This window comes from Callospermophilus lateralis, unplaced genomic scaffold, assembly GCF_048772815.1.
Source record: "Callospermophilus lateralis isolate mCalLat2 unplaced genomic scaffold, mCalLat2.hap1 Scaffold_129, whole genome shotgun sequence".
NCBI classification, from domain to species: domain Eukaryota; kingdom Metazoa; phylum Chordata; class Mammalia; order Rodentia; family Sciuridae; genus Callospermophilus; species Callospermophilus lateralis.
Window position 1 is genome coordinate 721,624 of NW_027512465.1, and position 144,179 is coordinate 865,802.

At 39.3% G+C, this 144,179-nt stretch overlaps 1 pseudogene; it reads left to right on the forward strand.

Annotated features, from left to right (window-relative positions):
- The first annotated feature begins 40,125 nt into the window (after positions 1-40,125).
- On the forward strand, positions 40,126-95,341 carry LOC143640162 (lysine-specific demethylase 5B-like; annotated as a pseudogene).
- Positions 95,342-144,179: the final 48,838 nt, after the last annotated feature.

Here is a 144,179-nt window from a genome sequence, read left to right on the forward strand (position 1 = left end):
ATACCTCCCAACTAAATTTTCTCATTAATTTAAATTTTTTTCAGCTGATCATTTCAAGTTTTATTTAGTGTATAACTTAAATGTCCATGAATATGAAGATGTCCCTTCTTAATCATGTCATGTCTATTTACTTTGTCAGAATGTTAAATGTGGAAGTAAAGTTTTGGGTTTTTTTTTACAATGTCTTTGACTTTTCATAACCAAGTTATAATTCATTTTCTAAAATCTTAATTATGGTGTTGACTTTGGCTTAGGACAGTTGTTAAATTCATCAAAGAAGCAGACTATTCCCAGATATCTGAAATAACTACTTTAAAATTTTATCTTTTTTTTTCAACTTTATCTTCATGGCCTGTAATGCCTTTCTAAGGAAATAGATAATTTGTTTCAAAAGAATCAATATAGAACATGCTATCCTATGATGTAAAGTATCAAGAATTTTTACATAGAAAAATAGAAAAATAAAGTTGCTCTGCCAAACATTTATCTTATAATGAATAAGGCCTTTATTGTGCAAGAAATAAAAGATTCTCTGCATAAATAGAGATAATGGCTACTGCAAAGTTCCTACATTAGAAAGTCAAATTTAATAACCCCCCCGACCATATCTCAACTTCATAGTGAGATCTTAAATTTTCAATATTCTATCTGCGAAACAAATACCAATTACAGAACTTCTCTTTAAACCCGATTCTAATAAAACATAGACAAGTGATTGACACAAAAACACCTGATGATGGAGGAAGTTTCGGATAAGTGAAGAGTTCATATGCTTTTTAGAAGAAAACATTTGTTAAGATCTTCAAAGCTGAATAGGGTCCAGCATACATTTCTCATAGCAAAATCAACAATAGATCAAACATTTGCTATATGCTTAGTGCTTGAGTTTGTTTGAAGCCAAAACTGGATGATTCATTCAATTTTGCTAAAAGGTCAGTCATATTAGTTAACTGAATAATTTTTCACTATTAAATCAGTTGCTTGTCATTTGTAAAGATTAATTATCAACCCAAATGCCCCTTTGCCTTTACAGGTCATTTTCATGCTTCTTTTCACAGTTCTCAGCAAAAAGAATAAAAAAGAAGTGGTACTGAGCAAAACAAACTGATGAGATTCCAGTTGATGTAAAGCCTGTAACAAAGAACATATTCCAAGACTCTTTTGTGGTCTTGTATTTTGAGACATGTATAGTATTTTGCAGAGATATTATAATTAGTGGGATAAGTTTCTGAACACCATTATCCACAATAATTGTGCATGTGTGCGTGTGTCATTCTGCCTTAGTTTAAATTACTTGTGTTTATGTGCAAAGCTATCACATGAAATTCTCTTTCCTGGCACAGTTCAACAGGCAAAGAAAAAAACAGGTTAACCTGTAAACCACTGAGAGGCATCCATTGCATATCTGTCCCTCTGGTCCCCAAGCATTCACCCAGAGAAATAGGAATTTCCTAAAGCATTCACAGTTATTCTTATTTGATGAGTCTGGAATTCTTTATGTTTTTTTCTCCTTAAAAAATCAAAGGAATCCTACAGGTGCTGACATTAAACATACTGATGGGAATTATGATTATTTCAGAAAAAATATATAACTCCTTTGGGCTCTGTAAGAAGCTGACAGCATTCCCATAACATGTTAACTACTGACAATAAAATCCCTTCACAAGGAGTGAGAGGTTAGTAGAAAGAATCTGGAAGCCCTCAACAATCAATTTTGATTAACTGGGTGAGTTCAATTCCCTTGTTCTAGATGTTTTCAGGCTTCACATAGATGAATTAAAATGCATAGAAATCACTAGAATATTCTCATTTGGCAAATGTTTGGAAGGTATAAAAGATGTGAACGGTCTCTTCCCAAAAGAATATATGAATAATAAATTGGCAATATTATATTTGACATAAATAAAGAAGGTGAAGCAGTATCTGTTTCACTAACTTTCAGCAAAGCCAAGAGGTTTTTTACCGGCTGACCTGCCCCAAGGTGTGCACAGCACAATCTTTCCTTTCCTAAAACACAGCAGTTAAATCTTTCAGGAATACTGCTTCCTATTTTGATGCATTCTAAAATAAGATTTGCTCAGGAATATTCGAATTAGGATTTATTTTATAGTTATTCATCTAAATGAGAAATTTAGATAGCTATGTGAAAGTTTGCTGGTTTGAAAAATCAAAACACAGCTTGAAATGAAATGGATTAGCAATGCAAAAATAAAATTTGATTTCCCAGGAAATATGCATACCAAATAAAGCAGTCAAAACATCAGATGAGGATTAGAGTCCCTTACTTTGATATTTTGAAAGGCATTAAATTAATTTCAATTGGACAGTAGTTTATTATTGCTTTAGTTTTACAATTGAATTCCAAGACGTAACAGTAATAAATTTGTATTAATATGGTACTATTTGCTAAATGGTCAGGGTTAGTCCTGATATGCCCAGGCAGACCTGCCTGTCAGGAAAGACACTTGTTTCTGGAATAGAACTCAAAAATATGCTAGATTTTAATAACTATTTCCCCCCTAACAGAGTGGGAATGGACATCTTGGATAAATGTTTCTGAATTTGATGTAAAGTTTACCATTAAACCTAGCCCTAAAACTCATGGTCTCCAATCCCACCGTCTTTGAGGAATTAACTATAGCCCTATTAAATGAACTTAAGATGCCCTGAAAATTCTGATTTTCACATTCTACCATAAAACTCAATAAATTTAATCTTTTAATTTTTAATATATAGATTATTATATTATCATAGTTAAGCATTTTGTTAACTATAAAATGTTTGTCTTTATATACTGAGGCCTAGGAAATTATTTTCTTGACATTTCTTCAAAATTATTATTTGTCATATGTATATTCAATATTTATTAATTTAATGGTTAGTGTTCTAAATTTATTTTTCTAATATATATACATATATACATGTACATATGTATGTATAGTGACTTTTTAAAAATTTGTGTTCATATGAATAAGGTAGGTAAAGAGGTCAGTATATTATGATAATTGTGCAATAAAAACTGTTATTTGGTGTGTGCGTTCATGTAAGAGTTATTAGAATATAATATAAAACAAAATTGTCTTAAAATACTTCCCATGAAATAAAATCATTATAGTAATGAAGAAAGAGACAAATAGGTCATGGAGCAGAGTAGAATAGTATAGAGGCTCAAATATTTAGATTATATAAAAGGGTATCTCTAATCATTTGTAAAAACACCAGTATTATTTTATGTTGCAGCCTCAGTTAGCTAGTTAGTCATTAAGTAAAAACAAAAAGGACCATGCTTTACTTCAAAAAAAAGAAAAACAACAAATGATTCAAAAAATTCATAACAATATGAAAAACTTGAAGTTTTAGGAAAAAATCAGCATGCTAGGTTTTCAAAATTTATCAGAAAGAAGGGGACATTCTAAGTCTAATTTTAAAAATGGAAAAAGTAAATTAAAGGACAGACTAAATTGCCTACAGTGAACCTCAATATATATTTACTTAATATATAAGGAATGGATTTATTATTTTAATTTCAATTTTATTACTATAGAGATATTTTATTATTACATGTATAAATAAAATAATTGAAATTTAAAAACTAAAACAATAATCATAGGGTGTTTCCCATGGCAACAATAAGTAGCAAGAATATATGCTTCTATTTATTATATCAATACTAACATCCTTGGTGATTATTAGTTACCCATCCAAATAATGTATGACATAAAAAGAAAAATCTCCTTGACTTAAAATCTGTCAGTTTTACCAAGTGGTTTCATTTCTTTGGACTGATAGAAACATTATATTCTGGAAAGTCTGAGCTCCGGTTACCACATAACAAGTTAAATGATTATGAAGGGTCATAAGGTCATGATGTAATATAAAAAAATATATGTACTTTAATTGCCAAATACTCAATTTCAATTGTGCCTGCTTGATTTAGGTTAATGTTTTATCAAGTTTTGCAGGTGAGTGTTTTGTATATTCTCAGGTAATCTTCAAAAAAATTTTTAAGTGTATGTGCATGTTTCAAAGTTTCAGTATATTTACCAAGGCCAATAAAGAAAATAAAAACCAAAAAAGCTTCTCAAACATAACTATCAGTGAAAACTGTATACATCTCTAGAGCAACTGTCAATGAATGTCATATATAAGCTCAAGTTTTTGCTTTATTTAAAAAATCATTGTTAAGTATATCCATTTAAATGAATTGATAAAAATTCATGGAGCTATAAAAAGGCATCTCTAGCAATATGGAGACAAAAGGTTAATAGTGAACACAAGTAGAAGAAACCATTATCTAAGAGGTATGAAGTATGTCTTTCTGAGCAAACAGTTTGAATGCATACATATGGATATGTCATATTTGATGTAGTTCGAGTTAGATATATATTCCAATTCTTAAATTCATGGAGCAGTACATGTTTGCAAGGTTAAGAAAGCAACTATGATTATCCTAATTTAAAAGTATAAGGTTATTTATAGGATAATGCAAGGAAATGAAATTCATTATCCTGCAAAGTATGCAACAAACCATTAAATATAGTGATAAAATCAATTGACACAAAGAAAAGCATTTATGTTACATTCATGTAAAGCCTTCCTTGAACTAATTTCCAAATATCAATCTTGAGCGATATTCATAATATAAACATCAAAGAAGCACTTATGCTTTTAAAAAGCATCAACAAGTTCATACTATCTCACAAAGAGGGCAATGTTAAAACAGAACATCATAATTGTGGCTGGTAATCTCTAATCATCCAAATCTCAGAGCTCAATTTTGTACAACAAAAGCAAAGAAAAAGAGCAATTGCCATTTCATCAGAAAAGGGTATTTTACCATCTCTCTAAAATGTGATGATTTATTCTTAATTAACAACTGATTAAGCAGTATTTCAAAAATTTCTAACACCACACATGACTAACTCGTAAGCAATCAGGCATTAGAAGAAAACTAAAAGCAGGCATATCATAAAGTGTTGATGATATACACCTGCATTACACATCTGTTCAAGTTTAATTTGTAGGAAAAATAAACTAAAAATTCATCCATCATTTTGTAATGTTACCTAAAATATTTCTTAATCCTTATTTTCTTTTTTAAAAGCCAGTTCATAAGTAGAAAAATTTAAAAAGAAAAATCTAAAATTGGAAAAATATTGAAAAATTCCTTTGAAATAGATTGCATATAAATAAATAGATTGCATATAATAAGCAATGTTAATCATGTGGTTCTATTTTTCACTACATAACATTTTTAGGAGTTAATATTTAAAATGTATTATCTATAACAGATTTCTTATTTTAATAAGTCTCAGATAAATTTAATTGACAGAGATAATAAGAGCTCAAAACATCATTTGTAATTCTCAGGGAAGATATGCCTTCTTAAGAGAGACATTCATACATTTATATAAACATAAAATAATTTAGAAAGTAACATATAGCTTCCAATTCTATAGAGGAAGAAACAAAACAACAACAACAACAACAACACAAGTGTTTTGTTTGTTTGTTTGTTTTCCTTCTTGCAAAGACATGAGTGGGAAAGGTGCCAGTTAGAAAGTGGGGGTTGAACAAATCTCTCCCACCAACAAGTTTGTGTGAATGAACATAGAAATGGCTCCTTAAAATAAAACAACCACATAAAGCTTCCAAAGATGTCTCCTTAAGTATTTGAATTTTGGTAGGAACAAATATAACAGGTTTTCTTTCATTTCTGTTATTTATAATCAAAACTGCTTTCAAAGAAGGGTGAATCTCCCATCAATCATATTAATAAGATATGATGTTCAGATTTGGAAAATCGAGTTGAGAAGTGGTAATCTGCTTGGCATGCCAGAAGGGAGAAATTTGGACTGAATACAATCTTGGATTGAGATTCTAGCAGAGGCTATTTGTAAAGAAAAGCAAAGGTCAATGACACTGTGATCTCAAAAGTTCCAAAAGACATTTACTATTTACCAAGCTCATGAACATTTGTGTGAATTTTAGTATTTAATATTTTAAAAGGAGACTTCCTTCATATCAGACATTTTGTGATGTGAATGAAGCACTATTCCAAGAATAAACCTATGCCACTTCTATCCTTCACCTGGGACTGGTGAAATTGGTAAGAGTTGGTGGTCTATATAGCCATATCTTGAAAGGTTCAAAGTAAAATTATATAGATAACAACAAGAAAACAACTTCCCTCCTACTCCCATAACCCCAACAAATTTGCCGCAGTCCGGCTGCAGCAAAATAACTGAGGGGTGACGAACAGGGACGAGCAGATTTGCTCCCATCCTATAACGAAAAGTATTCAGTAATAGCCTTTTGCTGCAACTTTTTTCCTGATAATCCTTCTTCTTCTGAACTTTCTTTTTTCTGACTAGAGTTTCTGGGCTTTTATCAACACATGCCCTAACTATTCTTGGTTCCATTGGGGTGCCTCCTTTTTTCAACAATTTACTTAACACCTCTTCCATATTTTTGTCACAAAGACAATACAACTTTTCAAGACAAAACAACACACAAACATACTGTATCAGGAGTGGGAGCCTTTTCCAGCTGGATATTTCCTATTTCTTCTTTTAGAGTCTCTATTTCCTGTTTCAAATCCTGAACAGTTTTCTCCTTATTAGCAACTTTGAGAACTTCAGCTTCCAGAAGCTCTTCCACAGACTTGATCTTTCCATCGATTATTTTACAGAATATTTCAATATTCCTTATGATTGGGAAAGAATGCCAAGATGGTTTATGCTTTTGGCAAGATGCTTTGGCTGTGCAGTCATTGAGGATACCTGGCACCAAGGATTTGGGGGCCAACAGAGGTGAGGCAAAGAATCTCACCCCCCACACACTGGTGCATAGGCCTATCCACAAGTATGGCTATAAGCTGGACCGGTAGTCAGTGATGGGTATGATCCAATTGCAGTGGTACCAACCTAAGACAGGAGGCTGACGCCTAGAGGTCAGCTCATCCGATGACGGGTAAGTACCGTATGTTGAATTGGACAACCTAACAGACACAGACACGGTCCCTAAGCCACATTGCTTGTTGCTTAATTAAACAGAAGGGGGGAGATGCTAAGATCCATAGCCAAGTAGTAATGATGCATGGCATTTTTGGTTGAAAGGTGATGCCAGGAAGCCATTGAGATGATATGATTATGTTAAGATGTGCATTCAAATGGATATTAGACCCCTGCTGTCCACCTTAGCCTGCTTTGGGACTCCTGGAGAGTTCCCATTGGTTGGGGAAGTGCGGTAGGAGGAAATTCCAGAGAAGGGATTTGCTGTTGGTGTGGGCCCAGGAGAACGCTGCGTGTGGGGGTTGGCATATTTCCAGGGGAGCATACAGGGCATTGGCAGGAGTTTCAAAATAAAGTTTGTTCCTGTTTGAGTGGCTCGTGATTTTGTGCCCAGCCAGATTGCGGCACAAATTAAGCCTGGATTTAAAACACACATTAATTTGAAAAAATAAGACATGCTTTTTGAATTAATAATTGAATAAAATATGAAGAAAAATTGCCTTAACAGAAATTGGCAAAATTAAAGATCATCCTGTATTAATCAATCCTGAAATTCAAAGCTACTAAAGATAACCATGGATTATAATATACACTAAGATCAGATAAAGTAAAACAAGACATTGATATCAGTAGTAGGACACACCCAGGTGTCTTAAGTGAAGGTGCTATGTAAATGCAAAGACAATTACCTAAAGTGCATTATTTTTTCATCCACAAGAGAATATGTTTAAACCATGTAGAAACAGATACCGCATATGAAGAATGTCTTCTAGTGATAAATGGTTTTCATTTTATGCAAACTTCTTGAATTACATTTGGTGTGTTTACAAATATATAGCAAGCTTCTTAGATACTGGCAAAAGAAAAGTACAGCCTATTCAAAATTTTTCCATTTATATAAAATGTACAAATGAATGCTCAGAAATGCAATAACTTTATTTTAGTAATTCCATAGTCTCCAAGTTTCAAAGTACAGCTAGAAGGGATCTCAAAGGAATAATTTGATCCAGTATTAAAGAAAAAAATTGTTTAAACTATTCCAACAGTAGGATGCCTATTTCTTCTAGTGTATTTGTGCTTATTCAGAACTACAGATCCACCACTAACCATATTTCACCTGCTAACCATCAAAGTGTCTGTATGTAATACATAGATTATTCCCAGATGCTATTTCTCAAAGTTAAATATATATTCTTTGGCTCTTTTTTCATAGAATCAAGTTATGGAGACCTGGATTAGTTTTGCTACTTTTCTTCAGAGGCATGAGATTTCTTCTATGAATTTTTATATGAAAACCCAGAGTATCCCAAACTGATAGATAGTAACCCAAGTTGCATGATCAGGAGCTGTCAATGCCACAGTGTTCAATTAAAGAAAAGTTTTTCTCCAGGCTTCTTTCTTCCTTATTGTTCTGTTCTCCTGAATGTCAGAGAGGTGTTTGCCTTAGGGCACTCCTTTGGGACTCCTCAAGAAAACAGTTTCAAATGGAAATGAAGAGGCCTAATCTGTGCCTTTGAAGTAAAGTGCTTTGTAAAAGCTGTGTCTGAATCAGACTCTTGGCCCTGTGTGTGGCTGTGAATTACATTCTCAGCACCCCAGGAAACTCAAGAAAAATCCCATGTGTCCATACCAATCTAAAAGAATGAAAAAGAAGTGTACTACTGGATGAAGTCTCTTGCCTTCCTCTGGTCAGGCTCCTGACCCCTATGAAGTCAGAACAGGGATCCTCTGGGTCAAATGAGTTGTTGCAAGCCCTCCAGTAACTAGCACACAGGTGTTTGGGTTTTTTCATGAGTCCAGTACACATAAAGAATCTACCCCTGGCAGGCAGGAGGCCTCTAATTTGACAAGCAGAGCAGTATTAACTACAGGCCCATTTTATCTATCCTGTTTCTCAGGAAGGGTGTCCAGGCCACCAGGACATTTGGCATATGATGGGCATGAGAGCTTTCTTTGCACACCATCTAAGACTGCTCACCCTATAGAAACCCCCAGCCAGAATGTTATGATGAATGTCTGCATGGAAGAAGATGAGGGCCATGTGGGAGTGTTTTTGTTAGAATAGTGGTCTTTTGTGCGGTGGTTGGAAAAGATGACTGGGTCCACCTCAGCTTGAACTCTGGTGTGATGCCATTAGAGACTGAGTACTGGAACTGATCTCAGAGAACTATTGCCATGAATTGTGTTGGGGTTTTAGAAGGCCAGGCATTAGAGGAGCATTTGGAAACTGAGATCTAGGCCGAGGGTGGCTTTCTCCACAGCACTGGGAATCTCAGCCAGGATTTCACATGATTTTGCTGTGAAAGCCTTCTCAGCTACAGTTGAGAGCCCAAACTCACAGGAACCTCATATTTTAGACCCCAATGGGCCTGGATTCCTGTGACCTTTTGTCACTCCTTGGGAACCTTGCCTGCATGCGATCTCCAGAGCTTTTACTGAAAGGAGATTCCTCAACACTCAATGGCTCCTGAATGAAGTAAAACCCACAGTGTCAACTTCTTCATTCTTGAAATATTGCTGGGCCAATACCATGAAGTTTTTGAGAATCCCAAGACCAGAAATTCCTGGAGAACCTTTAGATCTCCTGTTGCTCATCATGACTGAACCAGCGAGTGCCATTTTTGACTGAGTGGAATTCATGACCGTGGTGAAGAACAGAGAGGCCAGTGAGTAGGAGCCAGCAGGGAACTGGACCTGGAGCAATGGAGTGCAGGTGTGTGGTCCAAAATCTGTGGTGGGCCTCTGGGCTTCTGTCATTGGCTTCCAAATGACATGTGATTGACAAAGTGTAGCCAGGAGACCCGAAAATATAAAGGCATGTTGTTGTGGGGAGAGGATTTGGTGCGATGCTCAGAAACAAGTTGCTATGCTCAAGTGGGAAAGATATATGGGGTAGCAGCCCAGTTTGTGTTTTTGCCTTCAGACCCTGACTCACACCATGTGGCAGATCTCCCTCCAGCACTGTGTCCTGGTTGACCTTTTTGTATTTCAAAAACAAACATCAATTTTCCAGGGAAGCTGTAAGATATGCCATTAAAACTGGGCAGTGAGCCAACGGCTTCACAATGCACCCAGGGAGACATTCATACCACAATGGCCACAGTAACCTGCATAGAGAGGATTCAACTCTGCTGCCTCCTGTTCCTATTGGAAAATATGAACCCATCTCCTCCTCTTCACATCGATTCAGACCAAGCTTTCATAATCTCACTACAAAGGAATCTAAAATACAAAGCTATATTTCTAGTGGACGAATGTCAGAGGCAGATAGTCAAGAAGTCATTAGGCCAGCAGGGTTCCATGTTTGTGGAATGTTTACCCTGTCCTCAACTTTTGAGATCTCTTCTGCCACACCCAGGTTTGTGAGCTCCTCAGAATTTCCAATTCCAGATATGTATTCACAGATTTTTTTCCTCTTCTCCTCTCATTGTGTCTTCTTTAGGGTGATAGTAATGTCCAGGCATTGTGGTGGATGACAGAGGAAGATTTTTATGTGCCATGTGTTCCCATATGTATTAGACTCATTTTCCATTTTGCCATTTGAAATATTGAATCTCTGACACTAACCCATCACTTTCTAGGCTCTGATTACTTACCCTAACATCAATAAAAATAATCCTAAAGGAATAGAAGTAGAGGCATTTGATAGGAGGCATGGCGTATACATGGCCTTGCCTTTTGCTTCATCAGAGATACATATTATAAAACCTGTGACACATTTTTCTCATTTTACTTCTCCAAGAATTTTTCAAAATCAACAAATATGTAACTTCCTGACTTCCTGTCTCTGTCGCCTGGGTCGCAATGTATATTTTTATATGCCTATATATAATCCTACTGCCATCACAGTTATATTTTTGAGAGTTCTCTCACTTTGGTAAATACGAATTTCATGAAGAGATCACTGCCCCCCAATACGCTGAGGTAACTGAAATTTCAAGCTGTGGTGAGCTTTATACTTCAACAAGTTAGGCATGAAACAATGTAGAGGAAAGTGAATATTTTGGGTACATATATGAAGGATATGTATCCCCTTATGAATTTTGATTGGCATACATACTATTACATTTTAATGTATTAAATATATATATATATATATATATATATAATATATATATATATATATATATATATAGTATGAATTTGCAAACATGAACTATGTGTGTCATATACTTATACTACCTTGATTCTTTCATGTCCATCTGTGTGGATTTATAATCAACTTTTCAGGAGATTTTTTCAGAATTATTCATTTTTTGACATACATATTCATTTCGGAATACTCAAAATGAACTTCAGTGAATATTGAGTAACTGCCCTAATATTTCTACAGTAAGAGACCCAGTTTAACATCAATGAAAGTATATTCATATGGGACATGATGTGTATTTTTAATTAAATTTTTATTCAAAATTGTTATATTCCTATTTCTTCAGTATATATCCATCATAGGATGTATCATTTCATCCACAATTCACAAATTGATATGCATATGATTCACTTTCATTCACTCCCTGAATCAGATCCCATGCATTTCTCCATGTTGCTTTACTTGTTTTTTCATGAGATTTCTTTTATATCACATAACTTTTGAATTCCATCATCATTTTCAAAGCAAAACTAAAACACAGTTTGTTATAACTAGTAACCCTAATATTACCACTACATGTATAACTACTTGGATTGAATGTTTGTATGTGAATACCAGATTTCATGTATTTTTTAAAATATCAATTAAATCCATTATTTAAATAGTAACCTGTTATATGTTTTCATTCACCATATGGTCTATTCATGCATCATCTCTATATACATAAACCCAGGGAACACCTATTTTTATCCCCAAACTCTAAATGATAGGGTTTCAAAACATGCTCCCAGAAATGGTGGAAGAAATATGCATGTCACCTGCTCCATGTATTCCTTTCATCACATCATGTTCTGGACACAAAATGCAAAACTCACACTTATCTTATTCTTCTCCCATAGCCTCATTAAAAAAAGAGCATGGATTACTAAAATCACCTACGTCTGCATTGCCTATTGTTGTCAAATTTCAATCTTATTGTGAGTATACACTTGATTCTTTCAAAAATAGTGTGTTCAACTACCCCCCTGTTGAAATTATCCCTGATCTTATCCTCATTTTGTACTTTGCCTGATCTCCTAACATCCTTATTGATATCTATTTCCCCAAGTGACTTGTTATGACTGACTCTTCATGTGTGCTGACATTCCGATTTACACTTTAATATAAATTCATTGGATTGCAAAAAGGGCCTTTGGTCCAAATCCTAAACTCACTCTTCTTCCTTCCCCTACCCTGGAATCCTGCCTACTCTCTCTATTTCACTGCAAGTTCTCTTTTACATTCAGTAATCCCAGGTACAAGATCTTAGGCCATTGTCTATGGGTTTAGAGGATTCATGTCTGCAGAACATAATTCAAAACTATGTATCCAAATCAAGGGCCCAACAAACTTGTGTGCTTCAGATCTTACCTAGTTTTCTATTTTCATACTTACATTTCACCTTACATTTTTATAAATCTCCCAGTTGCCCAAAACCCGTAACATCCAGCAGAATGACTTTTAACCTGAATCGAACATGATGTGACCCTTAACCATACTCTGTTCCCTCAATCTATTTTCACATAACAGCAGGTCCTGAGTTAATCTTGCCATCCATGTATGTAGGGAATCCCACAGCTGCTGAGAATCTCAAAGGTAGATGCAGAAATGATCCCTGGAGCAAATGTAGGCAGCTAGGTAGGACCTGTGAGGTCTAAAGTCATCTTCCATGGCCAACAACCCAGTCAGGATGAAGGGATGAGGCTGAGTCAGCCTCTCTCTTCTCAATGCATGGAAGATGGACACAATTAGGCCTGTGTGGATTACTGCTCCCGGGCTCCTAGGTATATAGACCTTTATGTCTTGTGAAAATGTCACAGAAAGGTGGGGCAGCCTCCATCTCATGGGACCCTTGGAAACAACTGTTAGGACAAAGTGGTTGCCAAGGCAGTGACCTCATTCACTTCCCTGAAGGAAGTGACCTCACCTCACTTCCTTGGTGATGGAACTCTCTGAACTTGGGATCCAGGAGGTAAGGCATCCAGAGGCAGTTCCACTCCCATTGGGCTCACTTGATTGTCTGTACCAAAGCCAGAGTCATTCTTTGTTGGTACCTAGTGATGTGTGGATAGCCAAATGCCTTGAATGGTCTCAAAAGGGGCCTTTCTTGAGAAAGAAGTGTTGGCTCATTGCTGGCTTCTGACAACTACACAGAGATGGCCAAGGAGACCAGAGCTGAGACAGGACAGGCCACTGCTGAGCAATGTATTTTCACCCACCAGGCAGAGGACGAAGTGGTTAGATGCAGACCAAATACAGAGGTGGTTTGTGTACCTCAGTGGGTGTGTGTTTCAATTTGTTGTTTTGTCTTGTGTTCTGAGAACATGAAGGAAAAAGGTGTTTTTTTTTTGTTGTTGTTGTTGGTTTGAAATGTACTGTTAACTAGTGAGCCTTTTTATGTCAGTGGATCCCACTGGGTTTGTGGTTAAAGAGATAAACAGAAGAATGCAGCCGTGAATATGTCCTGTCTAGTGGAAATCTTTGTAGGACTCCTCATGGCCAATTTATGAATGGACTGCTGCTTGCCTTGCAGATGGGAAACACCTACCAAGATCCTAAGTTCCTGTATTCTTCCTGAATTTTGGCCACTCTCTGAAGGGGTTCATGGTTTTGTGTCCAAGATGTGTACCACATTCAAGCTCTGTGACATGGCCATGGACTGGATTGCTGAAGGGCTTGCCCAGCTTCTGAAAAAACTCAACAATTAGCATGACTGGTAAGGATCTCTCTGGAGAATCACTGCTTGGTTAAATAGTAACCCAAGTGCATGATTAGGAGCTGTCAGCTCCACAGTGTTCAATTAAAGAAAAGTTTTTCTCCAGGCTTCTTTCTTCCCCATTGTTCTGTTCCCCTGAATGTCAGGGAGGTGTTTGCCTTAGGGCACTCCTTTGGGACTCCTCAAGAAAACAGTTTCAAATGGAAATGAAGAGGCCTAATCTGTGCCTTTGAAGTAAAGTGCTTTGTAAAAGCTGTGTCTGAATCAGACTCTTGGCCCTGTATGTGGCTGTGAATTACATTCTCAGCACCCCAGGAAACTCAAGAAAAATCCCATGTGTCCATCCCAATCTAAAAGGATGAAAAAGAAGTGTACTATTGGATGAAGTCTCTTGCCTTCCTCTGGTCAGGCTCCTGACCCCTATGAAGTTAGAACAGGGATCCTCTGGGTCAAATGAGTTGTTGCAAGCCCTCCAGTAACTAGCACACAGTGTTTGGGTTTTTTCATGAGTCCAGTACACATAAAGAATCTACCCCTGGCAGGCAGGAGGCCTCTAATTTGACAAGCAGAGCAGTATGAGCTACAGGCCCATTTTATCTAGGCTGTTTCTCAGGAAGGGTGTCCAGGCCACCATGACATTTGGCATATGATGGGCATGAGAGCTTTCTTTGCACACCATCTAAGACTACTCACCCTATAGAAACCCCCAGCCAGAATGTTATAATGAGTGTCTGTATGGAAGAAGATGAGGGCCATGTGGGAGTGTTTTTGTTAGAATAGTGGTCTTTTGTGTGGTGGTTGGAAAAGATGACTGGGTCCACCTCAGATTGAATTCTGGTGTGATGCCATTAGAGCCTGAGTTCTGGAACTGATCTCAGAGAACTATTGCCATGAATTGTGTTGGGATTTTAGAAAGCCAGGCACTAGAGGAGCTTTTGGAAACTGAGATCTAGGCCGAGGGTGGCTTTCTCCACAGCACTGGGAATCTCAGCCAGGATTTCACATGATTTTGCTGTGAAAGCCTTTTCAGCTATAGTTAATAGCCAAAACTCACAGGAACCTCATATTTTAGACCCCAATGGGCCTGGATTCCAGTGACCTTTCGCCACTTCTTGGGAACCTTGCCTGCTAGCGATCTCCAGAGCTTTTACTGAAAGGAGATTTCTCAACACTTAATGGCTCCTGAATGATTCAAAACCCACAGTGTCAACTTCTTCATTCTTGAAATATGGCTAGGCCAATACCATGAAGTTTTTGAGAATCCCATGACCAGAAATCCCTGGAGAACTTTAGATCTTCTGTTGCTCATTATGACTTAACAAGCGAGTGCCATTTTTGACTGAGTGGAATTCATGTACATGGTGAAGAACAGAGATGCCAGTGGGTAGGAGCCAGCAGAGAACTGGGCCTGGAGCAATGGAGTGCAGGTGGGTCCCTGTGGTTTTGTCATTGGCTTCCAAATGACATGTGATTGACAAGTTGCATCCAGGAGACCCGAAAATATAAAGGCATGTTATAGTGGGGAGAGGATTTGGTGCAATGCTCAGAAACAAGTTGCTACGCTCATGTGGGAAAGATATATGGGGTAGCAGCCCAGTTTGTGTTTTTGCCTTCAGACCCTGACTCACCCCACGTGACAGAGCTCCCTCCAGCACTGTGTCCTGGTTGACCTTTATGTATTTCAAAAACAAACACCAATTTTCCAGGGAAGCTGTAAGAAATGCCATTAAAACTGGGCAGTGAGCCAATGGCTTCGTAATTAACCCAGGGAGACATTCATATCCCAAAGGCAACAGTAACCTGCATAGAGAGGATTCAGCTCTGCTGCCTCCTGTTCCTATTGGAAAATATGAACCCATTTCCACCTGTTCACAGAGACTCAGACCAAGCTATCATGATCTCACTGCAAAGGAAGCTAAAACACAAAGCTATATTTTTAGTGGATGAATGTCAGAGGCAGATAGTCTAGAAGTCATTAGGCCAGCAAAGTTCCCTGTTTGTGTAATGTTTGCCCTGACCTCTACTTTTGGGATCTCTTCTGCCACACCCAAGTTTGTGAGCTCCGCAGAATTTCCAATTCCAGATATGTATTCACAGATTTTTTCCTCTACTCCTCTCATTGTGTCTTCTTTGGGGTGATAGTAATGTCCAGGCATTGTGGTGGATGACAGTGGAAGATTTTTTTGTGCCACGTGTTCCCATATGTATTAGACTCAATTTCCGTTTTGCCATTTAAAATCATTAATCTATGACACTAACCCTTAACTTCCTAGGCTCTGACTACTTACCCTAACATCAATAAAAATAATCCTAAAGGAATAGAAGTAGAGGCATTTGATAGGAGGCATGGCGTATACTTGGCCTTGCCTTTTGCTTCATCAGAGATACATATTATAAAACCTGTGGCACATTTTTCTCATTTTACTTCTCCAAGAATTTTCAAAATCAGCAAATATGTAACTTCCTGACTCCCTGTCTCTGTCACCTGGGTCACAATGTATATTTTTATATACCTATATATAATCCTACTGCCATCACAGTTATATTTTTGAGAGTACTCTCACTTTGGTAAATACAAATTTCATGAAGAGATCACTGCCCCCCAATACGCTGAGGTAACTGAAATTTCAAGCTGTGGTGAGCTTTATACTTCAACAAGTTAGGCATGAAACAATGTAGAGGAAAGTGAATAATTTGGGTACATATGTGAAGGATATGTATCCCCTTATGAATTTTGATTGGCATACATACTATTACATTTTAATGTATTAAATATATATATATATATATATATATATATATATATATATATATATATATTTAGTATGAATTTGCAAACATGAACTATGTGTGTCATATACTTATACTACCTTGATTCTTTCATGTCCATCTGTGTGGATTTATAATCAACTTTTCAGGAGATTTTTTCAGAATTATTCATTTTTTGACATACATATACATTTCGGAATACTCAAAATGAACTTCAGTGAATATTGAGTAACTACCCTAATATTTCTACAGTAAGAGACCCAGTTTAACATCTTTTTACAAATATATTAATCTCAATATATGATAGAGACATGATAACTAAAATTTCTAACTACTCACAGCAGATTAGAAATAAACTGTGATACTTTGAACTTGTCTTTCAACTCACTTCCATCTCTACCAGAGAGGGGGGGGGAGAAAGAGAGAGACAGAGAGAGAGAGAGAGACAGAGAGAGGGAGAGAGAGAGAGAGAGAGAGAGAGAGAGAATAGAATGGAATATGTTGGGAAAAATACTTTCATAGTTTCAGGTAATGAATGGTTGTTCATTAATATTAACTATATGAGCACCAAATACTATGAATGTTTTTCATGTTCTTCATAAATTTGTGTCATATATATGCTAAACTAAATGGGTATCAAACTTACCAATTTATGAAAGAAAAAATATTCTTGAGGTAAAGCAGTATTATTAATGGGAAAAAACTGCATGGGAAAGGAAGATCTGCCCAAGGTTTCTTCATTCCTTTTGAGAAATAAAATGGAAAGCAAAAAAAATCCTTAAAATTTTTAGGTACAAATATTCTTTTCTCTTAACAACTTAATGAGGGTTGTCAATAATCAGAAACAGAGACAGAAAGATCTTCTCTGGTAGCAGTTAGAATTAAATATCTTTAACAAACACATGCAAATAATGTTAATATATTGATAATGTAGTGTCAAAACAATACATTAATTAATTATTTTATTACTAAATATTGAAATTTCAACATTCAGAGTCACATTTGGTTTTCTGATATGAAAATGTTAGACCAGCGCTTGTATTTATATAAAGACATACAACATTTAGATAGTAACAGAACAATAGCAAGTCATTAATCATCACTGGACATACAGTTCAATCTTCTACAGATATAAAAACAAAGAGGGAGAAATTATCATCAATTTACTTTTAAAGTATCTTTACTATGTAAATATATAAACTGTACTCCTTCCTAAATGGACTACTAATGTTAACATAAACATGTTGACTGATATCTTCCAGGCATTAAGATAATCAAAACATCTCTAATTAAAAAACTGTGGTGTTCCCCAAATTTCATTTATACATGTGATCGTTGCTCTTATGGAGATGTTATAAATCCTGGCTAGGTTCTGCAGCTACTCTTCAATAGTCTACTAGCTCTATAGTATACCCTAATTTTAATGCTAACCACTAATCCTTAGGCTAGGAAGCATACTCTAAGGGAGGATAAAATCAGCACTGGAAGATGGGAAGAAATGACAGAATGTAGTCAGATGGATGGGGGAGACTCCATTTATAAATACTGAGAGTAGTATCCCAGAAGTCAGTAGAAGTCAGAAGTCCATACTTCATTAAGAAAGAAATTAGAAAAATATAAGTTGTTCCATAGGGGTAAACTGAATAAACATTGAGGCTGCTGAATGGCTGATCAGAAAGTTCTCATCACCTTAAAAAGAGTAGCTCTCATATAACAGTGGGGTTAAAAAAATGAACAGGAAGAAAGGATGTGAAAGATAAAAATATTTATTAGTGAGAGGAAGAAGAAAAATATGGGAGCCCAGTTAGGAGACAAGGTGAAAGGTGAAGGGAAATTACAGAGTAGGGAAGACTCCACAGCAGAGGTGAGATAAGCTGCATTATGGGATAGATTCTTCTTCATAGCTTAGAAGAAACCAGTGCTTCTAATATTTTGATCCTGGATGTCTAGCCTCTGAAATTCTAAGACAATTAATTTCTGTTGTTTAGGCACTCTATAGTACGTTGTTACAGTGGCTCTAGCAAATTAAAAATTAGTTCAATTAAGAGCAAGGCATAAGAGGCAATAAGAAGTCAAAAAACCCATTTACAAGGAAGACTAATGAAGACTAGATTACATTTGCACATCACAACCAGGACATAATAACTCATTCTCATACTTCCTTTATGAAATACCAAATACTAGAAAAAAGTACTACCAATGAAATGTAGTGTCATGGGATATACATATGACTTTTTTGACATTATAGTCTAGACTCTGAGATGATTTACAAACCATGTATCAAACATAAGATAGTTATACTGCAATCTTCTATTGCCTATCTATTCTTTTAAACTCCAAATCCTACAAATATTTTGTTCTTTTCCCAAACCCAAAGAAAATAAAGTAGTTTTTTGCCCTTGGTATTAAAGAAGAGGGGAAGCTATTACATCACATATATGGCTCAATCCATAAGTCTATAATGATTTCCCTATCTTAGTAGTAATTTTCCTTTTGTTGAATACTTACAATATATTCAGTATTTTAAGTACCTTGTATTTACTATAAAATTTTATTCTCATAAAAACTTTTTAAGTATTATTTTAATTTTAGAGATAAGGATACAGAAAGGTAAAATAACCTCCTCAGAGTCACAGCATTAATAAAGTGGCACTGGCAGAATTCAAATCCAGACAATCTGATTTTATTAGCTACTTTATTAAGTTCTCTTTATTCTCCCCAATATAGAAATTCTGGGGAGAATAAAAATATGGAGCACACTTATTTGGGGTTTAGTACTTCTGCCAAAGATAATTCTGGGTATTTGCCAGTCCCAAAAGGTCACTCTCCCATGCCTTAGGGGGCTGATACAGTTAACAAGGGATAGGATGTTTGGTTATTATTAGTTTATTTGAAAATATTCAGTTCTGCCAAAGACAACAAGAAAACAAACAGGATGGACAAAATTCTTAAAAATGCGTAGTGTAGATTGTAAGTAATTTAGCAGTTTATTAATAGCAACAGAACTGTGAGGGATAAAATAAGCAAAAAACCTAGGAAGCCAAGATAGAATTCATAATATATACTAATGGATAATGAATGATTTAGATCTTATAACACACAAAATAGATGGATACCTACTCCTGATCATGCCTAACAGTTATAATATAAAGAATAGTAGTGTACAGTTTATCATATTTATTTTATCATTTATATTTATATTCTGTTGCATAAGTCTCTTAATAAGTGTTTGTTTATGTAGTACTTAACTTGGGCACTTTAAAAGTTAGGGAAATTTGAACTCTGGGATCCTAACCTTATGTGTCATTTTAATGTCATAGTTTGTGATCATTTTCATATTGTAGTTTCACTATGAACTGTTGGGCAGACTTCCTGAGATTGTTTTGATTAAAGCTTTAGTCAGTTGCCTGAGTTTTTTAATTAGGAAAACTCAAAGAATATTACTCAATATGTTTCTCTGTTGACAGTTTCATTCATGTATGATAATGATTAAAATACAATAGAACCTTTATATATTAAAAATAGCAAAAAGAAAATAAGGTAATCAAAAATTTTGGTGTGTCTTGAAATCATTTTTAACCCATGCAATCTCTTAAGATTTCTCACATCTTCCTTGAATCTATACTTGATAAGGGAATTGTGTTGAATTTTCAGTAGATTATTTCACATGATTGTTTTATTCAAATCATACCTGCTCTTCCTAAACCCCTAGATATTTACCTCTAGGATGGCATGCTTTGCTCTTGTTGACATGAGAAATCATTGATTACATCTGTCTTTTAAAAAGGAAAAAAAATCTGATAAGTGAAACTAGTCAGGTATTTTAAGAAAAATGAATATAATGGAAGTGGAGAGGTAACAATAAAAACAATATATAATTTATATGTCTCTCTGTGTATATTCTAATTATATGCATATATATTTGTAGTATAGTTGCTGACTCATACTACCTGTAAAAATGGCAGTTTTTGTTGTTGCTATTATTTCTGTCATTTAACAATATGAAAGCTATTCTTAGATTTCTGACAGTATTTGTCTCATTTGTTTCTCATAGTTTTCCAAATCCTGTGTTCTAATATTCTGGCAAAGATGTAAAAGATAGATCAATTCAGCTTTCTCATTTCATAGATGTGAAAAGTGAAATATAGGAAATTGAGTCATTTTCCTAAAAATCATGAAACTTGCATTTATGGTAAAGTACGCTTAGCAAACTTGGTAAAATGCAAATTCTCATTCATGGGCTGGAGAGGAAGCCCCAGTTTCTGCATTGCTAATAAGCTGTTAGGTGATGCATGGGTACGGAAGCACACTTCAAGTAGCAAGGGAATAGCATAGCAAGTCATGCAACCTTAATAGCCAGTATGTAGGACAGTGACTTTTCCAAGACCCATGGGATTCTGAGCTCATTATCTCAAACAAAATTATTATATTTGTCTAAATTGTACCAATACTCTTCTGATGTGTCCAGTAATTTATTACTGTTGACTTATGAAAATCAAGTGCATACAAATGACTAATTTACTGTACTAAAGTCACTTTAACACAAGGGTGTTGTGAAAGAACATGAAATGTGTAATTTTAAATTCATGTCCTGGTGGCTAGATATCAGGGCTAAGTGACTCAGCCTCCATGAACTTCAGTTTGCTCATTTTTAATTGAAAAGAATAGTTACAATACTACCTCATAGAATTGTGAAGCTCAAATGAGATAATGTAAATGTGTGATATGGTAGATTGTAAAGCAATAATCCACTGTTTTCCCTTTAAATGCATTTTCTTTTAATTCTGTTGAATAATTTCCAACTGTAGATCTTCTCCATGCAGTTTCATGGACTACTTGAATCTCCTAGGTTATACATTTAAAAATGCAAATCTACCTACCAATCAGAATCTCTGGAAATTGCCCCAGGAAACCACATTCTGAACAAACGTACCCAGTATTTTTTCACACAGTTTTTTAAACCTATGCTTGGGAAATCCTAGTTTGTTTTGCTTGTGTAGTCAGATTTCTTGTCAGTCATTGTCCACATATTTTTATAAATAAGTGATTGAATATCTTGATTTTGTATAACACATTGAATCAATATTTATTTTCTGAATTTGCATTGGTGGCTCAGAACTAAAATTTAAAATACATTTTTGCCTTTACTTTTGCTTTTGGCCTCTATCCTTGAGGGATCTTAGAGTTTCACCTATACAATTTTGTTTTAACTGCTGCTATAACCACATAAACACCTGTCTTGGTGACATCAGTGGGTCAATTGTTTCAGGTTTGGGATTCTGCTGTCCCCAAAGGCTCTTTATTCTTGATACACACAAATAGGCAAATGGACTAGTGAACTTCTGATGGGGGTCTTATTTGTGTTGCTCAAATGTGTACAAAATAGCTTATACCATAAATATGTTGCTATGGCTTTTTGGATTTCACCTGAAAATGTTCTGTTGTTTCTTATTTTATGACCTTAGGCCATTTAATCTGTTTAATCATCACTTTATTCATATGTAGAATATGTGAAGAGTAAGGAAATATAAAACAACACAGGACTTGGCATGGAGTGAGTGCTAAATAATCATATGCCATATGATTATTGTTGATATGAATGCTGTTGATAACAAATCCATTTTGTTTTCAGAAATAGGGAAAGAGAAGGAAGGAGATTTTTGGGTACACTTTTTGGGATGCGATTGTGGTTTAAGGGGATTATCATAGAACAATGGATTTAATTCAGGATATGTGTGAGGATTTGTAACTTTTTATGCAAGTGTTGGTCAACACTGAAAGTCACAAGATAAAATCATTTGTCTTAGTAGTTTACCAACCAGGAAAATGTGTTTGGAGTCAAATAATATTATAGTAGTAGAGGACATTTGTCTCAACTCCTTCCATTTAAAGATGAGAGCATTATTATATTAAGTGAGTAAGTCAGAAAGATAAATGTCTCATGGCATGATCTTATTCATATGTAGAATCTTAAAAAGTTATCTTGTAGAGGTTGAGAGTTGGATAGTGGTTACCAGAGAATTGGGAGGGGAAGTGGGAAAGGAAGATCAGGGAAAAGTAGGTCAACACATCCAAAGTTACAATTGGATAAGAATAAGCACTGGTGTTTTATCACCTGTTAGGGTGACAATATCTAATAATATATTGTATATTTCAAGATAGCTAGAAAAGAGGATCTAGACTTATCACCAGAAAGAGGTACTAACGATTGAGGTACTATATATGCCAATCTGATTCAGTTTTTTTTTTAAAGGTTTAGGCATTGAAACCAGGGGCACATTATGACTGATGTATATCAATAGACTTTTTATTTTTTATTTTGAGACAAGTTCTCACTAAGTTGTTCAGACTGACCTTGAATTTGTAATCCTTCTGCTTCAGCCTCTTTACAGGCATGTGCCAGTTATTCAGTGTATATATGTGTTGAAATGTACTCCATAAACATGCAATTATTATATGGTTGATTACATAAAGTAAGGCAATAAAATATTTCAAAAAGTGAAGAAACCCGGGCTCAGGGTTGAGAGGCATAAGAATTTGTTCAGAGCTGTAAGGGAAGTATGAGAGGGACTAGAGGCCCTTGGGTTTTAGCTGCTCATGCCAAGGGCACTGTTCATTCTTTGGAATGTTGTGATCATTCTGTTCTCATTATTACAGCCATTGTAACTGTAATGAGAATGTATTGTGAAGATACAGTTGCACAGTGTAGAACAATTTTCCCTAACTTCACCATGTATCTGACATTTTTTAAACATTTTTCTGCTACTTTATTTAAAATTTGAAACCTAAAATGATTTTCAGCATTCTTTATCAGTGTACCTCTCTTTTGACAATTTCCAGAATCATTATCTTCCTAAGAACTAGCAATAAACTCCTATATTGTTTCCCAATTCTCAATTTTTAATCACAATAATGTTACATAATCTAATCCTCAGACCCTCAGTTTGTTATTCAAAAATTAATATTTCTTTTTCTGCTTTGATTTCTTTGACTTTTTTTTCCAAAAACATTACTTTTTGGTGTTTTCAATTTTAATTCACTGGGGTCTTTTTAAACCATTTTTCTTCATGATAACACCAAAACGTGAATATTTTAGATTCAAAAATCTAAGAAAATATAGAAATACAGGAAATAGAAAAGACAAAAGTACAAATAAGGAGAAAAAAATCGCTGTAATAGTAGCATCGCCATAAACTATACTTTATGGATCTGTATCCTGGTTCTATTACAATAAATATGTATGGTTGTGTATGTGCACATGTACATGTGTATATTTGTATTGTGCATACACATACATTAAGTATTACAGATGAAATTAGGACTATACCTATGGACTACACATAGAAATATATTTATGTGATTTATTTATATGTTTTTGTAATCTTGCTTTTTATTTTATTTTATATAAAAAGTTTTATAATTTATCACTAGTTTTTATAAATGATTTTTAATTTGTTTCATAGCCTTCATCTTAAGGATCCACTATAATTTATTTTATTAGTCTCTCATTGCTATAATTTAGTTGATTCCTAAATACTGACCATTAAAATTATAGTACATTCTGATGTATTAATACTAATAAGGTCAATTGGTATGATAGTAAAAATAATATGGTAATATTTTAGTTAAATTTTATTTCTTTGATCATATTTTAATAATTTTGTGAGCCCTTTATTTTGGATAGTATCTGTTTTTCCTTTGCTTGCATGTATCATTTTCCTTTACTCATTTATGGTTTTTTAAAAAAAATGCATATATATTTTTCTTTTCTACCTTATATTGAAAATATTTTTCTAATTTATTTTTTATATTATAGCTAGTTTATAGTTTCTATATACAGACATTTTAAGTTTATGTGCTGTGGAATATGTTGGCTTGTATTTATATTTCCACCTTTGTTTTTATGCTTAAGATCATTTCTCAGTCTGTAATTGTATTAATTGTATCCTTCTAGTTCACACAACTTGGCTTTTACATGGAATGATTTAGTATAGCTAGACTCAAATAATCATCTTAGCATTGTTTATTTATAAATCTACTGCCTTTGACTGTTTTAATTGCCCTCGTTTTCATAGCTAACATGATACTTATTGGTGTCCTCATTTTGTTTCATCTATTAGTTCTTGATTCAATTTCACAGGCCTCTTTATTTATAATATTGGGATAATTTTAACCATGCCCCTTATTATCTTCAAAAGGTCATTCTTTTTTAAATACATTTTCCCCTTCCTGTGACATCTTATTAACATCTTAATTTTAGAATTGTAAAATTAACTTGAATAAAAATTATTTCATATTAAATCTTCCATTCTGGATTGTGGTATATCTTAGTGTTATTCGAATCCATTCTATTTCTATGTACAGTTTCTTTGGCTTCGTAGCTTTGTTTTCATTTAAAAAAATGTTTATTGTATATATTTTTGTCTTTGTTTTTTTTTTCCCTTCTTCCTCCTTTTTTCCTCTTATCCTTTTTTAAAAAGTTTTGAAGTATTTTTTTCATTGCACAAAATATACATTGTTATTCATCATCATAAAATTTGAAACCATAACAATATCTACTGTCATAACATTATCTACTGATTTTTTAAAAATGGTAATCTTATTGTGGAAAATGACTTGCTTTGTTCTTCTTTTCATCATGATTTCTATTTTCCTGTTCCTTACTTCTTATACTTACTGCACACCTGCCTTTATGCCTTATTGCTTTTTTCAACTGTTCTTCTATCAAGATGGCCCTCTGATATTAATACCTCATCAAGCAAAAAAAATCACCTAAAATCAATCAATCAATCTATCTATCTATCTGTCTATAATGTTTTGTTGTTGTTTTCTCCTAATACCTCTTATTCTTTCTCCTTTCTCCTTACACTCTGCTTCCTCTTCTTTTTTTGAAAGAACTAGTTGACTTGCAAATCATAGAACCTTGTTCAAACTAGGTTAAACAAAAACATGAGTTTATTATCTTCTATAACTTAAAGAGTTTTGCATGAAATACCACTGAATACGAGTACTCAGGAAATAATAGCTTCAGGATGTATTTCCTTCTAGCTTGAGCTCTCAAAAGAATAAAGGCACTTTTTATTTCAATGCCTCTCTCAAAAAGTTCCTAAGTGGGTCTGCTTAGATTTCACACACTCCTGTGGATCAAATCCAATACTCTGTTTGAGTATTCAGAGTTCACTGAGATGGAGAGAGAATACACCTTTGCAAATTAGCTTAAAAAAATCATTTAGGATTGGGAGAAGTTTCCAAAAATGTAAGGCAGGAGAGCTGAAAAACAAATTATACAGATAGTAATATTAATTAATATTTTTTGTGGTTCTGAATATTTTTAAAATTATATTTTATATTGACTACTGTTGCTGTGAGCCAAGTTATTGACTTTTATATAGTAACACTAAAGTTTCTCACTGGATTACTTTTTCAGTTGCCATCTTCTTATTTTTGGTAGAATATCATGTCTTATGCAATAATAAAGAATAATATCTGCATTCTTTTAATTACATCATATTTCTTTTTTTCTTATTGCTAATTTAAAAATATTAAAAATGCATAATATAATAGTATTTATTTTATATTTTTTATATTATTTTAATGGATATATGCTATTATTATTTCTTCATTAATAGGATTATGACTCTTAGCATGAAATTCACAGGATTTTCTCATTTTAATAAATAATATCTGTTTTAACTTATGTAGAATACTTTGTAAAATTTATTTGTTCTAATTAGTTATGCATGCAACAGAATGCATTTCAGTTCATAGTACACAAGCAGTGCACAAATTTTCATTTTTCTGGTTGTACAAAATGTAGAGTCAAACCATTTATGTCACCATACATGTATGTAGGGTAATGATGTCTGTCTCATTCACCATCTTTCCTATCCCTATGCCTTCTCCCTTTCCCTTCTTTGCCTTTGCCCTATCTAAAGTTTCTCTATTCCTCCCATGCCTCTCCCAACCCCCATTAAGGATCAGCGTCTACTTATTAGAGAGAACATTTGGTCTTTGCTTTTTTGGGATAGGCATAATTCACTTAGCAAGATATTCTCCAACTCCATCCATTTACCTGTAAATGCATGATTTGATGATATTCGACAACTCCATCCATTTACTTGTAAATGCCATGATTTTATTCTCTTTTAATGCTGAGTAATATTCCATTGTGTATATAAATCACTGTTTATTTAACCATTCAACTGTTGAAGGGCATCTAGGTTGGTTCCACAGTTTAGTTATTGTGATTGTGCTGCTATAAACATTGATGTGGCTGCATCACTGTAGTATGCTGATTTTTAAGCCCTTTGAGTATAAACTAACAAGCATCATTGTTGATCCATTAAATTTTTTTTTTTTAATTTTGTCTAATGCTGTGTATTTTTGTCAATATGTTATTTAGGCATTTTGCTTTTGAGGTGTTGCATGACTTAGAATAATTTCTAATTCATGTATCTCTGTGTGTGTGTGTGTGTGTGTGTGTGTGTGTGTGTGTGTATGCATGCATGCGCTTTGTGCATGTGTGTCTTTGTCCTATTTTCATGTTTGGTATTAAGGTTATTGAACTATTTAAAGTGATTTTAAAAGTTTTTTTTTTCTATTTGCTGCTAAATATTGGGTACTTACTATGACATTTTTATAAAATTAAGGTTATTGAGGTATAATTTAAATACAGTAAAATATATACTTTAATTATATTTTGATGAACCATGAATATGTATGTGTACAGTTTTATAAGTCTTAGTAAAAACATATTAAGATTTAAACATTTATTTTACCCTAAAAGTTAGCTCTTTGCAATTAATTCACTTTCCTTCTCTGATTCCTTATAAACTGGACATATTTTCTGACATTCTAGATTCAAGATCCTTTTCTAGAATTTCATATAAATGAAATCTTCTTTTCTATAGGTTTTATAGCTATAGTTTTGCTTAGAATATATATTTTTGTGATTCATCAAAGTTGTTCATGAATAAATACTCTATTCCTTTATATTGCTGGTGGCCTTACATTATATAGATAATCACACTTTGTTTATTCATGCACTTCTTGATTAGCATATGGGTTCTTTCCAATTTAGAGTTTATATAAAAAAATACTACTGAGTGGTACATGCCTGTGATCCCAACAACTCAGGAGGCTGAGGTGGGTGAATTGCATGTTCAAAGCCACCTCAGCAACTTATTTTGAGTCCTGTCTCCAAATTAAAAATAAAAAGGGTTGGGGTGTTGCTCAGTAGTTGAACATTTTTGAGTTCCATCCCTAGTACCGAAAAAGAAAAGAAAAAGTGCTACTATGAAAATGTACATGTTGTGGTGAGGACATATTTTCAGTTCTCAAGGGTTAATACCTAGATGTGAGCTTTTTGTGGTTATGTAAATTACATATTTAGCATTATAAAAAAGCTATCAACCTTTTTCCCCAAAGTATTGTATTATTTTGTCCTTTTTCTTCATTAATGTAGAATGGTTTCAGCTTTCTTTTGCCAGTTTTTTAAAATTCTAGTGGGTGAGTAGTGGTGTATTATTTTGTTTTTAATTTGCATTTTTTGAATGACTAAAGACATTGAGCACCATTTCTTGAGATTCTTGGCCATTATTACAATCTTCTGTTAAATGTCTTCAGTTATTTTGCCTATTAAAATATTGGTGTGTTTTATTATTATATGTATATTCTACACACACTCACACACACAAATTGTTTGAGCCCAAGTACTTGTCAGATATACATATTGCAGGTCTGCATGTTTGTATCCTTGACACTGTTATTTGAGGAGCAAATCGGTTTCATTATGAGAAGGTCCAATATATCACTTATTTCTTTTTTGTTTCATTCTTGCAGTTTCTTATTTGAGACATCCTGGCTTCACTCAAAATCGTTAATGTTTTCTCTCAATTCATACACATATTTGCTTCCTGCCATTAAATGAGACTGAATCAAAGCAAGTAGAGTTGAAAACATGAGAGGGCGAAAGGGCTTGTCAAAGTTATCTTTTACTTTATATGTGGTTTAGCAGCATGGCAACTAATGTCTGACTTTCTGGGGTCTCTAGAGGATGGATATGCTTTTCACTAATGTCTTTCTACTCTATCTAGTTGAGACATTAGTGTCTTCTTTCCCTGCATGACCTCTGGAGTTGTTCAGCTTGTAGCTCCTTGGGCTTTATTCTATGCATGTGTAGGTTTGTATACAGCAACAGACACAAAGAAACTGCCCTATAAATTTCAAAGCTCTTCTTCTTCATGGCTTCTTCCTCTCTAGCATTCTGCTGTTCAAACTTCAATGGCCAAACTCCAGCTTTCTCCTATGTTAGCAAGATCGCCATGCTCTAACTGGATTCACCCTTCCTACACTGCAGTCAAGAAAGGACCTCCTAGCAGAAAGATATTAGATTATAGGATTCAAATAATTTGTTTCTCTTCTTTCAGGGAACACATTCCTGTGATTGTTGTTGTCAAATTTTAAACTTATTTGTTCCAATTCTTATCCAGTGTTCTTTTTTAGAGAAATATCTGCAATGGATATCCATCATGACAGGAATTGGATTCTGTAAAGCATTTACTTATCTATTTATTTTTGTTCTTAATTGAGGTAAAACACATAAAAAATTTACATTTTAGCCATTTCAAGTGTATAATTCTGTGGCATTAAGTATAAAAATATTGTCATGTAACCATCATCACTAACCATCTCCAGAACTTTTTCTCCTTCCCAAACTGAAACAATGTTCCTTTGAAACATTAACTCCCCTTTACCACTTTCTGTTCAGCCTCTGGAAACCACCATTCTACTTTCTCTCTGAAATCAACTATTTTGGTCATTGAAACTAGGTTGATCATGTAAGTGGAACCATAGAATATTTGATCTATTTTTGACTTTTGTATTTTCACTGTATCATATCTAGTCAAGGTTTTCCCATATTGTAACATGTGTAAAATTTTCTTCCTTTTTAAGGTTGAATAACATTCCATTGTATATTAGAGATTTCGCTAATCCATTAATTTATTGGTGGGTATGTAGGTTGTTTCCACTCTTTAGCTATTGTAAATAATACTGCCATAAGCCTCAGCCTTCAATTATTTGGTTATTTACCTAAGAATGGAATTACTGGATTTGTTTCTCTTCTTTCAGGGAACACATTGTGGTAATTCTATTTAATTTTTTTTTTTTTGAGAAGACATCATATTGTTTCCACAGCAGTGGTACCATTTTGCATTCCCACCATCAATGCACAAGAATTCCATTTTTCCATATCTTCATCAATAGTTGTATTTTTTGATGTTCTAAAAAACAGTAGAGGTTCTAAAGAGTTGGAAGTGATATTCAATTATGGTTTTAATTTAATTTTCTTAAATTTAGTATTTTTTAAATCAGTTTATTGACCATTTACTTTTCCTCATTGATATGTCTATCCTACTCCTCTGCCCATTTATTTTTTTTAAATTGAGTGTTTGATTTTTATTTGTTACATTGTGGTATTCATCTGAAAATTATCTGCTTTTTGATGAATATATTTTCCCATTCTGTGGGTTGTCTTTTCACTTTGTTGATTCTGTCCTTTAATGCACAAAAGCTTTAATTTTGATAAAACTAAACTTATCTATTTTTGCTTTCATTGCTTGTGCTTTTTAAAATCTTTTTGGTATTCTTTGAGAAATCAGGGAATCAGTGCTAAATCCAATCTAATAAAGTTTTCTATTTCTGTTTTTTTTGGAGGTTTTATTGTTTAAGCTTTATAGTGTTCTTCCTAATCTTTTAACAATTTTTAATTTAAAGCAATTTTGTCTGGTATTAGTGTAGCATTTCTACTCTCTTTTGAATTGAGTATTTTTTTTCATCTTTTGACAAAATGAGTCTGTTATAGATAGAATATAGTTGGAGGCTGGATTCTTTGTTTTGTTTGTTTGTTTCCCATTCTGCCAATGTACACCTTTAGATTAGGGGTTTCAATACATCTACATTCACCTGCGGTGATCTACTCTTTTGTCATTAGTTTTCTACATGTCTTCAAGTATTTTTTGTTCCTCATTTCCTACATCAGTGCCTTTTGTTGGGTTTAGTTGGCTTTCATACTGACATGCTTTTAGTCTCATTCCCTTTCTTATAAATCCTATAGATAGTTTTTATGAGGTTACCATGGAGACCACAAATAACATACTAAAATTATACCAATCCAACTTAAACTGATACTAACTTAAATTCAATCCCATGAAAATACTACCTCTCTAAAGTTCCACTCCACCCTACTTAATGTTACTGATGACAAAACTTTTGTCTTTATACATTGTCTACCCTTGAACATGCAGTTACAGTTATTTCTATTCATTTGTCTTTTAAATCCTTTTTTGTTTCTCATTTCCTACATTATTACCTTTTCTTATGTTTAGTTGATTTTCATACTGACATGCTTTTACAGAAAAGTAAAGTTACAAACCAAAATTATGATAGTATTGTTTTCTGTATTTGTTGTGTGTTTTGTCTTTACTGGAGAACTTTATATTTTCATGACTTCAAATTACTGTCTAGTGGACTTTTATTTCAATTTGAAAGATGCATCAGCATTTCTTATAGGACAAGTCTAGTAAGTAAAGGAGCTTCCAGCTTGTTTGGGAATATTTCAATTTATACCTAATTGTTAAGGATAATTTTATGAGGATTCTGATATATTTTTGATGCCTAGAATTTTATTCTTCTTTCTACTCCAAAGATCTAGAATTAAATCAATTTAATGTTCTTTAAGTCTAACAATACACTATGTTAACTCTTTTGTATTATTTGGTATCTCTTGTTTTCACTCTCTTTCCTACAATATTATAATCAGGCAAAAATAAAGCCAAAACAAAGTAAATGCTAACATCCTTAGTGGCACTTGATGTGAATCCATTAGTCTCACCTGTGGACTCAGTGAACATAATAAGGAACAATTATTATTCTTGCTTTTGGTTGTGATCACCAGCATGTCTGACTGTTGAGTGGCCATCATCTGGACTGACTAGTGCCTAGCACAACTTAGGAAATAAACTTTTCCACACATGTCTCATCTTCTAGCTGGACAGACCAGTCGCCTGGTACAAGTCCATTCCAAGCCTCTGCTTCCTTCAAGTCTCCTAAGGTACTATTTGTCAAAGAAAGTCCTATTTTTGTTTCTTCATTGTGGGTTTGGGGCAAATCACCCCACTTAAATGAGAGAATACCTCAAAGTGACACAGTAAATGGCCCAGACTTGGGAAAGGGTGATGAATTGGAGCCATCATTGTGCTCTAACAAAGCTACCTATGCCCCTTTTGTGAGGAATATACTTATCTGTCCATTTATATTCTTATTTATTTTTAAAATATTTTTAGTTGTAGATGGATACAATATTTTTATTTTGTTTCTTTGATTTTTTTATGTGGTGCTGGGGAACAAACCTAGCACCTCATACATGCAACGCCATGCATGCTAGGCAAGCACTCTTACCACTAAGCCACGACCCCAGCCCTGTGTTCTTATTCTAGATGTGTTATTCTTATTTATTTATTTATTTTTACAAAAGCTGAAATTGATTATTTTTTAATAGGCCAACTTTACAGTTACATGTCTATTTACATATCATATATTTTTCTCTAGTGTAACTTTAACATTGTCTTATGCTTTCTAGTTTTATTACTTCAATTTTCAAATTTTCTTTTATTTATATATATATATATACTGTTATATGAGTAAATATTTAATTTATATTCTAAATATTTTTATATTTAGAAATTTATGTGTTATGTTTTGCATAGCATAGCAGTTGACATTTGGGTTTTCAATATTTTTTAATACCCTATTTTTCTATTTCTACAGTTAAAAATTTTGAATTTTTACAAATTCCTCCTCTATTAAGAACTTTTTGCACCAAGCCCACTTCCTCTATACTCCTTTTAATATATGCTTCTGTCTTATTAGTTTAATTTGGACATACAGAAATAACTTTTGTTATTGCTTTTCTGTTTTATCCAATTTTGTAACATTCAACCTAAATCAGTGTTCACCTTATTTGCACATTCACTTTCAATCTTTTTCATACTATGAAATTCTGTCGATCTTATCTCCAATAAATCTAACATTTTTAAGTAACAATGATTATTCAGAAAGTGTGCTGTATTATTTTTCGTAGAGTCCTCTAGAAAGACATAGACTTCTAAGGCCCCAAACTTTCCACTTATAACTTTTGTCTGTCTGATGTATTCATTTAAAGGAAAACATGAAGTCATCATTACTTCATTCCTCTGTTTGCAACCTATATTTTCTGCCTTACTATTTTTAGGATATTTCTCTCTTTCATGGAACTCCAAACGAATTTCTAGGAAACCTCTTGGTGTGTCTGATTAACTGACTTTCTCTGCATTGTAGTGAACCTTCTCAGTTTGCAACTCCTGGTATGCAATTCCCTTAATTTTTGTAGTTTCTACCCACCCCCTCCCCAATGCCCCAGCCCATGGAACAACAACATTTTAAAATTTGAATCATCTTTCTTTCTCTTGTATGTATGTTTCCCTTCATAATTTTAATTTTTTCTTGTTTTATTTCTTGCTATAAGAGAGTTCCATGTTTGTTATAACATTTATAATGTGAATTTTAATTCTGCAATTGCTTCTTTTTACTTTCATAAACTAGAATATTTCATTATTCTGTTCTCCATGTGATGCTGTGTTTTTTTTTTTTTATTTTTTAACCTCAGTTAATTTTCTCTTAATGGCTTCCTGCTTTGTGTTTCTGAAATGATATTTTTCTTCGCATTCCAATGGGGATGCTATCTCTATAGAAATTATTTCTGCAATTATTTGTACATCTGGTAATAAATAATATATTTCTCTGCTGGTGGTTTTGGATGATAATTTCTTTCCTTTATTTTTTTTTCACAGTAATCCTACTGAATAATTCCCCATTATTCATTCTAGGGCCATGTAACAGCTACCTAGAGTTGGAGTGGGTCAGCAGTTTGGATTCATTGATTGCATTTGGCCCTTGTCCAAGTTCTGCTGATAAGATAAGGTGGAGGTACAGAATTTCTTACACAACTTGAACAGTGTAGCAAGCATTCATAGGCACTATGATTCAATCTATTTCTTCTCTTACTTCCTCATTCTCTAGTACTTAAAACATATAAAGAATCAAGGTTTTAACATTCCAAAAATACCTTAGTTTTTTTGCCTGGGAATTGAATGTATAACTTGCTTCTCCTTCAATGTCTTTCTCCTTTTACTGTACCCCAGTGATTATGACAATATTGCAAATATATATTCACAATTAAGATTATTATAAAATATATATGTCCAGTAATAAAATAATATTTGTTAGTTCATTTCTTTTTGTTTTTTTTTCCTGATAGATTCTTAGAAGTAGATTTACTGAGATAAAATATACTAACACATTTGTGAATATTTCATATATATTGACAAATTCTCTTCCAAATATTATAGAGTTAATGTTAAAGAAGGAATATAAGCACACATTCTCATTAAAAGTTTATTTGGAAAAAAAATTGGGATTATGTTGTTATTATGAAAAGAATTACAATTCTGAAAATCAATGAAAGAGAAAATAAAAAGTGGCTGTTGTTTTACTATGTGGCAATGAGCATTTTTAATCTTTCTTAGTTATTTTATTTTCTGCCTTGGTTTCTTCTGGGAATTATAAAGGGAGAGAAAAAGAAAGAGAAAGAGAGAGGGAGAGAGAGAGGGAGAGAGAACACATATGGTTTCATAATGACATTTAAAGTGATTTATAATTTTGTGCCAAGAATAAGTGTGTGGTGCACACATCTGGAGATACACACATAAATATAAATTTTTCAAAGAGTGTGTCATTTTATATGTTCTCACTGTGTTTATCAGTCATTTGGTATTTACCCTTATCAATGGTATAGGAAGATTTGTCTATTTTTATTTGATAGAAAATGTTATCTTGTTTTTATTCATATTCATTAGAGCACTGGTGAAGTAAAATGTCTTTTTACCTAAAGCTTATTATTCAAATATAAGTACTATTCTATAAAGCTATTGTTAAAGTTCATAATTCAAAATCAATTTATCTATCTTATTGGTGGTGGGCTTATCACTTCTTTATTAGCAATATTCATGACTTTAGTCATAAACATTGCTATAATTTCCTATTTTATACAGATAAACAACTCATGATTTTTAACCAATCGTATTTATTTATATTTTCTATTGTAACTTTTTTATTATTTCTAGTTTAGAAATTATATTTTTTTGCCTGATCAGTGCATTACTTTGAACAGTGCAGTTGATTAGTGAATTATATTTGATTGCTAAGAAAATTTTGAAATCCCCCAACCCTCATATTCAATTCTGTTCTTTATAACAGCATCAAGAATCCAATAATATCTAAGTTCTCAGCTTGATTGACTTTTTAAATTTTAATTTCAGAGAATAAAAGACCATGCATTGAATTCTCTCATCTAAGTGTAAAGGATTCCTGAAAAGATTTGTTTATTCCCAGATTAAAGATAGTTCTGATGATGTATACAAGGAACAAGCTGAACTGTGCTGAGCCACTTTTAGGGCTCAATAACTCACTCAATGTTAATTTCAACACACAAAAGAAAACAGTCTGGCTGATTCTTGGATACAGACCAATGGGCTCCACCCCATCATGGCTTTCAAATTTTGTAAGGAGTTTATTGCATAAAGAAGATATTAATGTAATTGTAGTAGACTGGAACCATGGTGCTACAACTTTTATTTACAACAGAGCAGTTAAAAGCACCAGAAAAGTTGCTGAGACTTTGACTGAGTACATTCAATATCTTTTGGTAAGTCTGGAAATTTTATCATTAATCTTGCTATACAATATATAATGTGTTATGTAATACTACTTGTGATAATAAAAGTAATACTTTTTTCCCATAAGCATTTAGAATTATAGCTTTGAAATTCTAATTTGTGCAGTCTTATTATCTTTGCATCAAAATATAATTGTATATCTAGATTTACCTTATTTTAAAATAATTCTCATAAACATTTATTATGATTAATTTAAAACATTGTAAGACTTTTTGACTCTAACTAAATTAACTTTAGAATAAAGTAGTGATCCTAAGTGGGCAGAGGGGATAAAGTATATAATCTTTTCATTCTTTGGATATTCTCCATAAAATATGTCTTAACATGTTTACATTAATCAAATATGAATTTGGTAAAAGACAGGGGAAAACAGTCTGAAAAGTAGATTAATTTTATCAATGTCAAAGGAAATTCCATTCAGGTTTGCTCAAAGTGGGGATGGGTCAGGTAAATTTAGGCCAGTTCTGGGTCATCTATAGTTTGAATGAGTTTTCTTAACCATGTCAACCTTTATGGAGACTCATGTTTGTCCTGAGAGGTGGTGGTTATGGGTAATTGAAGTCAGAGGCCACTAACTGGATTGTGCTACTTATATTTTAGAAAAAACAGACACAAGGAGGTGGAACTTCTAAAGCTGTTTTATATCTCACACAGAAAACCATGTGAATTTAATCAAGTTTAGGATGTTCATGTGAAATTTGAACAACTTAGGTTACATACATGCCTATAAATCTGTCTTTGAAATGGGAGTCAGAGTATTGCATTGCGAAGACATGTGAAATCCTAGAACCTAGGTCTATTGAGGGCAGAATTGGTCTATTGCTCATTGTACAAAAATTTTTAAAGTATACCCTTGGATGAATACCCTTCTCCACAAAACTGAAAATGATGGATACAATATTTAAGAGAGTTTCAGGAATCATCTATATTTAGTTAATGTTTCTATAATTCCTGTATTTCTAAATGCCTAAGCTTTCAAACTTTAGCTTAAAATGTACGAATTTAATTATTTTTTTTTTACATAGACTAACCCTTTAATAATTTTACTAACTTTGTAAGACAGGTAATGCATGTGCATATTCTTTGGGGATAGTGAACATTCTGTTTCTTAGTGGAAAATTGAGCATAGTCTGTGGCCAATAGAGTAGAAGAAACAAACTGGTTGCATCAAAAACATAGCAGCTGAAGCCAATAAATAGTTTAAAATAAAGTTACCATGTCTACCTTTTCGTGCCTTTGGTTTGTCTTGGTAAAATTTTCATTCATATATAGTAAGATTATCTTGCTCTGCTACAAATCATATATGTATTTACTTTAATGTCATATATGTGTGTGTGTGTGTGTATACACACACACACACACACACACACACACTTTTTCCTATACAAAGAAAGCTTACTTTCTTTCCAACATTCATGCTTTATTACTACTGTGTTTGTTGCATTTTGCATAAACAGTCAGTAACTATAGTACAAAATGTATGTGGAGTGTGGTCACCTAAAATAAAAGGTAAATATTTGTTTCAAAAATGCTAGCTTAATTTGTGTTAAATATTTATCTCTCATATACAACAACCAGATGTAACATTGATAGAGTCTCTTCCCAGTATTTAACATTCAATTAAAATGTTTCCTTTAATGTTTTATTGTCCATACAACAACATACCTTCCAAATTTAAAACATTGTATTTTTATTTCTTGTATTATATTTTATTTTTTGCATTGTTGACTTACATATAGCATACTGTTATGGTTTAGACTATTTCACAGCAACTATAATGAAGAGTCAGCATATTATTTATATTAAAGAAAAAATAAGTCTTCAAAGTGAGGCTATTTAGCTTCTCTAATAAAAAATAATCACTTCTTAATTTGAAAAATAATTATTAAGAAAATAATATTTGTGATAAAAGTACTAACTCTTCAATAAGAAAATAGCCTCTACTAGATATTTAAAGAAAGACTCATGCAAATGCTCCTCAAATTATTACATGAAATAGAAAGTGATGAAACACTTTCAAATTCATTCCATGAAACCAGTGTTGCCCTCAAACTGAAACCAGATAAGGACACATCAAGGAAAGAAAGCTATAGAACAATATTCCTGATCAACTTAGATACAAAGTGCCTAATAGGCTATTAGCAAATCATATTCAACACATATGGTAAGATGATTGCACATTGTAACCCAGATAGTTTTAACCCAGGAATGCAACAATGGTTTAAAATATGCAAATTAATAAATGTAATTCACCATATAAATAGAATGAAGGGAAAAAATCCTGTAGTCATCTCAAAAATGCAGAGAAAGCAAAAAAATCACTATCCATTTATAACAAAAACACTGAAGAAAGTAGGGAGAGAAAAAATTATCTAAAATCATAAAAATTGTATATGACAAACCCAAAGCAAAGCCATAGTGAATGGGGGAAAGATGAAAGTATTTCCTTTAATATCCAGAACAATACAATTATGTCTACTGTCACCTGTTCAATATAGTACTTGAAATTCTAGTCAGAGTGATTAGGCAAGAGAAGGAAATAAAAGGAATTAACATAGGAAAAGAAGAAATCAAATATCAAAGTTTACAGCTGATGTGATTCTATACTTAAAAGATCCATAAATATCCACAGAAGATTACTTGAACTAATAAACAAATTTAGCAAAGGAGAAGTTTACACAATTAATATACAAAAATCAGTAGCTTTCCTATAAACAAATAATGAATCTGCTAAGAAAGTAGTAAAAAAAATCCCTTTCACAATACACTCAAAGAAAAAGTACCTGATCAAATAGGTGAAAGACCTCCACAATGAAAGCTGTAGAACACTAAAGAAAGAAATTGAAGAAGACACAAGAAAATGAAAAGACTTCCAAGACCTCCATGTTCATGGATAGGCAGAGTTAGTATTTTTTTACAGGGCCAGTCTCCTTAAAGCAATGTACAAATTCAATGTACAGAGTCAATGTTCAAAATACAAATGGCATTCTTTACAGAACTAAAAAAAAGTCATAAAATTAAGAATAAATGACTCAGAATAGCCAAAGCAATTCTAAGCCAAAAAGTTGTGCTGGAGGCATCATGATATCTGACTTCAAATAATACAACAGAGCTGTATTAACAAAAACTGCATCATACTGACATAAAGTCAGACATATAGACCAATGGTACAGAACAGAACACAGAGAAATCCACAGATAGGGTCTGATCCTTAAAAAAGGTCCTAGAAACATACACTGGAGAAAAGAGACTCTTTAACAAAATGATGCTGGGAAAACTGGTTACCTGTGTGTAAAATATTGAGACTACATTCTTGTATCTTAGCCTTCACAAAAATAAACTGAAAACAGATCAAAGCCTTAGGAATGAGATCAGAAATTAAGCAAACTCTAGAAAAAAATAGATGGTAAATATTCCAACTTACATACATAGGTCACACTTTTTCATTAGGAGGCCCGAAAGCACAGGAAATAATGCCATTTTTCAGGAAAATGGATTGAACTTAGAATATTATGTTAAACAAAATAAAACAAACTCAGAAAGTCAAGGTCTCATGTTCTCTCTAATATGTGGAAGCTAGAGAGGAAAAATATAAAGTTGTGTAGAGGAATCTTAGGAAAATCAGAGATCAGTAGAGGAGAGGGACCAGGGTCAGAAAGAAGGTGAGGGAAAGGAGAAATACTGGGGAATGATTTTCGCCAAATTATATTATTTTATCATGTTAATGTGTGAATATGTAACAACAAAACCCACTATTGTGTAGAATTATGATGCACCAATAAAGAAAGAAAAAGAAATAGCCAATGATCTGTGAGAAACTCAGCAAATCAATATAGGTATATTTTATAATATCAAACTGTAGAACTGTAGAATAACTGAAGATAGAACAAATAAATATTAGTCCCATTGAACATGCACTAGAACTATTTAAATTTTATGATTAAATCCTCAATTTCAATTTTCTTTAAGAATATTTGGGAAGTAAATCACTTTTTTTTGAGATTACCTAGGCATATCTTCCCCATATTATGAATGTTAAACTGATTCTAAATTTACTAGTTTAAAATAAAGGCTTATGTAAATTATAAGAAGAAAAATGGTAAGTTTCCAAGTAACTTATGAATTTAGATTATGTTTCCAGCCATTAATTGATGCTTCCACTGTAGGAGAAGGGGAGGGATAAGAGGGAGAAAGGGAATGCTATCTAGTTTGACTGAACATGACTGAAATTCACAAAGATAATTGACAACTTTCCCTTTGTAGTGCCCAGCCTGGGTGGTAAATCAATTACTTTAAATCATCCCACATGGTGAAGTTTATCCATTTATAATGTATTAAAATCTGGGAAATCTGCAGCTACAGAATATTAACAGCAGGTCAACAGAGAATCACATCTGAAATTCAAAATAAACAATAAAAAAAATCTAGTCAATCTTAGGCTCGTTAAGTGCATTTTTATTGATTGTATTTTCTTTCTTCAGTGTGAATCCAAAGGACAAAAACTGGCCCTGTGGCTTTTACTCTTTCATTATCCCAAACAAGAAAGGAAAGATGGTGTGGAGAACAGAAACATAAAATAGCTGTTTCTACAAAAATGATCATCTTCCTCATAGCTTCATAATTTACTCCCAGTCCATAAGGCCCTCAGTTCCTGTGATTGCAATGATGGATGACTCTGCTTCAGCTACATCGGGCAAAGATGCTGCAGGATGTACAATAGAACAAACGAACCAGCAGGACGAAATGGCAAGCGGGCGTGCCAAGGGAATTCTCCTCAGTGGAAGAGTAGATAGTCAGTCCCCAGAATTATGTAAAATTTGGCTTGTAAATATTGCTCCCATTGTGGACACGCACATGTGTAACTTGACAGAAAGGGCAACACTGGCATAGGATAATGCAAAATATTTTCCACTTCAGTGCCCATATTTTTCACATGACCAGATTTTGCATTAAACAGAGCTCTAACTCATTGCCCAGTGAATTGTTGAGGATGTAAATATATGTATTTAAACACAGAGGGAAACCATTTATAGTTTCATCAATGAAATTTGGTTTACTCTGAAGCTTGTAATTCAGTACTAAGGTAATGCTAAATTGTTGGTAATACTTGATTAAAATCATATTTTAAGATTACCCTGAATCTCTCTATAAGTCAATATTAAATTTGGACTGACTCAATTAGCAAGTGCAACAATACCCTGTATATTTGATCTCTTCTGCTCACTCTGCCATCCATTAACAAAAGGAGCCTTGGATTACAAGGCAGACATACTTATTCCTACACCTGTCTTCTGCAAATTGTATAGGGAAGAAAAATTCTAAATAACCATACTTTACACTGTCTCATGTAATCTAATAGATATAGACCCTATACTGAAGACTAAACGCTTATAATCCTAACGGGACCTTAGTAGTTTAGACCTTGAATCAGCAGTGAATTAGAGTGCTCATTTGCAATTACTTTGAGTTAGTATTATCTGGCCAGATCCACTCCTTGGCCAGTTCTTAGGAACAATTTACAGATCCATTTTGCCAGATATGTCTTTATCTTCTTTCTCAAATAAAAACTTCTGTTTCACAGGGGTCCTATTTTTTGGGTGTGTATAGTTTATCTGTTTTGAATTTTTTTAATTTTTATTTTTAGTTTTTTTGTAGGAAAGAAATGTGCTATTTCCCTATCATACCAACAGAGTAGAGTTGAAAAATAAAGTAAATATAGTAGAAAAATAAAGTGAAAACTCTCAAGTAAAAATAGAGTAGAAAAATAAAGTAAAAAAATCTTAAGAAGTACCCTAATATTACCCACCCATATAGAGTTCTATCAGATTTAATTCATATAGACAAGAAATAGACTGTTGCCTGTGTGTACGTGTTTGGGATGGGGAGGGGGGAACCATAATCTTAAGATTGGCTCTCTGGACAGATGCAGTGACCTGTATTCATTCATTCAGTAAAAAATGAATGAAACCAAGATGTGAGTTCCATCTTTTTCATATTGAAGCAGTTTCATTCAATGTTTTTGACTATTTTTATCTTTTGTGGGTTTTTAATTTTTTGGCTCAGAAAAGGAAAGGAGAAACTAAAAAAGGGATGATTATCATGAAATAATATTTTGTGCAGTTTTTATTTTTCAGGAAAGTGATTGGAAGTTATACTTCGGCTTAGAAATGAAGATAGGACTTTACTGTAGTTTCTCTGTACACACGATATGCATTAATTTTGCATCACTCATTGCACTTTATGCAATATTCTTATTTCATAAGGGGTTCTATGGAAAAAGAATTTGGAGAAACAGTGAAACAAAGTTAATTGGATAGTTTTACTATATAACTTAGCAGAATGTTTCATATGGGCATACGAAGTGTGCACATCATGAAGAGATATTTCATAAGTTTCACTCAAGTATATTTAAGTTGGAAATTTTTGTTTTCACTTTTACAGCCTATTCATATCCTGAGAAACATGCCTTGTACAAACTATATTTTGAAAAAGTCTACCTAAATGTTGCATGAATAAGCAAGAATCGTTGATCTTAAATTTTATTTATCATAGACAGTATTTTGATAAAGTGGATTGCTATAATACATGCAAATTTCTCTTTGTGCATTCTACTTTATTTATCTTCTGCTGCTTTGTAGAGTTAGAATATTATGTGAGTTATCTCTTGCTTTATTGAAAAAACTTCCAAATAGGTTGATGACCATTTTTGACATGCTGAAGCATTGGCTGTGCTTTGGAAACTAGAACACTATATTGTTTTTTAACCACTATGTAAGTGGTTAGAAAACATCCCATACCCATGCAAAATCACATGTAATCTGGTGCTCTTATTTATATTGGTTGTTTTTAAAATATACTTTTTTCATTTGACATTCAGGAACTCAAGTTCAGTGAAGGAAGATGGCATATTACAATGGAAATAGCATTAGACTGAGGTTTAAGGAATGAGAGTTTAATTAATATTGGCAGTACAACTCCTGGCAGTTCATTTTATGGGCCTCAGTTTCTAATATAAAAGATGAAGACTGTATGATTTATATATTCTGAGTGTAAGATGTGAAATCAAAACTTGATAAGGATTAAGAATAATTATTTCTTTATACATATATGAGCCATTCTTATTGCAAATAAAAATCATGAAACAAAAAATTAGCATTTCTATATTTTCTCAACATTTATCTAAAACATAAATATTAACATTTGAAATAGACTAGATGTTTATTAAGTGAGACTTCATATAATAAGGAAACATTTCTTCCCTACCTTCAGACTCAAATTATTTCTGGTTAAAATATTATTTTTAAATACAAATTGGGCAAGGAGACCAGAGAATCTTGTTTTTAGTGTGTGTTCATCTACAGAAATTTTTCTCTATCAAAATAGTCTTTAGATTAATAGATTCAGAATTCACTTGCATATCTTTCAACACATCAATCTAGGAGCAAAATGCTTTTTAGTGCGTTTTTGTTTAAAGAAGAATGTGTACCTACTTGTTAGAAATCTTGGCACCTTCCCTCCTCTGTATGTAGAAGATATAATAGCTTGACATTAAAAGAACTTAGCTTCAACAAAATATACCCATTAATTGTCACAGCTAAATTCTTCTTGGCAAAGAAAAAAGGGTACAAAAAAGAAAAGTGGGAGTTCATGAGAAGAACACAAATTAAGCCTTTTAAAATTCCTTTGGTTTAAATGCCTATGTTTTATCCATTGTTCAGTAAAAGACATTCATTACGTTTTTTTTTCTTATGATTCATTGCTAGCTTTTTTATTTTAAAGATGTGTCAATTGTACCCTTTTAACATAAATGCAAAGTGCTTTATACCATTAAAATATTTTAAGGAAAAACATGATCTTGAATTTTTTAAAGACATACTTCAAAATTTGTGTTTAAAAATATACTGTGGCAGAAAAGATTAAAATGTTTGCAATTCATCTGTCTTGTGAGAGGTTTAGAGCAAATCTAAACATGAAATGTTTCATCTTGAAATGGGCAGAAAAATACTTTACTTTTTTTGTAAAGATAAATATCTTTTATTTTGAAAAAGAAGGAATCGTAGTACTTTCTTTGTTGGGCCACTCTATGTGGGTCTGTTTAGTTTCTTGTTTATCATTTCACTTTGACATTATGGTGGCACAATTACCCGGATGAGAGGCTACTGTAAGCTTGTTGAGGATGATAGGTATTCAGTTATGGCTTTAGGGCAAGCAGATGGACTCCCCAGAGCCCAGAGACACTGAGTCTTGTTCTACCTGCAGGCTCCAAAGCAGGTGTGCACTGCTGATGGGGTTGCTCCAAATGGAAAGTACACAGGTGATGCTAATTAAGGAAGCTTAGGGACTAGGAAGGAGCTCTCAGTTTATTGCTGATGGTGGAGTGCCAAAGGTTAGTGAAAAGCAGTATTGTCTGCTGGCCCAGGGAAGATAAGAACACAAAGGGCACAGGAAAGGATTTGAATACAGGCACTTATCAGTGTGCCTTTTAAACTACATAATGCTGCAAATAATGGAGTGCTTTTAGCAGTAAAACTGGGAGTCCTTTTATGAATGTACTAATTTATTAACATCAATTTGTGTTACCATTTAAGTAGTTAGTTTCATTTTTTCCTGACTTGAAGAGAAAACATCAAGAAAACCTTAGACCAACCTCAAATAAGCTATGATTAAATTAAAAATCAGCTATATCACACACTTATAAATAGTTTCATATGACATAATTTTATACCCACCTTGGCAACAATTCTTTCAATTCAATTGGCTATGTGTTAAATATATTTTCCTGTTATTTGGAAAATATGTTTTAGAGACATGAATACTACATTCCACAGAACAATGTAATTGCTTTTTTTATGTGATGATCAAATGGCTAATTTTAATAATTATAAACCTGAATTCATGATAAACTTGTAGATAATTGTGAACTTTACATATGCTACTTTGTATTAACTGTATTAGATTTGCTTTAAATTAATATCAAACTATAAATTATCAAAAGAACAATGTTTAAAATTAGAAGCATATCACTTGAATATTCCAGACTTCAGCATGGTTTTCCATAAAGTAACTTATTGAAGGTAAACAGGTCATAGATCACCTCAAGTGTAGGCATTCTATAATTAATCATAATGAAATTTAATTAGTGTCAGGTTTGTTTTTGTTATCTTTTGTTACTCAACTATCTATCCCAATATTTAATGGCTTAAATCCAGAACAGTTTTATTTGCCTAAGATTTTATAGGTCAGGAAATAAGGGGTAGGTGTGCTTGACTGGGTATTTCCTCTGTTCCTTGTGGTATTTTCTGGGATTGAGCATTTGGCTGGATTCATCTGGGTTATCAGCTAGTGATCAGGGTCAGTTGGAGTGCACAGCTAGCTGATGAATGGAATCCATTCACATATGTGGTGTCTCAGCTTGAATGGCTGGAACAGCAGGGGGATGGCTGGCTGGACCTCTACCCATCTCCATGTTCTTTATCCAGTAGGATAGGTGAGGACTCAGAGAAGTTAAAAGCTGAATATAAGACCTGTGTCTAGAATTACAAGGTGGGGCTGGGGATGTGGCTCAAGCAGTAGCGCGCTCGCCTGCCATGCGTGCGGCCCAGGTTCGATCCTCAGCACCACATACAAACAGAGATGTTGTGTCCGCCAAATACTAAAAAATAAATATTAAAATTCTCTCTCTCTCTCTCTCTCCCTCTCTCACTCTCTCTTTAAAAAAAAGAAAAAAAAAGAATTACAAGGTGTCATTCCCATCACATTCTATCGGCCAAAGACAGTAAGCCTAGATTCAAATGGAGGGAAAAATAGATTTCAAAGCAGTATGAGATAATGGAAAGGCAGATATTATTATTTCTTGTTCCCAAATGCATCTGAATCATTTTAATGTCTTTCACTTTGCAACCAGAATTTGCCCCCTATTTATGGAACTATCTACCTAAATAAAACACAGGTGACTCTAAAATACTAATATTTATTTGGAAATGGCAGAGTATTGCAAGGGGACTATGCCTGTCGTAGGAAATAATGGGCCTATTCAAAGACACTGATGCCAGGGGAAGTTTTTAAAGACAAAAATGAAGAGGATTACCTCATATATTTCAAAACAATAATCCTTAGTCACAAGGGTTAATAACAAGTGTGGCACCAATTCAAGTTTGAACAGATGGTTGCTGGGCAGATGACCTTGTGGAAGTACTTTTTGCATGAGTTTTTTGGTGGCCTCTGTGCAAGTTAATGGTTCTAGCAGAGCCTTTTGTGATAGTTCTTATCAGGCAACAATTCATAACCCTTCCTTCATAAACTCCTGGCTGTGTTTGCTTTTTTAGAATTCACCTACAAGCTAAAAATGATTCGTTCTCATGAGGAATGGGGTTCAGGTTGAACTCTGCCCCCACATCCTTCCCTAAGCAACACCCAAACCTACCTGGACACCAAAGGCAGGAAAAGTCAAACATCCCACACCCTACTTTTAAGGTCTCATTAGACTGTAAACACAAGCTCTACCTTTGGTCTTTTATGAACTAATCACTTTTAAAGAGATTCAAAGCCAGGATCAGGAAAGGGATAGTAGAAAGACTAAAAATCATCTTGAGCCTCAGAAAAGGTAGAAAAAGAACACAAAAACTTTGTTGATGTGTTGATGTCTCAACTAAACATACATTTGTAATTGTATTCAAAAAAGGAAGTTAAATGGTAATCTATTTTAATAGATGCAAATATTTAACAGCAAATACTTAGCCCTCCTACAATTAAGATTCATTAACTTTAAGCCTAACATTCAAAGTGGAAACATTCTTAAACCCCACATATGATCCCTAATAGTCATATTTAAAGTCAAAGACTAAACTTAAACCTGAACTGAAATTAGCTTGGAAATTGCTTAGCTCACCCCACTACTGTTAAATGTTTAACAAGGCAAACTGCTAGTCCATTCAAAATATTAATAGATTCTGATTGCTATGGTTTCATTGTCTGTGCCCCTCCCAAAACTCATGTGTTAAAATTTAATCACCAAAGTGATAGTATTAAGGGGTAGGACCCTTTGGGAAGTGATTAAATCACAAGGGCAGAGTACTTATAATAGGATTAGAAATCTTATAAAAGGGTTGGAGGAACTAGCCCAGACCCTTTTACAAACCTTCCACCCAAGTAGAACACAGCATTCAAAACACCATCTTGGAAACAGAGACCTAACCCTCACCAAATATCAAAACCTACCAAGAACTGTGAAAAATAAAGTTCTATTATTTACAAGTTACCCAGTCTCCAGGATTTTGTTTTAGCAGCATAAACACATTAAGACAGTGACCAGGCTTCAAGGATAGATGCCCGTTTGAAAGAATAAAGGATATATTGAGACACAAACATTTAAGATGATGCACATCCACTTAAGATGGTAAATTAACAGGTCTTTTCTAAACCTTGATAACTTCAATTTTCTGCCAGACATTGTTTTTCCTTACTGGGATCTTAAGTATGGAAGAAAACTGAACCAAAACTACTTATTAAATTATAACTTCTGGGGCTGGGGATGTGGCTCAAGTGGTAGCGCGCTCGCCTGGCATTCGAGCAGCCCGGGTTGGATTCTCAGCACCATGTACAAACAAAAATGTTGTGTCCGCCGATAACTAAAAAAATAAATATTAAAAAAAAGAAAGAAAGACAAGGTCTTGGCTGCTCTTTTAAAAAAATAAATAAATAAAAAATAAATAAATAATAACTTCCTTGAGAGAAAAGCTGTGGTGTTACAGCTATTTGGTCACAATCTGACTTGGTGTTAGCATTCCAAAATAAATAATGTGTGCCTGTATTGGTAACAGTAGGGAAGAAGAATCTAAAGTTTCTTCTGGTCCCATCCAGTGATTTACAGATCATAACTATGAGTGACCGAAAAGAAATATTAGTTTTCTGTTAACTTGTCATGATTAGCCCCCATCATGATTATCAGTCCATTTGGGTAGAAGGTGATTTGTTCTAGGGATTCAGTTAGCTTTTTTAGAATCCTTCTTCGTGAATTTTAAAAAAGATATTTTCATTATAGGCCTGTTAAGACTTTCAAGGAGGGGCTGGGGATGTGGCTCAAGCGGTAGCACGCTCAACTGGCATGGTTGCGGCCCAGGTTTGATCCTCAGCACCACTTACAAACAAAGATGTTGTGTCTGCCAAAAGCTAATAAATAAATATTAAAATTCTCTTAAAAAAAAAAAAAAGACTTTCGAGGATATGCCAAAATCTGTATGAATCATTTCAGTAGGTGATTTTGGGAGACTTCTGATGAGTAAATTTGGGAATGGTAAGGTATCTATGTGGTCTAGTTAGCTCCCTTACTCTACTGTTTATGAACAACATGATACTTGGCTAGTTCCTATAAAGTGACCTGACAGGAAACTATTTCTTTGAGGTTTGATGAAAAAAGATCTCTGAGAGCCATTTTATATTTTCTTCTGGTTTTGAGGACCTGTAATTGCCAAGTTTATATATACATATGCATATATATGTACTTTTTATTGTTCTGAAGATTGAACCCAGGGCCTAACTGGCTAAAAACCCAGCCCAATTACCAAGTTTTGTTAAAAGTGGTGAAAAGGGAATTTAAACAACTCAATTTAAAATTAACACCCCAGGCCCCAAAATTAATCCAATTAATAAATGAGTTAAGCAGATACTTCTCAAAAGAATTAAACCAGATACTTCTCAAAAGAAGCATACAAATGACCAACAAATATATGGAAAAAAAATGCTTAGCATCTTTAGCAATTAGGGAAATGCAAATCAAAACACAACAATACAGCTGTGATTTGGGAGGTTGAAGTAGGAGGATCAAGTGCAAGGCCACCTCAGCAATTTAGTGAAGCTCTAAGCAACTTAGAGAGATCCTGTCTCAAAAAAACAAAAAGGATTGGTGAGGTAGCTCAGTCTTGGAGCCCACCTGGGTTTAATTACCCCCCCACACACACACCAAAAAAAAAAAAAGGAAAGAAAATACAAGTAATAATACAAGCTGGAGAGGATGGGAGGAAAAAGTAACACTTTTAAACTTTTGGTGGGATTGTAAATTAGCACAACCACTATGGAAATCAGCATGGAGAAACCATCATATGACCCTGCTAGACCACTCCTATTTATCTTAAAGAATTAAAGTCCGAAAACTGTACTGATACACGTATGCTCATGTTTATAGAAGCACCATTCACAATAACCAAACTATGGAACCGTAGTCTAGGTGTCTCTCAGTGGATGAATAGATACAGAAAATGTGGTGTAAACATAATGGGAGTTTTATTCAGGTTTTATTCAGTGATAAAGAGGAATGAAATTATGTCATTTTTGGGAAAATGGATGGAACTTGAGAACACTATATTGAGCAAAGTAAGCCAAACTCAGAATGTTAGAGGGTCAGTATGTTTTCACTCATGTGGAAGCTAGAGAGGAGAAAGGAAAAGAAAGGTTGGGGGAAGGGGTCTCATGAAAAAGGAAGGGATATCAGTAGAGTAAAATAAAGGGACCAGTGAGAGGGAGGAGAAGGTTAAGAGGAGATCCTGGGGAATGATATATGAACATATGTGTTAGCAATGAATCCTACCATTATGTACCATTCCTTTTCTTTTTTTGTACTGGGGATTGAACTCAGGGGCACTCAACCACTGTGTCCATTCCCAGAAGTATTTTTGTATTTTATTTAGAGACAGGGTCTGTCTCACTGATTAATTAGTGCCTTGCTGTCGCTGAGGCTGGCTTTGAACTCGCAATTGTCCTGTCTCAGCTCCCAAGCAGCTTGGATTATAGCTGTGCGCCACTGTGCCTGGCCTACCTTTCCATTCTTGTGGTTGTACATGATTTGGAGTTACATTGATCGTGTATACATATATGAAAACAGGAAAGTGTTAAATAATATAGTTCTTGTAGTTTTTATTTTGAAAGTTAAAACTATATTTTAAAGTTTTAAAAATGAAGGAAATTAAATCTCAGCAGGGAATTTATTTAGAACCGCTTGTAATCTATGATTTCTTATTACTTTATGGACTGAAAATATTGTTTTTCTGTAAGAAAAATGGTTTATTATTGGGCTGGGGTTGCGGGCTTGCCTAGCATGTTCAAGGCTCTGGGTTCAATTCTCAGCACCACATAAAAATTAACAAAATTAAAGTATTGTGTACAACTATTAAAAAAAATAAAAAATGACACTTTTTGTTTTTGGATGTACAGGGAATTGAACCCAGGGGCACTTCACCAATGATATACCCCCCCAACCATTTTTATTTTTTGAGATTGAATTCTTGCTAAATTGCTTATGGCCTCACTGAGTTGCTGAGGCTGTCCTTGAACTTGTGATCCTCCTGTCTCAGCCTCCCCAGTTGCTGTAATTACAGGCATATTGCGTCACCATGCCTGGCTAAAATTTTTTAAAAATCTTTTTTCTGTATTGCCATGGATGAATCCCACAGCTTCATTCATGCTAGGGAAGCCCACTACCGCTGAGCCGCATTCCCAGCCTTTAATCACTTTATTGATTAAGTTACATGATATTTTCCTTTTAGATTAAGTGTTGAGTTAGAAAATTTCAAAATGTTTGTAAGTGGAGATCTTATTATTTGACTTCTTAATTTGAAAATCATTTCCCCTAATTTTTACTTATTAGAGCCTTTTTATTATGGTTTCTTATCTTTCTTTCTTAATGGCTTTCCCATCCTTATTTAAAACACATGACCCAATGAGGCCAGACTTTGCCAAGGCTCTCTTGGGTTCCCCATGATAGTGAGCATTCAAATAATGTGCAGTTCTTGTGTTGTTGTTGTTTTAACACTGGGGATTGAACTCTGGCACTCATCCACTGAGCTACATCCCCAGCCCTAGTTTGTATCTTATTTAGAGACAGAGTCTCACTAAGTTGCTTAGGACCTCTAGTTGATGAGGCTGGCTTTGTGGTCCTCCTGCCTTAGCCTCCTGAGCCTATGGGATTACAGGCACATGCCACCACACCATGCAGTTCTTTTTTTTTTTTTATTGGAGTACACCTTTGTTACTGAAAATGAAAGTCCCAAAAGGAATGGCATTTATCTTTTTTCCTCTAATTTGCAACTGAAAGAGGAGGCAAATATTTGAGTAGATATTTTAAAATGAAAAAAAAAATGATTTTTGAAACCTTTAATTATAAATTTTAATTGATGTGTCATTATAAAATATAATTGAAGGGACTCTTGATGTGTCACTTTTAGTATTCACTTTATTTGAGGCTACAGGCTAAAATAAGCATAAATTACTTATAGAAATATAAAGATATACTTTAATTTTTCAATGTTTTTCAGGCTTATCAGGACATGAAATTTCTATATCATGTGTTTATGTTTAGGGATTAGAAGGCTTATTATCTATCTGATCAGTCAGGGAATAATTTATATCACCTTCAAATCCTTTTGGATGGTATGATAAAACTAAATATTTGATCACTTGTTCGTATATGTGATACAGGGAGAGAACCCAGGGACGTTCAACCATTGAGCCACCTCCCCAGCCCTATTTTGTATTTATTTAGAGACAAGGTCTCACTGAGTTGCTGAGTCTGTCCTCAAACTTGCCATCCTTCTGCCTCAGCCTACTGAGCTGTTGGGATTATAGGTGTGTGCCACTGCACCTGGCAGACTTTCATCTTTAAAAAGATGGACACAGCATCTTTATTTTGTTTATTTACTTTTAAGTGGTGCCTGAGATTCATCCCAGGGTCTCACACATGGTAGGCAAGTGCTCTACCACTAAGCTAGAACCCCAGCCCCTAGACTTTCATCTTTTTGACTAGTATGGAGTATTTTTAACTTTCATCTTTAAAAAGATGGACACAACACCTTTATTTTATTTAGTTTCAAGTGGTGCCTGGGATTCATCCCAGGGTCTCACACATGCTAGGCAAGCACTCTACCACTAAGCTAGAATTCCAGCCCCTAGACTTTCATATTTTTGACTAGTAATGGAGTATTTTTATTTTTTTTATTATTTTAAAAAGAGAGAGAGAATTTTTAATATTTATTTTTTAGTTTTTGGTGGACACAACATCTTTATATGTGGTGCTGAAGATCAAACCCGGGCCGCACTCATGCCAGGCGACCGCACTACCGCTTGAACCACATCCCCAGCCCTAGTATGGAGTATTTTTAACTTGAACATAACTACCATTTAAATATTAGCCAGTCTTTATTTATTTATTTATTTGGTACCGGGGATTGAACTCAGGGGCACTCGGCCACTTAATCATATTCCCAGCCCTATTTTGTATTCTATTTAGAGGCAGAGTCTCAACTGTTGCTTAGCGCCTCACTGTTGCTGGGGCTGTCTTTGAACTTGTGATCCTCCTGTCTCAGCCTCCTGAGCTGCTGGGATGTCATAGTCTTTATTGAGAAGGCAGTGTGACTGAAATGGCATTAAACATTGTATTCTTAAACAACTAACCCTCACGTGTTAGAACTTGCAGGTGGGCATTTCAACTGAAGTCTTTTATATCACTAAAACAAAACTAAACTTCTATTTTTTGTTACCCCCCACCCCCATCCCTGGTACCACTGGGGATTGAATGCCAATGTGCTCTACCACTGAGCTTCATCCCCAGTTTCTTGACAGTCTCATTAAATTGCCCGGTTGTTATCCTGGAACTTAATCCTCCTGCCTCAGCCTCCTGAGTTGCTCTGTCATGCCTGGCTTTTTTTATTTTTAAACAAAAAAACTATAGTGATAAATTCCTGCAGTATAGGTTTGAAAGGTGAAAAAGCCTTTCTTCCTTCTTCCTGTTATGGTAGTCTTTAAAGTACATAAAACTGTGAACACAATTTTTCATGTTTTGTTTTTGTTTACTCATTGAATCTTAGCTATTTTCAATGTTGAATGCCTAGATATTTTATTTATTACCGCTGATTAGTTTTATTATTTACAGATGTACCAACATTTGTTTAACTTACTCCTCACTGATACATATTAGGGCTTTGTTGTCATTTATTTTTGTTTTGTTTACTGAGGACTGAACGTAGGGGCTGTCTACTGCTGAGCTATGTCCCCAGTGCTTTCTGTTTATTTTGCTCAAGCTGGCTTTGAACTAGTTATACCTCTATCTCACCCTCCCAATTAGCTGGGATCACAGCTGTGTGTACCACCAAGCCCATCTTAGTGTATTTGGGTGTGTTTTTTTTTAAATAATTTTTAATTTATATGTTTATTTTTAGTTGTTGATGGACCTTTATTTTACTCATTTATATGTGGTACTGCAAATTGAACCCAGTACCTCACACATGCTAGTTAAGTATGCTACCACTGAGTTACAATCCCGGCCCACATATTTGGTTTTAAGTTGAAACAATTCTACAGTGAATTTCCTGTGTCTACATCTTGTTATTGTGAATACTAATGCATATTTGTAAATTGCTGTCAGGGAATTTCTGGGTCAGAGGGCATATGCCTTAATAAGCTTCCTAAATATCTTACCATTAAGAGTGCACAGTTTGTCACAAATTTCTAATATCGATGGTATGTGTATTTTTAGTCTTTGCTAAGTAAGATAGGTAGAAACAATATAAGCTTTGATTATTTCTTATTTGGAATTAATTTGGACACTAATCTTGGGATGATTGGTCATTTTCCATTTCTTTTTAAAAATTTGGTTCGGGGGATTAAACCTAGGGCCTTGTGCATGCTAAGCATGCTCTCTCACTACTGAGCTACACCCTAGTTTCCCCCCCAATTTTTTCTTATTGATCAGAGATTCTTTATAAATCTGGCACTTGCAAATGCTGTATGTTATTCATTGTTATTTTAATATCCTAATATTTCTTCCTAACATAATACTGCAGTTAATTTTACACATGAAATTTGTTCACTCTGGTTGAATTATTCTCTTAGGATAAATTTCTGTGTATGAAATTCGGTTAAAGGATATGAACTTCCTTGAATTATATCTTTTCAATATTTTATTTTTCTATTTCAAAGCCACTTTTTCTTTTTTCCCTGATCTCCTTGATCTACTTTATTGATTTCCCTGTTCCTGTAATTATGATTATGATTGTTTTGGTTGAATACATTTACATTGTTGTGCAACTATCACTGCTATCCATCTCTGGACTTTTTCATTATTATTTCAAATGAAATTCATTAAAAAGCATTTTTAAAATATTTTAGCTCTTACCTTATTGTAGATTTTTGTTTGTATTTAGCTCCACATAGGTAAATTTATATGTTTTTCTTCTTGCTTGATTCTTTCCTCATGATCTCAGTTCTCCCAGTATAGAAGGATTCTCTAGAGATCAGGTATCTATATGAATAGACATATTAAGGATAGTGAAAATTGGTTTTGGATGTCAGTTTCTCCTTCCCCCTATTGAAGAACTTATCTTCAACTTTTTAATAAAAGCTAATGTGACTAGAAGTTTAAATATATAAAAATATATATTATGGTGTTGATATAGCTGTTTTGTAGTAAGATACTTCTGTAGTAAATAAGAAGTTAGAGTCTCTTTACCTAAACCTGTTTTTTCAACACAGGCTGGCGCTTAGTGATATTGCTGGGCTCAGCAGGGAAGGGGGGGAGTATATGTGATATATCATTCATTCGTGTATATATTCTGCTACTAAATGTCAAATAATTATAAATTCTTCTAATAAGAGCTTTTGCTCTCTCCTAGGATTGGCAGCCACCTTTTGCATGTGATGTTGATAAACTTCATTTTACTCCACGGATCCAGAGGCTGAATGAATTGGAGGTAATGTCTTTACTATTGTTCCTGTTTCCTGTATTCCTGAGGGGTCCACTTTGAAGAGGCTTTGTCACCAATCTGGTAGGGAAAGAAATTATGTCCAATAGTTGATGATCATGGTAAAACTATTTGCAGTAAGGCCATTGAAACAGACAAATTTTACTAAAAGCAATGATACTTGTCAGACACTTTTTGGTCTGTTAGTAAATCCTATATTAAGGCGATAATCATTAGAATTTAGGTTTTGAAAAGAATTACACAGTAGAACAGATTCTATAGTCCTAATTTCTTCAAAATGCATAACTTTGTCACTTAGATTTAATAACACTTTAGTTTCCTAAGGAAGAGTGAGGAACACAGAACATTCTCTAGAGAACAGATGTTTTTTCAGTTTCTAGCCACCAAGAGCAGGGTAGATAAGACTTGTGTTTTTTGTTAGTTTTAAAATCTGATTTTAATTTTGAACTAAACATTCTTAACTGAAACAGAGCACATATCCAACAGAATTTTATAGACATTGATAATAGGATTAAAATGTGTATATTGTAAATAATTTCAGTGTATTTTCAAATTCAAATTAAACCTGAAAACAGAAGATAATTACTAACTTGAAATCTTGGTATGATTGAGAATATCTGAATATTGATCCAAATTTTGGTCTGGCTTCAAGTTAAATCTCCCCAAACTGTCCAGCTTATATTTGGCAAGGAGAGTAAAAATAAAAATGACTGTATAGTAATAATATGTTTAAAAAGTTTCCTTTTTTATCTTTAAATTATAGGCACTTTTAAAAATTGATATTGGGGCTGGGGTTGTGGCTCAATGGTAGAGCATTTGCCTGGCATGTGAGAGGTACTGGGTTTGATTGTCAGCACCGCGTATAAATAAATGAATAAAAATAAAGATCTTCTAACAACCAAAAATATATATATTTTTAAAAAACTGATATAGACCGCATCTGGTGTTGCATGTTTATAATTCCAGATACTTGGGTGGCTGAGCTAGGAGGATCAGAGCTGGGGATGTATGTAGCTCAGCAGTACAGTGTTTATCTAGCATGCACAAGGCCCAGAATCCAATCCCCAGGACCATTGAAAAAAATTTGCTATAGAAGCACTATTATAAATCTGGTTTTAGATTTGTGTTTGAGCAAGTAAGAAAATTTCTACTTGCAACAAGCCTTTGAAATCTTGTTGTAAAAAGACCAAGGTGGACATATAAAAACTTGTCACGTAACTTAAGCTGTAAAATGAAATTGTGTTTACTCTGGTACCTCTTAAATGAAGCACCTTTTAGGGTAAGAACTTATGTTATAAGACTGTTTATTGAGTGTAGAACTCCTAGCCTGACACATGCATGATAAGGGCTAAATTAAGGTTTTGTTGAGTTAGTATATAAGTTTTTAGCCAACTTCATTTATTTACTTTCAGCTATTTCTCTATTAAAGTATGATTGTTTAATCAGCTTTATCTTGTATCCTTTGATTATTTCTCTTGAATTCAGAAATAGTTTTGCATTTAAATATTCTAAGAATGAAAATGTGGCACAGGCAGGTAATAGACATGAGCTTTAAAATAAAACTAGGTAAGTTTATTTTATAAGCAGGCATATGTGCCTGTGGTCTGAGCTATTCAGGAAGCTAAGGTGGGAGGATCCCTTGATCCCAGGGATTCAAGCTCATCTTGGGCAACATAGTGAGACATGTCCAAAAATAAGTAAACAAAGACATAAACAAAATATCTGAGATTAATGCTCAGTTTTTTGTCATTTAGGCTCAAACTTGTGTAAAATTGAATTTCCTGGACCAGATTGCAAAGTACTGGGAGTTACAGGGAAGTACTCTAAAAATTCCACATGTGGAGAGGAAGATCTTGGACTTGTTTCAGCTAAATAAGGTAAAGGGCTAATGACCATCTTACTCATTTATATAATTGTGAACAGTGCATTTGGTTTTCTTTGCCTTGTGAAGAAATTTGTTTAAAATATATAAAGTGAAGCTGGGTGAAATGGCACACTCCTGTAATCCCAGCAACTGGGGAGGCTGAGGCAGGAGGATTGTTAGTTCAAAGCCAACCTTAGCAACTTAGCAAGGCCCTAAGCAACTCAGCAAGGCCCTGTCTCTAAATAATTGAATATAATAAAAAGGAATGTGCCTCAGTGGTAAAACACCCCTGAGTTCAATCCCTGGTACCAAAATCAAAGTAAAGTGAGATTTTTAGTTCAAGTTGAGTGATAAGAATCAGGTTCCACCTGTCTGGTCTGGAAGTCTTGTGTATTTTGCTGCCACCCGTTTTTGTCATTTTTAAACTCACCAATAATTCTGTAAACTATTTCTTTCCATTTTAGTATAGACAGACAAACTGAAGCTCATGGGGATTTAAACAAACAAACAAACAAACAAAAAAACGACCCAGCTAAAATGGCTGAGCTCATAGTTAAATTCCAGGTCCCACTTTTTTAAAAAAAATATTTTATTTACATTTTATTTTTCGGCAGACACAACATCTTTGTATGTGGTGCTGAGGATCAAACCCGGGACGCACCCATGCCAGGCGAGCACACTACCACTTGAGCCACAACCCCAGCCCCCCAGGTCCCACTTTAATCTAAAGCCTGCATTCTTTCCACCAAACATTATTTCAGGCTTTCTGTCCCTTAGTTTGTGGAGATTTTAAGGGTCACGGAGTGACCAAGGACTGTGGATGTAGCTTAAGGATAAAGTATCCTGGGTTTAATCTCCTCTATCTCCACCTCCCGAAAGCTTAAGATGTTTGTGGGTTCTCTTATGAAATGGAAGTGCTAACTTAAAATTCATATTAGCTTCAGTGGTGATACTTTGTTGTGTTATGCTGTATTGGCATTAAATACCATATTTTAGCCAGCTTAGAATTAAACTAAAGGAGAAAGTGAATAAGTAGAGACTTGTATGATGAGCCAGTTATTGCTTTGAGTTACTGATTAATCTTTGCTTTGTGAGTTAGACTTTGTTGGAGATATGCAAACCTTGGAATGCTTGTCACATGTCCTGTTTTCTCAATTCAGGTGGTATATTTTGGTGACAGCATTGCTTAGTTATTTCTAAAACTATAAGATGGTAAAATTGTAAAAAAAAAACTATTGGATTCCCCTTTTTATTACTCCAAACACTTTTTGAAAAATAAGATAGTCTTAATGTAGGAAATTATTTTTGGAACATATTAGGGGTCTTTTTAACAACTTGTCTTCAATTAATTGACAGTTGCAAGCAAGGGAAATTGCAAATGGCTCTTTGGGAGTGTCTGGAACCTGCTGTGGTTTCCTGTGACTTAATGAGATCAATGAAATAAATTGAAGAAACCAAATTTAGTTGTTTAAAAAAATTTAAGCTGTTGTACTTATTACATGTGTGTATATTATTAGTTGTTAGTTTTTAAAACAGATGCAAACTTGTCTTTGTATTTAGATTTTAAAAAATAGACCTGTATGTTATCTACATAAATAATTGTACCATGTAAAAATACATCAAAACCAGATTTAAAAAAAAGAAGGGAGATTCATTAATGCAATTTATTTTATGTTTAGTGTCTACAGAAGCCCAACCTGACCACAGACACAAAGGACAAGGAGTACAAACCCCATGATATTCCCCAGAGGCAGTCTGTGCAGCCCTCAGAAACCTGTCCCCCAGCCCGAAGAGCGAAACGCATGAGGGCTGAGGTGAGAGCTTCTCCAGGTCCATTAGCAGACATTGTGGAATTGTGGTGCTACGGCTGTCCAACAACTGTACCTATGTTTTTTATAGTTTTGAACCTTATTCATCTCACACAAGGAGGCTTTGTGTATTCCAGCATTTACACTTGTGGGGTGGGGGTGGTGGGAACTGTGCCAGCAAAGGGATAAGAAATTGAAGAGCTTTTTCTGGGCTTATGTTGCCTGGATAGCTGCTGAGTTGTAACTAGTCAATACTTAGGAAGAATGGGTGTTCTTGTGCTTCTATTTGGATTGCCCATTGCCCTTTCTTTCTTTCTTTTTTTTTCAATTTTTAGTTGTATATGGACACAATACATTCATTTATTTATTTTTATGTGGTGCTGAGGATCAAACCCAGTGCCTTACATGTGCTAGGCAAGTGTTCTGTCACTGAGCTACAACCCCAGCCTGCCCATTGTACTTTCAAAGGTGATATACATTGGAGATTAAGGGTGGGAGATGTGAAGATGGGGAGTTGTTAGTTTTTTAAAACAGGTTAGAGAGTGAAAGCCATAATTCTTAGACTTACTGAAAAGTAGCATGGAACCAATGTCAAATACTTAGCTGAGAGAGAATTGGGAAGCTTAAAGTAGCATTAAATATATGAGGTGAAATAAAAGGAAAATCAGGAGAATAGTAAAAAGACTGATAAGAAGTTTCCCTGGAAAAGAAAGAATATTTTTTCAGTTATCTTGTTCCATACAGAGGTGTAAACTTTTTGGATTCCTGTATAGTCTGTCTGATAGCATGTATGTTTTAGGATTCAGAATATATAGGGAACATTTAGAAATGAGAAGCTTCATATTGCAGTAACCACACTTCTCAATCTCTTGACTATTTAATAATCAGTGACAAAGATGGAAAAAAAGACTCAGCCATTTTGCTTTCTGAGAAAATGAATAAATAAGAGAAGTGGTTTTTTACTTTGATAAGTTGGAAATATGAAAAACTTTAGTAACCCCATTTTTTGAATGAGGGAAACTATCTAGAATAGGAAAATAGTTATTCAAAAGCCATAAACATATTAAGTTTGTTAATTAAAGAATCAGTTTTTTTGAGCATATCCTTGATCTTTAATAAACCTAAGTACTATGTGTAACTATAATGCTCTAATAAAAAATAATTGTGTAGATAAGCTGGGCATGGTGGCACACCCTTGCAATTCTAGCTATTTAGGAGGCCTAAGGCAGGAGAATCACAGGTTTCCCTCCAATCTGGCATAGGTGAGACCCTTTCTCAAAATAAATAAGGGCTAGGGTTATAGCTCAGTAGCAGAATGTTTGCTTAGCATGAGCAAGGCCCCTTGGTTCAATTCTCATTACTTCAAAAATAAATAAATAAATAATAGTCGGGTATGGAGACACATGCCTGTAATCCTAGCAGCTAGAGAGGCTGAGGTAGGAGGATCACAAGTTCAAAGCTAGCCTCAGCAACTTAATGAGACTCTAAGTGGGACACTGTCTGCAAATAAAATATAAATAGAGCTGGGGATGTGGTTTAGTGGTCACATGCCCTTCAGTTCAATCCCTGGACACCCCTCTCCAAAGGGGGAAAAAAAGATAAAATAAATAATGAAATAACTGAGACACATGTCCTAGGATATGGATGCCTACATCTTACCTCAGTGACACCTTTAGAAGAAAATCTCTTACTTATGGACATCCTTAATATACCTGAATGAACAAGGGCAAAGTGATATATAGTTTCAGAAACACTACTTGGTTAACAGATCACAAAAATAATTTTGTTTTTTTTTTCCCCAAAAAATATCAGTACTGGGCTGGGGATATAGTTCTATTGGTAAGAGTGCTTGCTTTGCATGCACAAGGCCTTCAGTTCTAATCCCCAGCACCACAAAAAGAAACAAACAACAACAACAACAACAAAACCCAATAAATATTAGTACTTTGAGAAACAATAGAAACCAAGACTGGCTTATATACCCTCAATGAGAAGGAAGTCCTTAATAGTTTATTGATGTTAAAAGTATAGTTTATAATGATGGTTTGTAAAAAGAATTGAAGAAAATTTTAGAAGCTGAATTTTCTTTGAATACTGGTAGACCTTGAAAAGAAGTCAACAAAAATAAATAAGCTTCCAGGAAGAAAATAAGAGTTGTTTCCAATTTGAGTAGTAATATTTCCCATAATTTGTTCCTGATTTTTCATTGTTATTTTTGGTGGGGAAAGGGCCTATTTTATTTTATTTTTATTTTTTAAAACATAAAATAGTGGAGAATACTCTGTTAACTTCTAAGTTTCTCCTTTATACCTTAAGTAAGAGTTGTGTCAGGACTGGTGTTGTGGCTTAGTGGTAGAGCCCTCACCTAGCATGAGTGAGGCACTGGGTTCAATCCTCAGCACCACATAAAGATAAATAAAATTATTGTGTCCATCTACAACTATAAAACATTAAAAAAAAGAGTTGTTTCAAAGATGAGGTGGTCTCCAAGGGAAGAGAGAAGTGTGTTTTGAATTCCTGATTAACAGATATAGTTTGTAAGATTATATAAACCTGTACAGTTTATATTCTTTAAAGATTTCTTTCTTTTTAAAGAAAGTATTCCTGTATATGATAATTTCTTTTAGGCCATGAATATTAAAGTAGAGCCAGAAGAGACAACAGAAGCCAGAACTCATAATCTGAGACGTCAAATGGGTTGTCCAACTCTAAAATGTGAAAATGGTAAGAAAGTTTATTCATGAATAAGAAAGAAAACATAGCTGAGTACGGTGTATTCCCAGCTACTTAGGATGTTGAGGCAGGAGGATCACAAGTTTGAGACCAACCTATGCAACATAGTGAGACCTGTCTCAAAATAAAATAAAATTTCCTGGGATGTAGCTCAGTGCTTACCTAGATTTGGGAAGCTCTGGGTTCAATCCCCAATATAAAAAAAGAAGGAAGAAGGAGGTGATGGGGTGAAGAAGGAAGCAGAGAACAGCATAATACAGAAAGATCTAACTTTGGATTGCCTCCCACAGACAAAGAAATGAAAAGTAACGTCAAGCAAGAACTCACTGAGAAGAAAGATTATATTGTAGAAAGTGAGAAGGAAAAGCCCAAGAGTCGATCTAAAAAATCCACCAATGCTGTGAGTTGATTTCTTCCTTTCTCTTTTCCCCCAATTTCTTCTTTTCTCCTTTCATTTCTTCCTTTTGAGTCTCTTTACCCTGAAGCTTATACTTTTGTGCCATACTTAGGTTACGTTAACTTACTGCCTGACAATGAAAAGATCTTTTTGAGTCAGTTTATACTATCAGTTTGTAAATGAAGAAATACACGAGAACCTTATAAAGACAGTGTAGTAATATGGGGAGGTGGTAGGGGCAGCTGTTTTTCTAGAGTACATTCTGTTGAGCTCTGAATAGTAAACGAGCTGTATCATATATTGAATCAACGAACCTACCTTCAAATGAGCTGAAGGCTATGTCAAAAATCAGTTTGGTGTTTTCCAACTTTCCATCTAGCAAGGGAAAGGAACAGAAAAAAGAAATGAAATATAAAACAGAGAAAGGAAGGAAAGAAGAAGAAAGGAACCTAGGGATTAGTGGGTAGGACATGGCAGAGATGGGGAGCTGTTTACTCTGTTAGACACTTTTGTTTAAAGTGAAACTAGAGTGTTAGGCTCTGATTGCCCTCTTTTCCTGCTCCCAAACCGGTAAATATACCTCATCACTGGGTATTTTGGGGGAACTTTTAAACACTGACCCTTAATTAATTAGAATTTGAAGTGGTAGTTTAATGTAGTTAATTAACTTTAAAACTTCTCTCCTTTTAAATATGGCAAAATTGAATTTTTCCTTCATAAATTCTACTTTTGGTTAGCGGGTAATTATTACCTAGCACCTTATTCTTCTAGAAGACTTTTTTTTTTCTTTTAAGGTTGGGTCATAAGCTTTTTAAAAAATACTTGTTTTAATTGTATATAAACACAGTATTGAGGATAGAACCCAGTGCCGCACAGGGGCTAGGCAAGCACTCTCACCCCTGAAAGACTTATTTTTAAACTAGCCACAACCTCACCCCTGAAAGACTTATTTTTAAACTACCAAAAGGTAGCAATGTAAATATAGGACAATTGAGAAAAAATATTCAGAAACTTGGGAGATCACATTTTGGAACTGAGGTTGCATGAAGTATTATGAAATACCTTTTATAGAAAATGAAGGGTTTTTTTTATTTTAAATATCCCTTATAGAAGTTGTACAACTGGAAGCAGGCTGGAAAGACTACATACATGTCTTAGATCCATTTAATTCTTACAGTTTCACTAAATCAAGTAATAGCTCATTCTGCTTTGTTCTACCCTCTTTTTCATTGATGCAGGTGGACCTGTATGTCTGCCTCTTGTGTGGCAGTGGCAATGATGAGGACCGGCTTCTCTTATGTGATGGCTGTGATGACAGTTACCATACCTTTTGCTTGATTCCACCACTCCATGATGTTCCCAAGGGAGACTGGAGGTGTCCTAAGTGTTTGGCTCAGGTAAAAATTAAAGACAGTGGTAACATTAGAAAATGTCTTCTGGAGTACTTTTTCTTTGCCTGGTGGTTTAGATTTGGCAATGGATAATAGTGAAGTTCAGGAAGAAAATTGGATTGACCCTGAATAGGATAGAAGTCTTAGAAGTAAATTCCACAGTGTGGCTGAGAAGGTGGGGGGGAAGTAAAAAAAAATGTAAGATATAATTACATTGCTTTAAAAAAAATCTCATTGTAAAAAGCACTGCATATTCTTAGCAAGAATTCTTGAAACACTGAACAACTGAAAATAGAGATAGTTCACAGTGCATAGATAACCATCATATCAGTGTATATTCATCCAGACTCTCTTCTATTTTAAACAAATGAAATTACATTACATAAGCAATTTTAGTGATCTATTTTTTAAAGTATTTTTGTGTATTTACTGATACTTGCCCTCACTTTTTATGAGGATTATTTTATACTATTTATAATGAAGCAGTCACTTGAATACTATGTTTGCGTTAGGATTAGATTATATAATAAGGTGGATAATAGGGATGAACTTGGCTGGGGTTGTGGCTCAGTGGTAGCACTGGGTTTGATTCTCAGCACTACATACAAATAAATAAAATAAAGGTCCATCAACAACTAAAAAATATTTTGAAAAAAATAGGGTTGAACTTGCAAGATGGTCTGGAATATTCAAATTCATTAATTTTCTATAATCTAGGGCCACCTGTAACTGCCTGCTAACTTCTCAATGTTTAGTTTTATTTTTTTTAGTACTGGGGATTGAACCTAGGGCTGCTTTACCAATTAACTACATTGCTGATCCTTTCTATTTTTTATTTTGAGACAGGATTTTACTAAGATGCTTAGGGCCTTGCTAAGTTGGTGAGGCTGCCCTTGAACTTGGGATTCTCCTATCTCAGTCTCCCAAGTTGCTGGGGTTGTAGGCATGCACCACTGTGCCTGGCTCAGTGTTTGTTTTTCATGGCATAGTTAGGATATAATTAACTAATGCTGTTCAGAGAGCCATTCTACTTCCATCAAGTGTTTTATATCTATTTTGATGATATATTATGTGTTGATTTTTTTTCTTAGTTTTAACTCTCTGAAGGACATTATTCCTCTCATTATTGAAAACATTTTTTTGGTTCTGAAAGAAGCAAGGTTTTAGGCTGCCTCTTTTCTGTGTGTGTATGCGGGTTTGGGGACAAAGAGTTAATAATTGGTGATTGAACTCAGGTAACTGTACCACTGAGCTATATTCCTAGTCACTGCTTTATATCCCCCATTTAAATTTATTATTTTGAGATAGGATCTCACTTATTTGCCCAGGCTGGCCTGGTAGTTGTTATTCTTCTGTTTCAGCTTCCCCATGCCCAGCCTAGGATGCTTCTTTATAGAGATTTAAATTATTCAAAGACGTGATTATTTAAATAAATTTATTTGCTTGCTAGAACACCCTTCAAATTTCAGGCAGATTGATTTTTTTTTTAAACGGAGACATTGCATAGAAGTAAAAAAAAATAAAACTTTTTTTTTTTTAAAGAAAATCTGTCCTTTTGATGATTGACCAGATAGACTTGTAGACTTGACATTTTCAGGTGCCACCTAGAACACAAACTTTCTTTTTTATTTGCAGGAATGTAGTAAACCACAAGAAGCATTTGGCTTTGAACAAACAGCCAGAGACTACACCCTTCGTACTTTTGGGGAAATGGCAGATGCATTCAAATCTGATTACTTCAACATGCCAGTCCATGTATGTACACATTTACTGCTTTGATAGAGGATTTTAATAACTTTGGAGACAGAAATGACACTTTTAATTTTTAATGATATTAAAATTCCACAATAAAATGCATTCTGATTCATCTAAGAATTTCACTAGAGATACCTTTTTCACAGAGATTATACAGTAGCAGTAGTAAAAATAGCAATAAAGAAAATCACCTACAGTCCCTTTAGCACAATGCATGTAATTTAAAGAATACAGCAAAAATTTATTGACAACTTACTATGTGCCAAGCTGTGTGTTTTGCCTTGGGAATGCATTTGTTGTATATTAGATAGTTGCATGTAAGTTAGTATTATGAACTTCATAGGATTCTGGTTTTAATTCTCCCTGGTTCACCTAGCACTATAAGCATGCTTCATTCAGCATTTAATTGTCTATCAAATGAATATGACAAAACTAAATGGTTTCCTTTAGTAATTCTGGTTATTTAAAGCTGGGGTCTTCCTCAGTTCTAAATAAATGCTATAGCAAACACTTCATCCTCGTTGATCTCTGTAATTGAATTATGTTCTTTGAATGATTGCTGAGATCTAATGTTCTCATAAATAAGAATATTTATTCCTTACCCTACCCCCACAGGTCCATCAATTTATGGCACTCCAGCTTTACTTGTGTGTGTGTGTGTGTGTGTGTGTGTGTGTGTGGTGCTGGGATTTGAACCCAGAACCTTGTATATGCAAGGCAAGCACTCTACCAACTGAACTATATTCCCAGTCCCAACATCCAGCAGTATATATTAATGAGCCTGTTTTTCTTTATTATCACCAACATTAGCTAAAATGTTTGTTTATTTAATTGGCTTATGTTTATTCTCCATTTGAATTTTTAGGTCTTTTGTTTCCTTGTATATTATAGTATTTGCCAGTTTTTGCTCAGCCAATTCTAGTGACTTGCAACCTATCTATGGTTGGCTTTTTATTTTAATTAAAAGATGAAAGATGTTTAAGTTACTTACTTGACTGTGTACTCAAGTCAAATATCAACAGATCCTGGACAGTCTGGTGCCTTTTTATAGGGCATTCTGCCCAAATTAATTGTTCTTTTTGTTCATACTCTGCACCCTTGTCTCTTTTTTTAATCATCATTGCCTACTTTACTCTTCTTTTCATATCTAGTAAAAAAAAATGGATGGACTCAAAGACAATGTGTTCAAAAGCCTCTTGAAGTATAAAGCATCATTCTAAACACAGATGACCATTATTTTTATACTGTCCTCAACCAAGTTGTGTACTACATTTCTGAAAAGACAAACATTCCCAATTTTTGAATATCAGCATTTTACATTCTTTAGCTACTTTTTATAATCATAGCCAGGTTCATGATAGAGGAACATGAATTCTTAATTTTTTTTTTAGAATTTAAAAAAATATATATATTTTTTTAGTTTTCAGCGGACACAACACCTTTCTTTGTATGTGGTGCTGACGATCAAACCCAGGCCGCACGCATGCCAGGCGAGCACACTATCGCTTGAGCCACATCCCCAGCCCCTGAATTCTTAATTTTTATGTTGCCGTTTCTTTTCTTTTTTTGGTAACCAGGATGGAACACAGCATGTATTACCACTGAGCTTCATCCTTGGCCCCTTTGTATTTTATATTTTAAGACAGGGTCTCACAAAGGTGCTCAGGTTGGCCTGGAACTTACAATCTTTGCTTTAGACTCTGAGTCTCTGGGATTATAAGCATTGCACCATTGTACCCAACTCTTAATGCTCCTTAATTATAAAATTCCTTTTAGAAAATAAAGATGTTTCCTGAATTGCCTGGGATCAATTATGGAATGATATGGAGAGAATCTTCCCTTAGAAGTCTGGTCCATGATTCCTGTCATTAATTTACCTAGTTACATCAGTCATAGGCAGTTTGTAAATGAGTAAGAAAACTCACCTTTTCCTCTTATTATATTTTTAGATGGTTCCCACAGAACTGGTGGAGAAAGCATTCCGGCGATTGGTAAGCACTATCGAAGAGGATGTCACAGTGGAATATGGAGCTGATATTGCTTCAAAGGAATTTGGAAGTGGTTTTCCTGTTCGAGATGGAAAAATCAAACTTTCACCTGAGGACGAGGTAGGCCCAAGTAGTAAGGAACTTTTAGTTTGAGGGAGACTTGTGCATTTAAAGCTATGATTCAGCATATCCTTGATCTAAAGAGCCTGCTACCGAATTAATAGCATCCTTATTATTATTTTTTTTTAATGGGATCATTTTTTTAAACCTTTATTTCACTTATTTTTATGTGGTGCTGAGGATCAAACCCAGGGTCTTGCACATGTGAGGCAAGGGCTCTACTGCTGAGTCACAACCCCAGCCAGCACCCCCCAACCCCAGCATCCTTATTATAAAAAATGAAAGTCCATGTATGTGGCTTGAAAGTTTAAGTACTTATTGAAATTCTGTTTGGTCCTTGAAGTAATTTATTACTTTCAGCAGATCCTTAATTATCAGATTTTTAGTGATTTCAAGAAAAATTGGAAGATAATAGAACAATTCTAGTCCTAATTGTACCACTACATTTTATATCATGGTGGTAAGGGAAAATAACTTTGCCTTCAGATTGTATAACTTAATTTCTCCTTCTGAAGAAAATCTAAGAGTTTTATTTATTTATTTATTTATCTTAAAATTATGTCTGTGAGTCTATTGTTTTCTACACCATCAGGTTTCTTAAAAAAAATTCTATCCTGTTAGGAAGTAAACAAAAAATAAATAAATATATAAATATATTCTAACACACACAGGAAATGGGTAATCCTATATCTATAGCTTGATGAATTTTCACAAACTAAGCACATCCATGTAACCAGCAGTCGAATAAGAATTAAGAATCCTCGCCCAACTCCCCCTTTGCCCTCTCTCCTTCATTACTTTACCTCTTTCAGGATAACCACTATTCTGACTTCCAATACCGAAGATTACTTTGCCTATTTTTGAACTTTAGTATCTCTGTATCCAGGGTCTTGTTAGATTGCCCAGACTGGCTTTGAAATTGCAGTCTTCCTGCAGCAGCCTCTTGAGTCACTAGGATTACAGCCTTTTCCACCAATCCTGGAACAAGTCCATTTATATAAAGCTTTAAACGAGGCAGAACTAATCTACGGGCATCCTAAAATTGAGCATGTTGACCCCTCTACTTCCCACTCCCTTTTATTTGGAAGGAAATTATTTTCCAGACAGCCTTTGGAAATAGAATTCTAAAGTATTAACATGGTACAGCTAAAACTTTACCCTCATTTTTCTTATTTTTAGGAATATCTTGATAGTGGCTGGAATTTGAACAATATGCCAGTGATGGAGCAGTCTGTCCTTGCCCATATTACTGCTGATATATGTGGCATGAAACTCCCTTGGTTGTATGTGGGAATGTGCTTTTCTTCATTCTGTTGGCATATTGAAGACCATTGGCGCTATTCCATCAACTACCTGCACTGGTGAGAAATCCCACATAGAAATTATAAGCAGTATGTAAACTGGGTAGAAAAACTTTCTGTTCCTCTCAAATATGTCTCAGCTATGTTTGAAGACTGATGAGCTAGTTTTTTTCACTGCTATTATAATAGGCATCCTATTAAGGCAGTAGTAGTTTATAAAGCTTCCTAGAAAGTACATGGATCCTCTAAATTGTACACTGTAGCCTGAGAAGTGTAGCCTGTTTCTGTGGAGTAAGTTTTTACTCATAGAATGGTTTAAAAAGCTTTGGACTGTACTTTCCTATAGAAAATTGTATTCAATGGCAATTTGGGAATAGAGGCAGGCTATAGGTACATAGTATCTTCCAGGTCCTTGGGATGCCAGCTTCCTTTTTGTTGCGTGGAATTCTGTCACCACAACACTTTGAGGGAACCTCATCCTTGTGTCTGTGAATTTTGTGGATGCAGATACTTGGACCTCTATTCTCAAAGCCATTTCTTCACATCTGTTTTTCCCCCTTTATTCATCTTGCTTCTAAATATAAAAATATTTGAAGATTCATAATTCACTTAAATCCTTATATAAGGAATTCAAGAATGTACCACAAGAAAGAAGAGATGGCATATATATGTATGGCATCAGTTCTTCCTCCCTGGGCAGTTACTCCCAGCTGTAAAGTGAAGATGATATTTATCATATCTCACAGGGATGTTACAGATTAATTGGTTGACAATTGAAAATGCTTTGAAGAATAAAAGCTCTTTAGAAGTGCTAATTGCCTTATCATTTTTGATGTAACCTCATCTGTCAGAATGGGCAAGGGAAGAGGAAGATGGAGAGTTGCCATCTCTTGTCAGTTGCTGTAGGAAACCGTGGAACTTCATATGCTGTAGATCCCTTATTATTAAAAATTCTGAATATCTGCATTTTTTAAAAGGTTAGTTAGTTAAAAGTGGGAGCTGGGAGAGGAATGGACCTCAGCTAGAAAGTCTCATGCTTACACTTATACTTGAAAGTAGAAAATGCATTACATATGTTCAGATCACATTTATAATGATACTTCCTCAATTTGAACATTCCTTTGTAACTAAGTCTTACACAGCAAGGTCTGAAAAATACGAACTGATTAACATTTTGTTTTGTGTTGGTATTGCAGATTGATTTATTTTTATAATCTCTTTCCAGGGGTGAGCCAAAAACCTGTATGGAGTCCCAGGGTATGCTGCTGAGCAGCTGGAAAATGTAATGAAGAAACTAGCTCCAGAGCTCTTTGTGTCCCAACCAGATCTCCTCCATCAGCTTGTGACCATCATGAACCCCAATACCCTGATGACTCATGAAGTGCCTGTATGTTCTGGTTAATCCTCCTATCACTCCGACTTACTAATTCACCACTTATTCCCTATTATTTACTTTTTAATGAAGTTGATTTGGTTACCTGTTTTCCATAGGATACTTCATAGCAGAAACAGGTGCTTGATGCAAGTTGGTATTATATATATAGCATTAACCCAGTGGGGGTAGTCGCTCAAATACCACAGAAACTGATTTGTTGCAGCTAATACCTGGATAACTGAATGGTCTTGCTTTGCCAAAAAAAAAAGTGTGATATTTTTCTTTTTTTCTTTCTCATTGTTTATTCAATGGCTTTAGTATATTCATAGGTTGTGCAACTCTCACCACTAATATGTTCTACACTGAATTTTTTTATGACTTCAGTCTTACAATCAATAAAACAAAAACTTTTTTTAAAAAATATTTTTTAGTTGTAGTTGGACACAATACCTTTATTTTATTATTTTTATGTGGTGCTGAGGATCAAACCCAAGGCCTTGCACACTCTACTGCTGAGCCACAACCCCAGCCCTAAAACAAAAACTTAAATGATCTGTCAGTATACATAGTTTACTATGAAAATGGCTAGATTTTGTTATAAATAGAGTGGTGTTAGAATTCTTTATATTCTGTCCCTATTTGAAAAATAATTATATTGAATCTATATGATCTTCATTTTGAATGGTGAACCAAAGTATCATTCTTAATAGAAATTATTTATATTGTACCCCTATCCCCAAGTTTTATTTTAAGTGAAAATTTACTTCTAGGTCTTGAGCTTGTTCAGGGCTCCCAGTCTTGACTTGGAAGTTGCTGTGGATATTTTCTCTGAGATTGCTGTTACATAAAGTAACATTCATATGCTTGCTTTCTTTTGGATAATACTCTGAAGATATTTTGGGAGTCTATATTGATTTTTTTTTTTTTTTTTTTTTTTTGGTGCTTGGGATTGAACCCAGGGCCTTGTGCACTTGTGTATACAAGGCAAGCACTCTACCAACTGAGCCATATCCCCAGCCTGGGAGTCTATATTGAGATGTATGGAATTGAAGAGTCCATCCTAATTAGCTAAATAAAATGTAAATGATAGACTAATAGTGTTAAAATGAATTATTTTTATTTTTATTTTTTTTAATTGTAGATGAACACAATACCTTTTTTTTACTTATTTATTTATATGTGGTGCTGAGGATTGAATTCAATACCTTACATGTGCTAGGCAAATGCTCTGTTACTTAGCTACAACCCCAGCCCTAAAGTGAGTTCTTGATCTTGCTGTGACCTAAATTTTATCTGTTTTGGCGTCACAGGTTAGTTAGTCAATGGGAATAGACTGAAAAGACATTTCATTGAGGTATCATAAGTTATGCATGGGCTATAACTGATAAAATAATGACCAATAAGTACTAAAATTCTTCCATACTTTCATTGTTAGTACTTTGCTCATTGATCCCGCCCCCCCCCCCAATGTGGATTGGTCTTGCCCCATTTGTCAAAAGTAGCTTGCTCAATGCAAGACTTGGCTCTAGTTCTTTAGTATTTGAGCAAATCATGCAAGACTACATTCTGGACCTATAGAAGTAGATGAATAAGCTGGGTGCAGTGGCTCACACCTATAATCCCAGTGATCCAGGAGGCTAAGGCTGGAGGATCACAAGTTCAAAGCCAGCCTCAGCAATTTAGTGAGGTCCCAAGCAGCTTAGTGAGACACCCTGTCTCAAAAATAAAAGGGTCTTGCCAATTTGCACTCCTGAGTTTAATGCCCTGTACCCCAAACAAACAAAATAGATGAATGAGCTCCTTGTGAGCTCCTTGTGCAATAGGGATTCACAATTTAAGGGGAAAAGGGACAAAGTTTATGTAGAAAATGGAAAGGGTGGTGTGGTTTGTTAGTGTCAAGTAGACTATTGAGATTCAGAAAGGGCTTATAAATTAGATGCCATTTGAAGTAGGAGTTTGAACTTCTGCTTATCGGTCTTTATGAGAACCCCAATAGAGTCATTACTATGCATATGTCTGGGCCCCATCACTAGAATTTCTGATTTTTGGGGGGGTCTTGACCACAGTTGGAACAACCATAAATTCGAGATACAGAGGCTTAAAAAGCTGTGTGCTCTTATGTAAGTTCAGTGTAAAAGTTGTGTGCCTTGAATAATACAGGTGCTTTTGGTGTTTGGTTAATCCAAAGAGTGGAATGATAGGAAGTAAATTTGAGATCCAAATCAGGAAGAGCTCTGTATGAGATTCTTTTAAAAAATATATATTTTTGAATTGTAGTTGGACACATGTCTTTATTTATCTGTTTTTATGTGGTGCTGAGGATCAAGCCCAGGGCCTCCCACGAGCTAGGCAAGTGCTCTACCACGGAGCCACAACCCCGGCCCTATTATGATATTCTTGAAATAGAATCTTCAGCTGGTGGTAGGTTATCCTGTTTGGGGCTAATGAAATTACATTAGGATTTTTTTTAAATGATATCAGGGATGCTTAACCACTGAGCCACATCCCCAACCCTTTTATTTTTAAATTTTTTAATTTTTTAAAAAAATTTGAGACAGGGTCTTGCCAATTTGCTTGCCTTCCAGAGTATGCCCTTGAATTTGTGATCATCCTGCCTCAACCTTCTGAGATAATGGGATTACACCATCATACTCAGTAGGATATTCTTTATGGTAGCTGTATTTAGAAAAATGATCAAAAAATCGATCCTGGATGTGGTCAAAGTTTTGTATTGGAAGCCATATTTTTTGTTCAGAGTAACTAACTATGGTAGCCTGGGGTACTTGCTCCATCTTGTGGCAGAAATTAGGTGACATTCTATCTATAATTTTTCTTTTCTTTTTTTCTTCAGTTTTAACTGGCAGAAAGCTTCATGTTTTGGAGAATCACCTAATAGTTTATGTCCAAATTATCTTTGGTGAGAGTGTAATTGAGAACCTCAAAAATCTCTAATTGTCTGTCTTTTTAGGTTTATCGAACGAATCAGTGTGCTGGAGAGTTTGTGATTACATTTCCAAGAGCTTATCACAGTGGTTTTAACCAAGGGTTTAATTTTGCTGAGGCTGTTAACTTCTGCACTGTTGACTGGGTATGTAATTACAAATTAGTGAGCTTTTTCTAACTGCGGAAATGGAATATAATGCTTTCAAACCTGCCCTGTGTATTGTTACTATAACCCGTTGATGTTCAGCTGGACAGTCTGCAAATTGTTTTCCAGTCCATAAAGAGATAAGGCTCTTTGTACCACATTGTAAATCAAGCATATGTAATATAATCACAATTATTTAATTCCACTAACTTTTTCTTTCTTTTGTAGCAAGACTTTATTTTTTGTTTTTGTTGTGACTTTTTGTTTGTTTGTTTTTTGTTTTTGATTATTGTTCTTTTGAGATAGGGTTTCACTATGTTGCCCAGGCTCACCCCAAGTTCCAGGGCTCAAGTGACCTTCTTTAGCCTCTTCAGTATCCTGACTTAATGATGAAAGGAGGCTATTGATTAATATTCTGCAACTCTGGTCTGGAACTTTGTCCATACTGGTTTAAATTATTCACAGTATTGCAATTTACTGACACATTTGGTTTCCTTTAGTTATAAAGTTGAATATTTTAAAAAAGTATATTTTAGTTATTGATGGACCTTTTTTTTTAAAATATGTGGTGCTGAGATTCCATTGCCTTCATAGGTGCTAGTATGATATTTTATAGTGTGATATTTGGTGATATTTTTAATACCACTTTTCAACTAAGGTACCCAATATGCTAGATCTTTGAGATCTAAAGATATATAAGATCTGGGTCTAGTCTTGGTATCTTAGTCTGGTTTTAGAGTTGATAAATGTTTTAACCCAGAATGCAACATTTGATTAACTGATAGTACAAGTTAGAAGTTTTGGGAAATAGAAGATGAGTGTATCTCCTCCTTTCTTTCAACACAGCTGCCATTAGGCCGACAGTGTGTGGAGCATTACTGCCTGCTTCACCGTTACTGTGTGTTTTCCCATGATGAGATGATATGTAATATGGCGTCTAAGGCTGATGTACTAGATGTTGTAGTGGCTTCAACTGTTCACGAAGACATGGCCATTATGATTGAAGATGAGAAAGCCTTAAGGGAGACTGTTCGTAAATTGGTTTCTCCTCACCTAATTGCATGTCATCCGGGTATAACTTATTAAAGTTCTTACACACTTTAAGAAGTCTTTTTTTAGTGTATTTAATTTCCTTGAAAGCCATTCTAGTAGATGTATAGTAATATATCATTTTTGTTTTTATTTACTGCCTATCTTATTGTGGACTTATTTGCCACCTATTTCTCTATCTTTGTATTCAAATGTTTGTACCCCTCCTTTAAAATATTTTTAATTGTAGATGGACATAATACCTTTCATTTTATTTGTTTTTAAGTGGTGCTGAGGATAAAACCCAGTGCCTCACAGTGAGCCACAACCCCAGCCCATATTAGGCCCTTTTTATTTATTAAATTAGATTATTCTAAGAGTACATTATATATTGTGTATACCAGTCCTTTATCAGATAAGTGTTCTGCTAATATTTTCTCCCAGTCTGATTTATCTTTGGTTCTCCTAGCACTGTCTTTCACAGTGTCTATTCATTTTAATGAAGTCCATTTTATGTCTTCCTTTGTTGTTGCTGTGCTAGGGATTGAATCCGGGGTTTTGTGCATTCGAGGTGTGCACTCAGCCAACTTAGCTATATCCCCAGCCAGATTTCTTCCTTTTGTATATCATGGGGTGGGGGGTGGGGGGTATGGGTCCTACTTTCCTATCTTTGCTGCATCCCCAGCACTACCCTCCCCCCCCCAGGGTTTTTTTTTGTTGAGTTGCTGGGACTGGTCTTGAACTTTAGATTCTCCTGTCAGTCTCCTGAGTGGCTGGATTATAAACGTGTGCCACCACTCCTGGCTAGAATCTTATAGTTTGAAGACTATATTTAGGCCTTTGATCCATTTCAAGTAATTTTTGTTGTGTAATAAGGTATTGGTCAAAGTTATTTTTTTTTCATGTGGATGTCTAGTTGTTCCAGCATCATATTTTGAAAAAAGTATCTCTGTTCATTGTTACCTTGGCATATTGGTTGAAAATCACTTCATACATATGTACACCTGTCCTATTGCTAATGCCATATGCTCCTCATTATTGTAATTTTCTAAGAAGTTTTAAAATTTTGTATCTTACAAAACCACCCCTGCCTCCCCTACTGGGGGCTGGGGGTTCAACCCAGGGTGAACGCAAACATTTTAACACTGAGCCACATCACCAGCCCCTATGTATTTTGCATTCTGAGCCAAGGTCTCACTTGCAGTCCTCTTTATTCACCCTCCCAAGTTTCTGGGATTACAGGTGTGCACCACTTTGCCTGGTTTACAACTTTGTTCTTTATTTTAAAAATAGTTTTGTCTCTTTTATTTTCTTTGAATTAGCTGATTGATTTCTACCAGAATGACTCATTAGGATTTTGTTTGGGACTTTATTAAACCTATAAATAGTTTGAGGATAATTGATACTTTTAACAATACTGAGTCTTTTAGTTCATGAACATGGTATAGTTATGTTTTTCTCTTTTTTGGCGTTATTATAAGTGGCACTTTAAAGTTTTTTATTTTCTAATTGCTAACATGTAAAAATACAACTGATTAATTGTATTCTGCAACCTCACTAAACTCACTTTTAATTTCTAGTAGATTTTTTTTTTGTAGGGGTGGGGTGGGGTACCAGGATTGAACTCAGGGGCACTCAGCCACTGAGCCCAGCCCTATTTTATATTAGAGACAGGGTCTCAACTGAGTTGCTTAGCACATTGTGTTGCCTAGGCTGGCTTTGAACTCACGATTCTCCTGTGTCAGCCTTCCAAGCCACTAGGATTACAGGCATGCACCACTGCGCCTGGCCATTTCTAGTAGATTTTTTTAGTACCTTTTTTGTTATCTTTTTATGTGGTGCTGAGGATCAAACTCAGTGCCTCACACGTGCGAAGCAAGCATTCTACCACTGAGCCACAACCCCAGCCCTCTAGTAGATTTAAAAACAAAAAACAAAAAACAACTGTACAAGTATAGGCTGTCAACGATTCTTTACATTTTTTTTAAAGAGAGAGAGAGAGAGAGAAAGAGAGAGAGAGAGAGAGAGAGAGAGAGAGAATTTTAATATCTAATTTTTAGTTTTCAGTGGACACAACATCTTTTTTTGTATGTGGTGTTGAGGATCGAACCCGGGCCGCACACATGTCAGGCGAGGGCACTACCGCTTGAGCCACATCCCCAGCCCCTCTAATAGATTTTTAATGGATATCTTTGGGGACAAGTCTTCAACTAGAATTTAGTTAATTTTTTTAAAAATGTGCTTTTTTTGGGTGTATGCTGAAATGTTGACTCTCTGAGGTCCATTATGAATTAGTTGCAGGATATCTACCTTCCCCTGATACTTTATAGTTGGGGAAGCTATGCCCAGAGGATTTAAGTGACCTACTAAGCTCATACATTAGTAATTGTAGCTAATCTTATTTTAAACAAAAAATTTCAACTGTCTCCATTCATGACATTCTCAATTATAGATGTAAGACCAAAAAATTACATATTTATAAAAAAACATTAATTAGCATTTTCCTTACTCTCCTTGTTTTTGTTGGTCAATATATTTGTTAGAAGTGAAATAGCCAAAAAGTTAAAATAAAACAGAAGGCTCAGGACTGGCATTTTCAAGTTGGATTTGGATCTAGAAGCAGATAATTAGAATAGGTGGTAGAGTTTAGGCTTTGAGTGGCAAAAGATACATCCCACTAGGGCCCTCTAAAAATTGGATGGTGTAGAATATAGGTGAAATTCACTGCTTAAGACTATTTTCCCTTGAGAGTCTTACTTTGAAATTAGTCTCTTCTATTACACACATTTTATAACCTCATGAGATAATGATATCACTGCAGATAACTTTTTCTGTAAAAAATTAAGAGACCACTTAGTAAACAGTTACTACTTGGGTATCTTTCCCACTTGCTCTTTTATTTTTATTCTTTTTATAGATTATCCAGGAATATCACTATGAAGCTCTATGTAGCATTTTCTCATAAATAGAAAGCTTATCTATTTCTTTTATCCCCATCTTTGCTGAAGACGTGGACAAGGCCATTTTGGAGTAGGATAAGCAGCTACTCATTGTTAGTACAGTCTGTTTTTATGCTTAGATCAGAAAAGCCAAACATAAGACCTTACGTTATTCAAAAAGGTGGAGGTCCTTGTTACTTTGTATCCCACACATTTTTGCCCTGCTTCTGTATTTTGGTAAAACTTTTTGTTTGTTTGTTTAGTCTTGGGGGCAAGGAGATTATTGTCCTTTAGAAGTCTCTAAAGTCTACTTCATTTTAGGGAGTAATTGATTTGGAGAGAATGGATTTTGAGTTGTTGCCAGATGATGAGCGACAGTGTATAAAATGCAAAACAACATGCTTCATGTCTGCCATCTCCTGCTCTTGTAAACCTGGCCTGCTTGTTTGCTTGCATCATGTAAAGGAATTGTGTTCCTGTCCTCCTTATAAATAAAAACTGCGGTAAGTAAGAGGAATGATTTCCCCCCTTTATGAATAGCATGGAATCTTTATTAAAAGCTCAGTGATCTTCTTGTTCTCGGGCTAAAATGGTAAGTATAAAACATTAAGTTTTCTCCAGAGCCATGTGTCTCAAAGCTGTCTGGTATTCTCTTTCCAGTTATCGATACACTCTGGATGATCTCTACCATATGATGAATGCATTGAAGCTTCGAGCAGAATATTACAATGAATGGGCCTTGAATGTGAACGAAGCTTTGGAGGCAAAAATCAATAAGAAGAAAAGTATGTGGCACAGAAAGTGGGGCTTGCTGAATAGCAAATTGGGGCTGATTGTGATGCAGACAACTTAAAGTTATCAACAAAACAGATTATTAGAAAGAGCTGAAGTCATCCTTGGTTACCACCTCTGTGCAGCCAGGTTTCTAGAGCATTGGCAACACATTTAAAACCCAAGAGTGAATAAAGCAGATGCCCTTACATCAAAGTGATGACTTAGTATATGAATTGTGCTTGATAGTTTATTTAACAATATTGTTAGGAAACACAATAACCTTTTACACCTCTTTGTTTCAGAGATGAAAGCATTTTACATTTCACAAAGAATCTTGGGAAAGCTTTTATTTATTTATTATTTTGTGGTATTGAAGCTAGAGGCACTTTAGCACTGAGCTATATCCCTATCTTTTTATTTTCTTCCTTTGAGATAGGGTCTTGCTAAGTAGTCCACATTGATCTTGAACTTAGAGTCCTCCTGCCTCAGCCTCATATACATACAGGTGTGTACCATCTTGAGTAGATCTTAATATTTTCATATTGAAGACCACATCTAAACAGTTGTTTAAAATCTTTTTCTCCAGCCAGGCGTGGTGGTGCATGCCTGTAATTTCAGTGACTCGGGAGTCTGAGACAGGAGTATCACAAGTTTGAGGCCAGCCTAAGTGAGACTGTGTCTCAAAATCAAAAGGGCTACAGGGCTGGGATTGTAACTTATTGGTAGAACCCTTGTAACTGGGATTGTAACTTATTGGTAGAACCCTTGTCTCACATGTGTGAGGCACTGGGTTCAATCCCCAGTACCTCCTGCACTGCACCCCTGCCAGTCAGTTTCTTGCCCAGCTGCCACCCCCACCCCCCACTCAAATGAATAAGTTTATTTAAGTAATCAATTTCTTTTTACGTTTTGGTATTGGGGATTGATACCAATGGCATCGAAACACTGACCCACATCTTCAACCCCCTTTTTTATGTTTTATTTTCAGATAGTCTCACTAAGTTGCTTAGGGCCTCGCTAAATTGCTGAGGCTGGTCTTGAACTTGCAGCCCTCCTGCCTCAGCTTTTCTCAAGTTGCTGGGATTGCAGGCTTATGCCACTATGCCCACTTCAAATGAACAAATTTATTAATGACCATTGCAATAGTGTTCAAGTTATGTTTATAGATAAGAGTATATAAAAGCAATCTCTCCCTCTCAGTTCTATGACAGTACTAATAAATATAATAATTATAAAAAGGTGACTTTTTTCTTTATTCCTAGGTCTTGTCAGCTTTAAGTCTTTAATTGAAGAATCGGAAATGAAGAAATTCCCAGATAATGATCTTTTGCGTCACCTTCGCTTAGTCACACAAGATGCAGAAAAGTGTGCCTCTGTTGCCCAGCAGTTGCTTAATGGCAAAAGGCAAACTACGTATGTACTTCTGATCATTTTTGTCACCTAAACTTGGAAACCTGTTTTAACTGATTTTTCCTTCTGTCCCAGATTTCTTTGGCATTGGAACCTGTGAGTGATGAATAAGGTTCTCATACAGCTTCCTTGGACATTTTTTTTGAAGATATCAATCTGGTGGAGGAAAATCCCAAAATCAGTTGACAGTGAATGAACTCCAACAATTTGTGACACAGTTGTATGCTCTTCCATGTGTCCTCAGTCAAACACCACTGCTAACGGTAATTATAGAGGATGTGTGGGAGTACATTATTAATTCTGTGTTCTGTAAATAAACTTTAATCATTAAATTCTCTTTCCTAATTACTTTGTTCATTTATTTCAAATAAATTTTAATATACATTAAAATTGGGTGCGCATAAAGAAATTATAATATGTCTGTAGAAGAGAGAGAAAATTCAAAATTTTTATTTTGAAAGTGACCACCAGCTAGTTCTTACAGTTGGTGTGAGGTTTTTTTTTTTTTAAAAAAAAAAAAAAAAAAAAAACATAGTCTCTTGTTTTAGCAAGAAACTTGCTACAGTTGGCTTATGTTAGTTGCCTCATTTACTTATATTATTAGTAAAATCAAGGAGGGATGATGTCAGAGGATCACATTGAATGGGAATTAAAGATTCTAAGTCTGAAAGGAGCCAATTCCTGAAATTACTTGTTTATTTATTAGCAATTAAACTCAAGGGTGTTTAACCACCAAATCATATCCTAAGCCCTTATTTTATTTTATCTTTTTCCAGATAGGGTCTTGCTTAGTTGTTTAGGACCTTGCTGAGTTGCTCAAGCTGGCCTTGAACTTGGGATCCTCCTGTCTCAGCCTCCCAATTTGCTGGGTTACAGGTGTACACCACCACGTCTGGCTTTGAAATTACTACTTTGGTGGGACAGCTTGTAATTTGTTGCATTTGCACCAAATGCAATTTGTTTTTGTTTGCTTTTTTCCTTTTAGGATCTCTTGAACCGTGTAGAAGACTTCCAACAACACAGCCAGAAACTACTCTCTGAGGAAATGCCTAGTGCTGCTGAGCTACAGGACTTGCTAGATGTTAGCTTTGAATTTGACGTTGAACTTCCACAGCTTGCTGAGATGCGGATACACCTGGAGCAGGCCCATTGGCTAGAAGAAGTTCAGCAAGCTTATCTAGATCCCAGCTCCCTTACTTTAGATGATATGAGACGTCTCATAGACCTGGGAGTGGGGCTGGCCCCATATTCGGGAGTGGAGAAAGCTATGGCCCGGCTGCAAGAACTGCTTACAGTGTCAGAGCACTGGGATGACAAAGCCAAGAGTCTTCTCAAGGCCAGGTAAAAATAGTAAACCCATATCCCTATCTTGGAGAAGGTTGGATGATAGTTACATTTTAAAGCACAGAGAGCATATTTGTTGGCATTTTGCAAGTGTTCAGTTGCTAAAATGCATATAGAATACATGTGGAAATAGCTTAGATATTTTGGCCTACTTTGCAACTTAGGTGAAGAATATTATTATTATTATTATTATTATTATTATTATTATTATTTTATTTTACTCATGATGAAATTAATGATTTAAATGAACTACCTCTTCTAGGGATAAGATTTAATGAAATTTTTCTGGATCCCAATGAGACTGTCTTCAAGAGAAGAAAACATTTACAAATAGGTGGAAATGTTTAAACCAATAAGTGGGGTGTCTTAAGAGAAATAGCTGAGAGATAACATGTAGATAATGCAACTTTTCTATAGAAACAGGACTGTACATTTGTGCTGTTGATTTAGTAATTCAGGATACTTTTATCTGTTTTTGAGGTTTAGATTTAGATTATACACAGGCTAACCATCTGAGGGAGAAGAGAGAATGAAGCTTCTTCCTACTCTTGCTTTTTCTGATAGATTTTTGTTGGTCCTCTTGACAACATAAAGCATTGAAATTATCTAGGTTATAGACATTCTTTTGTAATCCTAAAATAGAGGTCTTTGAACAGAGCAATTTTTGGTACTCTGCTTTGAATGTGTTAATATCCTGTAGAATTTCACTTTGTCCTTAGTGAAACTCTCAATTCTGACAGTTTATCTAGTTTAACGTAGAAGAGATGTCTGTCAGTAAGTTGTTTACCTTGGGCAGATGGAAGTTTGAGTTTATACCATCATAAGATCAGGTCCAAGTAGAGCTTAAATGCTTTACTGAATCATTTGCTTTTTAATCCTATTTGTGATTATAGAGCAATTAAAGTTTAATTTTATATCTAATAACCAGTGCCATTTGCATTTGCAGATTTATTTGCCATACTTAATTTCTTATTTTTTAAAATGAGGGTTTATTTTAGCTTTAAGAAAAATGAACCTTCATAGAAAAGGCTGAGAAGTCTTTTTGTTTAATTTATGTAGACCACGGCATTCGTTGAACAGCCTTGCTACAGCTGTAAAGGAGAGCCAGGAGATCCCCGCATATCTGCCCAATGGTGCAGCCCTGAAAGACTCAGTGCAAAAAGCCAGAGACTGGCTTCAGGATGTCGAGGCTCTGCAGGTTGGTTTAAAAACAAAAGAAAATGTCCCAGATTTGTAAGTGCATCTATGAAGAGCAATAATTGACAAGCAAGTTTTTTGGGGGGAGAGGGTGTGTGTGTGTGTGTGTGTGTGTGTGTGTGCGCACACACACACATGTTGGTTTTTGGATTTTGTTTTTTGGTACTAGAAATAAATGGAATAGAATCTTCAGTTAGTGGTAGGCAGTCCTGTTTTGGAGTAGTAAAATTACAGTAGGATATATATTTTTTTGGTATTAGGGATTGAACCCAAGGGTCTTAATCACTGAGCCACATTCCCCAGCCCTTTTTATGTTTTATTTTGAAACAGGGTTTTGCTCATTTGTTTAGGCCCTCGCTAAGTTGCTGAGGCTGGCTTTGAACTTGGGATCCTCCCACATCAGCCTCCTGAGTCACTGAGATTACAGGTGTGTGCCATGGCTCCCAGCTAATAATTGACATGTTATTAAGGATGGTGTGTGGAATCTTATTTCACTGCACAGATTGGTTTTTTTTAAGAGTTGAGACCCAAATACTGATTCTTTTCAGCCTTTTGGGATATACTTACCTGTTATTATCCTGACCAATTGGATCAAATATTTAAAGCATAGACAATTCAACCCACTTTTTGGAGTCTTTCTTGAGTACTTGGTTGCAGATCAAGGGGAAAAAAAAGAAAAGAAAAAGTTGTTGAGAGAAAAAGTTTATCCTCTCACCCCCCCACACCAAAAGAAAATGGGTTTCAAAGTTATATCCAAAGTAATTATCACCAATTAAGTAATTATGTGGCCTTTTGCTAGATGTTATTGACTTGGATATAAAGTTTTAAAAAGAGAGTTATATTTGGGCTAGGAATGTAGCTAAGTGATAGAGGCCTTGCTTAAAATACATGAGCTCTTGTGTTCAATCCTCAGTACTGTCTGCTGTGTTTCCTTCCACCCCGAACTCCAGTTCACTTGAAACATTAGTAAGGTTCAGAAAAAATGCCTTCTATGATTTACCCAATTTTTAGCTGGATAACAATTTGAAAAGCAGTTGGTGGGGGAAATGGGTGTCTTCTTTTATCTTTGTAATTATTGTAGGTTTGATGGATCTTTTGAGGGAGGAAAAAGAGCCTCAAGCTTTCTTTTCAGATTCTAGTAATAAAACACTCTTGTTTTCTAAATATTTGCGTAATTTTAATTGATGCTTATTGACCACTTGTTAATAAGAAATACCAAATGGGACATTTGTAGATAAATGTTTGCAACAAATTATCTGGGCCTCTGTTCTGGTTAACAGGGCTTAAAAGAAGATACATTTTTTGAGGGATATTATGTAATTAAAATGTAATCCTAGCAAGACAAAAGTATTTTACATGCATGTAAACGCCCAAGGAGTTGTAGTTGCAGGCTCTTCTCAATAGTTGTTGATGTTATAGTAATTAGTTGTAGTCATGGCCCTCTTTTCACTCAGTGATTGGTAGCAACCAGAAGGTGAGGTTATGCAAATGGAGAGGCTAGCTTATTTAAATCAGAAAGCAAGGAAATGCTTCTGGATAGGTATATTGCATTCATTTCTTTGCAATAGTGTCCTTAAGACCAAAAAGCAAGTTTTGCTTCTTACTTGAAAAAAAAATAGCCTTGCCTTTTCTTACATAGATTTGATTAACAACAGGAAACCAATCCACTTGATAGTGAGATTATTTATTTTAGAAGGTTATGGAGTATTCTTTTTCCTGCCTCAGCCTCTGGAGCCACTGGAATTATAAGCATGCACAGCTGTGCCCAGCTGTGGGAGGCTGTCACATCATGTGACCAGCGTTTTTCCCTCCTGATTGGTTGAGGCACTATCAGTCATCCCTGTTGATCTGGCTACTTTTAAGTGGCTGAAGATGGTAGCCCCAATCTTGAGGGTAGTAAAAATGCAGCCAAATGTGTCTCCATGCATGGGCGTGCCTTCCTCTTTCCCCAGGAATTGAGTTACCTTACCTGTCCTTGTAACCCTGCCCTTTTTGACCTTCATTGGATGGAAATTTCTAAAGAATCTAGAGTCCCCCCAATAAAAGTCCATTCCGAAACATGCTCACTCTCTCTCGCCAGCCTCTTATGATATTCCTCGCTTCCCCATTTAGGGAGCTTGAGGCTGAGGGCAGAGGAGCCGAATTTAAAGGTAAATGTGCATTTGTGTTTTATTTGATATCTTAGGAAATTCGCTTGAGAGATCTCTAGTTTAGCTGCCTCCGCTGGCCGTGGCCAGTACCCAGCCACTCCATATTCTTCTGAATAACAATGATAGGAATGGCATGTGACTCATGAGTCAATGCTTTTATTTTAAATGTCCATCAGAAATTTATGCCCTAACAGATTCATTTCTTTAAGAATAAATATAAAGGAGCATAAATATTCAACTGCCCAGTTTACCCTGTTGCCCTAGAAATGTCGTTTAGGGTTGTCTAATCCATTGCACCTATAGCTCTTTTTATTTTTTTTCTTAAAGTCATGGAGTTCTCCCCAACCCATCTCCCCCCCCCTCCCCGGTTTCACTGTCCAGTCTAATTTTCCTGAGGTATGCTCCACCTTCTGGATTTGTCTGGTTAAGAGATTCTTTGTGGTGTGTTCTGTCTTCTATAGTTTCAAAGTTAGTTTCAAAGCCTTGCTGGATTTGAGTTAAATATGTTTAACTCGAATAAATACATCCATATGTGAGGTGGTGATGTATCTGGAAGATTGACCATTAGCCATGTTAAGTTTTACCATTGTATTAGAGCAACACTGGTGCAGTTCATCCCCCATAACCTGATGCTTTTATTCTTCTTCCAGTTTGGCATTATCATTCTCAAATTGTGTTTCCTGGACCAGCAACATTAGCATCACCAGCAGCAGCAGCATCACCTGGGAACTTGTTAGAAATGCAAATTCATGGACCCTTCCCTCACCTACTGAATCAGAATGTCTGGGGATGGGACCCAGGAAACTGTGTTTAAACAAGCTTTCCAGATGATTCTTATGCATGCTAAAGTTTAAGAACCACTGGGCTTTCTCAACTCAGATTTTAGTTTCCTGAATAATTTATTCTGGGTTACTTTAATTCATCATTGGTGAGTGGATTGGAGAAAAATACTTTTTTGTTGCTTTTTAAAATATAAGTCAGCATATGAAAGGCTTGGGTCACTGTAAGTTTTTATTTCTGTTGAGTTTTTTCAGACAGTCCATAGGGACCAATGTAACAAGTCAATTTAGAATGACATAAATAGAACAAAGAGACACCACAGTGTTTGTCATGTTGACATTCCATTGGAACATCTGGGAATTAAACATGTTGAAGTCATGGAGTAATTTGAATTGGTCCACTGATCATGGACCATCTGAATTATTCTTTCCTTGTTTTACATGGAATATTTTTTTTCTTCCCTAAATTGCTGTAATTTTTCTTAATTTATTAGGCTGGAGGACGTGTGCCAGTGTTAGACACGCTCATAGAACTTGTTACAAGAGGTCGATCTATCCCAGTTCGTCTAAATTCTTTGCCAAGACTGGAATCACTAGTAGCTGAAGTTCAGGCTTGGAAAGAATGTGCTGCTAATACATTCTTGACTGAAAATTCTCCATATTCTCTCTTAGAGGTAGGTTTACAGCGGGCTCACTTGGAAGCACTAAAATCTCCTAGCTTAGTAAAATATGTGGTCTATCATATACAAAAATCACATCATTACATATGAATCTGTGTTCTGAATTGTTTTTAGCAATCTTAAATTATTTTTGGATACCTGTTGGCATTCAGTGTCTAAAGACCATGTTCTCATTTAAGTTCCTCTATCTTTGTTGAAATTGTACTTTTAAACTTAGTTTTACTTCACTACCAGATTAGAAAGCACCTATTTCATAAAGTGCTTTATCTGTACTTTTTTATTATATTTTTTTCTAAGCTGATGCTCATGCACCATCACTAGAGTCTGTGATATATTGCATATTTTTTTAAAGAGAGAGTGAGAGAGGAGAGAGAGAGAGAGAGAGAGAGAGAGAGAGAGAGAGAGAGAGAGAGAATTTTTTGATATTTATTTTTTAGTTATCGGCGGACACAACATTCTTGTTTGTACGTGGGGCTGAGAATCGAACCGGGCCGCACGCATGCCAGGCGAGCGCGCTACCACTTGAGCCACATCCCCAGCCCTATATTGCATATTTTTACCTATTTAATTGAATCTGGAATCAAAGTAAATATTTTGTAAGCAATCCTGTCTTCCTTTCCTTTCCCCATTCTTCCTTCTTTCCTTTTTTTAATAGACTAGTCTTTTATTTAGCTTTATCTGAAACCCATTTTGCTGATGTTTGTGCTTTGTCCCACATTAGGTGCTGTGTCCTCAATGTGATATTGACCTTTTGGGATTGAAAAGGAAGCAGAGAAAGTTAAAGGAGCCCTTGCCAAGTGGGAAGAAGAAAAGCGCCAAATTGGAGAGTTTGAGTGACCTGGAGAGGGCTTTAAGTGAAAGCAAAGAGACTGCTTCAGCTGTGCGTAGTAGGGTTTTTTCTTCTCCTTTATTATTGGAATATTATTGATATATATATATATATACACATAGTAGTTGTAGATGGACAGAATGCCTTTATTTTATTTGTTTATTTTTAATGTGGTGCTAAGGATCGAATCCAGTGCCTCACACATGCTAGGCAAGAGCTCTGCTGCTGAGCTACAGCCCCAGCCTTGGGAAGGATAATTTTTAACCCTTTCAGATATACAGGTATACTGGGAAGGCAAGTAGAATAAAGTGCTCAGTTTTATTAGAAATTGTCAAGTATAAAAGATTTATACTTCCCAGGATACCTGGCATGGTAGCACATGCCTATAATCTCAACTACTTAGGAGGCTGAGGCAAGAGTGTCACAAGACCAGATTTGGCAACATAGACTATCTCACAAAACAAAAACAACATCATCATAAACAAAACCAAAAAACCTGACCAACACAGAAAGATGTCAGGGATGGGGGGAATTAGCTTAGTGGTAAAGTGCTTGTCTGGCATTCACAAGGCTCTGGGTTTGATGCCCAGCACTGCTTATCTGAGTCTGACCTGCATTTAGTAAAACTGTTGATTCAAGATATCATCTTCAAGTTAATGAGTCAAGTCAAGCTCATGTTCAATGAACAGTATTAGGTAAAAGAAGATAGCTGCATGATTTGGAAGCTGTTTTTGTGTGGCTCTGGGAATTGAACCCAGAGCTTTCCACATGCTAAGCAAGCACTCTACTATAAAACTATACTCCCAGCCTGATTTGGATGCTTTTATTGGCACAAAGTATGGCCCATTACAGAGCAGGAATACATCACCTGTTGCTTAAGGATGGGATAAGTTCTGGGAAGGGTGAACATCATAGAGGTGTACCCTTACAACTAATAGGGCTACAGTGTCAGTAGGCAGTATAATCTTACAGGAACACTGTCATATATACAGTCTATTGTTGACCATAACATTATGTAGCAAGCAACCTGATGTTGGAACGTGACTGGATGGGTTCATCTTTGGGCCAGGGCACCTTTTCTCCTGTTTGCTTTTTTGTAGCTCACTGACCTCTTATGATCGATGTGGTATTGCATTGGTTTATTTATATATTTGACACATTGTTTCTTTGGGGTATATGTATATATTTCTGCAACCCAAGCACTATTTTGGTGTAGTTACTGTAGTTCTCAGATATAATAGTGAACTACACTATTATATCTGTGCTTCATTTTTGTAAAGACTGAGTCATAGTCCCTTTTCCCTGAAATGCATATATGTCTGTCTGAAACTTTGTGTGTAGTCAGTCTCTGCCCATCTAGTCCATGGACTCTGGTTTAAGAGCTCCTCCTATGCACGCATGGCAGAACCCTGAAAGGTCAGTCACTTGATTTCCATTTTTTGGTTACAAGAGGACACCTTGTTATTAGATAACATATATATTGCTGAACATCATGTTCATTTTCAATAAGATTTTTTAAAGAAATATATCACAGGTTTGTTACTTAGTATACTTTTGGAACTATTTTTTCTTGCCCCCCCCCATAGATTTTTCTTCCTCAATCTCAAAAAGAGACAATAATTCATTCTGGTCTTATAATTCATGGTGTGACTGAAGGAGGATGGGTGGATATGATCACTAGGAATGGTTTCACCTTTGACAAATTAACATTTTAGAGACTTGAGAATATAGAATAGGTCCTGCATCTGATAGCTTTTTAAAAAAATCTGTTTCCCTTCATGTATCTGTTTTCTTTTAGTAATGTGCTAGAGGAGGGCTTTAATGGTCCAGCTTTTGATTGAGGTTATGGCCAACTCTGACATGGTACAAATTTGAATTTGCCACCTTTATACTCTACTTTTACTTCATGATGGATAGTGAATAAATCTGTAATGCTTGGGCTTGCTTATTTACTGGACGCCTTATAGATAGAAAGTGCTTTATTCTCTGCATATAAAAAGTTTCACTTGTGGGCAGATTTAAATGGTCATTTCAGCTTAATAACTATGAAGTTGATTGTGTTTGTTTTCAAGACAAGGTGACTAAACTCTGCTGGGTGCTGGCTTTCTTTAATAAAGAAGAAAGGCTTTATGAATACATTCAACTTGCTGCAGAACAGCAGCTTTGCAGTTTACTTGTTGTTGTGTTTGCATTAAATGATCTTAGTTTAGTATGCATGTGTACATGTAATAAAATCTGAGCTGGACGTGGTGGTAAACACCTGTATGAGCAACTCTGGAAGCTGAGGCAGAAGGATTAAAAATTCAAAGCCAGCCTCAGCAATTTAGCAAGGCTCTGAGCAATTTAGTGAGACCCTGCCTCAAAAAAAAAAGGCTGGGGACATGGTTCAGTGGTTAAGCACCCCTGAGTTCAATCCCTGGTACGGAAAAGAAAGAAAGAAGGAGGAGAGAGAGGGAGGGAGGGAGGAAAAAAATAAATCTGGTTAAAAGGTTTCTTTTTTTTTCTTTTTTAATGAGGACTCTAGTTTCATTGCCTGTAATTGCTGTACTCAGCACACATGGAAGACCTCAGCATTGAAGAGCAGTTAGACATACACTAGTACTATGTAATGGCTGGCCTAAGAGACCTCTATCTCATGTACCTTTCTAGAAGAATGCAAAAGCTAATGGGACTGAAAACAAGTGGAGAGCCTCAGAAATGAGCTCACATGGAGTATAAAAAAAGTCTCTATTTACAGAGAAGTAAATTTTCTAGGAGATAAATGTACATAGATGTTGGATTTTTAAGAAGTGATGTATGTTAAGTAATTGCTCATACTGTGCTTCCTATGCCCCAGGCAGAGTGATCTATCTCACGTATCACAGCTAATCATCATTGCGGTCCTGTGAGGTGCACACTATTTTCATCTCTATTTTATAGAGAGTGGAATATGTTCCCCACAGTTCCTTGCACTACAATGTGAGGCTGAGCCAGGCTTTGAATGCAGATAAATTACTGTGGGGCCCTTTCTGTTAACTACTAGGACCTTGAGTTCTGGGGAAGTCAATTTCTTTATGATACCATCCTCTCTTTTCAGATGGCAACACTTGGGGAAGCTCGCCTAAGGGAAATGGAAGCTTTGCAGTCTCTTAGACTTGCCAATGAAGGGAAGTTGCTGTCACCTGCCCAAGATGTGGAGATGAAAGTCTGCCTATGTCAGAAGGCCCCAGCTACCCCTATGATCCAGTGTGAACTCTTCAGGGATGCTTTCCACACTAGCTGTGTGGCGGTACCCAGTATTTCTCAAAGCCTCTGAATCTGGCTTTATCCCCATTGTCAGAGGTCAGAGAAACCTCCATTAGAGAAAATTCTTCCCTTGCTGGCCTCCCTGCAGCGAATCCGAGTTCGCCTTCCTGAGGGAGATGCACTTCGATACATGATCGAAAGAACCATGAACTGGCAACACAGAGCCCAGCAACTGCTCTTGTCAGGGAATCTAAAATTTGTGCAAGACCGTGTGGGCTCAGGACTGTTATATAGCAGATGGCAAGCCTCAGCAGGACAGGTGTCAGAGACCAACAAGGTGAGTCTGGACTCCTCAGGTTTTGGGAATCTCTGTACCTTTCTCCTGATCCTGGTGTCAGTAGCTATGGTGTCACTGTTTGTTCCCTTGGTAATCACTTTGTGTTACCAGCACTCGTGGCACCTACAGCTTCCTACTTGAAGGATGTGCTCATCTGCCATATCCTTTTAGTTTCCTCTGCTCCTAATAGTTGTTGCCTAGGCATTCCATTTCCACAGAACAAATGTTCACCTTTTCATATATACAAGTATTTTTTCCATTTATATGTCTGTTAACCCAAATGTGTATTTCATGTGTGTATATATCTTTTTTAAAAAAATTTAGTTGTTAATGGACCTTTATTTCATTAATTTGTATGTGGTACTGAGAATCAATCCCAATGCCTTGCATATGCTAAGCAAATGCTTTGCCACTGAGCCGCAACCCCAGCCCATATGTGTGTATTTTAAATTATTGTTTGACTACAAATTTGGCACCTGCCCCCTTTTTCCCTCATGGAATTTGCTGAGAGTGGAAGAGCTTTTGCCTTCTGTGTATTCAGCCTTTGAGAAAGAATAATTTTTGGAAGTATTGGAGTCCTTTATTTCTTCAGTAGAAAGGCTGTGGGTTTCAATACCTTGTGCATTCTTTCTGCCAAAGCCAGATTCCCTGACCATCACTGGAAGGGGTAGGCCGTTTTCTGTCTTCCTCCATTGAAGCTGCAGGAGAAGAATGTGAAGATACCAGGAAAGCACAGTCAGAATGACAATAGTCAGTCTTTTTATAATTTGACTTTTAAATCTAGTACGTATTTCTCTATCTGAGATAATTATAGTGCTCTTGTGCCATTAAGAACAGACATGAACTAAATGAATTAAATCTTCAGCAACTTAAGGGTTAAGGAACCAAAAATGCCCTTGTCATATTTGTTTCCTTGGTTTTTGTGTTTTTATTTCTTTCCAGGCCTTAAAAATACAGTGCCTGGCATATACCAGATGATCAATTCAATACTCACTGCATAGATAAATTGGAGCTATCTATATCGTGGAATTGCTTGTGTTTTTTTTTACACAGGGTTTGCTAGGATTATATCAGTAAAGGCAAAGGACACAACTGTTATTTATTAAATCATGGTCGAAGAAATGTTTCCCTATTTCCTTTAAATACAGGAGAAGAAGATAGGGAGGTGAATGTGAATGATTCTGACAAATTCTCCTTTGATCTGTTCAGAGCGGTACTTGACTACGTTTATTGTATTGTAATCTTTAATAAGGATAATTACATAAGGTTATATGATTGTTCTCTGAGAAAGTGGCTTATTTCCCAGTGGTCTTCTTTACCTTTCTGAATTCAGTCCAAGTAAAACTGGGAAGATTAAAGGCTTGGTCTTCCTGACAAAGAATTGTTGAGTTAGTCAGTTTAGAAACACCAGGAGACTCTTCAGTTTGGGAGAATTAGTCTTTCTTTTTCCCAGTTACCTTCCTGATAACCCAAGTTACTTTCCTTTGGTTGGTGCCAGTATTTTTAATCCTGAAAAGGCCTTGTTGTAAGATGTTTTTCTTCCATTAGGTATCTCAGCCTCCTGGTACAACCTCTTTTTCCTTGCCTGATGACTGGGAAAATAGGACCTCATATTTACACTCTCCCTTCTCTACTGGACGGAGTTGTGTCCCTCTCCATGGTTTGTGTATCATTATTATCATTACTACTACTACTACTACTACTACTACTACTACTACTACTACTACTACTGCTCTTTTGAGGGCTGGAGAGTAACAGGTCATCTAGATATAACCAAGTCTTTTGTTGTAGAGGATCAGGTACAATAAAAAACTTTATCCTTCCATTAGGGAGGTTGAGGCAAGAAGACCGTAAGTTCAAGGCTAGCCTGGGAAACTTATTGAGACCCTGTCTCAAATAAAAAATAAAAAGGGCTAGAGATGTAGCTCAGTGGTAGGGAAAAAATAAAATGAAAATCAGCTTTGAGCCCCCTTTCTTTCTCTTCCTTTTGGTACAAGCTAGCAGCTTGTTTCTGAGTTTTCTAGTAGAAGCTGTCAGGGTAGAGGTACTGTCTTTTAGGGATGGAACCCAGGATGCTCTACCACTGAGCTACATCCCAACACCTTTTATTTTTTGCTACCCGGGATTGAACCCAGGGGCACTTAACCATTAACCACATCCCCAGCCCTTTTTAAAAATAGTTTTTTAGTTGTATATGGACACAGTATCTTTATTTTTAGTGCTGAGGATTGAATCCAGGGCCTCACACATGCCAGGCAAGTGCTCTACTACTGAATTACAATTCTAGCCCCATGCCAGTCCTTTAGAGACAGGGTCTCAATGAGTTGCTTAGGGCCTCACTGAGTTGCTGAGGCTGGCTTTAAAATTTTCCTCTGTCTCAGCCTCTCTAACCACTGGGATTACAGGCTTGCACCCCATGCCCAGCCCTTTTATTTTTTTACTTGGAGACTGGGTTTCAAGTTCCTGTGGGTCTTGATGAATTGCTAAGGCTGACCTCAAACTAGGCAATCCTTCTGTCTCTGTCTTCCAAAATACTGGGATTACAGGCATGTACCACTGCACCCAGCAGAACTTCATTGTTAAATGTAGGATATGGGTTAATGTGCATTCACTAGGTAGGGAAGAGGGATAATGTTTAAGTTTTATAAGTGCGAAAGAAACAGAGAGAAAGGCCTTGTCTATTGCTTTCAGGGACAGAAGGATCAGTCCCGTACAACTAATAATTAAGCAGAAAGTATTTAAGTCAGGTGCTAAGTCATGGACTGTCTTATTAAATTACCTAAGAGATTTGTGGAGGATCTCAGAGATAATACACATTTAAAACCTACACCATCCCAATTTATTTGGAATCAAATTCAGGGCCTCATGCATGCTAGCAGATGCTGCACCACTGATTTACACCCAGCCCTTTAAAAAAATTTTCTTTTGAGACAGAGTCTTGCTAAGTTACCCAGGCTGCTTTTGAACTTGTGATCCTTCTGCCTCAGCCTGCTGAGTAGCTAGAGTTACAGGTGTGCCCCACTATGCCTGGCCTACCTTCCTTTTCTTACTTATAAATGACTACCCCATGATTTCTGCCAAAAGCTGCAGTTGGAATCCTGAGCCTTCGTCACTCCTTCTCAGTGTGCATCTAGTCTTGTGGTCAGAGCCCCTTGATCCACTCAGATTATTCATGCCCTGAGCTAGCAGCTTGTTTCTGAGTTTTCTAGTAGAGCTTTCAGGGTGGAGGTACTGTCTTTTCTGTATTAGCAATTAGCAAAGTGATGAAGTGAATACTTCTCTAGTAATAATGAGTCTTAGGAAATCTAGTTTAGGGCTTTGGGCACATTAAGTGAACTTAGCTTGAACTGAATGCCATTTCAGGAGGATAGAGGGTGGAAGTGTTATGAAAGGCAGTCCTTCTGTAAATTTCATAGGCCTGAATGCACATGTGTGAACACTCTTTGTTGTCATCCTTTTGATTGGGTCTGGTCTTAAACAGGCATCAGTCCAGAAGTGAATGAGCTATTGATGGAAGCCCAGTTGCTCCAGGTATCCCTTCCTGAAATTCAGAAACTTTACCAGACTCTACTTGCAAAGCCAAGCCCTGCTCAGCAAACTGACCGAAACTCACCAGTTAGACCCAGCAGTGAGAAGGTGAGTGTCTAAGGCTGCTGGAGGCAGCAGAAGCACAAAGGCTTTGAGATGATATTTTTAATCCACAAAAGGGTGCCTGGTGTCTGCCTTATAGCTTGCTCTTAAGGGTGTCCGTGAGAAGGTAGGCACCAGCCACCATTTGCTACAGTTTAAGCTTATGGCCTGTGTTTGGGTCTTGTTTGAGGTGACTGTGTGAATTTCTTTTTTTTATTTCTTTTTAGTAAGGTGTATGTTTCATCATTACCATGTGATAATAGTGAGAGTTAGTGTTTTTTTTTTTTTGTCCTATCACAGAAATACTAAGAGGTGAAAATATAATTATATCTGAGAGGGCTTTTAATTATAACAATTTCAAAAATCAAAGATAATTCCAGAGTCAACATTGAACAAATGCTTTTGTTACCCCCTGAACAAGGCAGCTGGTGTGAAGATTGAGGATGCTCATCTTGAATGCTGGCTGACTTGAAGGGTTCTCTACACTATCCTATTTCTTAGCCTAGTTAAGGGCACTATTTCTGCTTCCTTCTAGTGAACTAACTGACCTGGCACTTCAGGCCCCTGAAAATAGTCAGGATAGAAACTTACCAGGAAGACTGAAGCCATATTAGGGAAGAATCTCATGAAAGATAATACAAGGGCTAATACCAGCATTTAGGATTTATTTTTCATTATGATAGCAAATAATATAGCACCATTATTATTATTTAATACTTTTATTAGTTGTTGGCGGACCTTTATTTTATTTATTTATATGTGGTGCTGAGAATCAAACCCAGTGCCTCACAGATGCTAGGCAAGTGCTCTACCACTGAGCCACAATCCCAGCCCCTAGCACCATTATTGTGTTCAGATAATGTTTCTATGAGGGGTAGGGGTGTATGGTTTTAAAGAAGGAACTAATAGCCTGGTTCCTTAGGAGCCAGCAGATCAAAGGGTAGACATAAACACCCAGATAGAAACTATGTAAGTGGCCAGTCACTCCCTGATTTGATGAAAAGAATCTTTGGAAGGATCTTGCATCTCCTGGTGCTGGTTGAGTAATTTAAGGCAAATCATTATTTTTTCCTAGTCTTCTTTGTAGCACTAACAAAGAGGAAGGAAGGAAGTTAAAGTCAAATGGTTGTCCACAGAATTGGAGGGGGAAGGTGGTGGTGATGTTTAGGATGCAGGATATTCACAAGGGGAATAATTTGGTTTTTTATTCACCTATTTTCCCTTTCTGTGGTCCTGGGGATTGAATCTGGGGCCTTGCACATTTCAGGCAGGTGCTCAACTGCAGAGCTACATCCTCACCCCTTTTTATTTTGAGACAATGACTTACTAAGTTGTCCAGACTCGTATTGAACTTGTGTTCCTTCTGCCTCAGCCTCCTAAGTAGCTGGGATTACAGGTGTGTGCCACCATGCCAGGCTCATTCGCCCATTTCCTTTAGCTTCACTAATTTTAGTAGTAGGGACACTGTAGGCTAAAATTGAATTTGCTCATCTTCCACCCAGAATGATTGCTGTCTAGGAAAGAGAGATGGAATCAACAATCTTGAGAGGAAACTGAAGAGACTCCTGGAGAGAGAAGGCCTCTCCAGTGAACGGTGGGATCGAGTTAAAAAAATGAGGACGCCCAAAAAGAAGAAAATCAAACTGAGCCACCCTAAGGACATGAACAATTTCAAGTTAGAGAGAGAGAGTGTAGCTATGAGTTAGTTCGTTCTGCTGAAACTCATTCCCTGCCCTCAGACACATCCTATTCGGAACAGGAAGACTCTGAGGATGAAGATGCCATCTGTCCTGCTGCAAGCTGCCTGCAGCCAGGAGGAGATGAGGTCAGTGAGGTTTGGGCCGTAGAGGACGTGCTTTCCCTTAACTCAGAAACCCTGTAAGCTAGACCTCATCTCGCTGGGGCTTTCTCTTCTGCTTATCTGCTTTGAGCTGATCTGAATGGATTGCTCAGTCCTCCCCCCACTGATATTTCTGCTCTTACCATCATTCCTGGTTCTCCTCCCTTCTCTTGAAGAAACCCTCTTTCTTCCCTTTTTCCTTTTCTTGCTCCGCCAGCTTTCACCGTCCCGGCGCTAAGAAGGCGGGAGGGATGCTGACGTAATGCCCTTTTGCTTACTGTCACAGGGCAGCACTGTCTTAACCCCAAAGCAGTCACGACTTGAAGATGACTTTGACTCGGTTGCTTTGGCTGGTGGGCCAGCTACACTCGTTTGGTCCCAGTGGTGGGACGGTGGCTGTTAATGGCAAACGGCCTGAATATCTTGAGGCTGGCCTGCCCAATTTTGAATGGCATTCTTTCCTCTGAACACCCCATCTTCCTGCTCTTTGTAACCAGGTGGACTGGGTCCAGTGTGATGGCAGCTGCAATCAGTGGTTTCATGAGGTCTGTGTTGGTGTTTCTCCAGAGATGGCAGAGAAAGAAGACTACATCTGTGTGCGCTGTACTGGGAAGGAAGCACCAAGCCGAAAGTAAAAACAAAACAAACACCCCCACTTAATGTAATTCAGGACTCCAACCAAGAAGATTTCCTCAAATCTCAGCAAAGCTACAGGACTGGTGTTCAAGCCAGTCTGTACATGGTGCTATTTCTATTCCTCATGGGATCATTTTTCCAGAACTCTTTGAAAAAAAGAAAAAACAACTAAAAAAATTTTTGACACTTTTTGTATTTTTTTCCTTAAGAGCTGTTTGTGGTTGTTGAGGTTTGAAACGCTGACTGTTTTTTGCAGGGGTTTCCACCAATTTGGAAGGCATTGAAGATTGCACCTTTTCATGTACAGCATTGAATTGTACCTCTGTCTGGGATTTACCAGATTAAGACCCAACTCAGTTTCAGTGCCCAGAGGGGCACCAGAAATTCCAGTAAATCCTCATTTGAGGAATCCTTCTCTTGTTTACTCTGTTACCACATTGGGGATTTTTAGTTTTTCCACTTTTGGGATTTTTGTTTGTTTCTTCCTTTCTTTATCCACTTTTCTTTTTTCTGGTAGACTAGGTTTATTTATCTGAGCAATAACTTCTATGTTGGTTTCAGGGCTGGAATTAAAACAAAACAAAACAAACTCCTGAACAGTGTGTTGGTGCTTTAGCATTTGGTTGATGTACAGAACGCAAATGTGTAGTTTCTAGTGTCACTGATGAACTAGTGATGTAGAAAAGAGACTGCTTTGTAAATAATTTCCACAGCTGTATTTTGGCTTTCTCCCTGCCCATTCCTCCCTCCCCTATTTTTTGGTAGCTTGTATCAAATGTTGCAGTTTATATTGTGGAATAAATCCTTGGTCCTAATACTACACTATATGCTGGTTATTTAGAGTCATTAGAACAGCTTCCTTTGCTCCTCTGCCTTGTGGGCTTGCAGAACCAGAAGGGGTCGCTTGCCTTGACTTCTGCCCAGCCAGGCTGTGGTGGCAGTGAGTGTATGCCTGCGAACAACATGGGGGTTTCTTCTTTCGCATTCTGCTCTTTTTGGTGGGTCATATGCCTCCAGGCCCCACTAAAAGAACCCTTCAGTCTTTGAAGACTAGAACCTGTCTTTAAAGCCATGCTCTATTTTAATAAACACTTCAGAATGTTGGTGAGTCAACCCTCAAGTCAGCCCTCCTTGTGGAAATGACACCTATTATGTTTCAGTTGACAGGGAAACTTGATTTAGGGTTAAGATATTGGAAGGAAATCTAAGGAAGTTTCATCCTCATAGAGGGTTGGGTTTAGTGTGAGGGCTGAAGGGAAACTTGTGAACGCCCAGGCTCCGCCTTCCTGGTTTCTTTCCTGTCCCTTTCTAACTCTGGATCTGGAGCTGGATGGTTATGGGGCGTGGACTGCCACATCTGTTTCCCTCCTTTTCTTTTGAAAGAGCTCTCCTATGCAGTGGAGAGGGCATCCTGGTCAACAGAAGAAACTGTTGCTCGCTCTTCCTCTCCTCTTTCTCCCATATTCTATAGCCATAAACCTGCAGACGTAAAACTCTAGTGGGTCTTTAATAAAATAAAACAACAAAAAGCAGTTTGTGATGTAGCAGAGATTTAAATGTACTACCCCCTTTTATGCAATTCAAATAATTAAATCTCTTTAAGAATGACTTCTAGTCAGTTTTCCTGCAGTTATTGTGATGTCTCTCCTTGTCTCATGGGGGTTATGGGGCCAAAAGAAATGCATAGCTTCCAGTGCACAATCTGGAATAACAGTGGTTTGGCCTTTTTAATATCCAAATTCTTAACCCCACCTCACCCCACCCCTGGTGTTGGAACAAGATACCAGCTGACCCAGTTCTCACCTTCCACTGAGAAAGAAAGCTTGAAAGAGGACAAGCTTGGGCTCGGGAGTAGCTCGTGCACAGGACCCTGGGTTCCACCCCCAGCGTTGCAAGGGGCAAAGAAGACTGCTGCTAAAATAAAGCCTTTGCCTTTAGAGAGCTCTCACCCATGTTGTACAAGACACCCCCACCCCTCCCCGCCATCCAACCCCAATAGTCTTTCTTCATCTGTAAGTTGTGCACAATCTCCAACAATAGCCTCTTTGGTGAGGTATTATCTTCATCTCTGAGGGGGAAAGATAGGCAGGTGTGTATTTGAGCCACCCCTCCCCCAGGTGGGAACCACTGATCATTTTTTTTTTAAAACATGTGCTGAAGCTAGAGATATAGACAGCATCGGTTGCCTACAGTTATACTGCCAGTAAATGACAATGCCTGGCATTTTCTTTCAGTTCTGCTGTCTTGCACGCTATCAAACACTGCAAATGAACAGAGCACGTTTTTGCTTCCATTGCGTACCCAATGTGACCACAGACTAATTTTTGTTATCTAAAAACTGGCCTGGACTCCAGAGAAACCTCTGACCTTACTGGAAATATGAGGAAGATACACACCAACTGACACTTGAGTTTCCATCTCAGTAGTTCTGCAGCCCCCTGAGCTCAGAGAGAAGGGTTGAGGGAGGTAGAGCCTGAGCCAGGAGGAACACATTGGTGAAGAGCAAGTCCGGGGACTTTGCCAGCAAAGGGTAGATGAGGAGTGCTGTCACTTCACCTGTGAAGTGGTTGCTTTTTCTTCCAGATCTCCTTTTTTTCTTTTCCCTACCCTGACTGATAGCAGGGATTAAACCCAGGGGTGTTATGCCACTGAACTGTGTCCCTAGCCTTTTTTATTTCTATTTATTTTTTGCAGTACTGTGTATTGAATCCAGGGGTGATCTGCTACTGAGCTTACATCCCCAGACCCCCCCGCCCCCCGCCCCAATCCACTTTTGGTACTAGGTATTGAACCCAGGAACACTTTAACCACTGAGCCACATCCCAGCCACTTTTTTTTTTTTTTACTTTGAGACATGGTCTTGCTAAGTTGCTGAGGCTGGCCTCAAACTTGTAATCCTCCTGCCTCAACCTCCCAAGTAGCTGGGAAAAAAGTCATGTGCCACTGTGCCTCACTTAAGGGATTTCTTATATTAAATAAATGGCTTTCTTAAAAAAAGCCTCCAGCCTGGGGGAAATATAAAGACTGTGTCATTTGGACTAGCTGTAAGAGAGGTTAACATCTTTATCACCAACTTCCTTGGTCCTCTAAGAGGTAGGATTCACTTTTCTGTCTCAAGGTGAATGAACCTAAAGCAGAGGTGCCACTTTGGGCAGTGGAGGTGGGTACAGACTTGTTACCCTATTTCATTCTGCCATGCAGAGCTTAAGAAAATAAGATGTGAAGGTCTTGAGGCTTTGAATCTTCAGTAATGAGATGCACCTGATTTGCCATTATACCCACCATAAAAAGCAACACAAGCTTTTGGGTATCAGTGGAAGATAAACTTGAGAATGGAGCAGATGCCAACTTGAAAGGAGCTAAAACTTGGCATTTATGTACCATTGTGAAGTGGATCTCTGCCCCCACCTCTTGCCCTCCACCCCCGTGGTTTTTTCCCCCCTCTGATATTTGGCAGTCCATTAAGACCTGCTTCTAGATTGAAATAAGCCTTGATTGGTATTTAGTGCCCACGGGTGTCTTTGTGGGTTCAACCTACCTAGGTTTCAACTCAATCTGGAATGGATCACAGGTGCTATATTCCTGTAATAGGAAATGGAATTACTGAGTATTTTGAGTCTGCCTGTATGCCTGAGTATTTTGAGTCTGCCTGTATAAACCCGAGCTGTTCACTCAGTACAGGCTTACTTACATGTGCCAGAGGTCAGCCTATATTACGTTGGCTTTTCCCTGCTGTGATGCTGTGTAAAACTGAATTCCCTCCTGAGGAAATGCTGCCTGTTGGGAGGAAGATCTGAGGAAAGCAGTGAAGATCTCAGTGTCGAATCCTTTAAGGACCAGGGTCCTTCCTCAATTAGTGTCTAAGAAACACCTGAGCGATGGCTTCATCTCTGATGGCTCTCTGTTCCCAGTCCTCTGCACGTGGCTTTTTAAGCCTCTTCACATGAGAGGTTTCATGTATAACTTGTGTACTAGAAATGTTATTGAAAGTTGCCTAAACAAAAAATTGTATAAAGCAATACTGTTGCAAATCTATTTTTAAGGCATAAACAATTTGTAAAGTATATATTTCACTTTGAAATTTATGTAAACAAATTTTCATGTTTAAATACTGCTGACATTGGAATGCACCTGTACATTTTCCTTAGTATAAGTGGAATATATATAGAGCCAACAACAGAATGGATAATCCAGCTCCCTGTTTTGGTTTTGGGTTAATTACATAAGGTGAAGGGCTGTGATCTGGTGAGTTTGAGTGTGTTTTTAATTTTCAGGATAACCTACTGCTTACCAAAGTGGAATTGGAATGGTGAGATCATTTGATCTGTTCAGGTGAGTGGAGGCCAAAGGACTATTCTTTTTGCTTTCCCTTCAGGAGGAACAGACATTTTTAAAAAAAATTGCCCTTCTGGGTCTGGGATACGGTTCAGTGGTGGAGCACTTGCCCAACATGCAGGAGAACCTGAGTCAATCCCAGCACCCCCCCCCAAAAAAAGCCTTTCCAAGGAAACATTATTTGCTGTTTTAGGATACACCAAAAATTTCAGCTCCTGGCAAACTTTCTTGGCTAGAAGCTGCTGTTCTCTGCCCCACTCGTAAATCCCAAGGATTCAGGAGGCTGAGGCAAAAGGATTGCAAGTTTAAGGCTAGCCTTTGCAACTTGATAATACCTTCAGTAACTTGGCAAGACCCTGTCTTAAAGTCTAAAAAGGACTGGTTGATATATTTAGATAATATAGCACCCCTGCCTGGTTCAATCCCCAGTACTGCAAAAATAAAGGATGAAAAATACTCAGTTAAATTTTAAAACAATTTTAGTTTGTGGATGAGGACCTGAGTAGACTTCAGTGCTCAGCAGGCCAAGACTGAATGCACATGTTAGAGAAGGAATGTAGAAATAGGATTGGGGTCAATCTATAATTTTAAATCATGTGGTTCAGTATTTGTAAAAATGTTCTAAGCTCCCAGGAGACAACTGCCATTACAGATGAGGCAACTCCTATGCAGCAGCTGTGATGCATTGGTAGTTAGTCTGCTTGGAATTGTGTTCTTCAAAGCTGGTCTACTATTCCTGAGGATCACCTTTCAGGGTGTATGTGGCAAAGAGCCCGATTTCCCTATTTCACAGGTCTGAAAACTGAAAGACGGTAACTTGCCAAGATAGGAGATATGAACTTTGGGCATAAGATGAGACTGATGTAGGCACCCTATTCTAAGGGCAGAGCCTGTTGCTCTGATTTGCAGGTTCCTTTCCACAACTTTCTACAGGTTTCAGAGAACCAAGAATATGGGCACTCAGGTGGGTGATCTTGCTTCCTTTCTCAGTCTTCCACCTTCCCCTTTCTCCCAGCCTGAAGGGAATAGAGTGGACAGATGTGACTCAGGATTTAACCTCCAACCACTGGATTCTTAGTTGTGGCCCTGGTTGGGAGGTGCTTTTGTGTTTTAGAGATGTCTGAAAACTAGCAGCCACATTTAGCATTTAACACTAGAACGACACCACCCCCCACTCGCCTCTGTAGGCCCAATACCCTACTTCCTTTTCCCTACTGAGGCTGAGAACACACAGTCAGTACAGGGTGTTTCATAACTAACCCCACTAGATACTGCTGGTGTCCTCAGGCAGTTTCACAAGGGAAAGCAGACCCTGGGCACAAGTTCCTGGACTTTGTTCATTTCCTTGCTCTCTCCATTTCTGTCCCCCACCCCCATACCACCCACTGCTCAAAGAAGCTCCTCCAGGATCCTATAGGACTATAGAAGCGCTGTCCAGAAAGCAAATCAGAGGAGGATTTGGAGGTGATGTGCCTGGGTGTCCAAGCTCCCAGCTCGGTGATGATTTTCCACTGATTGAGCACACCCTCTTTGAGCCACTGCTAGACTTAAGGAGCTGCCACTCCTGGCGTGGCCACCAGATGCCACTATTTGCTTTCTATAAGTGCCATGGATCCTCTGGCCTTGTCCATGAAGGTTGGTCCTGTTCAGGTTGGTCACAAGGAGATAAACAAACTAGAGTGAGTTTAGGCAAACTTCAATATGATTATTAGGGCTTTTAAGGCTCCAGCCATTTTTAGTTTTTTGATTTTTCAGCAATACACCACTGAGCTACCTCCAAATCCTTTAAAAAAATGTTTAAATTTTTATTTTGAAACAGTCATGCTAAATTGCTTAGGCTGACCTCAATTTTGTGATTGTCCTGCTTCAGTCTCCTGAGTAGCTGGGATTATAGTTGTGTGTCACCAGGCCCAGCTGGGCTCCAGCGCTATCTAGCAGAGAAAGCCATTGGGTCTCTATACATTGCTTTCCTCCCAAATCAGTCTTTTTATTGGGGTGGGGGTGTGTGTTGGGGATTGAGCCATGGGGCCCTTTTGAGATACATTTTCACTAAATTGCTGAGGCTTGGCTTGATCATATGATTCACCTACCTCAGCTTCCAAGTCTGTGGGGTTATAGGCCTGTGCCACCATGCAGGGCCAAAGTGTCTTTGGATAGGTTTGTTTTTCAATTCAAGGGAAAATAAGGTCGAGGCCCTCTTTTTTTGTTAGCCTGTTTTGCTTTTGGTACTAGGAATTGAACCTATGGGGACTTAATCACTGAGCTGCAACCTCAGCCCTTTTTACTTTGAGACAGAACCTCACTAAAGTTGCTGAGACGGACTTTGAACTTGTGATCCTCCTGCCTCAGATACTATTCCTAGGACTTTATGTATATTTAATCCTCGAAACACAAGGTAATAGTTCCCTGTAGGTAAGGATGGAATTTTGATGCATAATTGTGCCTTTAAGTATTAGCTTTAGAGTTTAGGATCATGCATGTACTTGTTCCATGTCTGCCAGATCCTCAGTGGAGGGAAGTACAGGGTTCAGAAGGGAAGAAATGCTCAATGTTGGTGCTTTTTGCCCAGAAAGACCATAGTCTATTTTCTAGTCTGAACTAGAAACTGTGGCAATCACAGCTTTCTTGCTTCTAATATTAACCTCATGCACTGAAACCATGAGGGTGTGGGGAGAAGGGGTATTAGAAGATTGGGTGTTTTTCAGACTGTGAAGCAGAAGCCACCAGGAACTTCTAATAAACAACAGAAGAGGGCAGCAGAGGACCAAGATTAAACTGCTCTCCGATCCTATTTCCCAGACCTGAGCTAGGCCTTGTATAGAGAAACACTTAGGTACCCAAGGTCACTCTGCATTCGTTTACATCTACATGGCCAACCCTAAGCCAGAGGTAAGGATCTGTCTTCTGCAATGTGTAGTCTTTCAGTTCATCATCTAAATCTAACTTGATTGCTGTTTGGGAGAAGTTTGGTTATTGACCTAAAACCAAAGCTCTGAATCCTTGTTCTCTCAGTTGATTGATAGGAGGCAAGCCCTAAGCTAGTGATGATCTCAATGAATTGCCCAGCACATTGAGCACCTATCTCCTATATTCGTAGCTCTGCACTGGGTTTTGTAGATTCATGACCTTAAGGAATATAAGCCCTGTGTTCAAAGGAACTCAAAGTTGAGTGCAGGAGGGAACTAAGAAAACAGATCATTCTAGTTTCTTGTTCTCCTGGGAATACGTAATTGTAGTAGAACTAGAGAAGAAAAATAAGACTGGCTATGAGATCCCCAGTGTCATTTGGGCCCTATTTCCCCTCTCCCTAAATGTTTGGCTTGATTGCCACTCCCTTAAGTGGTACCTAAGATCAGCCAGAGGCACTGATAGCAAATTGTTCCAGTAAAGGCTTTGGCCCAGGAGGACCTTTGGGTATTGATGCTGGGAACAAATTTTGGATATGTGAGTGGAGAAAAACCAAATGAAATGGTCCTAGGAGTCTGTGTTCAGTATCTTTAGGGAATGACCAGAAGAAGGTGTGTGTTTAGGGAAAGGTGAGGAAGAGGCATTTCAAATGACACCCATAACCGTGAAAAATGGTAAAACTAGCACAATGCCTAATGCAGGCTCAATCTTTACCATATCCCAGCGGGGTCAGTATTATCATGCCCACTTTACAGATAAGAAACTTGAATTCAGAGAAGTAAAAGGCCATCTAGCTGGTATGTAGAGGAACTAGAATTCGAACCCAGAGTCTGAACCTCAAAAGCAAAATAAAAACCCTCTGAGTACCCCTGAGCCTCGCCTCTGCAGCATGTGGCTCTCCAAAGCAATAAGCCATTCCTAAACACTCCCCAACACAGCTACTAACTCCCCATAGGCTGTGAGTTTCTTGTTCTACCCCAGGTTTGGTGAGGCTTATGAAAGCCTCATTTCAGAAAACCCAGTGAACATTCTTTTTTACTAAACGGGTAATTGAGCCACGTTGGAAACGCATTCAGCAGCCTCTTTAAGGTTCCGGTGCCTGCTACACGCAGGAGATAGGTGTGCAGGTCTATGCTGGAACCTTGCCCTCAGGAACTTGCTGGCAGGTGGGTGGCAGCTCCGCCACAGCCCTCAGCCTCCAGCCACTGTGAGCAAAGTCACCTCAATTGGGACTGAGGCCAGGCATATTCATTGTTCCTGGCAAAAAGAGCAAGTCAGTCCCAGAAAGCTCAGACCTTTAGAGATGGAATTGCATAAGTAAAAGTGGAAAATCTCAAGGTGACTGGCCTGACTGGAAGAAGAGAACCTCAGGCCTGAGGCAAGCTTCTCTTGTGGCAGACACTTACCAGGAGAAGCACGCACTCAGTGCTCTGAACCCAGGTAGCCAAGCCCACAGACTGCCATGCTGGTGGGTCTTAGCTGCACACACAGGGCAATCATTCATGCAGAAAGGAGGACATATCTGATGCCATGTCCTCTGTGTGTGTGGGGGGGGTCTAGCTCAGGGCATTCAATGGTCTTCAAATCTTCCCCCAGCCAGGCCACTGAGAATGAGTTGGTAAGCAGATTTCTAGACTCACTGGGTTTCCTTGGGAAAGTCACTCAGCCTCTCCAAGGCAAATGATGTGGGGAATCTCCAGTTGCTGGCCTTCTGGAGCTAAGCAATAAGTTACCATAATGCCCAACATTCATTCAGCTCTTGCTACAACATCTACCGCCATGTTGGATACTTAAGAGTTATCAGTTGATTATGAGGTATCCCCCCAAATTCCCGTTAATGTAGCAATGTTCGGAGACGAAATGATTACGTTACGAGAGCTGTAATCAAATTAGGGATTCATTCATTTAATGAATAATTTGATTTTTTTTTATTGGTACTGGGGGTTGAATTGGGGCATTTTACCACTGAACTACATTCTGAATCATTTATTTATTTATTTAGAGACAGGGTCTCACTAAGTTGATAAGGCTGGCTTCAAACTTGCCATTCTCCTGACTTAGCCTCCCAAGTCACTGGGATTATAGGTGTGTGCCATCACATCTGGCTTTGATGAATAGTTTGTTTCCCCCACCACACAGTTTTTATTATTATATTATAGTTGTACATAATGACGGGATTTGTTGTTACATATTCATAATCCATGCACATAATTTAGCAATACAATTTGGCCAATATCACTCCCCAGCTCTTTCCCTACTCACCCCATGGTTCCTTTTCTCTACTGATCTCCCTTTGATTTTCATGAGATCTGCCCCCACCTTTCCTTTCATTTTTTTCTCTCTAGCTTCTGCATATGAGAGAAAAAAATGTGACCGTTAACTTTTTTAGTTGGCTTATTTTGCTTAACATATTGGTCCCAAATTCCATCCATTTTGCTGCAAATGACATAATTTCATTCTTCTTTACGGCTGAATAAAACTCCATTGTGTATGTATAACACATTTTTGTTATCCATTCATCCATTGAGGGACACCTAGTCTGGTTTCATGGTTTGGATATTGTGCATTGTGCTGCTATAAACATGGGTATGCATGTGTCACTGCAGTAAGATGACTAATTCTTCAGGATAAATACCAAAGAACTGTATAGCTGGATCTTGTGGTGGTTCCATGCCTAATCTTTTGAGGAACCTCCATACTGATTTCCATAGTGGTTGTACTAATTTACAATTCCCACTAACAGTAAAAGTTACTTTTTCTCCGCATCCTCTCCAGCACTTATTATTATTTGTGTTCTTGATGGCTGCCATTCTGACTGTTGTGAGATGAAATCTCAGAATAGTTTGATTGTTGATGATGTTGAACATTTTTTAATTTGCATTTCTTCCTTTGATAAATGTCTGTTTAATTCATTTGCCCATTTATTAATCGGATTATTTGGCATTTTGGCATAAAAATTTTTGAGTTCTGTATATATTCTAGATATTAATCCTCTGTCAGAGGAGTAGCAAGCAAAGATTTCTCTCCCATTCTGTGGGCTATCTCTTCACATTCCTAATTGTTTCCTCAGCTATGCAGAAGCTTTTTAATTTGATGCCATCCCATATATTAACTCTCAGCATTATTCCTGAGCTTTAGGGTCCTGTTGAGAAAGTTTTTTACTGTGTCTATATGCTGAAGTATTGACCCTATGTTTTCTTCTCAGAGTTGCATAATTTTTGGTCTAATTTCTAGGTCTTTGATCCATTTTTAGTTGATTTTTGTGCAGGCTGAGAGATAAGGATAGAGTTTCATTAACCATTTTTCCCAGCACCATTCGTTAAAAAGGTTGTCTTTTCTCCAATGTATGTTTTTGGCCCCTTTGTCAAGAATCAGACGACCGTAAAATAGTCTATGCATCTGTTTTTATGCCAGTACCATGCATTTTTTTTCTTTTTTGGCTCTGGTCTTTTTTTTCCCCCTTTTGGAACTGGGGTTGAACCCAGGGCTTCACAGATGTGAGGCAAGCACTTTGCCACTGAGCTACATACATCCCAGCCCAACAGGCAGCGTGTTTTTTTTGTTTGTTTGTTTGTTTTGTTTTGTTTTAACTATAGGTCTGTAGTATAATTTAAAGTCAGGTATTGCCTCCAGCATTCTTTTTTTTTGGCTTAGAATTGCTTTGGATATTCAGGATCTCTTAGTCTTCCAAATAACATTTAGGACTGTTTTTTTCTTGTTCTGTAAAGAATGTCATTGGTATTTGGATGGGGATTGCATTGAATCTGTATATTGCTTTTGGTAGTATGGCCATTTTAACAATATTAATTCTGCCATTTTAACAATATTCTGCCTATCCATGAACATGGGAGATCTTTCCATCTTTTGAGGTCTTCTTTAGTTTCTTTTTTTCAATATTCTATAGTTTTTGTTGTAGAGACCTTTTACCTCCTTGGTTAGATTCATTCCTAGTTTTTTTGTTTGTTTGTTTAGGCTATTGGGAATGGAATTGTTTTCCTGATTTCTTTCTCAGCCAATTCATTATTGGTATATGATGGATAATTTGAATGGACAAACTGGGTGGCATCTGTATGCGGTAGAGCATATGGCTAGAGCAGGCGGTGTCATTGGGTGCGTACCTTGGGATTACGCATTTTGTCCCTGGCTCCTCCTGCACTCTCTGCTTCTTGTCTGTCTGGGCTGAATAGTTTTCCTCCTCTATGCTCTTCTGCCATGATGTACTGCCTGACCTTGGACCTAGAGCAATGGATTTGGCCAACAAGAACCGAACCTCTGAAACCATGAGCCAAAATCAACTTTTCCTCCTCTTAAGTTGTTCTTGTCAGTTGTTGGAGTCACAGCAATCAAAAGATTGACTAACATACTTAGATTACCTAGTTTGGTTCTCAGCATATTTCTATAAATGAACTAACCTGCCCAAGGTCTTACTGCCTGTGAGAGGTGAGCTGAGATTCAAAATCAGGTGGTTTGGCTTTAGAATCCAAAATGGTGAGTACTATGCTATGTGGGCTCTTTTGAGAGGCCATCAGGAAAAGGGTCCTTATGGGTCCTTCAACTTAACTTCTGACTGAGTGATTTTTCTAAAATCAAGTGGATCAAGTTTTAGTGGAGGCAGTGGCAAAAGCCTCTAATCCTAGTGGCTTGGGAGACTGAGGCAGGAGGATTGCAAGCTCAAAGCCAGCTTCAGCCTTAGTGAGGCCCTAAGCAATTTATGCAGACCCTGTCTCTAAATAAAATATAAAAAGGGGGCTTGGGATGTGGCTCAGTGGTTAATCGCCCCTGGGTTCAATCCCTGGTACCAGAAAACCAAAACAACAAGGGGTGTGTGTGTGGGCAGGGATGTGGCTCAGTGGTAAAAGCACATGTGTGAGGCTCTGAGTTTAATCCCCAGCACCGCCAAACAAAAACAAAAACAAAGCAACAACAAAAACAAATGGATCAAGTTTCTCCTGAATGTAAGGCCCTAATTCACACAGCTGGTCAACAGGCTCTGGCGTGGTCTTCCCCTGGCCTCCCTGCTCCCCAAGCCCACTCTGCACTCCAACCTCACAGAACTATTTTCACTTCCCTGAGCATAATACCTTTTGCTAATGCACTGCTCAATCTTTACATACACCTACTCTTCACAACAACCCCTCAAGGGAGATGGTGAGGTCTCCATTCAACGATAAGGAAGCTGAGGTTTCAGAAGGTATCCCAGGTCACAGAGCTTTCCCCCTACAAAGCTCAAGCGCTTTGATAAGCTCACTCTACCCATTTACACCAGGATTGTCTCTGCCTGGCCGGCCTTGGACTTCACTGCCTCCCCAGAGAACTAGTCCTTCCTCTGGAGGTAGCTGAAAGGTTCCTCTAGGAGGGAAGGCTGTCATGGCTTCCGCCTTCCTGCCACGCTGACCTGGAGACTCTCGCTGCCATTCTCATGGTACCTTTAACTTTCCTATCCCTGATCATCTCACTCCCTGCTTCCAGGAGACTGTGAACCCTAGCAGGGGTCCTGATAGACCTTGTCCTAGGAGGTGAGTGGAAAAAATGCTGACTGGGTAGCCGATGGGGACATGGATGATCTGAAGCTTAAGAGAACTGGCTCCAGAGGTGCAGAGAAGGGTGGCAGATGCACCTGGGCAACCCAAAAGAGGACTGTGTCAATCCTAGAGCTCTTCCCTGGTGTCCTCTGCTGTGGCTTCTGTACTCACCTCCCACAGCTGGGGCTCATCCAAGGGCAGTTCTGTGCTACAACCCCAATGTATGAAAGGTTTTAATGGATGCTGGGATATTAAAGGGCCAGGATTAATTCTCCAGAAAGTGTTTCAACTGACTTGCTTTCCATCTCCTTCTGATGGGTAGCTTTGAAGCCCACGGTTGCCCTCTGGAAAGGAAAGACATCCTGCCCTTGTAGATCTGAGTTCTGAGCCATTTGTTCCTCACATCCCAGAAGGTACGCACCTCCCTGCGCACAGCATCTCTTCCACATCTTTAGAGTCACCATAAGAGTGTAAGGGGGAGTGGCTGGGGAAAGTGGCGGTTTTCACATTAGGTAGAATAGTCCAGAACCCTATTCTGTATTACAAGTGCAGAAACTTAGGCTCAGTATAACTTGTCTGGGACATAAATCTGTGTGACAGGGACTCCACTGAGGAGGGAGGAAGTCTGCTCTGGTGTTTTAGATTATTCCCTTTGAATGTGAGAATCATTTTTACTTTCAGACAAGAATGTGAAAACATGAAGTCCTCATGATGTCCTCTCGTCCCTGGGATCTAATAAAATTTTGTGGTTAGTTTTTCAACTTTCTTCTGTATGTCATATGGTCCTGAAAACTTCCAGACACTTTCCTTCTAGGAGTGTTAAATTATAAATAAATAGCCCTCCCCATTCTGTTGTATTTAAGAGTTTTATTTGTGCTCCGTGTTATTTGTTTTATTGTTTTGTTCACTGCACAGATCATAAATAATTACAATTCATTTAATAACCTTCCTGGAAAAGCTGGCCTTCACCACTTGTTAGGAAACCAGGATTTTTATTTTTAGTTACAACTAAAAATAAGATATCTTATATCACATGGATTGTACAATATTTAACTTTATTTTACCCATGTTTCATCCTCCTCTGTCTGATGAGTTAGTGTCTTCTATTTTTTCTTTCTTTTTCTTTTCTTTCTTTCTTTCTTTTTTCTTCTTTTCTTTTCTTTCTTTCTTTTTCTTTTCTTTTTTTTTTGTAGTAGGGATTGAACTTGGGCAGTCACCCACTGAACCACCTCCCCAGCCCTATTTTGTATTTTATTGAGAGACAGGGTCTCACTGAGTTGCTTAGCACCTTGCTTTTGCTGAGGCTGGCTTTGAACTCATGATCCTCTTGCCTCAGCCTCCTGAGCTGCTGGGATTACAGATGTGCACCACTGTGCCTGGCTTGAATTAGTGTCTTCTATATTGAAAGCATTTTTATAGGATGTCTAAAAATTAAGTGGACTTTATATATATATATATATATATATATATATATATATATATATATATATATATATAAATAAAACCAAGATATATTCAAACTTGCTACGTGTACAAAATTCGAGCAGAAAACACTAGTGAAGAAGACCTCAGTGACAGGAATCGCATGTCAGTTTTATAGACCCATATACTGAGTGCCTGCAGTGGGGCAGGTGTGTTCAGAGGCGGGTCCAGCCTTTATTGGCTTAATTGTTGGAAACAACAAGCAGAGATAAGATGGATGCTTGTGGGCTAGGGGATGGGAACGGCAATCCCTGGCCCCGTGTTTGTGTTTGAGTGTGTGGAGAAGAGGCAGGAATGAGCTGGCCAGGTCTGCAGGTGGACAGGAAGGAGGGTGCTCCTGCCTGATCTCTTCTGTTTACTCTAAGGACAGACAACGGGCAGGGCTTTGAAAAGCTGTGTGAGAACAAAGACCTTCCCAGGATAGAGGGGGAAGCAATCTAGGTGTTCAGTGTAAGTGCTAGCAGACCTGGGAGCAACCAGGGACAAAAATGCTGGGCTTTATGTGCCCATTAGTGGCAAGTGGGGGAGGGGCACAGAGACTCTGCATCCCCAGAGAGTTGTTTGGAGGGAGATGCTGCAATTGGTTCCTTGCTCTCTCTTCTTTCCTACATGAGAAAAATTAGAGAATGAAGCTATGAGGAAGCAGTGTTTAGTAGAAAGTGGCAAAACAATGTAATCAAGGGAGGTAGATTTCTCCCCATATAGCACTATGTTATATGGGCAGACCCTTACCTTCATGGGTTCAGAATGATCTTGCATACAGGCAGAGGGTTTGCCCTAGTGGTCATGCAAATCAGTGATGATGGACTAAGACTACAAGGGCTCATCTTTTAAAAATGATGAGTGGTTGAAAATAATAATAGGTTGGGTGTGGAGAGAGTGGATGTCTTTTGCATTCTTTGCTCTTCCAGCTCCTGGGGGAATAAGCGAAAGGGATGCTGAGCTCGTGATTAGGTTTATAACTCAGACACTACTGGTCCTGATGAATTAAAAGAACATTAAGGCTGTAGCCAGGGACACCACATTTTTCATTTAACCAAATTGATTGCAGCATTGACTTCCTAATAGTCTGGGAAGGCAGGCTGGCTTCCCCTGACCTTAGGTTCCCAGGCAAGCTTAGGAGAAGTTGGGGCACCAGATTGACACAGGCTTTCATTGCATGCGCGCAGCTGGGCCAACTGCCATAGAATTGAAGTGTGTTAGCCCCGTTAGCATGGGAACTGCAGTCCCTGTCTGGCTGCAGTCCTGTAGTTACACACTGTCAGTATTAGGAGAATGAAAGAGCAAGGGGAGAAGAGCTTTTCCCTGTGTCCAAGAAACAAGTCCTTGAATATGCCTGGCTCAGAGAGGGGTTGGACATCCTCTTTTGCATGGGAACAACAACATAATGACAGTCACATCTTCCTTGATTAAAATTTGACTCTGCACACGTGGAGCACACCTGTAATTGCAGCAAGTTGGAAGGCTGAGGCAGGAGGATCACAAGTTCCAGGACAGCTTCTGCAATTTAGCCAGTTCCTGTTTCAAAAATGAAAAGGGCTAGGGATGCAGCTCAGTGGTAAAATAAATCAATAAATACTAATACTAATACCACTACTAATAAAAACTGACTCTGAAGAGTTAAAGTGGGTATTGGAGTTGTGCTGTATTGTGTGAGTTGTGTGCCTTCCTCCTCATGCCCCCAGGGATCCTGAGTAGGTTAGGGCTCCACCCTGTGCTTGCAATCCTCTTTTTCCCCAGACTCTCCCTCAGTGCCACCACTTGCTGTGTGTGGCTCCTTGGTCCAGTACTGTACCTGAACTGTTTCCCCATCTATAAATTAAGCATAATACCCATCTTAAGAAATGGATGTCTTAAGAAAGGGATGTCTCACATATTCAGCAAACTAACACGTACGGAAAATCCATCATTTAGGGGTTTCCTCCCTACCTCCTCCCCTCTTCCTGGACACCACCCTATTGTCACAGGCTCCAGGCACCTTTATCTTCTTCCAGAGATCCTCCTCTTCCTCACTCAGCCTTTAGGCTGAAAGGCCCCCACCATCCCGGTTACCACTGTAGGTAGACTTACTGGGGCAGGGAGAAAAGAAAGGGATTCAGGGGCCCCAAATGGCTACGGGGGGGGGGGGGTTCCTGAGCCTAATAACTTAGCCTTGAGCTGCAGAGGGTTCTGCAGATTGGGGAGAAAAGGCTGTCTCAAGCGGGACAACCCGTCGCGGGTGGGGAGGAGGCGGCCCCTTTCCTTGTCCTGCTCTCCCTGCCCTGGGAGCAGCCGCCTTGAGCTTGAGCAGGAGGCGTGGGCGCGGAGCGCGGAGGGGGCTGCGCAGACCCGACCAGGTCCCTGCAGGCAGGTCCTTCCCTCCGCCTCCTGCGGGCCTCCTCCCTCCGCCGTCCCCGCCCTCCCGCGCCGCCCGCCTGGTCTCCTCCCCTCACTGCAGCGCTCGCCGCGCTCGCCCATCGATCAGGCCCCCTCCCGCCGCCGCCTCTGCGCAGACTGCTAAGCTCAGCAAGTCTTGCGGCAAAGGTACTTCGGAGCCGAGTTGGGGCCGGAGCGGAGCGGGGACTCCGCGCCCCGGGGGAATGGACGCCGCTGCTACACTGTCGCCAGCGCCGCATCCTTACAACCCGACGCGCCCTCGCAGCGGGGACCCCGAATCCCTCCTTCCTCCTGGGGGTCTGTCTCCAGTAAGTCCGTACCCCATCCGTGGGGGCATCGACCTCCCCCTCCGAAGTTTCTCCATCCCCACTACAAATTAGAGGGGCCAGGGTGGCGCTCTGGAAGTTTGAGGCCAAGGGGTCCAGGCGCCCGCGCCGCCTCTGGGGGAGTTTGGAACGTCCGGGGGAAGAAGGTTCCTTTAGGGGAGCCGGACGAGGGGCGAGGGGCCGGCTCCTCTGCGGGCTTGGGGCCAAGAGGAAGCAGATTTCCTCTCCCGCCTCCCCGAGAGGAGCTGCGGAGGAGAGGGGGCCAACGACCCCTGCGCCCTCGCCACTCTTTGCTGCTTCCCGGAGCCCCCCTATGCGCATCTTGCGCTCCCCCGCCCGCCTGAACGGTCTCTGACCAAGTGGGGACCCCGGGTTCCGTCGTCGTGGGAGGAGAAGGGAGGGTCCGCGAGCCCTGCGAACCGGAGCCCCTGGATCAGGGAGCGGTTGCAGAGCCAGATACAGGGACTGTCTGGAAGTGAGGGTCCAGAGGAGCAGGGACAGGGAGGAGCAGGGATGGAGGAGCCCCTTGCCTCCCTTCAAATCTCATGACTCAGCATCACCTAGGAGGTCCCATTCCTGCTCCAGCCCTTGTCCCCAGGTGCAGACAGCCTCACTCTTCTTTCTGGACCCTTCCATCTACCTTTCCCTTGGCATGGGGTTATGTGAATCAAAGAGGAGCTGTATCCTTTCCCCTCCACTAATCCCAGGCATTCTCCCTTCATTTCCACACTCCACAGGTGCCTCTTGCCGCCTCTGGCCCACGCGGCCCAAGTGGGCATGGGGTTTCTTGTTGGAGTAGAGGAATGAGAGCCCTCCCCTCTACACTCCCCACAGCGGAAGAAACCAGTGCAAGGACAGAGAAGGCACTAGCCCAGAGGGACCACTGCAGTGTGGAGAGGGCAGAGGCTGGCTGGGTGCAGGAGGCCTAGGTGGGAATGGGGTGGGCAGGAGATGAGGAAATCCTTAGCATACGGGGTCGGGGCAAGAAGGTGGTCTGGGGCCTGACCCAGAAAGCCTGGGGGTAGATGCACTAACCTCCTCTCCTCCTTCCTCTGCCCAGAGCTGGGTCCTCTCCCTGTGTAATAAATTGTCCTCAATCCAGTCGCTCCAGCTCTTGGCAACCTGGGCATTTCATTACAAGGGGTGACAAGGAGGCACAGGATGGCCCTTAGTCCTTCCAGCCATCTCCCCCTATTTAGTCCAAGTTCAGCTTTTGGGCTGCTGGAAACATCCCTGTGATATCAGAGGTGTTGAAAAAAATAGCCATGCCCTGTGCCCCTAGGGCTGAGTGGAAGGGGCAGGTGGAGGGGGCAGGGAGGCTCTGATGCAGTGGGACGTGCCTGGCATCCTGGCCAGCGAGCAGTGGCAGTGGCCTGGCAGGCACTGCAAGCTGCAGCTTGTGTCAGGGCCTCAGGGGGTGAGTCAGCGTCAGGGGTCCATGCCAGGCACACTGAGGCCTGGCCCTGGGAGTCCAGCCCCAGACCTTCTTTTCCTCCTGCCCCTGGGGAATAACCCATGAGGGCTGCACCCCCACTCCTGGGCTTCCTCCCTCAGTATGGCCAGCCTCTGACCTGCTCAGCTCCCAGACACATCCTTAGGACTTCCTCATCTAGGACACATTTTAGGACACATCTAGGACTTCCCTCAGGGTCTGGCTTTTACTGGGGACTTCTTGGGTTTCCTCCTCACCATCTCTCCTCTGTACCTGGCCCACAGAGGAGCAAAGAGATTTGGGAAAGTGGCGAAGGGGGAGGCAGAGGTAGGTGTTCCAATTACAGCCTCCCATAGACTGGCCTTGCGTCCCTGGAGAGGCAGAGACCAGACCATTGTGTTGTGAGTCAGCTTTACTCGTGAGATCTTTCCACTCAACCTGGGATCTTTTGTTGTTGTTGTTGTTGTTATTGTTTTGAGGGGGGTGGATTGTGCAAGCACATTTCTTTTTCTTTTAGTTCTGGGGCTTAATGTCTTCATTCAAACCAAGGGTGTGGGGGGGTGCACACTTTGCCCATTTCCCCATAGAGGAGGCTGACTGGCTTCACCTGTGACTGGGGTTGGTCACATCCCTGGACCTTTCCATAGTCTCTGCGTAGCCAGAGAGGCCTTTCCAGAGCTGGGTCTGGGTTGCTGGACCTACACTGCAGATGGAGCTAATTCCAGCTCTTTCCTCCACAGGCATCTTCCAGGCAGATGCAGCCAGGCCACCCCTGATACTGTGGAGAGGGGCGGGGTGGGCTTCGGAGGTGGCTGGAGAAGTCTCTTCCCTGCCAGCCACCCCAGTCCTCCCCAGCCTAGGTGTGCCTGACCTTGAATGGCCTCTGCTTGTTCTTTGTCCTGTCACCCCTGGATCTCCTCTTTCTCTGCTGAGTGGTGGAAGGGGTATGGGCAGGCGTGGTGGTGGTGGTTGGGCCTAGTGCGCCGGAGGAATGACATGTCAATCCCTTGCTTGCACTGAGGCACCTGGTGGATGATGGAAGGCCGCGACTGAGTACAAATGCTGCTTTGCTCAGCTTTGGGATTTGCTGTGTGGACTTTTCTGATGTGGGCAAGTTCTACTAAAGCTGGATTTGCTTATCTTGAGCTAAACATCTTAGATGGTCCAGTTTGCTGAGATTATTCTTTAGGAACTGGAAGGACCAGCCAGAGGGAGCAACAGAGAGGGCTTTTACACAGATGGTGGTTAAAACAGGAAGCAGCAAAGTAGAGAGGCCCGGAGCCAGCTGGGCTTGGGTTCAGATCCCTGGGTCCTGAATTACAATGGTGTGGCCTTATTCATTCATTCACACAAGTATTTTTATTAGTGAGTACCTACTCTACCTACTCTGTGCCGATGTTCTAGTCACTGGATGCAGCCGTGCGCACAATAGACAAAAAATTCCTGTCAATCTGGGATTTTGTATCCTTTGCCACCCTGATGTCACTTTCCACACTCAGTTCTTGCTGTTTGACAGTCTGCTGTGTCCAGAGCTATGCTAGGCAACAGATTCAGATGGCAACAAAACACACCTGGTTCCTGCCCGTGGCGCTGATGATCTAGTGAATACCAAACAATTAGATGAATAATTACACCAAGAATCCATCGTCACAGCCCTGATAAGTATCATGGCAATAATACAGATACTCCGAGAGCATTTCATGGGGTGGCCTGACCAGGTTTAGAGAGTTTTCTCTATGAGAATAAGTAATACTATTTACCTTACAGGGTAATATTGTATAAATAACTATAATTTCATCTTTAAAATAGTCCCTGGATCACTGGACAGATGCATTTCTAAATTCTGTGCATGAATCATCTCTACACAGGCAACAAGTTGATTATTCATCCTCCACTGGGTCAGAAGCCAGGCCAGGAAGCTGGGATTCAGTCCTGGGTCAGAAAGCCTGTGATAAATGACAGTTTCAGTTTCATCGGAGAAATGTCAGTCATTCTTTATTCTTTTTTTTTTTTTTTTTGATACTGGGGATTGAACTCAGGGTACTTTGTCTCAGAGCTACAGTCTCAGCCCTTTTTATTTTTTTCTTTTGAGACAGGGTCTCCCTAAATGGCTCATGGCTTCACCATGTTTCTGAGGTTGGCCTTAAACTTTCAATCCTCCTGTCTCAGCCTTCCAAGTTGCTGGGATTACAGGAGGGTGCCATCGTGCCTGGCTTTTTTTTTTCTTTTCTAAGAGGCAGTAGAGTGACTATCACCAGATTGCCTGGGTTCCTCCTGTTCTGCCACTTGCTCTGACTTTGGGCAAGTTAATCAACTTCTAAATCTCAGTATTCCCATCTGTAGAATGGAACTAACATTCCTGCCTCTGACTTAGGTTTCTGTGGGTGAGGAGTAAATGAATTGGATCTTGTAAAGTGCATTGCTCAGGGTGAGAGTCATATAAGCTTTTCTATCATGATGCTCCTCACAGCCCTTTCCTTGCCCACAGACAGGACTCTGTCCTGGGATCTTCAGCTGAAGGGACCATATTTCACCTCTGTTCATCTTAAAAACTCAAAGAAGATGCTGCTCTAACTGCCTTGGTGGTCACTGCAATATTTCATCCTTGCGATTTCCAGGGGCTTCTTTATGGCTAACAAGCCGTTTCTTTCCAAAGCTTGATTTCTGGGAAGGCTCTGTCCTGGCAATCCTTCATCTTCATCCCTGGAACAGACAGTTCCAAGAGGGAGCCAGAGTAAATTTGGATGCAAACCCAGTGGGACCTGATGAGTGAGTGGAGTCTAGCCTGCAGGGGCACCCAACTGGTGGCACCACCCCTACAGACTGGCTCTGAGATCCAACTCCACGGAGGACTCTGAAATGTGTGGCAAGCAAAAGCTGCCGTGGAACCGCCTCAGATGAACTTCCAGATGAGGACGGAGTCCCCCAGTGAAGGAACGAGGAGTGCAGGTTCTGGAGGTCCCTTCCAGATCCTGCCCTGTAGGAAGGCAGGAGGAGTGGGGGCCGCTGAAATAAGCATTGCACCTCAGAGCGTCGGATGCTCTAGCCTGCCCCCACATCTGAGGGTTAGGGAAAAGAGAGAGAGAGACAGAGAGACAGAGAGAGAAAGAGAGGGAGAGGAGTTGCCTGCTGCCGTCAAGTCAAGAGGTCCTTCTTTGGCCACTTTATCTGGGGCCCCAGGATTTCAGCTTTGGCTGAACACATGCCCCTTGTCACCCACAGCATGCTGCCAGCCCACGAGACAGCAGTTCAGAAAGGGTTTCCAGTACCACCATCAGATCTCAGAGCAGCCATCACTCTCCCCATTTTACAACAGAGAGGCAAGGGCCCAGAGACATGGTGTGACATATCCCAAATCTCCAGGCCACGGGTCCTTGCAGGACGGAGATGACTGGTCAGAGTGGAGTTGGCCTGCTGTGGTCAAGTCCCTCCCCATCCTCACCAGTTCTGCCTACAGCATGGAGCCAGAGAATGGGGTTGGGGAATTCTTGGGGGTCCTTGGGGATGAAGTTACTGTTACTTTGAGTGTAAACTGGAGACTAGATGTTTGAAATCAGGCAGCAGATTTTTTGAAAAAAGTTAGGCAGTGAGACTTGGAGAAATTGAATTGGCTCTCCTTCCCTGCCGCAGGGTTTCCTTGGGATTCTCCATAAAGGCTCGGGCATCTTCTTCCGGAGCACCTGCTCTGAAGGGGGTAGGGAGGAGCCATGGTAGGCTGCTGGGGTGACTAATGGGATGCCCGCTGCAGCTGAATCTGAATCTGCCACCCACCTTGGGTGTAATGGGACACTGATCCCCTGGGCACCTGAGCCTCTGCAAGTTTCCAGTTTGGTGATTAAATGATAAATGTCTGAGATGCCAGAAATGTGGCAGCCTGTGGAGCCTGGCACAGTGTGTGTGCACGTGTGTGTGTGTGTGTGTGTGTGTGTGTGTGAGTGTGTGTGTGTGCTGGGTCTTAGGATTAGCTGCAAAGGCAGGGGAAATGGGAACTCCTTGGAGCCTGCTTCTCTCTCAGAGCCCAGGCTCGAGAGGTCAGATCCCCATGGGATGCGCAGCCTCAACACCAACCCTCAGATGCATGGGTAGCTGGAGTCCATGCACAGTCTGAGCCACAGTGCCCTGTGCTTTCTCGATTTCCCACCATCCTCCTCTTCCCTCCACTTTCCATTCAACTCAACTAAGTACCCACGGCTGCAAAGGGAGCTCAAATTAACCACGGCTCCTCTGCCAACCCGGAGCTCCCCCAGGGCAGGGCATGGAACTCTTTCCCCTGTCCTGGATCCCCGAGGACCCAGAGGGAGCACTCGTGATGGCCCGTGTGGGGCGGCAGGGTTCCCACTGCTCCCCCAGCCCAGGCTTCCTGACTGCACAATCTGGGATCCTGGGAGGAATCAGGAAGGCTCCCTGGAGGCATTTGTGGGGACCAGGTGCCTCTGAGTGTGACAGGAAGTTGTCAGGCTGTGAACACTGGCAGGGCTTTCATAATGGGGCTGATGTGGTAGCTCTGGAATTTAGCAATTAGGGAATATTGCAATTAGAGGCAGAACTTACCCATTACTATTCCATGCATCTTAATATCTAGTGTAAGTGGTTGTGACTATGAGCGTGGCACTAGAAAGCTGGGAAGATAGAAATGAATGAAGGGATGCTGTGAGGGGCTTGCAGGCTGAGCATGGGGTGGGGCTGGGAAGAGCTTAACCCTTTACATGCCCAAGCTGAGGAATGATCTGGAGATGCAAGCAGCCGGTCGCATTTGTAAGATGTGACTGAGACAAAATCACCCAGGCTCACCCTGGGCCTTTTTAAAAAATTACTTTTAATTTTAGTTCACACACAGTAATCACACATATTTATGGAATATAGTGTGATATATATGTATATATATATATATATATATATATATATATATATATATATATATATACACACACACAATATGTAATGATCACCTCAGGGAAATCGGCATCTCAGACATTTATTATTTTGTGTGTGTGTGCGGGGTGTGTGTGTGTGTGTGTGTGTGTGTGTGTGCATGTGTTGGGAAACTTCAAATTCTATGTGCTTCTTCAGCTCAGGTTGCTTGCAGGTGCGGAGGGAGTGGTGGTGGAAGCCATGGGGCAGAGGAGAAGCAGACAGTGAGTCCTAACCAACTGTGAGAGAGGGGACGGTGCCTTCCTCACACCTGACCTTCCCTTTTCCTCTTGTTCTTTTCTCTCCCTCCTCACTCCTACTCCTGGCTTCAATTTCTTCTGAAGCCAAATGAGACCAGATGTGTTGGTGCAGGATCAAGTCAAGAGGGGACATTTGGAGTTAGTGGACTGTGCGTGTTTGTCCCTTTCCAGAGCAGATGTGGCTTCCCCAAGGTCAGCCAGTGCTCTGGGCTCCAAGGACCCTCTGGACAACCCCTGCTCCCTAAGAGGTGGAGGATTTGAGAGAAGTATCTTTTCCTCACCGTTGATTCTGCTCTGAACTAATGGTCCAGATGTGTTGGGCTGCTGCTTCCTGTTTTGGAAAGTGTCTGGGGAAAGAGCTTTTATGTCTTAATGGAAAGGATGTGTGACCTCACCTTCTCTTGCTGCTCCTTAGCTTCTTAGAGAGGAGGAGAGCCTGAGAGACAGCCTGCAGGGGGGTCATGGAGGGTCCTTGACTGTGGTGGAGGTCTCTGTGTGCCTCTGCGTCTTGTGTGTATCTAGAAAGAGAATATTTAACAAACACATAGTCCCTTATCTCTGTCCTTCCTGGGGCTGTCTGGTTCCCTGTTTTGATTGTCAACCGTGGATCACTCATTGTGCCAACTCAGATGAACCCAAATCACACGTCCCAGGGTAGGGTCTGGGACCAGATGCCAGGAGGAATGGGATCACCCACTCCACAGCTCAGGAGTGGAGGGAGAAAACGAGAATCTGTTGGTTCAGTGCTAGGGGTCCTGCGGGGAAGCAGACCTGGGACTGAAATCCAGCCTCCCCATTAGGAGCCAAGAAAAGTTAGAGGTTAAACCCCAGGAAAGTCAAGGGCGGCCTGTGGCTAGGATCTGCATTAGCAGGAAGCACGGAGTTAATTGGTGAGGCGGGAGGCCTCTCTTTCCCAGTGTGAGTCTCCCAGGAGGAGGAAAAAGCATCACTTTAATAAGGCTGCCCTGGTTCCAAATCAATCCTGGCGTTGCAGGAGGCAAAGGGGGAGACACAGCCGAGAAATCAGATTAGCTCTTTGATGCTGGGAACTGTGCTCCGCTGCTGTGGGAGGCAGGGAAGAAGCCAGGTCTAAGCCAGCCATTGGCAGCCCAGTTCCAGGGGTCTGAGGCTGCGGGGAGGCCTGGCCCCCACTACCAACCAGGCTCTGCTGTTGGAGGGGCAACGGGGAACCCAGGAGGCAGGCAGTATGGGGAGCCCAGGTTCTCACTGCTGCAAGGCTGGGAGGTGTCCAGTGAGCCCCAAAGACCCCAGGAGGAGAGGAATGAGAAGGGGGAGAGGAGGCGTTTGACACCCCTGGCTCCATGCCCCCAGTTGCATGTTATAAAAGACACCTCCAAAGAAGGTGTAGGTCAGAGAGTCAGGTGGCCTAGGTTTAAACCAATACTCCCACCTCCTGGCCATGTGTCCCCAGGCAAGTCACTTAAACTTTCTATACCTCAAGGTCTTCTGAGAATGGAGCTAGTAACACATAGGACACGTGGCTCTGGAAGACTACATGTGATGTCCTACAACAGTAGTTCTCCAAATGGGATCCACAGATACCTGGAAGCCCCCAAGAATTTTTCAGAGGGAGCCCCAAGGTCAAAGAAGTTTTTGTAATAACCCTAAGTTATTGACATTTTCACACGTGATGGTGATGGGTACTGAGGCAACTGTGGGCAAAACTGCTGGCACCTCTGCAGAAGTCAAGGTTGTGGCATCAACTGTACTGGTCATTGTCTTCTTCCCCACCAAACACCGCAAATAAGTCAGTAAATGAGGAAATGGCAGTTTCACCTGAGAATGTCTTTGATCAAGCAGCAGATGGTAGGGTTTTATTAAATCCTGACTCTGTAGTACTCTCTCTCTCTCTCTCTCTTTGTGTGTGTGTGTGTGTGTGTTGCAGTGCTGGGGATCCAATCTAGGATCTCGTATACTAGGCTGAACTATATCTCCAGCTCCTGGAGCACACATCTTGTTTTGTTTTTGGAACTGGGGATTGAACCCACGTCACATCCCCAGCCCTTTTTTGTGTTTTATTTACAGACAGGGTCTCACTAAGTGGCCTAGGGCCTCACTAAGTTGCTGAGACTGGCTTTGAACTCTCAACCCTCCTGCCTCAGGATCCTGAGCCTCTGGGATTATAGGTGTGCGCCACCACACCCAGGTTGGAGCACACATCTTATAAATAGTCATTGTGGTGAAATGAGAAGTACGCTTCTGCATACTGAAATAATTCTCTCATAAACTAAAGATTAAGGATTAGGGATATAGCTCAGTGGTAGACAGTTGCCTAGCAAGCACGAGATCCTGGGTTCAATCCTTAGTATCTTAAACAACAAAACAAAACAAAAACTCACCACCAATATCTATGCATTTGTTTGAGTTACAAGCTAAACTAATCACATTTAGTGGGGGACATCATTTTTACTTGAAAGAATGACGGGCAAATTACAATTATTTAGAATTGGGTGTTGAGCAGGCATTTTTACAAAAATGAATGAATACAGACTGTGACTTCAAGAAAATCAACTGATAGTATTTGTTTCCAATGATAAAATTCAAGCTTTCAAGCAAAAGAATTAGAATTTTGGGAAACTCACATCTATTGCCATGAAAAAAAAAAAGACTTCTGATTAGATTAGCTAGAATATTAATGGATGTGATTTGTCAATATTTTGAAGTTTTTCAATATCTGAAAGATCTGCACAACTGAGCAAACCAGTATCTTCAAAATGATAAATTATGGTGTTATAAAATCATGCTAAGAGTTAAAAGATCCATTCCAAACTTAAGGTTTCAGATTCCACACTGCCGCTAAACCTTTAAGAAACTACCATGTATTGAGTTTTGGTGTCCCATCAAAGAAGAATATCCACAGTGATCTGCAAAGGCTTTAGCAAATCCTCCTCCCCTTTCACAGCTACACTTCTGTATAAGTTTGGATTTTCTTTTCTCCTTCAATCAAAGTAACTTATTGCAACAGATTGAACACAGAAGCTGGCATGAGAATTTAGCTGCCTTCTAGTAAACCAGCCTTTGGAGACATTTGTGGAGATGTAAAATGAGGCCTTCTTACTAGATAGAACTTCCACTGTGTGTGTGTGTGTGTGTGTGTGTGTGTGAGAGAGAGAGAGAGAGAGAGAGAGAGAGAGAGAGAGAGAGAGAGAGAGAGATACACTGGGGATGGAATCTAGGGCCTTCTGCATGATAAGCAAGTGTTCTACCACTCATTTATATCCCCAGTCCTTTTTATTTGTGTTTATTTTTAAATTATTTTTAAAATTTTAATTAATTTATTTTTGTGGTACTTGAAATGGAACCCAGGAATGCTTTACCACTGTGCTATATCTCCAGCCCTTTATTATTATTTTTTTTTGTCTTGAGACAGGATCACACTAAGTTGCTGAGGTTGGTGCCAATCTTACTATCCTCCTGTCTCAGCCTCCCAAGTTGCTGGGAGTACAGACATGCACCACTGTACCTAGCTTATCGTTACTTAAAAAATATTTTAATTTGTTGTTGATGGATCTTTATTTTATTTACTTATTTGTGGTGCTGAGAATTGAACCCAGTGTCTCACACATGCCAAGCAAGTGCTCTACTGCTGAGCCCCAGCCCAGCCCTACAGTTACTTTTTATTGAACTATATTATGATACTATATAAAGAGTTTATTGCTTTTTTAATATAATAATTTAGAAATTTCTCAGTTTTAATTTCTAATATTAGGGGCTGATGTTGTGGCTCAGTGGTAAAGCACTTGCCTAGCACACTTGAGACACTGGATTTAATCCTTAGCACCACATGAAAATTAATAATGAATAAATAAATAAAATAAAGGTATTGTTCACCTACAATTAAAAAATAAAGTTAGAAATTTATAATATGGTAATTATTGGTAGCTATAACCCACATAACCACAGGCTCTTGGAGGGTTCTCCATCAATGGGTCTTGGGACCATATTTGAGAACACCTTTAGTTAGTTCCCCAGGTGACCTTGAGCTTGTCGCTTCTCTTTGTACCTGATGTCCTTTCCCAGAAAAGCATCAGTTTCCAAGGGTGGGGTGCACCCTTGTTTGGGGCCTTTCAATGGCACATCACACTGTCCATTTCACAGATAAGGAAACTGAGATTCAGAGTAAAGTGCTGTGCCAGGGTTCACACTGCAGGTTGGAATGTGAGAGCATTTTTTTGGTGTGGGGGGTCTTCCCTGAAATCCAGCCTCAGGAAGTGTGATGGTGACAGGAAGTCCAGCTCTTGGCCATGGAGGGGGTCCCCTGCCCGGGGCCTCTGCTGCAGGAGGCAGCAAAATTGTTCATGTAATTGCAGCTGTGGTCATTGGCATGCAGAGAGAAATGCTTCCAGGGTTTATAGTGGGGAATGGGTTTGTGGCCACCTCAGCTCATGGGCATTCCTGGGCCTTCTTGAGGGGTGTCTGGCAGTGACCGAGTGTGTACACCTGGAAGGCATGGGCAGGAGCATCACTCCGACTTGTAAACTGGAGGGGAGGAAGGGTGAGCATGCTACCCCTGAGCCATATCCCCAGGCCTTTCTATTTTTTGTTTTGAGACAGGACCTCCCTAAGTTGCCTCTCGGCCTCTTGAGTTGCAGGGATTACAGGTGTGCACCGCCGCTAAGCCTGGCCAGTGGATCCATCTTACAACAAATACACGAACCCAGGGCTGCTTTGCACTGAGCCCTTTGAGCCCTTGCTCATCTGAGCCCCGTGTGCTTTTGGCATCACTGTCTGCCAGCAGGGCTCCCTGTCTCCGCATCTGGTCCCGGGGAGCCCCCTCCCCACAGAGAGGGCCCCCTTCTGGTGTCAGCCACTCAGTCACCAACCTGGACTGATTTCCACCCCACAGCCAACCTGGCACTGGGCTTGAGAAAAGAGTGGCCCCTCCCTGCCTGTGGCATTCAGAGTACCTCAAGTGGAGACAGGAAAGGGACAGGGGACAGCCACACAGACCCGTCACAGGGAAGGGCATTTAGTGCCACCTGAGGAATCTTAGCAAGATGGGATTTTGGAATTCAAGGAGGGTGAGGAAACTAAGGGCTGGGTTGAAGGACACTTCAAAGAGGAGGACACTTAGACTGGGCCCACCTCTTCCTGGGGCCTTGGGGATCCTCGTCATCTATGCAGCCAGCAATGTATGGTGCGCACCCGGGGACAGGCCTCTGCTAAGTGCTGAGATGTGAAGATGTGTGAGTGCTGCATCCCCAAACCTGCAGGGCAGATGCTAGCAGGGAAGCAGCAGGTTCTGCCAAGGGCGCTGGAGGAGACTTCCCAGAGCAGGAGGACCTTGAGCAGCATTTTCTGGCATTTTCCAGATGGACAAGAGGAAAGGAAGTGTGTAGCAGAGGCGATCACAAGAATGAAGGTTCAGAGGGTGCAGAGCCTCAGTGGGCTGTGGGGGCCTGCAGGGGCAAGCCAACACGGCGGAGAGCAGGGCCAGGCCCAGAGATGCCATGATGCTGGGTTCCGTGGGGCAGGGTAGAGGGAGAGGGAGGATGTGCACCTGAGCAGGTTGAGAGAACAACATGGAGGGTATAGTAAGAGGCAGAGAGCTAGGCGTCAGGAACAATGGCCATAGGAGGTGACAGGTGGCAGGAATTGGTAGGAGTGAGGCGGTTCTGTCTGCTAATGCTCAGCAAAGTACAAGGAGTGTGTTTCAGGACGACTCGTCCTTGTCCCATGGAGACATCAAGCAGCAGGACTTCAGCTCAAGGAAAGGGAGCAGCTGAGGGCTCACCGTTTCCTCGAGAGCTTGAGGTTAGGGTGGAGAAAGTGGTGGGGAGAAGGAGGCGGGGCAGGAAGGGCCAGGGAGGACCTGTGCCCCAGTACTGAGGGTGGCAGGGCTGAGGCACTCTCTGACACATGTGGCCAGACCTGCCCAGGCTCCCGGCCTTCACCCCCCGGAGGCAGAGCTGAGGCCTGCCTGTACCTGCAGGCTCTGTGCCCAGGACCTATGAGACCATTTCCGATGATCTCATTCCCTCATCTCTGCAGGGAACATGCCTTCCAGCAGTGTGTGCCTGTTTCCCTAGTTAATGGAGCTGGGGAAATGTGCATCCATTTCTCCCCTGAGCTGTGACAGGCAATATGAAATTTGCCCTGAAATTTGCTTCAGTGTGGATTGAAATAAAGATGCAGCATATTTTGCAACAGAGCATTAAGGAGGAAGAGTGTGGGCACCTCACCCCAACACGAGCTTCCCAGGGAAGCATTTCCCCCAGACTTTCTTTTCTTTCCCTCTCAAGTACCCCTCAATGTGCTACAATGGGGAGATGCGTGGTACCTGGCAAGAAGCTACGGGTGTTCAGTAAGCACGATGCCAGTGTGGCCGCTGGCCGGAGACATCAGGAGACCTGGAAATTCTCATTTCTAGAAGAATGGGACTCTAGAAGTCTGGAGGTAAGAATGGGTGTATTTAAAGTGCCGATGCCTGGATCTGAATAATTAAAGGCCATCGATTCTCCTCATTGCTAATGGAACCTTGTCGGTGTGTGCCATGGTGGCAATAGGATGGGGCTGGAGAGATGCGCCCATCTCTGGTTGGTGGAAGTGCAGCCCTTCTGTTCTGATAACCTGTTTATAGTTTCTGCCCCGAGATGACTAAGGCCAGCCAGGAGCATGGAAAGGGCTCCGTTTCAGCTTACTTTACTTGTTAGGAAGTGACAACGCTGTTTCCTGGCAGCCACTTTTCCAGAAGGTAAGTTTGCCAGGAGAGGGCTGAACCCCTGAGCCTGAATCTGTCAAAGGCTCCGTCTCCCTCTTGGAGAGCTCAGACTCCCCCCGGGGACCCACCTCTCTAAAAACACCTTTTGAGCATTTCATGCCCCTGCCCAGATGTTTATGTAGGATTATGGCAGATAAATAAAGCTAGAGATTCAATGTCCAGCACGGGCCACCGTTAACATTATCTACTGAAAATTTGCTAGGAGAGTGGAGGTAGGTACAGGTGACTGTGGAAAGTGATGGCGATGTTAATTTGCCTCCCTGTAGCAATCATTTCACTATGTGGATGTGCATGAGAGCATCATGCAGGGCACCTTTAATGCATACAATAAATATTTTAAAAGTTTGAAATATACATACATAAAAGTGCACAGATGATTTAAGTGTAGAGTTGGATGAATGAATATTCACAAACGGAACACACCTGTGTGACCTGCAGCCAGCTGAAGAAAGAGAACCTCTCCAGCACCCCAGAGGGAAGAAACCATCCCAGGTGGATGAGAGAAGCCTCAGCTTCCCCAGCCAGGGTGTCCTGTGCTGTCCACTAGCTTGACCTGTGTTTGAACTGGAATAATAAGGCATGGGCTCTTCGGTAATTGGCTTGTTCCCCAGGATTATATCTGTGCCATTCACTCTGCTGTTTCGTGTAGCTGTTATGTATTTATTCTCATCAATGTGTCATGTTACACTGTATCAATGTACCTCAATGTTCATTAACATTAACATTTGTGGAGTTTCAAGTTAGGGTCCATTACTGTTACTAATGCCACTATAAGCTTGCTTCTTCTACATACCTTTTGGTAACTGCCTTTCTCTTGTCAGGTCAGAGTGTGTATGTATGTCACTGCAGGGTTTGTGTTTTCCAAAATGCTTGTGCCAACTTATGCTCCATCGACGGTGATGGGGAATCTCTGCTGCACCTGTATTCTTGTCAACACTTTGTATTTTCTGTCTTGTATTTTAGCCATACTGGTGGTGGGTGGAGAGGCTATCACTCTTTTTGATTTCAACATGCATTTCACCTATGACTGAAAAAGTCCAGCCTCTTCCATTTGCTTGTGGGCCATTTGGATATTCTTCTTGGAAGACACTATTTTAGTCTTCTGCTCATTTTTTGACTGAATTGTTTTTTGCATATGTATTTGTGGGCAGGAAGCCCACCTGTATTGAAAGCCTAGGTGCTAAGACTTCACTTGGGCTTTTCTTCCTAAAGTAGAAAAGCTGGGATGCTTTCAGAACCTAGAATCTAGCTGATTAATGTGACATTCCCAGGATCCCACCATCACCTCCCTGTGGTGTCACATTTGCTTTGAGTGTAGTGTAGAGCCTGGGCCATGCCCAGCTGCAGGTTGGCTCTCCATTCTCATCTCTCCAACCTCCTCACCCTGGGAAGTCTGCCCCTTGGTCAGATGAGACTGTATCCAGCCCACACCACTTGGTACTTGGCCACTTGTGCCCCTTTGCTCACGTGTCTCTTCACCTAAAATGCTATCTAGGAATCCTTTGTCTTACTGAAGGTCCAGTTAAATCCCTCCACTTCCTGGAACCCTTTCCTCCTTCCCACAACTCACCATGGTTCCTCTTACCCGGCCTCAGCCCTTGTCTGCTTGCCTCTTGGAGCAATTAATTATATTTTGCTTTGTGACACCTCTTCTATTGTTGACTGATCTTGTGATATGACCTTTGGTGCACTAATGTCCAAGCTCCCCATGAAATCAGTGCCTTCTCTGTTTCCCGCTGTGTGTTGGGAGTCTAGAGGGATAGGGTGGCCAGAAGTCATGTCATGGGACAGTCTCAGCATGCCCTGCCTGTCCACCAGGTCTGATGGCTCAGTCAGCCTCCCTGTGTGCCTCCTGTGTGCCCGATTCTGAGCTGGGTGGGGGATCAGGATGCAGCAGCGAGGGCTACTTTCCATCTGGGTTGTCAGTCTCCCCAGCAACAGAAGGCAGGGAGCACAGAGATGATGCTGGAGCAAGCGTGGGCTCCTGGGAGGGGTCAGGGAGGCTGAGGGGTGGGAGGTCTCTGGGTTACTGTGGCCCTCATTAGGAGGTAGTCTGATCAGGGACTCACATCTCATCCCTGTGGAGGCTCAAGTGGCTCTCAGGAAGCAGCATGGCTCACCTCTGTTCCAGGCACCCTGCTTCCCCCCTCTCTGGTGATGCGGTGCAGGGAGATGTGAATCATTCCCCCTCTGACTGCTCAGCTTGCTTAGTGGTGCTGCTGTCCCTGAAGGGAGGAGGAAAGGCTCAGTGCCACATCACAGGGGCCCTCTGAGGCCCTGCGTCCCTTTTCCCAGAGGATAGCATCACTGCCTGCAGGAGGGCTCTACACACCTGCCCTCTCTCTGGAGGGTGTCCCATCCTGCTCCTCTCTGATCCGGGGCCTCCTGGCTGAAGATTCTGAGCTCTGATCTGGAGCTTTTTCTTATCCCTGTGAATCAAGGGCCTTCCGTGGGGAGCCTCTTAGAGATTCCATTTAAGGTTTCCTGAGTGCTCGCTGTCTGCAGCCATGCTGGAGGAGTTAAGGACCCTGCCCTGGGGATTCTCCAGTTAAATGAGACGAGACACCTGTGAGGCAGGGCGGTGGGGGCGGAGGAGAGTTCTCTGCAGCTGCTGGTTCTCGCTTTCCTTTCCCTGGTCTCTGGCCCCTCAGCTCTTCCTGCTCCCTCTCTGCAGCCATTCAGCCTGAGGGAGGATCGCCAAGGAAGCCTTCTGGTCAGGGGGTGACTGAGTGGGCTCAAGGAGGGTGGGAGGGTTGGGGCAGGAAGGGAAGGAAGGTGGGCTCCTGATGTTGGCTGGGGCTGGGGGTGGAGGAGGCGGCGTGGCCAGGGGATCTGGTCATCAGATGACCTGGCACTTCATGAGACACTAGCTAGACTGCATTTGAGCCAGGGACTTGGGAAGAGCCCCCACCCCTACCCGGCAGAGGCAATCATACCACTGGGCCTTGGGCATCTGGAGTGAGGGTGACCTGTGTTCCAGGTCCAATGGCTCAGTGTTTGCTAAGGGACCTTGCCTTGCCCCCAAGATCACCTGCCATCCTAGCCTAGTCTGGCCCAGCCCTATTTGCCCAGGGTCTACCACAAGCAGTGATGGCCATGGGCATTGTGCGGGAGCTCGGGAGCCCATGCCCTCTGTCTGCATGTGCTTTGTCTGTTTCAGGACTTGCCTGGTTGGACACCATTTGCATTTGACATGGGCTGAGGCTTCAACACTGGGAATGTTCTTAAATGAAGAAAAGCAAGGAGGGACTGGGAAGAAGGTTGGAAGTGTGGAAATGATGCGATTGGGTAGTTAGGCAGGGTTGGGGTAATTCTTCCTTTCTCTTCTTGGGCACCTTCCCATTCTTACCTCATTCCCTTGCCTACCAGCCAAAACAGCAATAAATGTCATTCCCAACTGATCCTATATATGAAAGGAAGCCTCATTCCCAAAGAGGCCATAGTCAGGTCCTCTTTGCTCCAACTTCTAGAGGCAGGGACTGGCGTTTTCTGGTTCCGTATTTTATTCACAATGACATCATGGCCTATATGGATTTGAATCCTCTGAATTTTCAGGTTTTAATTTAGGGAAGCTCTATATTTAGACAACATGTATAGAGCCCCAACTTCATGCAGACTCTTTACTGGATTGGGAGATACAGAGGCCAATCGCCATGGCTCTTGCTTTGGGCCGTGTGTCCTGGGAAAACTGCCACACAGACTGTTAATTCAGGACAGGAGGAAGTTCTGGGGGCTGGAGACACTAGTCAGACAAGGAAGAACTGGTGGACTTGAAGAGGAGGTGATGCTTAAGAATGCCCTGAAGGGGACTGGGAATATAGCTCAGTTGGTAGGGTGCTTGCCTCATGTGCACAAGGCCTGGATTCAATCCCCAGCACCACAAAAAAAGGGAATGTCCTGAAGGAAGAGTTGAGGTCCTTTGAGGAACAGAGGGTACTATAGGCAGAGAGAACAAAAAGCAGAAGGGCAAGTTGCATCACTGGGGCCTCCAGGAAACATGGGGTGTGAGAGAGGGACCAGTGGGGTTGAGGCAAGATCAGGAAGGGCAGGAATGTGGAATGTCGGGCTGAGGAATGTGGATTTTATCCACTGGAGGATATTAAGCAGGGGTGCAATATGACCAGATGTGCATTTTATAAAGTTTATTCTCGCAGAGACGTGATTCCTGGTTAGAGGGAAGCAGTGCAGACAGCAGGGGAAGCAGTCAGGAGATAATCGTGGAATCTAGGTGAGAAATGATGAGGGTCTGGACCTCTGGGAGATGGAGTCTGCATTTGAGAGATAATTAGGAAGAATAGAATAACACACCAAACTTGTTAACCAGTTATGAGTGGAAATAAATAAAAGATAAGGAAGCCCTGGGATGATTCCTGAACCAGACAACTCAGGGATGGCACCTTCAGCTGAGCAGGGAAAGAGAGGAGGAGCAGCAGGTTTAATTTGAAGGATGAGAATGAGTTTAGTTTTGGCATGGTGAGTTTGAGGCACTTCTGGAACAGCTGTCTTAATGTATTTTCTGAGGTTATAACAGAATACCTGAGACTGGGTAATTTATAAGGAACAGAAAATTATTTGGTGCACAATTCCAGAGGCTGGGGAGTCCAAGAGCATGGTGCTGGCACCTGGAGAGGGACTCCGTGCTGCATCATCACGTGGTGGAAGGTGGAAGGGCAAGACAGGCTGAGCGCCAGAGAGCAAGACCAGGTGAACTCGATTTTGTAGCAACATATCACGCAATAACCAGCCCACTCTTGTGATAAGAATATTAACTCATTGATGAGGGCAGAGCCTTCATGACCTAGTCACCTCTCATTAGGCACCACCTCCCAACACTGTTGCATTGGGGGTTGTTTCCAACATGGGAACTTTGGGGGATACATGTAAAGCAGTGACTGAGTGGAAGCTACTGATAAACATCTGCAAGTCTGGGTCAGGTGCTCAGGAGAGGCACCAGCTCAGGGAGAAGGGAGGGAGTCTCACCCTTGGGGAGAGGAGCTGGAGGGAGGACAGAGAAGGGAGAGAGCAGGGATCCTTGGATCAAGAGGCCAAGTAACCAAGTGAGAACAGCAAGGAGGAGGCCAAGCTGGAGGAAAGAGAGTGGCAGCAAGTGGGAAGATGTGTTGCTCCAGATAGGGGAGATACAGCAGAAGGGAGTGTGGCCCCTGTCCAGAGCCCATGCAGCACAACAAGGCAGGGGCAGAAAGTGTCTCTGAGAACTTACCCTTTGGAGGCCATTGGGGACCTCAGTGAAAGCAAAGCTGTTTCATTGGCTAAGGATGGCCAGAGACACATTGTGTCGGATTGTGGGATCATGGATCAGCAGTGAACTCCGAATGTGGCAACGGGGAACAGTGGTGGAGCTGTGTAGGTAAGAGGAGCTATGGTTTAATTTATAAATGGGATAAACTTGAACTTACATGTAGATATAAGAGGTGAGGCAAGTGGAAGGTAGAAGAGGGGTTGGGGATAATTTGAGCAGGATCCTAGAGGAGGTGGGAAGAGTTGGTGAAGGGCTATATGGAGGGACAGCCTCACCAAGGACTAAGGACTGTCCCCTTCCCTGTGAGATTGGGCATATGGGAAAGGAAGGAAGCCTTGGAGAGAGTCTGGATCAAGGTCGCATTAAGGAAGCCATAAGGCAGCAGAGTCCCAGAGATCCTGGGGGTACTGGGTTGACCCTCAGGATGGAGAGGGGGAAAAGAGGTGGAGAGTTGGAGATATGTTGGCAGAAACACATCAAGTCATAGAATCTAAATGTGGACTCACATAGATCATAGATAGAGAATTTTTACAGTTACCATATTAAATTTTGGGGGGAGAAGAAATTAAGATAGCAGAAAAGTATAATAATCCATTTTCACAGAACACAACTCTTGTTCAGTTGTTTTTCTATTTATTTTGAACAAACAACATAAATACTATAGGCACTCATTCTACTTTATAGAAAATATAGGTATTTTTGTATGACATAGTACAGCTAGAATCCTGTTGCAAATCACCTCCAATCTTATTCCCTATCTACATCTTTGAAAGAACCCATGATGATTTTACAATCTATACTTTATAAATCACAGAGTATTGGTTTTGGTGTGTTGTATAAAAACATAAACCTGGGGCAAAAATTGCCTGATAATGCCTGATGAACACTTGATACAAACCACTCAAAATCATTTGCTTTGCTCAGAAGACTGCAGTTTGAGCAGGGCTCAGCAGGGTGGTCAATCTCTCTGCACATGGTTGGCTTCACTGAGGCTCTGGTGGACCCACTTTGAAGATTGCTCACTGATGTGGATGTCAAGTCAGTGCTGGCTGTAAATGGGGAGCTCAGCAGGGCCTTCTGATCTCTTCCTTTGAACTTCCCTGGGTAGATTGAGCTTCCTCACAGTGTGGCAGCTGGGCCTCAAGAACAAGTGTCTGTGGGGAAGAATGTAGAAATGAATTCCGTTTCCATCACCTGGCCTTAGTATGTAGCATCCCTTCTGCCACCAGTTATGGGTCACAGAATCTATCCAATTTCAAGGAAAGGGGGCATATCCTTTCTCTCAATGTTTAAGTCCTATTCTATATGAAGAACATGTGAGATGGGCAGTTACAGTCTGCCACATGTGTGCTTAAAATTTTTATGTAAACAGGATTTCATAGTCTACATTCTTTTTCTTTTTTTGGTACTGGGGATTGAACTCAGGGGCATTCGACTACTGAGCTTCATCCCAAGCCCTATAGAGACAGTTCTCATTGATTGCTTAGTGCCTCACGTTGCTGAGGCTGGTTTTGAACTTTCGATCCTCCTGCCTCAGCCTCCCAAGCTGCTGGGATTATAGGTGTGTGCCACCACACCTGGCTGTAGTCTATATTCTTTGACTTGTTTTTTTTTCTCATTCAACATTGTGTTTATGAAATTTAGAGCTTAACTTTAATTTTTACATATGTCCTACCTGGTGTTTGGGTCTGGTATTGGGGAGAGCCTCAAGCCATATCATGAATTTGGGTTCAGCTTAGTCTTCTGTAGGTAGGACTAATATGCAAAACCAGTCGTGGTTGTCTGCTGTGAAATGCAGACGCTGCCACTTGTTTCAGTGTGAGTTCCTCAAGAAAGGGAAAGAGGAAAGTAGTGAGTGTAAGTTGAGGGAGGGATTGCGTGCTAGGATTTGTCAGGTATGCAGAAGAATACAAGACAGGGTTCTTGCTCTTGAGAAACCAGTCCTCCATTCCCAGAGGACACCGGCACCATGGATTGCAAGAAGGTTTGTGAACTGAGTAGGGCAGTTGGGAGAGGGTGGGGTCGGCTTGGCTGGGAGCTGAAAACCAGCATTGGGAAGGGTGCTCTGCCCAGTGGTCGCCTCCAGCCCAGGAGGGAGTCTCATCAGCCTCCTGTCTCCACCTCTCCAAAGGGCACTGGCTCACTGATCGTGTGTTAATTGTGGGGCGTAGGACCCAGGCCAACTCTGAATTGGGTGAGGAGGGGAGAAGGCAGATCTACCATGGCTTAGGCCGCAGCCTGACCTCCTGTAAGCTCCCAGGCTGGAGTGATGGCAAGGCACTGGACTGGCTGTTGGGAATGGTGCAGGGGTGGAAAGGCAGGGACCCGTGAGCAGGGCAATGGGTCGGGACCTGACTCTGCCACTTCCTGGTGAGATGGTGGGCAGGGGAGGTTTCAGTTCCCCATGTGTAAAATAGGCATGGGAATTCCTGCCCAGGGAGGGTTAAATGAAATGCCATGAAGTATTTAGCACTTAACCCTCAGCAAGTGCTAGAAACAGGTTAGAAGCAATGACTCTTGATGCTGGGGACAGAGGACAGGTGCCTCCAATGCTAAGCGGAGGAGCTGGAATTTGGCCCTGAGGTGATCTGGCTGCTGAACCTGGCAGTCTGGACTGGTTAGAGGAGGGGCAGGCAGGGGGAGACCAGCCAGGAGGCCAGAGGGGACCCCAGCGGGGCATCCGTGAATGCTCCTTTCATCCTGGAAGTGCTTTTTCGGGATTCAGGAGCTCTGAGGAGGAGGTTTGCGAGTGGACTTACACATGATGGAAAAGCCCAGTTTTTCCCAGGTCACTGCTGCTGTCAGCTGTGACTTTCGCCCTCCGGAAAGCCTCTGCTGAGCTTCCAACTCCACCACGTCTCCTCAAGTACTGTTAAAGCTCCATGCTTTGCCTTCAAGGCTGAGCATAATTTTTAATTATTTACTGTGTTTCTCCTGGTGAGAGCAGGGCTATCTGGGTATGGGGCGCGGTCGATGAGAAGTAATTACTTGTTGAATACATGGCTATACGCTAAATAATGGCCACGAGGACTGTCTCTAGTCACATGCCCAACAAGTTCGAATGTTCACTGTGTCTATTTTTCTGTTACATACTTTATTTGATGGCACATATACTGTCCTCATTCAATAGATTTTTAAGAGAAATTTGTTATATATGACAGAAAAATTTATTATAATTCATATTACACATATAGAGCACAATTTTTCATATCTCTGGTTGTACACAAAGTAGAGTCACACCATTCATGTCTTCATACATGATGTCCATTTCATTCCACCATCTTTCCTACCCCCATGTCCCCTCCCTTCCCCACCTTCCCCTTTGCCCTATCTAGAGTTCTTCTAATCCTCCCATGCCCCCGACCCCAACCACATTATGAATCGGCATCCTTAAATCAGAGAAAACATTTGGCATTTGGCTTTTGGGGATTGGCTAACTTCACTTAGCATTATGTTTTCCAACTCCACCCATTTATCTGCAAATGCCATGATTTTATTCTCTTTTAATGCTGAATAGTATTCCATTGTGTATATACACCACGTTTTCTTTATCCATTCATCTACTGAAGGGCATCTAGGTTGGCTCCACAGTTTAGCTATTGTGAATTGTGCTGCTATAAACATTGATGTGGCTGTGTCCCTGTAGTATGCTGTTTTTAAGTCCTTTGGGTTTAGACCAAGGAGTGGGATAGCTGGGTCAAATGGTGGGTCCATTCCCAGTGTTCCAAGGATTCTCCATACTGTTTTCAATAGATTCTTACTGAGCTTTGTCATGTGCCAAGCACATTTCTGGGGGCACAGTGATAACCAAAAGGACAATGATCCTCTTTATGCAGCTTACGCTTACTTGGGAGACACCAGCAGACAACAGTCAAGGTAAAGGTCTGATCAGGGCAGTTCCAGAGGCTGGCAAGTGCTCAGAAGGCAATGGAGCAGACTGAAGGGGTAGGGGTGGGGGTGACCCTCCTGCTAAGCCAGCACTGGGGTTGTACAAAGGGGCTGTGGAATAAAGGGGTGGGCAGAGCCTGCCAGGTGGAGGGACTGGCTCTGGAAGAAACCAGCATAGTGTTGGAGGGGACATTGGTATGACCAGAGAAGCGTTTGAAAGCAAGAGAATGGGGAGTGAGAGGTCAGCGAGGTGGGCAGGTCCGTCTGCCCAGTGCCTTAAAGGTCAGGTGAAGGAACTGTGATTTTATATTAAGTACAGGGGGAAACTCTTGGTAAGTTTTAGGCTGAGAGGAGATCGTTTGGTTTACTGTTGAGAAAGAGGCTGAGGAAGGACTGTACCCCCACCAGCCCTACAGGTGGGGCACTGACATACTCTTATTAAAGCTCACATTCCTACATGCACACACGTGTGCACATCACATGCAGACCTTCACACAGATGTTCACCAACTCCAGCATGCCATGATGACATCTGGGCACGTGCAAAATTAAATACAGTTCTGCTTTCATGTTTTTCAGAAATTCCCACACGTACCCACACAAGGCACACACTCAGCTGTCCACACAGGTCTCCCTGTGCTACACAAAATTCCCACATCTATGTAAATGTGCACACAGTCACTCTGGCCCAGGACCAGCCAACCCTCGCCGCCCATCACCAGAGCAATCTCCTGCAGGCTTCTAACGACAAATGAGATCAGAGCTCTGTGAGGAATTGTCCTCTCTGTTGAGCATGAATGTGCTAAATAAATCTCTCTGCTTCAAATAAATCTTGTACAGATGTAGAAAATGCATCAAAGGCTGAGGAACTAGAGGTGGTTGGAGACGGTGGTGGAGATGGAGTAGTAAATCTGTGCAGCCCCTGGGGCTCTCTAGTTGCCTGGGAGGAGGGAGGGAGGTGAGAATGTGGGCACCTCTTCTTCCTGGAGGTCACCCCAAGGTAAACGTGGCCTCCTGGGTGATGCGCTCTTCCAGCCTGAGCTGTCTGCACCCCTCCCACGCGCAAGGTTAAGTGTTGGTCTTCTCGACACAGAAATACCCATCTCCTTTGACCCATTCTGAGAGGTAGAACACTCCTTGAGAATCTCACTCTGACCTATTTTTGCAGGTACCAAGACCAAGCAAGCATCAATGGTTTTGGGTTTGTTTGGGCCTAATTCAGACACAAATTGCTGCTTCTTTTTTGGAATGTCAGTGAGTTTCCAGGCCCATGATTTTATGCTATTGCTTGGTCCATTTTCAACTCCTCCCTGCACCCGCCTTTGGGAATGCAGGATATTGAACCAGGGCCTCGTGCATGTCGGGCAAGGACTCCTCCACTGAGCCACACTCCCAGCCTTTCCCTTGCTTTTTAATGGACATGTTCCAATGCTGAAGCTGATCCGATACACCCAGTCCTGTGAGATCATCCTGGTTTTTTCTAGAAGACCTCTCATTTCAATCTCTGAGCAAGGTTTAATGGTACTTACAGCCCAGTCATTTTCTCTTTTCCAGATCATTTATTATTGTGTCTAATAAATTCAGGGCCCACCTCCACACTTGGGTGGTGCTCACTTGTTATTTCCTTTAGTTTTCCATCTCTAAGGTTTTCCGTTACCTCCTGCCCCTCCACAGGCTCAGATGTCCAGGTGGGGGGTGGAACCTGCCTACACTCAGTTGACACACTTGTCTGATGTCCTGAGTGTCGACTGCCCTCCTAACTGCTGGCTTGGGTGTTTTGTCTCTATGTATATAAGATACTTTTCTTTAGTTTTTTTGCAGTTTTTCTATGATACGTCTACATGTGAATTTCTTTTCTTTTTTTCCCCTGCTTAAGATTCATTAGGTTTCTTTTTAAAATTAATTAATTTATTTATTTACTCTAATTAGGTATATATGGCAGCAGAATGCATTTTGATTCATTGTACACAATGGAGCACAACTTCTCATTTTTCTGGTTGTACGTGATGTAGCCTGGTACGTTGTGTGCAGTTATACATGTACCTAGGGTAACAATGTCCATCTTGTTCCACCATCTTTCCTGCCTCTGTGCCTTCTTCCCTCTCCTCCCTCCCCTTTGGCCAATCAAAGTTTCTCCAGTCTTTCCATGCACTCTCCCCCAATTATAGATCAGCATCCACTTATCAGAGAGAACATTCAGCTTTTGTTTTTTGGGTATGGGCTCACTTTGCTTAGCATGATGTTCTCCAACTCCATCAATTTACTTGCAAATGCCATAATTCGATTCTCTTTTAATGCTGAGTAATATTCCATTGTGTATATACCACAGTTTCTTTATCCATTCATCTGTTATAGGGCATCTAGGTTGCTTCCACAGTTTAGCTATTGTAAATTGAGCTGCTATAAACATTGATGTGGCTGCGTCACTACTGTATACTGACTTTAAGACCTTTGGGTAAAGACCAAGGAGTGGAATAGCTGGGTCAAATGGTGGCTCCATTCCAGGTTTTCTAAGGAATGTCCATACTGATTTCCAGAGTGGTTGCACCAATTTGCAGTGCCATCAGTAATGTATGAGTGTGCCTTTTCCCCCACATCCTCGCCAACACTTATTATTCCTTGTATACTTGATAATTGCCATTCTAACTGGAGTGAGATGAAATCTTAAAGTAGTTTTGATTTGAATTTCTCTTCACTGGGTTTCTTTTTTCTTTTTTGGTAGATTATTTTCTATATACTTTATTTTATTTATTTATTTTTATGTGGTGCTGAGGATCGAACCCAGTGCCTCGCACGTGCTAGGCAAGTGCTCTCCCAGTGAGTCACAACCCCAGCCCCTTCATTGGGTTTCTTGAATGTGCGAATTGATATCTTTTATCAGCTCTGGAAATCTTTTTCAGTCTTTATCTCCTCCAGTATGACCTCAGATCTCTTCTTGTTCTTTATTCCCTGCTTGTAATTCCAATTAAATGGACGTTTTCTTCTCATTGAATCCTCTTTTGCCCTACATCTGCCCAGTTTTTGCCACTATATTGTAGACCATTTCTTCTGATCTCTCTTCCGGCTCACTAATTTTCTCTTCAGCTGTGTTAAATCTGGTCATATCTGTCCATTAAATTCTTATGTTATTTTATTGTATGTCTTGGTCTTCTCTAGCTACTAAAGTGAAATACCCCAGGCTGAGTGGATTAAACACTAGATATGTATTTCTCACAATTCTGGAGACTGGAAGTCCATGATCAAGGTACTCACAGGTTTGGTTCTAGGTGGGGGTCCTCTTCCTGGTTTGCAGATGGCTAACTTCTGGCTGAATCAAATGGTGGGTAGACTGTGTCTCTCTTTTCTTCATATCATGAAGACCCCACCTTCATGACTATCTAAACCTAATTATATCTTAGGGACTCCTCCTCCAAACACCACCACATTGGGAGTTAAGGTTTCAACGTACAAACATTCATTCCATAACATTTATCAATGAAAAGCCTTTATAATTTCATTGTTTCAAAGCTGTCATGTGGCAAATTTTAGTTTTCATATTCCTGCTGAAATTAACTTTTTATTTACTTGAAAATTGAAAACTTAATTGTTTTATAATCAATATCTACTAATTTCAATATCTGGAGTCCCTCTCCCTCTTTTTATTACCTGTTGTTCATATGATTCTTCCTCAAGGTCTCTTTTTTCTTTGTGTCCTTGATTTATTTTAATTATGTGCTAAGCACTTTTTTATTTTTTGTCAAATCATTTGCTATCTTCCTCCAGAGAGGACTTTTCCTCCCTTTATTTTAATTTTCTCTTTTATTCAGAGAGAATCTTGTTGGCATCTGAAGGGTGCCTGGGGGCATTTCTAGTGCCAGGCATCCTAATTCAAGTTCAAGGCATCTTAATTAAGTTCAAGGCTTAGGTTTCCATAACCAAGATGAAAAGACAGCCCGGAAGCTCATCTGCTTTCATTTTGGAATGTGTGTGAAGGATGAGCCTGTTGGAGTCCTGGTCTAAAACAACAGGTAGTTATCAAGGTCCCCCTTTTGGTGGACCCTGGGCACTGGCTTTTATCTCTCTACCCCAGAGGCTGCCACAGGGCAAGGCGGGCAGCTGCTGAATTTCTCAGCAATTCTTCCTGATGAACAAAGGCCCTCAGGGCTCAAACACTTTTGTCTGAACTCATTGCTCTGGGTCTTTATTGTCTTCTGGAGTTCAACCCAGTGTTTCCTCCACATTGTGTTAGGTCATGGATGCTGCTAAGATGATTTTTGTATTCCACTAAAATTTTCTCAGTTGTCCACTGAGGGAAGGTTGCTCCCAATTACCCAGTTTCCCTTTGCTGAATGTGGGTCTGTCTGTCCCGGCCCAGGTGCATTTGGCCATTCACAGCCCTGATGCGGAGATGAACCCCGGCAGCCGTGAATTGTCCTAGGAAAGCGGTAGCAATCACACTTCTTTCTCTCTGGCTCTGACTCTGAAGCCACCATGGGTCATGTGGCTGGTTCCGATTTTCCTTCTTTCTCCAACCTGTTTGTTTCCAACGATGAGAGAGGATGGTCACAGTTTTGTTTCTAGAAGGAGAGGCTCCTCTCGTCCCTGTCCCCCCCACACTGGTTGGGGACCAGTGGCGATGATGTGAAGCTGCTGGAGATGAGTGGGCAAGGCCTTTATGCGTCTCTGGTCCGATTGCTTCATCGGGAGAGTGATGGTTGGCAGAAATGATGGGCTGCTAAGCACCTGGCTAGACCTTTGACTGGCCTTGCTTGTCTCCGACCTGAGCACGTGAGCAGACCCAGGCCCAGCTGGCCCTCGGATCACAGGGAGCTGGGCGTGATGCCCCCTTAGGATCCAGAAAGAGGAGGAAGGGTGTCTGGAAGGCAGAGCCCTGCTGAAACTCAGCTGCGCCCACAGGTCATTGAAGGAGTACTTTCCCTTGTCTTACCAGTGACACCTGTGGCTGTGCATCGCTCGTCAGAGCCTGTATGGATCAAAACAATGGGACACAAAAGCGATGGACTTTAACCAGGAGCGGTGACCCAGGGCTGGGGAGGTGCCTTCCCTTCAGGCTACTACCTTTACAGCTGCTTTCAGACATCGGTGTGTGGGGACGGTGAAGTCACCCATCCTATCCCACCCATGTTGTTCAGAACCAGACGTGGTGGCCATTATTGATGGCCAGGCCCACGGTGCGCTCCCAGCTCCCAGTGAGTGCAGTAATTAGTCCTGGCGGGAACTTCATTAATCTTGATTTAGTGCGCAGTGTAGTTGGTCCCCTTCTCCTTCCCCTTCATCTTCTCCATTTTAAAATGACTAAAGGAAAGGTGTTAATTTCCCGAGATGGCTGGTGGTGGGGTCGGGGATTCTGTGGTCCTTCAGCCAAGCTGGGGCCATGAGGGCCTCAGCAGTCTTCAGCCAATAGTTCTGTGGGTGCCAGGGAAGGGCAGCGATGCAGGGCCATTCTCCCCTGAATTCGCTTCTCTCTTAGGTTCCCGAGCTTCGGGGAAAACAGCCCGTCCTAGGCTGTTCTCTGCGTCTCCCTCCCTCTTTGTCAGGGCCCCCCTCCCTCATCAGTGCTGTGCATCTGTCAGGGAGCCACGTGTGCTGCCCAGAGCGTGGGGTGCTGGGTAGCCCATCATGCAGTGGGTCTGGACCTGTGAGCTTCATGTCCATCAGTGACCAGGACGAGCTGTTGCAGGCAGAGGCAGGGCCTCAGTTATGCCCTGAGAGAGAAACCAGGGTTCCTGGGCCCGGTGACCGAGTGACAGAGGTGTGTCAAGTCTTGCTTCTCAACTGTGGTCCCCAAATCTCTTAAAGACAAGAATTAGACATTAACTAGTATTTCTTTCTTTTTTAAAAATTTTGTTCTCTTTAGATATACATGACAGCAGAATGTATTTTGACATATTACACAGACATGGAGTATGACTTACTCTAATTAGGATCCCATTCTTGAGGTTGTACATGATGTGGAGTTGCACTGGTTGTGTGTCCATACATGAGCATAGGAAAGTGATGTCTGATTCATTCCACTGTCTTTCCTATTGCAATCCCAGCTCCATTCCCCTCATTCCTCTTTGTCTAATCCCCAATGAACTTCTATTCTTCCTTCCTCCACTTATTGTGTGTTAGCATCCACATGTCAGAGAGAATATTCAGCCTTTGGCTTTTTGGGATTGGCTTATTTCACTAGCATAATAGTCTCCAATTCCATCCATTTACTGGCAAATGCCATAATTTCATTCTTCTTTTATGGCTGAGTAATATTCCAGTGTGTGTGTGTGTGTGTGTGTGTGTGTGTGTGTGTATTATCCATTCATCTATTGAAGGGCATTTAAGTTGGTCCAACAGTTTAGCTATTGTGAATTGAGCTGCTATAAGCACTGATGTGGCTGTATTACCTTGGTATGCGGATTTTAAGTCCTCTGGGTATATGCCAAGGAGCGGGATAACTGGGTCAAATAGTGGTTCTATTTTAAGGAGTACTTTAATGCAGAGTTTAAAGAAAGACAAAGACTTTGGCTACCAATAACAATGTCTCATTTTCTGTTAGTAGCTGCTTAGCTGTGGTATTTTGTGTGGCTTGTGTGGAATCAAAGCACACTGAATTTGTTGACTGAACCTCAGAATTTCAGAAACAGCAATGGGTTCCAAAATTCCTGAAAGCTCGACAAACTTGAGATGTAGAAAGCTACTCTCCACTGATGTTCCTCCCGTCGTCTCCACCTCAGGCCTCCTCCTGTCCTCTACTTTAAGAAAAAGTGGCTCCAAAATGGGAGATGCAGACTCATCCAGGTCCTTCGTCAGTGCCTTGACTCCCTCTCTTTGAGGGTTGCCTGTACAGTAGTGGATGGGCTTGGAGACAGACAGACCCCAGCCCCAATCCCAGTGCTGTCCCTTGGCAGCCATGAGTTTCGTGTGTATGCTACCAGGGATTGAACCCAGAGGTGCTCTACCACTGAGCCGCATCCCCAGCCCTTTTTAATTTTTTATTTTGAGACAGGCTGGACTTGAACTTGAAATCTTCTTGCCTCAGGCTCCTGAATCACTGGGATTACAGGCATGTGCCACTGTACCTGGCCAAGAGATGAGTTTTTATGCAATTACTTAACCACTTTTCCTCTGGTAAATGGGCCACACCTGCATTTCTGGAATGCTCCAAGAGTTAAACAGAACACTACACAGGATGGGCCCTGGCATTTGGTAAGCACGCAATAAGTGGGTGTTGTTATGTTCCTTTCTTCAGATGAAGGGTTTCTCCTTATTTGTTGTGGAGTCTTTAAACCTTGTAAATCTTATAATAATTCTACCTAGAACCATCACTATCAGTCTTTACTATACCTACTAAATGCAGAATGAAAGTACAATCCCAGCGATATTTTTGCATTTATTTGAGTAATGTGCCATGAACTTTATAAAGTGCTTTCACACGTATTATTCTATTTATCTCCCACATCACACCTGGGAGGTTTAGATTGTATTGAAAAAAGATTTAAAGCAGATATTATGTATTTTAGCTACAGCTTATAAGTGTGTATCTGAGTATACAAACAGATGTGTGTGAGAGTCAGGAGCTGTGTGAGTGGACATTTACCTGTGTCTGCGACTGTGAATGGGTGGCCGTTGGAGCTGTCCGATGGACTCCATACCTTTATATTTGGGTGGACTGAACTCCAGATCTCCTGCTTCTCTTCTGTTCCCACCCAAATGTCTATGTTTGTCCATTGTTATGCTGTTGATCTACTAGATGGGCTTTGGTAATACTGCAAGGTTCCTGAATATATTTGAGAAGCTTACTGTGGACTCAGCTAGTTAAGTCCACATGGGGCTTACTTAGATGGGCCCCATAAAATAAAGACATACAGTATTCTGTGCAGGTTTAGCCACGGGTAGGCATTGATTGAGACTGGAAGCGAGAATCCCTTCATAACTCAAGTGGCTTCTCTGGCTGCAGTCCCCTCTCCTCTATGGCTCTAGTTCCCCGTGGCCTCTCTTCATCTCATTTAGGACATAAAGGAAATGCAGAACCTCAGGCTCCTGAGTGTCCAGGATTGGTCTGTGCAGAAGGAAACCAGATTGTCCCAGTTTCCTGGTGGGAAACTTCTCTGAGAGAGGAAAATATTGCCATTTTGATGAGCAGATTGGATCTTGATTCTGCTGAAACAGCTAGTCAAGCTGTCAGATCACTGGGCAAGTTTAAGTTAAATTAGTTGTTTGGCATCATGTGGGCCAGGGACTAGGTAAAAATTTTTTTTCTGCTGAGAGCTGCTGACAAAATTAACTCATTAAAAAAAAGGTAACTCTTTAAAGAAATCAACTTATGTCCATTTCTTTTGCTTCTTGAATTAGGAACTATGAAGATAAAACTCTTTTCCCTGAGTATCACAAATAATAAAAGTAAAAACTTTGTACTGATGATAGTATTGTGGGGAGAACCAAGGGGAACTGGACACGGTGGCACAGGTCTATAATCCCCACAGCTCAGGAGGCTGAGGCAAGAGGATCGAGAGTTCAAAGCCAGCCTCAGCAACTTAGTGAGACCCTGTCTCTAAATGAAATATAAAAAAGGGCTGGGGATATGGCTCAGTGGTCAAGTGCCCTGAGTTCAATCCCTGGTATCCCCCCCTCAAAAAAAAAAAGAACCAAGGGGAGGGAGGGTCATATGTGGGAAGGGAAGGAAAAGCAAATGGGAGAAGAGAAAAATGTGCTCTGAGGCCCTCCCAGAGACCTTAATGTAGAGAAGGCGAGAGGAATGTGGAGAAAGAGGTGCCATTCAGGAAGCAACGCCCTTTCTCAAGGCCTTCTGGGAAGTTGCAATGACAGCCTTTTAAGGTAGCCTTGTTTTTGCCAGCTGTTGACTCTATCTGACAGCTGTGATGCAGGTCCCCAAGCAGACATTTCTCTTGGTTGCTTTAGTCCACCGTGGGCACCTTAAGTAATCACAGGTTAATTGCTCGCCTCCCTGACAAGTGACCTGAGGCAGAATCCAGGTTATAAATTCTTTTCCTGGGATTCAGAATATAGTAGGTGCTCACACTCTCTTTCCTTTCTCCCTCCCTCCCTCCCTTCCTTCCTTCTTTTTTTCCTGTTTAGGATTGAACTCAGGGCACTTTCCCATGGAGCCATATCCTCAGCCCTTTTAATTTTTTTTTTTTTTTCGATTTTGAGGTAGGGTCTTGGGCCTTGCTAAGTTGCTGAGGCTGGTTTTGAACTCAGAATCCTCCTGGGATGACGGGGGTGGGGTGGGGCACCCTGCCTGGCTTAGTCCTCAGATTTTCTGATGTTAACCCAGAAAGGGAATCAGAAGAATGAAAAGGAGTATAGAAAGCCATTGGCTCAGCTTCTCTCCAGGCAGGACACAGCCCCGCTACCTTAGACTCCATACTTCCTGTGAGCTGTGGAAGCAAAGATTCTCCTTTTTCTTCTCTTTCCCACTTTCATCCTAGGGACAAACTCCTCAGCCTTTTAAAATGCAGAACAGGAGCCCGTGGAAAGGACAAGGGAGTATATATGAATACATTTCACATTATTTCAAATTGAAATTAAAATTTCAAACTGAAATTGGCACTTTACGCGATGGTGTACTATATTCAGTAATAAAAAAGAATGAAGACGTTTGTTTCCTGCAACCCATGGGTAAATGTCCAAATAATTATGCTGAGCACAGAAAGCAGCCCAGGGGAGTGAGTATGGAGCGTGGGATTCCATTGACAGGGCATTTTAAACGGATGAGCCTGCTCTGTGGTAAGAAGCACAAACCACAGTGACCTGGGGCCGGGTGAAGGGGGCTGTAGGGCACAGAGGCCCAGGAGACATTTTGGGGGGTTGTAAATGCTCTGAATATTGATTGGGGTGGTGGTGAAGTGGGTATACACTGAAGATTCATCAAGTCAACACAAACTAGTGTGTTTTATTGTGTGTTTGGGATTTTA